This window comes from Euleptes europaea, chromosome 6 (genome assembly GCF_029931775.1).
Source record: "Euleptes europaea isolate rEulEur1 chromosome 6, rEulEur1.hap1, whole genome shotgun sequence".
Taxonomy (NCBI): Eukaryota; Metazoa; Chordata; class Lepidosauria; order Squamata; family Sphaerodactylidae; genus Euleptes; species Euleptes europaea.
The window spans coordinates 72,246,908-72,391,086 of NC_079317.1; the positions used below are offsets into that span (position 1 = coordinate 72,246,908).

At 42.8% G+C, this 144,179-nt stretch overlaps 1 protein-coding gene across 1 annotated transcript; it reads left to right on the forward strand.

Annotated features, from left to right (window-relative positions):
• Window positions 1–23,097: 23,097 nt before the first annotated feature.
• On the forward strand, window positions 23,098–114,155 carry PRMT3 (protein arginine methyltransferase 3). The gene is made up of 16 exons (XM_056851925.1): window positions 23,098–23,257; window positions 23,347–23,473; window positions 24,726–24,808; window positions 27,768–27,817; window positions 28,149–28,251; window positions 31,184–31,337; window positions 34,963–35,104; window positions 38,654–38,719; window positions 48,871–48,992; window positions 55,534–55,633; window positions 64,686–64,764; window positions 79,503–79,690; window positions 83,591–83,677; window positions 101,355–101,405; window positions 101,614–101,701; window positions 114,024–114,155. The coding sequence occupies exons 1-16, from the start codon at window positions 23,098–23,100 to the stop codon at window positions 114,131–114,133; spliced, it is 1,710 nt and encodes a 569-aa protein (XP_056707903.1). The 3' UTR covers window positions 114,134–114,155.
• Window positions 114,156–144,179: the final 30,024 nt, after the last annotated feature.

Below are 144,179 nucleotides of genomic sequence, written 5' to 3' on the forward strand. Positions count from 1 at the left end.
CCCTCTAACCTGCATCCACCTGCATGTTGATTCTCAGGCGTCACAAGAACAAAATAGAAGAGATCCTTCAGCTAGTACTATGCTCATCATTCTGTTAGCTGTTCTCTATTTCTCAGCTTTGGATGTCATGAATCTAACTGGGGAGGAGGGTATTCATATTTAGACAGGACGTAGGCGCATAATTCCCACAGATGTAGTTGAGAAATACAGTTTCCATATATATTAAGCTGGGGCGAGAAGAAGTATAAAAGATCCTGAAGAGACACGTTTCTCTAAGATACAGTTCAAGGAATCATTTGAAAAGGTGGGGGGTGGGTAACAATGTGAAGAAGTACCTTTAGAAAACCCTGAGGTCAATCAGACTAAAAGCGTATTTATTGCATGCCTTCCGTAAGAAGATTTTTAAGAAGAATCCTTGCCACAAGATGGAACAAAAGGTCAAAGGTTAACTACTGACCAACTCTGAGGACAAGACATTATTCAAAATGGAGTACTTAGAACATTTGCTGGAGGGCTTAGCTGAAAGGGTTGTTTGGAGTCGGTGTATTTCCCAACATGGAAAGCCTTTAGAAAGGAGAAAAAGGAATCTGGACATAAAAGAAATTAAGAACATTCTACTGTCTCTTGTCACTGTATGAACTGAAAGGCACCTTTTAGAAGTTGGGTCTGTTTTTTTCTTTTTGAAAACAAGTCATGACAATATCCAGATTTGTTCAGAGGGATTTGTATATAATGGCACCACTCTCTTCAAGCAGAAGTAAGCCTTAAAATATTCAGTCTCCACTTTGGGTGCTTTTTGGTTTTAGAAATGAGGTTGTTAGTGAATGATAATCGTATAATCATCTGGAAGAGTGAAAAAGAAGATACGGGTGCCCAGTGTAGTATGATTCTCAACGCTGAAGGTTACTCTACTGAACCTTTTTAGGCACCAAATATGTGAGGCATGATAGACTGTTCTGCTGCAAATGAAAGAAATTTGATCACTGCAACTCCAACACAACATGCTTCCTAAGGGCATTTGTCACAGTTTCAGTTCCTTTTTTTTTTTAAGGGGATGTGCCACCACATGCTTCCAAAAGTTATCTTATATTGCCAGGAAGAAAAGGAAGAAGAGGAGGAGGAAGAAGATGATGACTTGGTTTTTTTTTAACCCCTCTTTTCTCTATCGTAAGGAGTCTCGAAGTGGCTTACAATTGCCTTCGCCTCCCCATAACAGACACCCTGTGAGGTAGGTGGGGCTGAGAGAGAACTAAGAGAACTGTGACTAGCCCAAGGTCATCCAGCAGGCTGCATGTGGAGGAGTAGGGAATCAAACCTGGTTCTCTAGATAAGAGTCCGCCACTCATGTGGACAAGTGGGGAATCAAACCCTGTTCTCCAGATTAGAGTTCGCTGCTCTTAACCACTACACCACACTGTAGGGCTGCCAACCTTCCGGTGGTGGCTGGAGATCTCCCACTATTACGACTGATCTCTAGATGATAGAAATCAGTTCCCATGGAGAAAATGGCTGCTTTGGCAATTGGATTCTATGGCACTGAAGTCCCTTCCCTCTCCAAACCCCAACCTTCTCAGACTCCACCCCCCAAACCTCCAGATATTTCCCAACCCAGAGCTAGCAACCCTACTATGCTGGCTCTCAGTACTGATTCCCAGTTGGCATTTCTGGTAGTGGGCTTTTCAGGTCAACTTGAATAAACTGCAGGTTGTGGCATGTCCCCTTAATGGAGTTCTCTCTTGTCTTGCCGGTGCTTTCTTTCGTTAGTAGACAAGACGGAGCCCATCCTGCAACATCCTTTGAATACTAATCTAAAAAAATGTTCTGAAACCTGTTGAAGTCTCTTTTCATATCCCAAGTGACTTGCTATTTGATTATCATGTAGGCATTCTGATGCTGTTCTCTGTAAGGATGGTAGCATAACAACCTTGTGACCCTTATAAACAAGTACATTTGAAACAGGAACAAGGGATAATTTTTCCTGAATTGGACCAAATCTCCCCATCCTGAGTTTAAGTGGATGTACAACACTAAGTTCAGGGGTCTTGCAATGCTCCTGGACCATGTTCTCCCAGGACCAGGCTGCATCTACTTTCACTACTCCTGTGTGGCTTAGAGCATCTGCAACCATATTCTGCTTTCAAAGTTGATTATGAATTGTGAATGTTTATTCAGACAGTTTGTGGATCTATCTCCATAGAAGATTGTGCTTTGTAAGTAGCCACTGCAAAGCACTGATGTTTGTGTAAACTGTGGATTCCATACCTGGTAAATAGGGTTGATAATCTTTGAGAGCTTCCACTATAATTAAATATTCCAGTTCTGTTGCTGAATATTTAGTTTATCTCTCATGCAACTTCTGGCCTTCAAAAGCTACTAATCGGTGTTTCCCAGTTCATCTATTTGTTCCAATGAAAATCCCACGGGCATCTTCGAGGTATCACAGGTTACAATAAATGGACGGGATGGACCCACAAATTGAAGGATAGCATAGTTGAGCAGACCTTCCTTCAATGGGCGAAAACGCATGGTCGCTTTAGCCTCCTTTATTCCCTGTTTCAGCCAGGATTCAGCCAGGATCCAATGCATGCGTTTTGCTGAACATGCGTTCGATCCTGGCTGAATCCTGGCTGAAACTGAATAAAGGAGGCTAAAGCGACCATGCGTTTTTGTCTAATGACTCAAATGCTGCCTGATGCTCTTCCTTCAACAGTTCTTTGTTAGCTGGGACAGAGCTGCTGCCTCTCTCAGAAATTGTTTACAAATCTTCTGTAGAAGCTGCAGAATCCAAGGAATTCTTCCACAATTGTTGGCATCTTCCAGTTTTTTTTTTTTTTTTATCATTTCTAGTGTTGGGACTCCAGTTCATTCTCACTGACAGTATGTCCCAGGAACACAATGTTATTTCTTGCAAGTGGGCACTTATTCCCTGCCAGTTTAGATCCAAACTTTCTAAATAGTTTCAGGATCCATTCCAGGCTCAATAAATGTTCCTCCCTGTTTTACGGAAACAGATGAAGTCATCTAGGTAGGTGAGGATGTCTTCAGTTTTCAGTATTCTCATAAGGTCATCAACAACTCTATGAAAAGTACTTGGGGCATTTGCAAGTCTGAAAGGCATTTTGCAGTACTAGATTCTATAGGGTGTAACAAAGGCAGTTTTCCCCTGACTTCCAGACCGACTTGAATTTGATGATATCTAGAATTCCAGATATCAAATCAAAACTACTAAAAAACTTTTATCCAGGTATTTTATTCAATATATCTGCAATGTTTGAAAGTGGATAGCTATCACGAAATATTTAGTCAGCGTAGATCCTCAAGTCTCCATTGGGTTTCTTTACAATCTGAGAAGCCCAGGGTAATGTAAAATGTTCTATTCAGCCTTCTTTCAGCGTGAGAGTTAACTTTTCTTTCATGATGGCCTGATAGGCTAAAGAGATTTGAGATGTAGGTTGCTTCACTGGCACACTCCTTGGCTTTAGCAAAGTCTGATGGTGTACTTTATTATATCCCCCAGGTTCTTTATTATTATTATATGAAAACACACTTGCATACTCTAGGAGTTTCTGTTCCAATTGCTTCTTAGTGCCTTCTGTTGCTGCTTCTTGTCAAATCAATACCCAGTTCACTTCATCACTTTGTTCCTGTACAGCTCTTAAATTCAACATTTTGAAGAGGCTCTGAGACACCAGTTAACTTAGACACTGCCCCCAAGGTCAGGTTCTTTGTGAGCAGTACTTCTTGGTCAAGTGTTCTAACTAGGGTTGCCAGGTCCCTCTTTGCCACCGGCAGGAGGTTTTTGGGGTGAAGCCTGAGGAGGGCAGGGTTTAGGGAGGGGAGCAACTTCAATGTTTCTCATCAATAGTTACCAGTATTAACCCCCAGCTGCATCCCTTTCCTTTCCATTCAGAGCTGGATACTCATTACGTGTGTGTAAAGTGCTGTCAAGTTGCAGCCAGCGGCAATCCCAGCAAGGGGCTTTCAAGGCAAGTGAGAAGCAAAGGTGGTTTGCCATTGCCTTCCTCTGCAGAGTCTTCCTTGGTGGTCCTCCCTTCCAAGTACCAACCCTGCTTAGCTTCTGGGATCTTATGGGATTGAGCTACACCATGCCACCTTCCCTCCTGATGGGTTGAGGCTTATTTCAGAACCTGAATCCAACAACATTGAGATTTCCCAGCCATAATTGCTCCCATTCACATAGTAGCAGGTGTCTGACCACTCCACCATGGCCCTTCTTATAGTTGCTGATGGTGGCCATTCTTTTAGTTTCCCTGGTGCATCTTTCCTCTGCTTGGACAATTGTACTTCCAGTGATGTTTTCTCCACATTGTTGGCAGATGTTGTATGGCCTGGGACTCCCTTGGGGAACTACTGCCTCTTTTTCCCTCCAAGGTTGCTTGTGATTTGCTTGCAAGTGGGTCTTTTCTATCTGTTTGGCCCGCACTGTGGCAAGTTGTTCCTAGAAGGCTGCTGATGTCACGAAAGCATCACTAGGGCCTTTTATGCATATTAACATATTACTGTAAGCATATGAAAGGTTTTGGAACTCTAAGCAGTCAGTGAAGTTCTTGGAAATAGGAAGTTTTTAAAAAGTCAAAAAGGATTCAAGTGCTAACTAGGTAGAAATAAATCTGATTGTGATAAGTGGTCAATTTTTTTGTATCGTTACTGTTTGCTTTCTGGAACAAAACCCTTGGAGCAAAGGGTTATCCTAGGAGTCATTTATTTCTGAAGAATAAAATTAAATACAGCAAATACAGACAATGAAGTCTAAATTTTGTAGCTGGGACAAGGATATTCCATAGAAAAGAGTAAATATTTCCGCCATAGCATACTTTAGAGTAAAATTGTGTACGCATAAATAAAATGCATTTACTATTAGTGTTATGTCAACTGTCAAACTTGATTTCTTGACCCTGTTGCCATAGTTGTCAAATATCGTAAAAGAAGAACCATTCTTCCTCCCAAATACTGCATCATTTTCCCATGAGTATAACAGATTTCTCACATAGGATAACAATAGTCACTTACCCTGATCATACTTGGATATGTTGAGAATAAGAACAAAACATTAAATGTATTATCTCAAACAATATGATTTTAAAAGACTTGAAATTGGTAATATTTAAATTAGCATTTTGTGAGTGTGTTTTAGAACCATCATGAAAGCCTTAACATATATATATATCAACCACGGCAGGAAGCACAGCCAGCCATATTCCAAATAGAGTGGACAACGTCCAAAAATACCATTTAGAAAAGCTGCATAGATGCTCAGTTTATTCCTTACCACATCTGATAGGAGTAAATCCCACTGTGTTATATCAGATTTACAGCTTACTCTTGTGCAATAATAAATCCTGCTGTGTTTAATAGTGTGTTTTCCCAGATGAGTGTGCATAGGATTGCAGCCTTGCTCTAGAAAATGCATTTAAAATTTCAGACTAAAGAGTGTCACTCTTCTAAAGCCATTGAAGTCAATCAGCTTAGAAGGGTGTAACTGTTTGGAATAGCACTGTTACCCTCAGAAATGGTCATGAAAATTCACTGCTTGAAAAGCCATGGAATACTCCATTGCTATCATTTCAACTTTCCAAAACACCATGTATTTGTAATATTTTTGCACAATCCAGTATCTGTCAAGGACAATTAAAAAAGAGCGGGAAGATTTTTAATTTTTTTGTCTCCTATTAAGAGTATCCTCTGAGATTTACAATACTTTGTTTTGGGGATGCCTTGTATAAAATGATAATTCACATTGTACAAAATGAATTGACATTCAAAGTAATCAAACCCTAATCAACATAGATCCATAAACTTTCTTGTTTTTCATAAAATCCTCAAATCAGTAGACCCCATTAGGTTGTAAACAAGAGAAAGATGAATTACAAATATAAAATAAAATATTTCCAAAGGGAAAGCAGTAGGTCTGTTCCTTGCTGTTACTTTAAGTTGTTTAACAGCCACACAACACCCAACAATCAGTGCCATTCCAAGGAGCTGTAGCTTTTCCTTCATTTCTTTCCACCTCCTCCCATAAGCAAGAAGCTTGGAAATGAAATCTCCCTTCTCCCAATTCCCCACTCTCAGTCTAAGCTACTAAAATTGGGCATTTGTGACTGCCTTCTAAGAAGATTATCAAGCCAGACGACCCAAACAGCAGTGGCGCCAATTAGTCACCATTCAATATTAATAAACGGCATGATGATAACAAATAAAAAGATTGATTCTTCAGATCCAGGAATCATTTTAATTAATTTAATCCTTGGTGAAAGATCAGCTGGGTGCAGTCCTGCTTGCCAGTGGGCCCCATTTGTCCCTACCTCTCTCCATCACCTAAAGCCAGTGAATATGATCAGTAGCCAGCACTTAGGGAACAATAAGAAACAGATTGTACTGTCAGGCTTCATTAAAGATTATCATTAGTATTCCAATTTGGAAACAGTCAATCTATCCTAACCATTTACCCATTCTTTTGGGGTGCTTTTGTGAAATTTGGTTCAGCTGCTGAATGTACGAAACACCATCCTAAGGTTTAGAGAGGATGGATCTACTTGATGCCTGTCATTCGGAAGCTTAACGAGGAAGCTCTGGGGGAATAAATATTAGGTGAGTTTTTTTTTTTAATGATACCATGTTCAGATGCTTATATGACTTTTCAATTTTGTGGGGCTTGCAACATTAAGGGCAATAAGCCCTTAATGCTTACGTGTGGAACTGGGATTGATATGATGCCTTTTTATTTTACTACTGTGATTTTTCAGGCCAGGGAGCCTAAGATTAGACCCAGCTAGATTGTTAGCATTCCTTTTTTGGGCTTGGGCATTCTGAGTGTCTTGAAAGGGAGATAACTCAACCACTAGCCAGAGACAGAGATGGGCATTCCCATCCCCAGTGCAAGATGAATGGGACTACATAACCCCAGCCAAAACAATACCTTGCATAAGGATATACACCCGCATCTGATTGCAAAAATGTGCAGTTCCTAGTCTTGCATGGTGATTAGCGTACAAGTTGGCTTCTCTGTTTGAATCTCCATTGTTGGATAGGGACAAATGTCTATAAGACAACTGTGCTGAAAGAGAATAAAGAATAGAGAAACAGCAGGTGGAAGACAAATATCTGAAATGTAGATGAAATGGTCAGATGTTTGCTGCAACACAGTTGTTTGGATGAGGAATAATAGTAGGAAAATGTGGAGTTTTGTTGACACGAACCACTGTGCAAGGTTCAGAGTCCGCCAGAACTCTTCATCACACAGGATGTTACAAAAAGGGGGAGTGGAATAGTTGTTTCAGGTCCCAGTATGGATCCAGTACAGCATTTCCAGGGGTTTAAGGACTTCCACACATGGACACAAGTTTCTAACTTCCATAGCGGCCTGAAATGCTTTCCCTGAAATACTGTTCCTGCTGAGACTACTGTGGGAGGTGAGAGCTGAGAAAGTGCTCCACAGGCAGATGTCTGTCCACCCACAGAAACTCTGTGCTGGATCCAGCCCATGAACCTGAGGCCACCTGTCTGCTCCTGTTTCGAAGACCACACAGGCTTAGGAAGCACTGGGGTGCAGGGTGGTATTGGTGTCAAGTTCCATGGCCTTGTGGAAAGAAGCCAGTGAGGACAGACTCCATTTCAGCCACCTGGAACTTCTGCCTACTTTGAAAGAATACTTGAATTTACCTGATAACGAGAGGGATTTATCAACTGGAGGAAAACGACCTGAGAAAAGACTACATTTTACCTTTTTTGGCATTGAACACATGAAGATGCCTTATACTGAATCAGACCCTTGGTCCATCAAAGTCAGTATTGTCTACTCAGACCGGCAGTGGCTCTCCAGGGTCTCAGGCAGAGGTCTTTCATATCACCAACTTGCCTGGTCTCTTTTAACTGGAGATGCCGGGGATTTAACCTGGGACCTTCTGCATGCCAAGCAGATGCTCTGCCGCTGAACCACAGCCCCCTCCCCCAAAAAAACCCAACGTGTTTTTGTTTCTAACCTACCCTTCCACCCCCAATCCTGCCAGTGGGTGGCTGGATGAACACAGGAACACATGAAGCTGCCTTCTACTGAATCAGACCCTTGGTCCATCCAAGTCAGTATTGTCTACTCAGACCAGCAGCGGCTCTCCAGGGTCTCAGGCAGAGGTCTTTCCCATCACCTATCTGCCTAGTCCCTTTAACTGGAGATGCTGGGGATTGAACCTAGGACCTTCTGCATGCCAAACAGACGCTCTGCCACTGAGCCACGGCTCCTCCCATTAAATGACTCTTTTCCTAGTTCATCAAATTAATCTCCAGTATTGTTAATTATCAGGATGACCTTTTTACCCCTTCGGTTCCCAGCCCTTTATGCTCAGTGTTAGATAAATATTTGGTTCCTAAATTAACAATGTGGGCTGCCATTTTTCTCACCTCCTTCCCACAAGGCCAAGCATACGCGATACCAACTTCTTCTTGCACCCCAGCAATTCCAAAGTCTGCAGGATGCTCCATGAAGAGCAGACACATGGCTTTAAAATCCACCCCCCATTAAAAAAAAAAAAACTTTTCTTTTTGTTTAAATAAAGGCTCATTAAGTTGCATTTAATAAAAGGCCTGAAATGTAACAAGCAGAAGGGGCTAAACAAATTTGCCCAGTTTACATAAGACAGAAGCAAGAAAAGAGAACAATTACAGCAACTGACTCTCTATAGTAATCATTAAAATGTCATTTTTAACCGATAAGTTATATTCAGAAGAAAATATGTATTGGTTTAATTAATGTTTAAAGAACATAAATTGAGCTGAATTTAGGGGATTTTTTAAACCAAAATTATATTCGGGTTGGTGTGATTCTCCATAACGTTCACTTGGGATGATATTTTATCGAGCACCATCATTTCCCAGATCTATTAGGGTCGCTTGTCTGGGTTGGGAAATACCTGAGATTTAGTGGGTGGGCAGCATTGGTATATAATGTCATAAAGCAGCCATTTTCTCCAGGAGAACTGATCTCTGTTGTCTGGAGTCCAGTTGTAATTCTGGGAGATCTCCAGGCCCTACCTAGAGGCTGGCAATCCTACTTGAAGTACAAGGTTGAAATAGTAGGAGGGTTTTTTTCTTTTTCAACTTTTGAGCTCTTTGTAATTAGGTAAATTTATAAATTCTCACCTAATCAGAGGAATCTGTTTATTGTCTATATGTCCCAATTAGGGTTGCCAAGTGCCAGGTGGTGGCGGGCAAACCCCCGCCAATCCACCTGGCTGCCCGCCGACCAACTGAAGGTCAGAGGGCAACGCGTGCATGCGCACCTGCCCCGGGCGCCACATCACTTCTGGTTTACACCCGGAAGCGCTGCATCGCAAAGGGCTATTTACCACTCAAACTCCCAGTTTGAGTGGTAAAGGCCCCATTGCGATGCAGCACTTCGGGGTATAAATGTATCGCAACGTGCCTTTTACAACTCAAACTGGGAGTTTGAGTGGTAAATGGCCCCTTACTATGCGTTTTACACCTGGAAGTGCCGCATCGCAACGGGCCTTTTACCACTCAAACTCCCAGTTTGAGTGGTAAAGGCCCCGTTGCGATGCAGCACTTCCAGGTGTAAACTAGAAGTGCTGCGATTGCGCCAGCGCAGCCACACGCGCGATCTCAGTCACCTCCACCGCAAAAACCTCCCGCCGGAGGAGAGGAGAGACCTGGTAAGCCTAGTCCCAATAGGGCTGTTTTTGCTTGATGGGGAACAGTAACCTGTAATCTTTTGAACGTATTTAGTTAGGTGCAAAAAAATGCTGAACTTTGGTACAGGGCCACCAGGCCTATTATCTATTTCCCCACATTTCCATCAGCACAGAGTATCTTTGCTGAATATGCCACAACCTTTCAGAAGTCTAAAGGTGGTGGAAAGTGCCATCAAGTTGCATCTGACTTTTGGCAACCCCATAGGGTTTTCAAGGCAAGAGACATTCAGAGGTGGTTTCCCATTGCCTGCCTCTGTGCAGCAAACGTGGTATTCCTTGGTGGTCTCCTATCCAGGGACTAACCAAAGCTGGTCCTGCTTAGTTTCAGAGATCTGATGAGATTAGGTTAGCCTGGCCCATCCAAGTCAGGATGTGATCAGAAGAACGCATACAAGATGCTTCATTAGAACAGGGATTGAGGGCCATTGGAATTTTGAAGCTCTAATCTCCCTGATCAATAGCCCCACACACAGTTATGCAGTATTGCAGTGAAAATATTCATTTCCCACTATGAATCTGTGATCTTCTGTCCTTCCAGTGAGGTAATAAATTTAGAATGATCTCTAAAATGCTCCCCACCCCTGCCCAGCCGACTATGTTTGTCTGATTCAGTTACTGGTGTTCCAGTTCTAAAGATGTTTACTCAAAGGTTCAAATAGTTCAGTACAATTTACTTTTAAGCAAACATACTTAGGACTGGCTTGTTCAACAATACTGTCCTTCTAATCGCTGCTGGAAAAAGGATTTTCCCAAATCGGACCTGTAGTGCCCTCTTGTGATTGTAAGCGGAAATTACAATGAAACCATAAAGACCATTATCCGTGTTTACGTGTCAACTTGCACAGCACAAAAAAATTACGCTGTACCTCAACATCAGCATACCTCAACATTAACTTGTATGTATTTCATGCCATAGGACTGAATTTTGAGTTTCCATACAGACTTTCAAATTCATAGCACATTTATTACTTTAAATTTTTTTTTGAAAATTTCTAACAATTACATACACATACATACAGTCTTGTCATTCTTCCAGGGAAATCAGGAAGTGCCTTTGCAAAAGTGCATTAATTACCTTGACAGACATGGTTTTGCAAACTGGTGTCTAGGCCTCTCCAAACTCTGCAATCAATGCAGGTAGAAGCAACAGTGGAACACACAAGCCATGCCAGATTGCCAACAGGGTTCAGTGCCACCAACTTGAAAGCCATACCTCTCAGTCCTAAATGAAATGACAGGCAGTGTTTACACTGTAGTGAAGGAAATCACCCTGCACATAATGAAAGATTCTTTTGTTGCTATTTCATATATGTTCCCAAGGATTCAGCTCTAGTATTAAAACAGATTCTGAGTATGAACCATGGTAGGTGCTAGAATAAATTAAGATTTGGGACTACGAACATATGAAGTTGCCTTGCACTGAATCAGTCCATTAGCTCAAGTAGATCAGTGTTGTCTTCTCTGACTGGTGGTCTCTCTGAGATCTCAAGCAGAGAGCGATCTTCCCCAATACCTGAGATAGTTTAACTAGAGTAAGCATATGATCTGCTACTGAACTCTGGTACCTCCCCCATTATCTCTCCTTGGAACAGAAAGCGCGCCCCTAGAGAAACTTTACTTATTTATTTACTTATCCATCAATCATTTATTTAGAGCACTGATAAGCCTTCACCAGAGATCTGCTTGAGGCAGCTTACAAATTAAAAAACAAAAAACAATACAGCAGAAAACAACATTCAGCATCCCAAAATTCTTCTGGCTGCATGTCTGCTACTTGTGAATCAAAGATCTCTTGTTCCTTTCTGCCCAGACCAGCATAGCATTGCTTTCCTTCTTTTTTTCTTCCCCCCTACAACATGAGTATCTTAGTGTTTTCTTCAGATACTAAGCCTTGGTCAGGCTACTTATTGTCTGTAGCAAACTATCTTACTCTTGCAATTTGTTCGGTCAGTCCCCTTCTGCTGTCATGCCTGCATTTAGGTGGATTTGTGCTTGCAAATCATAATCTCTGCTAGGGATGAACGATTTACTAAACTGACCTAACTCAGACTATTAGGCAATATGGGAAAGGTTCCTAATTGGAACAAAATGATTTCTGGCATTTGAAAACCACCAGAAGCCTTAATATGGTGGTTATTTTGGTGCCTTGCTGTCTGGTTTCATTTCCCCAGGCATCATGTGACAAGAGAGGCCGGGAAAGCAAGGGGAGAGAGGGACTCAACATGTGCAGTTATGAGTGAAAGGGATGCCATCTAGTCAGAGCAGAGTATCCCAGCTGGTGTTTCATGTTCAGTAATTCCACTTTCCACCAATCATTGCGTTGTCTCACTAGCTGGGGACAGCAGTCTGATTCTGCATGAACGTGGTTCCTGACTAACTGAGCTATTCTGTTATTTGAGGTTCTGCACACTGGGTTAGGAAGAAGACACTTTGCTTGTTTCTGCTGAAAGCTAGGTCAGGTGGGGGGAATGGAGCCACAGACACTATAGCGCTCCACAATCCTCAACAGCCACTGCCAGCCAGTATATCTGCCCTTCAGGGGACAGAGAGAATCACTTTGCTTGCACACACAGACAAAAAGGCAGGACAGCTTCAGTGGAGGAAGGAAGTCAAGAATGAAGCAGAGGCACAAGCTTGCCTTGCTAACATTATCAAGTCTCTTATGTGCCCTGCAGGGGTCAGAGGGAAATGTTTTGTTCATATTGGCTAGTAAGCAGGGATGTGAAGATGTATTTATTTACTTCATTTGTAGCCTGCCTTTCTCCCCAGTGGGGACCCAGCTTACATTGTTCTCCTCTCCTCTATTTTATCCTCACAACAGCCCTGTGAGGTAGGTTAGGCTAGGAGTGCATAATCAGCCTAAGGTCACCCAGCAAGCTTCTATGATAGGGAGGGGAGATAGATTTCCTGGTTTTTCCTGTTCCCATGATAGGCAGGTGGCCTATCACACACAGAAATATTTAATTTACTTACATATTGCCCAGATGGAAGACAGACTAAGCCCCACATTAGAGACATATCAAATCAGGTATCATGTGAGATGCCAGTGATAGTGAAAGGATCAGAGGCTTCCTCGTGTGAGAATTACTGACTTAGCATCTCTCAATGTAAATAATTTCTTGGAAACGTACTAAACCACAACTCCCTATTACTAAAGAGCCAGTGTGATGCAGTGGTTAAGAGCGGTGGTTTGGAGTGGTGGACTCTGATCTGGAGAACCGGGTTTGATTCCCCACTTCTCCACATGAGCGGCAGAGGCTAATCAAGTGAACTGGATTTGTTTCCCCACTCCTACACATGAAGCCAGCTGGGTGACCTTGGGCTAGTCACATTTCTTTTAAAGCTCTCTCAGCCCCACCTACCTCACAGGGTATCTGTTGTAGGGAGGGGAAGGGAAGGTGATTGTAAACGGGTTTGAGTCTCCCTTAAGTGGTAGAGAAAGTCGGTATATAAAAACCAACTCTTCTTCTTCTAAAAAGGTATACATCCCCTTCCCTGCTGTTCCTTTCTTTGGTGGGCAGAAAAGACAGGCAACTCCTCCCATTCACTTGTAAAGAAAACATGAAATGGGATATTGTTTTTGCAACAACAGTGGAGCACATGGGGCAGTTGGGGGGGCTATATCTGTCCCACTACATTTTGGTGCTTGAAGCATATTTTCTTCCCAAAGGCCCTCATATGGGGTGGAAGGGTATACTTTACTGGGGCCCAGAGGGCCTAGTGACAGTCCAGGCTGCACTCCCTATTACTGGGGGGGGGGAGGGAGGATAAACTGTAGATCTAGGGCTGTTGATTCGGTAAAAACCGAACTGAAAAAATACCAAATAAATGCCAATTCGGTAAATATCTGGTTTGGGTTTACCGAATCAGCAAAATCTGGGAGGATGGCAAAGCCAACCTTTATCAGGATTTATCAGGAACACCTTTCCACAGCTCCTGCAGGGGCATTTTTGCAGATAGAGGTCCCAAATTTTCAGGGTAGCTAGAAGGAACTCCCCTTGCAAGAACCCCAAGTTTGGTAAAGATTGGGTCAGGGGGTCCGGAGTTATGGGGTCTGGAAGGGGTCACCCCCATCCTCCTCCTTTGAAATGCATTGGCAAAGTGGCTGTGTTCAGAATCTTTAGTGTGATCTTTTCAATGTATCTTTGCAAAGTTCACCCCTTGCCTCCATAGAGGTACAATGTAGATACTGAACACTGGAAAGGGGGCGGGGAAAGCTCAATGCGAGGCAAGTGTTATGCACGCTCTTTGGATCTGGTTTCAGCTAGGAAAGACCGTTCGACTCCGGCAAGAAGAGGAATGGGAAAAGCCGAGTTCGTTTAAGGTTGAAGTGGGGTTGAGCCGAAAAGGAATGAGATAATGTGCATTTTCAAAAACATGATCCTGGCTGAAACAGGGAATGAAGGAGGCTAAAGCGACCATGCATAACTGACCTATCTGACCAAGCTCTAACTTCAGCATGGTGTAGTGGTTAAGAGCTGTGGTTTGGAGCAGTGGACTCTGATCTGGAGAACTGGGTTTGTTTCACCAGTCCTATACATGAAGCCAGCTGGGTGACCTTGGGCTAGTCACGAGCTCTCGCAGCCCCACCTATCTCACAGGGTGTCTGTTGTGGGAAGGGAAGGTGATTGTAAGCCAGTTTGGTTCTGCCTTAAGTGGTAGAGAAAGTTGGCACATAAAAACCAACTCTTCTTCTTCTAACTTCTACACCACAATCGCTTTAATAGGGTGGGTGCTGTTGAATAGTAACAAGCAGCCAGGCCTAGGTGAGTCATACAGTCGGGTGATATCAAGTCACCCAGTGGTTGCTGCCAGGCCTGGCCCCAATGAGTTCTCCCTCAAAGGCCAGAACAGCCCTGGAAATGGCCCTTCCCTCACCCCCTGCCCTTTTCTGATAGAAATCACCTAGAATGCTGTGGTTGCCCAGCAACTGCAACTGAGGGCTTCCATTTAATAAAGCTACAGTTTCTTTTATCATTTGGGGTTGTTTTTTACTCCCCTAATGTAATTTTTTTAGATTTCAGATTTTTCTGCAAACCTGGGGTGTTTTTCGGGTTTGTAGAAAGATCTGTCTCGCCCATTCACAGCTCCAGTCACCGGATTTAAGTACCTTCAGATATAGCTGGTATTAGTATATAGATCCTGTTACCACCACCACCATCATAATTCTCCAGGACTAGGATCTGAGCCAGAAAGCTAGGGACACTAGCATTCTATTGAAAACTGCCCTTCATGCACTTTGATGCAGAATTCATCTAGGTGGACAAGACATGGCAGTTTTGGTTGTGACATGGGGGCACTGCCATTTAAAGTAAAAAAATTGACTTGTTTGTGAGAGCTTTGGGGGGAGAGTTGAGTGGGTGAAGAGAGGGAGTGAGGGGCTGTGAAATAAATCTATCTGAAACCATTATGCTTATGAATTTTCCTGAAACCATTAACACCATTATACTTCTAAATAAACTCTAATTTTGTTTAAGAGAAAACAACTGCATAAGAGCAGAAAATCTACTTTTACACTGACCATTCTGTCATTCAGCCAAATATAACTAAGCCATCGGTCTAAAATGCACAGTCACTTACTTCGATTTCTGCCCAGTTTCCTCCCTGTTTATTCCCTGTTTCACCCAGGATCAAATCCTCGCAAATGAACGGCACCTAATTTGCTGTTGACTGAGCAATGTATCGACCCAAAACGAACCCGGTTTTGCAATCGAGGAGCCAAACCGTTATCCCTGGCTCATCTCAGATAAACATGAGCCGAGTCTTCCCGCTTCACAACGGCCCGCCCACCTCCAAACCCCTTCCCTCGCAAGGCTGTCGTTGGTCAGTGTGAATCGACCAATCACCAGGGGCGTTGCTGAACAACCAGGAAGTGTGTGTCTCCTGCATTTTCTGTTTTCACGGACGGATCAGCACACAGTTTTGCCACGGATTAACAAAGGTAATGCGTACAGATTCTCCCCCAGCCCGTGTTCATTTAATCCTGGCTGGAACGGGGAGGAAACTGGGCAGAAACCTGAGTAAGTGACCATGCGTTTTAGACCATCCTGTTCTTTGGGTTTAACTAAGAATTCTAAGGCAAGAGCCTTGGGTGACAGCAGAAATAAGCAAGAAACACAAAGGAGGGCAAGGAGACCACATAAAACACGTCATCTCAGCGCTTCAGGGAAGCGCCATTACAGGTGTCACATATAAGGGGTCTCAAAACAGAAGCAAAACCTTACAGCGGTGTTTTGTGCAGGTGACGTTATACTGTACCTACGAAGCATAATCCATAATGGCAGGAGGGGACAATAGCCACTGTTATGCTGTGCAGGAAGTAGACGCAAATAGTTGGGAAGCAGCGCCTGTTGGTAGGGACTGTTTTCTCACACCTGTGCTAGTACTTTAACTGTGTAATCCTAAACAAAAGTATTTTTTTTCTAAGCCCGCTGACTTCAGTGGGCTTAGGAGCGTGTTACTCTGCTTAAGGTTGCACTGTTAATACCACAGATCCTGTCCATTCCCATAGGACCAGCCTATTGAACCAGTGACTTCACTAGCTTCATGCAAGCATCGTATCTAGACTTGTTTGTGGATTACAGCCTAACTTCTTTTGATAAAGATTCCTGTTTTAGTGTTTTTCAGATATGCTTTTAATTTAAAACTGTTTACCATTTTACCTTTTCATGTTGAAGGCTACTTGAATAAACTCTCACATTAATGTTGTCCAATTTATTGATCTGTGTACTGGCATTTATGGCATTTTGCTGTCCAGTGTTTACTACTATGTATCATAATTTCCTTTAATTTTCAGTAATAAAGGTCATTTCTGGTGCCCCCAAACCATTAAGGTAGTTACTGGAGGACACTTATTCCAGTTTTGCCTCAAGACAATCCTTTTAAGCTGCTACCTGAAAAGAGGCAAGTTTATATATTACTGAAAACAACTCTTGCTTGATTTATAAATACATTTTAAAAGATAATGCTTTGCCAGGAATCTTCAAAGAAAATTACTTTTGCAGTGGTTCAGTAGTGAAATGTAATATTAAAGGCCATGACTACCTTGAGTATTTGAATCTTTATCCCCTAACTACAATGCTGTGTATACCGCAGGCCAAAGGAAAGAGAATGGAGGAAATAAACCACCAGAAATTTTAGCATCTTAAAAGAACAAATGTTTATAATCAGTTTGAGAGCTCAGTGGATTTGTGAAATTGTTTGGGATTAACAGGCTATTGATAGCTAATAAAACAATATTTAGCTTTGTCTGGGGAACAGCAGTGGGAAAAGGTGTGGGCACCTTGTCAAACAGGGCCCATTGAGGAAGGATGATGGGTTAAGTGCGGGGGTTGGAGTGGCAGCGTGGGTGCCCTTTCTTCAAGGAAGACTTGTCAGTTGTTCGTAAGGCTCATGAAAGGAAGGACGCCAGCATCTGATGGCTGGGGTAGTATTGATGCAAGTTTAGCTGACTAATCAGATTGAAAAAGTCCCATGGTATTTATGTCACTTTAATTTGCCTCAAACAATTGAAGACGACAGCACTCTATTAAGGAAAGCTTGATCCAGAACTAAAGCTAAATAAATTAGGGTCTCAGTTTAATCAAATTATCCTTTTACTGGCCTTGGATTAACTCAGAGAGACAGCGTCGGTCTAGGGACTTTTGATTGGCTGGCTAATTTTTAAGAACCCAATACGAAGAATGAGAGATTTTACACACAACTGCTATGTATAATACTTCAAACAACCTCCTCTTTTCCTTAAAAAAAAATAAATAGAAATAATGCATGAGTAGAGAGAATTAGTATTTTCCCCCTTTAGGATAGAGGCTTCAATTTCTTTTTTTAAGCATAATTTACTTAAATTAATTCAATTTAGTTGAATTAAATAAGCCTAAAAAACAGCTTTCTCCACTTTTGTGAGGGCTGTTGCTTTTCACTGCATTTGGCATGAGGCAATAGCTATTCATTAAAGAAATGTAAAATGAACCCAAACTGCAACAGACCCAGGGCTGGACAATAACTTGGTGAAGAGGTCTCTTCTCTTTGCGGGCAGTCCCTTCATTTTAAAAACATCTTCTAATTAAAAACAAAAAGTACCCTCCAGAAATAAAAAGGTGGCTTTAGATTTCTTTGAATGCACTATTAAGTCCTGCATTAAATAGAGTGGATTAATTCATACAATGCTTCAGATCTAATCTTATGCAATGTTACAGTTGGACTTTGTTATGCTCAGTTTTTCTTTTCATAGTTTTACATGCCTGTGTGCGTCCTGCTACATTATAAAAACAGGGAAGGTTTTAAAATGCTCAAAAACGTTATTATAAGTTATTAGTAGATGTAAATTTCCCAACAATCTTCCTCAAGGTCACTGTAAATTACTAATATCTCTCAAATAGATATTAAAATTAATTCAAAATGCTAACATAAATCAGTAAGTTTTACTTTCAGATAGAATATACACACACTGCGGTACCACAGTTTAGAATGCATTTACAATATTGTTCTTCCCTCCTCCCTTTTATCCTCGCAACAACCCTGTGAGCTAGGATAGGCAGCTGACAGTGACTTGCCCCATATCACCCAGCAAGCTTCCATAGCAGAGTGGGATTCAAACCTGGGTCTCCTACATCCTAGTCCAACATTCTAACCACTACACCATGCTGGCCCTCTGTCTTCCTAAACCCAGGAACATCGTTGTTTGTATTGTTTGTTTTGTAAGACAGCTTCATTTTTATTTATTATTCAGTAGCAGATCAAGCTTCTATACTCTGCCCATGAACATATAATATCACTAATATTGTCTCAGATGTATTACCAAATTATTTATGTTATTTCTAGCCTGCCTTTCTCTTGAATTATACAAAGAGCTATTGCTTTAGCTTGAAGATGGGGATTGGAAACTTTCTTGGTTCTTATACATACCCAAGAGCTTTAATGTGGTTGTTAAGACAAAGACGTATTTTTCAGATGAGATGCAATTTGCTGCATGACCTGCTACTTCCATTCCATTTACAGATCTGGATCTTTTCCTCCTAAAACATATTAGTATTTGAAAAGATGAAAAGGACATTGTTTTGTTCCAAATGGTATTTGTATATACACTAAGATAAAGGTTCGCACACATAAAAATAAATTGTGACATGTTTTGCCTGCATTTTTGTGGAACAACTAAACAAAAGGGAAATATTAAATACAGCTAGAATGATTTAAAGTGACAACGCACCAATATGTTAAAGCAAGCATACATTGATGCAAAGGTACATTGATGCAATGTACCTGGGGAAGACTTTAAATCATTCTAGCTGAGTCGCACCTTTTCACGTGATTTTTGTATACTTAAGTGGGGCGGTAACAAGGCAACTTTGCCAACGCGGAAGCATTGTAATTTACAGCTAGCATGTGAGTATTTGTAACATTGTTCTTTTTCTTTAATTTTTTGTGATTATTCTTTATGCCGATGTACTGCATAATGTTTAATTTATTCATGTAGTGGCCCCTGAGGAAGGCTATGTTTCAAGCCGAAACAGAAAGAGAACCGGGCTTCTGTTGGACTATTCCATCACCTTACCTCTTGGAAGAGAAAGAAAACATTCCTAGCTACGTTCTGGGACTTTTTCTTGCGGCCAATTAAGAAGTTTTGACATTGTTCATTACTTCACCAGATACTGGTTGTTTTCTTATGTGTTTATTGCAGCATAAAGAATTGCTGTTTTGTTTATCACTTGCAGTTGTTGCTGTTCTTTAGTTTGCTAACCTTCAAGTACTAGCTGCAGATTTCCTGCTATTACAACTGATATCCAGCCAACAGAGATCAGTTCCCCTGGAGAAAATGGCCACTTTGGCAATTGAACTCTCTGGCATTGAAGTCCCTCCCCTCCCTGAACCGTGCCCTCCTCAGGCTCTGTCCCAAAATCTTTCACTGGTGGTGAAGAGGGCCCTAGCATCCGTAATACAGGTGTATGCCTTTATGTGCACCCTCACAAACTCATTTCTATTTCCGCCGTCAGGGCCTGTATGGGAGGGGCCTCACTTAGTTCTAGTTCTACGTGGATAGGTTGTATTTCCATGTTTGTATGAAGCAATGAAGAAGCCGGTTGCTGAAGCTGCCGGAGGCCTTTTATGCAGGGACGTTTCCCCGCGGTCACCCCTGCCGACTGCTTCGGGACTTCCTTTTGATTATGCATGCCTTTTCCGACCATCAGAGGTTGCCTTGCTCTCCCCGGGTGTTTTGCCAGCATTTTTCAGATTCTGGCTAAAACAACATCCAGAAAATACAGGCAAAACACACATATCCGCCATGGAGGTATGCCATGGCCCTCCTCTCCAGCCACACCACATCCAGAATGAAATTAGCTACGTTGCCATCTTCCTCATAAGAACAGCCATGCTGGATCAGACCATGGTCCATCAAGTCCGGCAGTCTGTTCACACAGTGGCCAACCAGGTGCTTCTAGGAAGCCCACAAACAAGATGACTGCAGCAGCACCATCCTGCCTGTGTTTCACAGCACCTAATATAGTCAGCATGCTCCTCTGATCATGGAGAGAATAGGTATGCCTCATGACTAATATCCATTTTAACTAGTAGCCATGAATACCCCTCTCCTCCATGAACATGTCCACTCCCCTCTTAAAGCCTTCCAAGTTGGCAGCCATCACCACATCCTGGGGCAGGAGTTCCACAATTTAACGATGCATTGTGTGAAGAAATACTTTCTTTTACCAGTTTTGAATCTCTTACCCTCCAGCTTCAGCAGATGACCCCGTGTTCTAGTATTATGAGAGAGGGAGAAAAGCTTCTCCCTGTCCACTCTCTCCAAACCATGCATAATTTTATAGACCTCTATCATATCTCCCCTTAACCGCCTTCTTTCCAAGCTAAACAGCCCTAAGCGTTATAACAGCTCCTCACAGGGCTGTTGCTCTAGTCCCCTAATCATTTTGGTTGACCTTTTCTGTACCTTCTCAAGCTCCGCAATATCCTTTTTTAGGTGTGGTGACCAGAACTGTACACAGTATTCCAAGTGTGGCCTCACCATAGATTTGTACAAGGGCAGCATGATAGCAGCAGTTTTATCCTCTGTTCCTCGTCTAACTATCCTTCCTTTTATCCCTTAGAAGCTCCTTGATCCATTGATCTTGAGCAGCATATATCTAGTGTTTGAGGGATATAAGGACTGAAACAAATCTTGCCACTGACAATGTAGCCTTGGGATCCCTATCGCTTAGCAGGAAAGGCATTATGTCAGACACAGAGGCATTAGATTTGTATGTTAAAAGGGGGGAGATATAATGTGATCGAAGTTCCTCGTAAAAGCGGCATTCCAAAAGGGCATGAGCTAGTGAACAGATAGAGCCAGAACAGCAAGGACAGGTCCTGTCTGGATATGGTATATTCAAAATTCTGCCCTGCATAACCATAGAGGGGTTAGCATTCAATCTAGCTAAACAGAAGGCTCTAGAAAGACGAGGAGTTGTCAAATAATATGTATAAGCAGGCAAACCACGTGGTGGTGGTATTCCGAAGAACTGGGATGAACAAACGCGGTGAGCACGAAAAGTAGTGCTGTTATAATCGAGCTCTTTAATGCGCTTTTTAATTTTGGTGAAAGCTTCAATTTTCCCAAGGTCTAATAACATATCCTGCGAGAAGCCCGGCAATGACAGTTTCTCATCTAAGATTTTTTGCCATGAGGATTTAAAAGGGTCGTGCTTCAGAGAAGCTAGGAGCCCCTCAGTGCTAAAGCACAGTTTAAGGTGTAGTTTAAAGGCGGCCAACCATGCCCTAGCTTCGAGTGACATTTGGCCAGACTCAGCACGAAGAGTAACGCCAGCAACACATTGAGGGGTCGTCTAATTATGGCCAGCATGGAATTTGCTTTTTTTTTTACAGCAGCCGCACACTGGGTTGAGGTCTTCATTGAGCGATCCACTACCATCTTAGTTGCCCCACACTCAGACTGGTGGGTCAAAGCCCCTCACGGCTGTGCCTGGGCACCTTCTCTACCGCTGCACCAGACTCGGCTCTGCAAAGCATTAGGCCGGGCACCGCCGCGTTTCTCTTCGCCGGCCACACCTGCACGGCGCCTGGATCAGCTCGAGCCGAAGGCGGCATCCGCGAGGAGGGGATCTCAGCGACAGCTGCTCCTCCAGGACATTAGCCATTTCTCCCCCACACACAACACTGTAGACACAGTGCTATATAACTACACAACAACAGGAACATGGACTCTGGCACCAAGGCCTGCAACAAACCAAGGTGCCAACTTTGCCCTCATATAGATTCTAGGAACATCATCTCTGGAAGGTTTTGCATTGGATTTGTCACTCTCTAGATGCACATTTCCCCCATCTGACTTCTCAAAACTCTGCATGGCGGCTTATTGTTGAGTTTTGAGAATAGGGAGACTGGAAAGAGAAACTGCTGAATTACAGTTGATATTCAGACTAAAGTCAATGCATTTACCTGGGCTGAATAAGGACCTTGCATTCATGGCTCATTACCAATGCTGATTTCTCCACACCCACCTCTCCCCTGGACATCACAGACTCTTCTGCATGCCACACCTAATCCCATCACGCCTGCTATTCGCATTGACACACTGTTAACATTTACATACTAACACTTGTCTGAATTCACTCTCCTCTACTTAAAGACAGATGGATTCACAGTCTGGCTGTATCTGAAGAAGTGAGCTGTGGCTCACGAAAGCTCACACCCTGCCAGAAAATATTTTTGTAAGTCTTTAAGGTGCTCCTGGACTCTTGCCCTTTTCTACTACAACAACCAAGGCCATTGATGCAAGGGAGGTTTTGCCTTGGATGTGCCACTCTCTAGATCACTGGTTCCCAACCAGGGGTCCGTGGGCTCCCAGGGGTCCGCGACCACTAAATTAAGGTCCGCCGAACAAAGTTATACACCCACAATAAATTAATATTTTCAATTAAAAGTTCTCTATTATAAAATATATATATTCAAATATTATTCTAAGTTTAATGTTTAACTAACAGTTATGATTAAAGTTTATTTTCAAATTCTCGGAATTTTTATTTTGAACCTTGGGGTCCCTGCACCGAACAAAAAAGTCCTAGTGGTCCCTGGTCAAAAAAAAGGTTGGGAACCACTGCTCTAGATGCACATTTTCCCCATCAGAATTCCCCAAACTCAACAATAAGCCCCCCTGCAGAGCTCTGAGAATTCAGATGGGAAAAATGAGCATCCAGAGAGCGGCAAAACCTCCCAGGCATCCTCCAGCCCGCGTCTTCTCGCTTCTCGAGAGCGATATCCCAGCGACGCCTTAGAAGTTTGGCCCATTCAAGCTCCCGTACCCGTGGCTCCTTTCGTTTCGCGGCCCTCCTTTTTTTTTTTTAACATTCTATGACCTCACCCGTCGATGGGCGGGGTTGTGGACTCTCATTGGTCGATGGGCGGCGTTGTGGACTCTCATTGGTCGACGGCCGGCCTCACCAGCCCGGAAGTGTTGCGGAGGCTACACGTGCGGCAGAGGGTTGTTATTGACGGGGTTAAGGATGAGCTGGCGGGGAGCCGTGTCTGTTGGTAGGCTTCTTTCTTCTCCGTCCCCCGCAGGCAAAGTTTTACGAGGCTCCAACGGCGCTCATTCCCTTTTCTCTTGTTGTTCCAGGCGAGGCGCAGCTTGTGGCGGCTGATTCTGAGACCGAGCCCGGTTGGTCTGACAGCGGGAGCGATGGTCCCTGGGAGAAGGACCCGGAGGGCCCTGCGTTGCAGGCTCGGTGTCTTTTCTGTGACAGGTCTGGCCCTCGGTCCTTCTGTGGGTGCTGCCCAGGCGGAGAGCCTCTTTGGCCAGGACTGCGTGCTAGGCTTCCCCTGACCCTTCCTGTTTAATCGTGTTGAAAGCTTATGCTCCGTTTGGTGAACTAACATCCAAGGAATGTAATTCACAGTGGGTCGCCGTGTTAGTCTGTCTGCAGTAGTAGAAAAGGGCAAGAGTCCAGGAGCACCTGAAAGACTCACAAAAGTATTTTCTGGCAGGGTATGAGATGGTATCTGAAGAAGTGAGCTGTGGGTCACGAAAGCTCACACCCTGCCAGAAAATATTTTTACAGTGGGTAGCCGTGTTAGTCTGTCTGCAGTAGTAGAAAAGGGCAAGAGTCCAGTAGCACCTTAAAGACTCACAAAAATATTTTCTGGTAGGGTATGAGATGGTATCTGAAGAAGTGAGCTGTGGCTCACGAAAGCTCACACCCTGCCAGAAAATATTTTTACAGTGGGTCGCCGTGTTAGTCTGTCTGCAGTAGGAGAAAAGGGCAAGCGTCCAGTAGCACCTTAAAGACTAACAAAAATATATTCTGGCAGGGTATGAGCTGTGGCTCACGAAAGCTCATACCCTACCAGAAAATATTTTTGTTAGTCTTTAAGGTGCTACTGGACGCTTGCCCTTTTCTACTGCCCAAGGAATGGTTTTAAAGCAATACGTCCCATCGCTTTAAAAGAATCAGTTGTAGCATAGAAGCACTAACGAAATGGCAGGGTACATGGGGGGGAGGGGGGAGGGGAAGTCGCAACTCCCAGTCTCTCTCCCCAATCCTCCCAGTTCTTTATGGTCCCCAGCCTTTTTAAAATATCAGCCTAGGACTGCCAGCTCCGGGTTGGGAAATACCTGTAGATTTGGGGATAGGGCCTGGGGAGGGAATAGCTGTGGATTAGCAAGGATGGTGAACACTCTCCAGTATGGGGAAACAGCACAATCTGCAAAGGGCATGTGATCTAGATCAGCTGTATTGATTGATCGATTTATTGTGGTCAATAGACCAAAACCAATTTAAAATAGGTCAGCTGTATTTTGCTCCTTTTGTACTTATCCGCTGTTAGATCCTTCACCTAGTCAGTTCTTTCCCTACACACACACACTACTTGTGTGAACTGACAAAGCTTTGGTAATTGTTGGCCAAACCTATGTTTTTATTGTGTGTGTATCTGTATATATTATCTCCCTCTTCCTTTCTGAACATAAAAATTGGTTCTCTAACTATATTTTCCTAGGTTTTTCAGTTCAGCAGAAGATGTGTTTGGCCACTGTTCATCTGACCACAGTTTTAGTATTGAGATGGTGATTCATAAACATAGTAAGTGTATTTGCTGCATTTTACATAGTTTTCTGCTTTATATTTTTCTGCATTTCACAGCTCTTTACAGTTCTTTTGGGTAAAAAAATGAAAAGATCACATCCCCCCCACGGTGTTCTGTGGTACACCTTTGGCCTATTTTATGAAATTGTATTGCAGAGTTCCCTTGCATTTGTCTAGTCAGGGAAATTGTCCCCTGAAATTGAACTCTTATCATGTTCCCATTCTTTTGTATGCGGATGATGCAGTGGTGCTTTCCTATACTAGAGTAGGTATGAAGCGATCTTTGCTAGTGTTTGCATCTTACTGTGATAAAATTAAATGTTAATCATACCAAAACTAAAATTCTAGTTTTCTCCAGATCATGGAAACAGGCGGTCTGGAGAATTGGTGATAAAGAAATCGAACAAGTTAAAACATTCAGATATTTGGGAATGCTTTTCTCTCATAAACTGAACTGGTCTATATATAGGGAACTTGCCCTTGTCTCAACTAAGAGCAAGCTGTCAGCTATTACCCAATTTTCTATCAAAAAGGAAACCAATTTGTACCAGCGGCTATAAGAATCTTTCAGGCCACGATAATTCCACACCTACTGTACGGCACCCGTGTGCGGATTCAAGCTTTTAACAAGGGGGTGGAATGAACAAATCTGATTTTTTTGCGGCGCATACTTGGTATTCCCAACTCAGTTGGTTACCTTACACTCTGTGCGGAGTTAGGTCTTCATCTTATTGAATCTAGAGCCTGGATTTCTACCATTAAGTTCTGGCTGCGATTACACTTTCATGCTCCCTCAAATATCCTTATAGCTGGTTTGGTTGCAGATCCTTATGTTTCCAAATGGTCCCAATTCATAGAAAGGAAAGTCAACTCTTTTGGCATTGATATAGAGGCATTGGCAAATTCCGGGGAAGCTCATATTCTTTGGATGATCACAGGGAAAATTTGGGACATGGAATTGCAGATAATAAACGCCACAGCAAACAAGATCTGCTCACCTACCTTTTTTGGCCTCTCTTTTCCAAAAAGAACAATGGCTGAATACTTCTCCAACTTGACCCATCCCTCCCAGCGCAGAGCCTTTATGTTAGCCAGATTAAACACATTCCCTTCAGACATAGTTTCTGGCAGATATCGGGATATTCCCCGGAACAAAAGACTTTGCAACTGTCAGTTGAGAGATCCAGAATCAATAGAGCACATTCTTCTGTATTGCCCCCTGTATTATAAACAGTGTCTAGAACTAATTAACCCTCACATTATGCCCTTAAAAAATCCAGCATATGATAGCATCACATTTTTATTAGCGGACACGACACCTGTTGTTTCCGAACATGTGGCAGAGTTTCTGACAATTGTTATTAAAAATAAAAAGCAAGAGGGTAAGGAAATAAATAAATAAAACCAACTGAGTCAATTTATAGATACTGGGTACCAATAAATAAAAGGGCGCTGGTGTTAGCTGTGGTTCTTATCTGTTGTCCGGAAGAATGTATTATTGTAGTGTTTAACCTGAAGCGTTTTAATTTGATAGTCATGTTTTAGTTATATCGTTGTATGTGAGACCCCTCTGAGCGAGATGGAGTACGTGTATGCACGCTTGTTATTATTATTATCATGCCAATAAAGGTGACTGAAACTGTATTGCAGAGTTAATATGGTGGATTACTTGTTGGTATTTGAATATAGCTGCAATCATTCTGTGTATTGAGGATAAAGGATGAAAAAAAGGAAAAGTAGTTCCATTATGGTAAAAGCCTAAGTGCACATATGTTCTAGTATATTTTCTTTCTTTTTTTTTTGTGTGTATAGAGTTGGGCAGGCAGCTTCAGCACGAAGTGTGAGGTAGAGAAACATGCTAAAAGTGAGGTTTTCAGGCAGTTCACATTTTTTAAAACACATTTGTTTTAACTGGAATCATAGAGTTGGAAGGGGCCATACAGGCCATCTAGTCCAACCCCCTGCTCAATGCAAGATCAACTGTGAATATAGGTATACATAGGTGTGTGTGTATGCAAAGGGATATGTATACATATGTGGTTTCCATTGAAAAATGAAAGGGTGCATCCCTTACAGTTGCAGAAAGTGCTTACGTTTACCAGAGCTCTTCCGCCTGTGAGAAATTGCTGGGACAGGACAGTGGGAAAAATGACTGTAAATGGTGCTGCAAGCTACTCAGGTTCTCTTGTTTGTGGCGATTTGTATGGTGCCACAATAGAAAATGGAGGAGCCCTGTGGCGCAGAGTGGTAAGTTGCAGTACTGCAGTCCAAGCTCTGCTCACGACCTGAGTTCGATCTCGACGGAAGTTGGTTTCAGGTAGTCGGCTCAAGGTTGACTCAGCCTTCCATCCTTCCAAGGTCGGTAAAATGAGTACCCAGCTTGCTGGGGGTAAAGGGAAGATGACTGGGGAAGGCACTGGCAAACCACCCCGTAAACAAAGTCTGCCTAGTAAACGTCGGGGTGTGATGTCACCCCATGGGTCAGGAATGACCCAGTGCTTGCACAGGGGACCTTTACCTTTTTACAATAGAAAATGTTGAAAACATTTTTTACACATCTTAAATTTGGGCCAGTTAGAGCTGCAGAGCTATATAATTTAAGCTGATAGTCTTATTTCCAAGAATGGTTCATTTGTGAACACAATGCGGACTGATGTGTTTATCCCAAAAACTGAAGAGAGTTCAGGACATCAGTTCTGGGATCGGATCAAGGCCAGTCTTTCAACAGCCTGTTCCTGTGCACAGTTAAGCCCACCTAAACCCATTGATTTTCATAGGCGTAGCTGCACTTGATGCACCAGAGGTTAGGCTGAAAGTGACACTGAAATTAAGTTAATAGAACTGATACAGAATAAAAGCAGTTCAGTGAAAAAAGAGTCAGGTGATAGATTAAAATTGTGACAAATATGGCTAAGTTACTCTATTTCTCAAGCTGGATTTTTTTTTTGTCTTTCAGGACTTGATTTTTATGGATATATCAAGCTAGTAAACTTCATTAGGATTGAAGTAAGTTACTTAGTATTTCGTGAGTAGAACAAGACTGACATAAGATAACTGAATAATATTATGCTGTATTCTTTAGAGGTACTTTTTTTTTACTTAGGTGGGGGCATTTATATTTTACACTCTGAAAATTCACAAGGTGCTTTACAGAATAAAAACACTCTTTATTTTGAGAGCTGGATCCAAAGTGACTTTCTGGAGAGCACTGATAAGGTTTGAAGAATTTCTCCTTCAGTAGCGTACTGAATGGGATATTACTTGTGGGAAGAAACGGGAACTTTAAGCATGTTGTCTAAACTAAAAATGTCCTATGTCTTTTCCATTTATTTTCCAGAAGCCAACTGTAGAGTGTCTTATGTCAATCAGTGCACCAGTTCCCTGGGAGGAAGAGAAGTACCTGAAGCCTGTTTTGGAAGATGATCTTTTACTCCAGTATGGTAGGGTCTGTTGTAACTTGAATTTGAGTACCATCTTTATGGGAAAAAAACAAGCTTGTTTGCACTTAATGTGATTTAATGGACTGGCTTCTTCCAGGATCAAAAAGCCTATCCTTGCATTGACAAATAAATATAAAAGGCCTTCAACATCTGGCTTGTTAGGTTTTTGCTTCATAAAAGAATTTTAAATATTTGTGTTTTGTGTGGGGTATAATGTCTCACATGTCTGATTATATGCCTGTGATGCCTTGAAATGTTCCCTTGACTGTCAGATGTATATTATATATGTTAAAAAATTTTCATCTGCTTTCTGTATATCCAAGCATCTGATCTACACCACTCTATCTGGGAGAAACTATTAATCTGTATGCTCTCTTTCCATTTCTAGAGACTGTTGATAGGCCAAATCAAGTGAGCTTATTTATATAGCCATAGGCCGTTACAAAGTATCCTAAAATATTTACAAAATTCTAAGAAAACGGATTAAAAATTAGTTACAGGATAAAAAGTAAAACAATAGTTATTACACAATCACAAATCTATAATCATACAATAAAGGGGGGAATCCGTTAAAACTAAAAGTGCTCTCACTTGCTATGCCTAAACAGTTTCCTAATTTTAAAGGAAAGCTGATGGGATGTGGTGGCTTTTAGAAAATGAGTTTTAAAGTGTAAGAATATACAGCTGTCCTTAGTGTAATATGGCCTAGATTTGACTGCGAAAGAAACAACCCACCTAAGCTAGCCAGCTGCCTACCTACCTAAGTACTTGTCTATTCCCCTGCTTCTCTTGACTACTTAGTTGGCAGGGGTACTTCTGGTGGAATGGGAAGAGACTGTTTTTGGGAAATCAGAAATCATTTTTCTAGGTGGGAACCCCTGAAATGCCCCTTGGTGCTGTGTGCGCACTAAGGAAATATCTGTATTTTCCCCTGCTTTATGATTCCATCAGTGTCTGCCTAGTAATCTATAACCTTGCACTAAGGAAAGACACTGACTACTAAACATAATGGAAGTGAAGAATAAACATGGTCAACAGTCAGCTCTTGCTCGCCTACTTGGCTACAGCCCCATTAAGGCCACATGCCCACCATTTTAGTGGCTATTTTCGTGTTAGATTAAGTAAGCAATACTAAGAGCTAGAAGTGCAAGCAGAGTGGCTAAAAACATTAATTACAAACCAAATTATTATTTATTGTGTATGAAATAATACTGAGGGCATGCCTGTTAAAATAAATTAAAACATCACCCCTACACAAACATCAGCACCTTACACATTTTATAACTCAACACACACACACACACACCCTGCATGGGCTTTCTGGGAATTCCCTGCCGACGTGGCTGCATTGGAGGCAGAGGCTGGCGCAGCTTCACGGCTCCCTGGTGCCGGCATTTTTGCCCCCAGGATGGCATAAGTGCCCGTTATCCTGGGATAAATGGGCATTTATGCTGGCATGAGGTCACATCGACTCCTAAGGAGCTTGGCACCCTCTTCAGGATTGCAGCCTCAGTGTCTGTTCAGCTACCCAATAAATGTTGGCAAAAAGTCCTCTTGAATAGCCAGGATAGGATTTTGTGTAACCACAGAAAAAGGCCCGATGGTTCCCCGAATCCAACCACATTTCCTGAGAAGAAATCAGAAGAGATTTTAGGTCATGGTGGTTCAGTGGACAGAGTTTTACACTTGGGATCATGGGGCGGGGCTGCCTGGTCAGCCATGGTGCTTGGTGTCCTTGGGTGTCACTGTTTCTCCACCTAAATGATTTCACAGGGTCATTATGAAAATGAAACAGGGTTACTGCTTTCATACTAGGTACTACGTTATCTCCAAAGCAAACAGAAGCCTTTAATAATTTGTTCTGCTTAGTCAAGGGTCCCCAAGAATTCTGAAAATATCTTTTTGTAGCAGCCTTGAAACGTGAAGGTTTCTGAATTGCCAAATACATAAAGACAAGAATGGATTTGTGTGTATATAAAAACAAGAGTTTGTTATTGCAGAATATTTATTATTGCACAACTAGTTCTGTGAGCAGCTTTGGGCTTGCATTTCTCAAACAGTAATCTAGATAAAATAAAAGGGCCACACCACTCACTAAGAGATAAAAAATAAGGCCAAGGCTGATGGTGGAAGTAAAATGAAAATATGTTTTATTATTCAGCTAAGAATTTCCTATGCATTTTGCCAACCGGCTTTTTCAGGGGAATCTGTTAGTCTTTCAGTGTTTCTCAACAAGAGCACAAGATCAGTACTAATTTCACGTAGGGAATTTTTACATGAGTTTGATGGCAATAAATAAATAATATTTTTGCTTTATTTGCACCATTGGCTTTGGCCTTGTTTTTTTTTATCTCAGACAGTAACCTCACATGTCACATAGTACTCACTACTTGAAACTGAAGAAGAGGAGTTGGGTTTTATACCCTGCTTTTTCTGTACCTTAAAGGAGCCTCAAGGCGGCTTACAATCGCCTTCCCCTCCCTGCAACAGACACCCTGTGAGGTAGGTGAGGCTGAGAGAGTTCTGAGAGAACTGTGACTAGCCCAAGGTCACCCAGCAGGCTGCATGTGGAGGGAGTGGGAAATCAAACCCAGTTCTCCAGATTAGAGTCCGCTGCTCTTACCCACTACACCACGTTGGCTCTGCAATCGGTAGGGTTGTACCACTTTTTGTGATACAGCATAAGATTAGCTGATTCAAGAAAAGTTCTTTTAAAAAAATTATCAGGTATGCCCACACATTTGTTTAGATGCTGACCATTTGTCTTGTTCATCCCTCAAGGGGAATATAAGCTTGCCAAGCATGGCAATGGCATCTTTGTGATGAGGATGCCTGTAAATACCTCAGCATCTCCCTGAACACTCCAGCCTTTGTTTCCTTGTGCGCTGGTGTGCAGTTAATATGTGGTGAGTTCTTTTGTGTTTCCTCCCAGATATAGATGATGATGTTGACTCTGCCAATACCTCTTGCTCCAATGGGCTCACAGAGGCTTCATCTCTCCTGGAACGCTTAAAATGCACAGAACACCGAGCAGAGTTGGCAGAAGCAGCGCTGGCCAGAGCCCAAGAAGATCTTCATAAAATGAAGTACTGTTTTGACCAAACATTTTATGTATTTAGAAACTTAATTGGCACCTCTCTTGGATGCATCAGACTAAAATAGGCTTTATGTACTATCAGTGGTCACTAGAAACCCGACTGTATAAACGGTTCTGGTATATTGAGTGCGGCGGTAAGATTTTTACAAGTGTAAAATTTACCAGCTATTTTGTTCCACCCAGTTCTAACGCGATCTCCTGACAGATCTCTTTTTTTTGTGTCTGACTATTACAGTAGTTGCTGTTCAGCTTTCCCCCCCTAACTGTAACATTTCAGTTGTGAGACAGGGTTCCCCCCCCCCCCAATACTATAAAAGAATGGGTCATTTCCAGTGAATGGAACTCCACCCACACAGTGAAATTTCCCTGGCTTTATTCTTCTGCTGCGGCTTAGTGTTCACTTCTCCTGAGCTTCATTTTTTATTTTTGCCATCAAGTTGCAACCGACTTATGGTGACCCCACAGGACAAGAGACGTTCAGAGGTGGTTTGCCATTGCCTGTCTCTGTGTAGTGACCCTAGACTTCTTTGGTGGTATCCCATCCAAATACTGACCAGGGCTGACCCTGCTTCTGAGATCTGACAAGATCAAGCTGTCCTGGGCTGTCCAGTTCATATGATCTCTCAGCAATGGGAGAGGGGAATTAGCCAGAAGCATCCCTTCCTTCCTCCACCAGTGGAAGTCCAAATATTGGAGGCGACCCAATCTCAGCAAAATAAATAAATATTGTGAACCAAATACATTTATATTTAGACCATGTCAGCCAAATAAAAATTTAAAAAATCCAGTTGATTGGGTTGTGACTATAAGGGCAGACCCCAGAAAGTTTACTAAAAGCAAGAATGAATGTACCTGGCTCAGACTGCAGCCATGGCTTTGATTTGGCTTCTGATTCTCTTTTTGTAGTACATGAATGTGCATCCACTTCTGCCTTCCACCATGCACCTGGAGTAGTTTTTGAGTGTGTTACAAATATAGAAATTCATGTATCATTCCCCACTTAAGGGAAAAGGAATCACACAAGTGGAAATTGCATGTCTGTTTGATTCTCTTCATGTTGTGCCTTACTTGAGGTGTTGGGTGGAGGGAAGAGGTGCATTCTCAGTACCGGAAGGGACACGTTGGCTCCTTGTTTATAAGAACTAGACCATTGCACATGAAGTTGGTTTGGTATTATATTTACTATCCTATGTAGAAAACAATTTTTAAAAATGGGAACTGGGCCACTGCGTTTATTTTATTTTAGCACCTATTTGTGGCCTTTGGTTGTAGAGAACAGTTTTGATCAGATAGCTTAGAACCCTAAATGCATGTTTGGCAGTATGCTCTCTATTTAAGGGTATAGCCCTCTTTCCTGTTGAGAGCCAGTGTGGAGTAGTGGTTAGACTAGGATCTGATAGACCTGGGTTAAACCCTATGTGTCCATGAAGAAGAGGAGTTGGTTTTTATACCCAACTTTTCTCTTCTGTAGGGAGTCGCAAAGCAGCTTCCAATCACCTTCCCTCCCCCAAAAGGTAGGTGGGGCTGAGAGAATTCTGAGAGAGCTGTGACTAGCCCAAGGTCACCTGGCAGGCTTCATGGGGATTGAACCCGGTTCTCCAGATTCCACGGCTCTTAACCACTCCACCATGCATGGGAAGATCATTGGGTGACCGTAGCCAGTCCCACGCTGGCACTGAGCCAGTGTGGTGTGGTGGTTTGCAGCAGTGGAGTCTGATCTGGAGAGCTGGGTTTAGAGGGCAGTATTGGTGTGATTTATGTTGTCCAAGACTCTTGGGTAATTGGATTATTAGAAATAAAGTAAAACTGTTGATGGAACTGTAGACATGTGCATCATGCTCAGCACAGTTCTTGAGGCTTCAGTAAACCCAAGTACAGGATAATGAGCACATAAAGCTGCCTTATACTGCACCAGACCATCAAGGTCAGTATGGTCTACTCAGACTGGCAGTGGCTCTCCAGGGTCTCAGGTAGAGGGCTTTGACATCACCTACTACCTGATCCTTTTAACTAGAGATGCCGGGGATTGAATCTGGGGCCGTCTGCATGCAGAGCAGCTGCTCTACCACAGTGTCGCAATCCTTCCCCGACAGGTTTTAGTGGCAGCGTAGGCTACAGTGGGAGAGCAGAGATGGGAGATTCCTACTTGCTGTTTGTTGGCTATTCCAAACTTCATAATATGGACAAATATGGGGATAAATTGAATATCCATGACACAGAATGGGTGTCGCTCAGTACAGAATAATGATCTCTTAGTGAATTGTACTCTTTTGTTGCCATTACAGGCATGCATGGCTGCTGCAAAACAAGGCATCTTGAAGTGGCTCTTCAGGGCAGAAATGCACTGTTAATATTTTTTATAGTTACTTGTAAAGTAACTTTTCTTTCCTGTAACTGGTTCCTAGTCCTTGAAAACACATTATTTTAAAATTCGTTGTTAATTATTTTAAGTATGGCCTCGTTTCAAAGGACTGCAAGCAAATTTCCCCATCTCCACCTTTCCTGCTACAGGCCACTGTGCTTGCTAAAAAGAATCCCCTGCAGGCCTGAGGGTGTTTTGGAGCAGTATGGTGTGGGCGACTGCCGCATGGCAAGGGGAAATTATCACTTCCCACTGTGCAGAAGTTGTTTTCTGCTCCAGGAAAATAGACTCTGGGTCTGGCCCAGTATGTAAGCAGTCAGTGAAGAGTCTGGGTCTGGCCCAGTATGTAAGCAGTCAGTGAAGAGTCTGGGGAAAGGAGGTAGGCAGTAGTTTGAGTGCCCAAGAAGAAGAAAAAGAGGTGGTTTTTATATGCCGACTTTCTCTCCCTTTTAAGGAGAATCAAATTGGCTTACAATCTTCTTCCCTTCCTGTCCCCACAACAGACACCTTGTGAGGTAGGTGAAGCTGAGAGAGCTCTAAGAGAGCTGTGACTAGCCCCAGGTCACCCAGCTGGCTTCATGTGTAGGAGTGGGGGACCCAACCCGGTTCACCAGATTAGTATCCGCAGCTCATGTGGAGGAGTGGGGAATGAAACCCGGTTCTCCAGGTTAGAGTCCACTGCTCTTAACCACTACACCACCCTGGCTCCCAAGTCTGCTGCATCTTTTGGATGACATGGTATCTGTCTTTCTGGGTTTCCTGCTATTTTAATGTTTTAGAAGAACACCTTTAAAACACTTTTTTCCTAATATGCAATCGTCACTTCAGTATAGCTGCGATTTTTAAGGTTGCAACTTGAGGTACAGAAGGTTTTCTTTCCTGTTAACATCAAAATTGAGTGGATTGGTCTGGGAAGACCTGTATGCCAAAGGTGGCTGATGAAAGAAACAGCCAAGCCAGGATTCCAGCGATCAGAGTTTTGTAGCACATCATTGTTCCAGCGATCAGAGTTTTGTAGCACATTGTTGCTTGAAAAGTGGAAAAATACTAATGCTGATATGCAGAGAATACCAAACTCTTCTGCAGCAGCTTTCCTCGCAGTGGCCAGCAGAGGGAGCTTGAGCTTACAAGGATGTTCTTTGAAACCTGCATGCTTTCTCTCCCCCCACCCCCCCATCTCTCGCCCTGAGGTTTTGCATTTTTTAATGGTCCCGTAAACATGTCTCAAGGGTATGTTTCAAATTGATTACAGACAGTTTGCACAGGATTTTGTGATGAATGCAGAAGTCAGAAGCAGCTCGGCAGCCGGTGCCATTGCGGAACTGCGGGAGAACGAGGAGAATGTTTATTTCAGCTCTTACGGGCACTACGGGATACACGAAGAGATGATAAAGGTTAGAAAAGTGAGGACAGGCGTGTCTTCCCCTCTGTAAAGATGGAGGCAAGACTGACGGGTCCATAAAATGTGCTGCAGCATAGCTGCATTTTTAACCCTCTCCTGACTTGTTAGTGGTTCTCCCGCTGAAAGCGAAGGTGGAGAATGAAATATATGGGGGGGGGGGGGGGAATCATACACAGAACCCACAAAATCTGGGATCCAAAGGGCTTCATGCATTTCGGCTTTCCTTACATTGCAGTCGGTTACGTTGTCCGCAAAGCCACTTCAGAATGTCAAAGAACCCTCTGGAGCTGGATTCAGCACAGTGCCGAGGGGCTGAAGCCAGGAACAAAATCGCCAATTCGCAGTATTTCTAGAATTAAAGACATTTTTGACTCTGCAAGTAGAAACTGATTATACATTGTACATTATGAAAGTGGTGATTATGAAAGCGGGTGACTGAATTTAGCAGATTAAAACTATTGTGGTCCTCTAAACAGGTAAATTACTGTTCTTGGTTTGGTCATACTATTATGCCAGAAACAGAGGTGGTTTCAAGGGAACTGAAAATTGTGTACATGTATGCATAAATAAATAAATATGAATATATGTATATAAACATAACAAATGGGCACATTAATAATATTTTCACCTATTCTTTCATGGCTCCTCTGTTCCATTTTTACCTGTATGTAGAAAAGAGCAAGAGTCCAGTAGCACCTTAAAGACTAACAAAATTATCACTTCCCACTGAGCAAATAGAAGTCGTTTTCTGCTCCAGGAAGGTAGACTCTGGGCTTTGTTAGTCTTTAAGGTGCTACTGGACTCTTGCTCTTTTCTACTGCTTGTGACAGACTAACACGGCTACCCATGGTTAGCCTTTAGGCAGAAACCTGTTTATTAATGTGTATTAATGTGATGTTTGGCTTGTCTGTAAAGGAAAAGGTGGTGGTGGAGGTGGGGAAACCACCTTCAAAGAATTGCATTTCACTGTTTTGGCGACAGTACCTAAACATTCACTTGCTCAGTTCGAGCAGGGCAATTTATATGCCCAAGGCAAGTGGTCCTGGGGTATCTGGGTATCTGTCGGCTTTCCCAAGGCTTCTGTCTTGATTGGTGACAGGAGCAGCATTGTTTGCACTGATGCTGCAATGCAAGTTAATGACCAGTAGAGACAATAACCCATAGTAGAGGCAACGATGAACAATGCTTTGAGCTAAAACTGGGCGACAAGGTCCTGAGGTCTGTTTTAGTGCTCAAACTGTGTAGAATCCACACATGTTTTAAAAATAAAGTAGAAGTCCAGAAACTCCCTCCCCCCAAAAAATTAGAACCTCAGATCTGACAGGTTAATTGTCCATTAGATAACCATAACTCCACAGCTTTATTAAATTTGAGACTATGATTAGCTTAAGCTGTATTGGGTCTAGTACAATGCTAAATTGAAGCGGAAAGCAGGATAAATATATCCATTGTTAAGGAATGGCATGCTGGTTAATTTTAGTTAGCCACCCTGAAACTTGTAAGTGAATTGTTCATACACTGTTAGAGCTTTGACAGCAATCAGCAGGGTTCTTAGGAGGAGCCCAGCAGGCCCGAGACTGATTTTGAAATTTGCTTCTTGAAATAGCGAATTCGCTTGAAAACATCAGCTAATGCTTTAAGCCAGGGGTGTTGAACATAAGGCCTGAGGGCTGGATCTGGCCCCTTGACAGCTCTTATCCGGCCCACAAGCCAGCTGAGGCAGCCACCCCACCCACTCTCAATCTGAGCTGGCGAGGCATAGCCCGGCCCGACCAAGTGACATTTATGTCATATCCGGCCCTCGTAACGATTAAGTTTGACACCCCTGCTTTAAACATTTTCAGGCTCTTTCTCTTTTTACTATGAAGGAGCACCTTGGCTAGTCAGCAATCGGTGTTCTTGCTTTTCTTCAGCATTTCAGGTGTGTGTTTTCAAACCTATGGCTGAGAATCGGTGGCTTTTTTTTAGTGCACAGCTTGCTGTTCTATCCATTTCTGGGTGTTTTGGTTGCTTTAATATTTTAGAACCACCGGAAGAGTGGGAGAAATGGCTGACGGAGGGGAGAAAAAGAACTAGCAGCATTTTATTATTATTTTATTTATACCCCACCCTTTCCCAACGCAGGCTGGGCTCAGAATCCCAAACAAATGACTGCAGCTTTCCTAAGCAGCTGTGCATGTAGTGAGGGCAGCAGTGGGAAATCTGTAGATTAGTTTGAGCTGCAAGAATAGTAAGGGTCGAAGTATTGAAGGCTTTACAGTTGACTGCTTATGTGACCTACAGTCTTGTGAAGTTAGGTGGAGTAAAATGGAGTCCAGTGGTACCTTAAAGACCGAACAGTTTATTGAAGCATAAGCTTTTGTGAATCAGAGCTTTCTTCATCAGGTTACAGCTAAGCACTTGTCAGTGTAGTGTACACAAAAATATTAGCTGCGTGTTGGGTCCTAATAACTAAACTAACGAACATAAACTGTAAAAAATACTGGAACTTACATTGATTTTGTAAAATCAGTTCCAGGTCACTCTTTTCCAATTCAGATTTATACCTTTCATCATGGAAGAGTAGCCTGATTTTACCATTAAGGCCTGTATTTTGCTTTTGTAAGGTCAATTTCTGGACTGTTCTCTTGTGAAAGGAATTGTCCTTTCCGTCCTTTCGCCATTCAGATAGCCTTGCATCGAGTGGTGCAGTGTTCAATTTGTATGCAAGCAGTGATGTTCTCTGTGGTGTTTTTTTTAAAAACTGTTCTGCTTGTACTTTATACTATTTTGGACCACTCTCATAAGGAACTAAAAATAAAATTGTAACCATTCTTTTGCTTTGCTGATTGGTCCACTTGCCGTTTGCAGGGCTAGTGGAACATATGGCTTGCTTGACGGTTTTTCTCCCTCTCTACGCATATTAAAAGGAATGAAGTCAGTTTGTTGCTAAGATGAGCTATGTGGCCAGCTCACATACTGACGTGCTGCATCTATTCAGGGGCACGATCTGGAAAACCACCAGCATTTTTGTAGTTACGCTGAGTAAGCACTTGGAGATTCCTCCCCCCCACCCCGACTTGTCATATTGTTGCATAGCCACTGGACACCTTTCTAGGTTTAAGATGAGGCTACTCCCAGGGGTGGAACAGCTTGTTTTGCTACCTAGACCTGATTCATAGTTCTAATCTTTTTAAAAAATGAGAACAGGGCTTGTGTATTTTTTTTCCTCTTGTAATGTGCTATGTAGTATTTTTCACCCCAGGTACCCAAACCTATATTACTGGTGGGCTTGGATTGTTTTGATAGTGTGTTGCTGTCAAAAAATTAGAATGTATCTACAGTTATTTTGTTAGTACTGCTTTTCAGATTATTATAGAAAGTTATCTGGCTAGTTCCCAAGCAAAACTGAAAAAACCTGTGTGCATGGATGATTCTGAAATTGTTCTTCTGGACTTGGGGGTCGGGAAAGGTTTGAAATGTGGCAAAAAGCACTTAATGTCCCTGTTATCACACTATAATTTGTAGTATGTTCTCTGAACCTCCTTTTTTTTTTTAATAGGATAAAGTGCGTACAGAAAGCTATCGTGACTTCATATATCACAATTCCCACATCTTTAGAGATAAGGTAAGTGGGTTAGCTTTAAAGCTGTAAATGTTCTTGCAGTATGAGATTCTCTTAGGTAATAGACACTCTCTTGGATTGGATTCTTTCTAGACTTGGGGGAATCATTCCTTGACAGGTTTGTGATTCAATATACTTGGGGTTCTCTTACTTGAAGAGCATTATTCAGCTGCCGGAGGGTGCAGAACACTGATAACAGAAATGCTGACCAGCGTTGTCATTGTTCTGTGTGCTGTCTTGAAGTGTTCATTAATTACGATGACATGGTTTTGTTAAGCCTTTTTTGTCTGCTGTTTTTAAGTGGCATCTGAAATATGTATGCCTGCATTTATTTACAGTATTTCAAGTGCATTTCTAATCTGTATCTCACATGATAAAAGCCTAATGGAGATCCCTGTAGAATTAGCTTTTGAGGGATCATATCTGTTGTTGCTTTCTGAATGATACCCATATAAAGTATAGACAGTAGACTGATTGCTACAGATTTCTTTCTTTGCTGTAGACTGTATTATCTTATGCCAGCAAGGATAAGGGTCTAGAAAGCAAGAAAGCTATAAATAAGTGGCTGCATCCAATAGACTGTCCCAGGCATTCACACATGCTGCTTTGCTTACATATGTGTAATTGGACTTGTGAACTTACTGCTAAGTCCTTGCTAATCTTTGAAAAAGGTCACAAAGTGCCAGTGTGCTGAATGTTACTTAGACAGTGCCATAAGATGGAAGCTCCCATAGTTAGATACAGGAGCTTTCTGCTCCCCAGAGACCCAGTTAAAACTTGTTTAATATATGTAGTAAATAAAATATGCTGAAGATGGGAGGGGCAGGTGAAAGAAAGGTTGATTGGTGAGTTGGAAGGAGAGAAGGAAGCAGGGACAGGGGAGAGGATATGAGGGCTGTCTGGAGGAGACATAGTGTGAGGAACTGGGTACAAGGAAGATGAAGTGACACCCACAAGTCCTTGTGGGTTCCCTGCTTGTTATATTGTATTGGAGAAATTTAAGCAATGAAACTACTAAAGAGTGAAGATTAACTCCAAACCTTTGACCAGTTTTCTCAGATTGTGTGTAAACATCTCCTGAAGGAATGTTTGGCATTAGTTATGTTTTTAAAATAGAATTATGGAAACAAATGGACTTATTTCCTATATATTAAAGATTGTCTTAGTTGTAGACATCTGTTCTCAAGCTTTGCCCATTGGCCTCTCACTTGTGTGTATCTTAAAATTGTGGCTACCTTTAGCATGATTTGTGTATTGTTGCTTTAATCTAATCAGAAATAATGTCTAGTTTGATAGAAACCACATATAAAGAGGCAGCATAAGTAGCATGTTTTGTTTTTTGAACATTCTTAAAGACATCAAACTTCTTGTAACTAAGCATTTCATCTTAGACTTTTGGATTGAAAAACAGTTCCCTTTTACTGCTATCTAAAGCTTTTCCATAGGTGCCATGGAGCATGATTCTTTAATATCTGAGATATGCAGAATATAATTTTGATAGCAGGACACTGTGGGTCACTTCTGCTCTAATGCAGGATGGCCTGTGCTTAAAATTTAAGGCACATGTTGTTCAACAATAACATTTAAGAATGGTTCAAGAAACCAGACTTTCTGGTCAAATGGGGTTTAAAACCCCAGGTCATTAAAATTTATATCCATAATTATTGCATACATTGACGTCTAAAAGTGCCATTTGAGAATGGCTTATAATTGAATGTTTATTGACTTCATTTATACCTGCCCTTTGTTCCCAGTGGGAACCCAAAGAGGTTTACATTGTTATCTTCTCTATTTTATCCTCACAGAACAACTCTAGTGGAGTGAGATCTATATAGTCCAACACCCGAACCATTACACTTCTTACATTGTGCTGTATCTTGTACACCTTCCTTGCTCATAAGTTACAAAAGAAAGAAGTGTATTTGCATTTTTAATCTGATTGTTGTAAACCATGAATGCTGTGAGCATTTAGCAATACTTTAGTTAGGTGCCTTGCTTCCAGTTCGTTTACTGACTACTTCCACGGTAGTCTTTCCAGTGAGGACATGCATTTTCTGATCATAGAATCATAGAGTTGGAAGCGACCACCAGGGTCATCTAGTCCAACCCCCTGCACAATGCAGGAATTTCACAACTACCTCCCCCCCCACACCCCCAGTGACCCCTAATCCATGCCCAGAAGATGGCCAAGGTGCCCTCCCTCTCATGAACTGCCTAAGTTCATAGAATCAGCATTGCTGACAGATGGCCATCTAGCCTCTGCTTAAAAACCTCCAGGGAAGGAGCACTTACCACCTCCTGAGGAAGCCTCTTCCACTGAGGAACCGCTCTAACTGTTTAATGATGTAACACTTCACTGTTGCCAGCTTTGGAAAATACTGACAGATATGGACCAGTGCCACCAGCAGTCTATTGTACTGGCTGCCCCCTCCCCAATTTCATTTTACACTGGTGCTCACCTTCAGATGTCATGACAAGTACAGAGCTTGATTCAAGGCATCCAGAACTTGGAAACCTCCATTCATGATTTATATGGAATGTGAAAAAAGGTGGGCAAGGAGCAAAGTAGGCAAGCAAGCTTTGTCAACCTGCCCATCACAGTCCAACCTCTGTTTAACGCTGATACTCAGGGCTGAAAGACCCAGGCCTTAAATAAAGATCCAACCCCTTATACTGGATGAAGATTTCATTAGGCTCAAAAGGGCATAGAGAAAAGCCTCACTGTGGTAACACTTAGATGCATCTAGAGTTCACAGCTTTTGGTGGGGCATTATAGATAACAAGAGGAACATCTGGAAGTTCATAAACACTGCTAAGATCACAACAAGCTTAGGTCGACCTTGTAGAAAGTGACCGGGAGTTACCTAATGACGTTAAGGTGACCAAAATACATATCTTGTTAGAAAGTGGTCCTCCTTCATGGATGGCTTGAGCTAGAGGAGGGGGGCACCAATTTGTGTGATCACATAAATATTTTTTTTCCTTTCACCCCTAGGCAGACTATGTTTACAGGGTGGTTTGCCATAGCTTTAATGTTAATGTGTGCCCAAATGTTAAGAGATTTCATGAGGTTAATAGATGATTGAATGTCATTTCAGGCTTCTCAGCCAGTGCCTCCCTTTATTCTCCCCAAAGTCAAATCTTTGAGAAGCAAAATAATCAACCTTAACTGACAGATGGTCAGGTGGAATGGGCTGCTTTGTCTTTTGCATGTTGATTTTATCAAGATAGGCGTTTCATTCTTATGTTACGATAAATGATGTAGAAGAATTTCCTGGAGACTCTCAAAATACCTCTGATGGGAACATCTATAAAACATCAGAAAGAGCTAAAAACAGATATACATAGCAAGAAAATATATGGACTCCCATTTGTACAGTTATAGTGGAGTGGGTAAAGCAGTATATTCCCTGAAAGATAAACTTGCCAAAACAGAATACTGTAGTTGCTATGCCAAACCAAGATGGTTAGATAATAGCAGTTTGTTTTTGTGGCTTCTGTGCAGTCCCAGGCAAGCCACGGAGAAGATTAGAAAGCTTTTGGAAGAGTAGGCTCCCTTGGAGCGCTGCCCTCTCCCCGTCTGTGACCAAGCCTTAACGGCTTTTCCCGCCCAGGGGTCACATGACCGGGGGGTGGAGAGCACTCTTCCCTCAGTTCTCATTCTGCCGCCGCGGAGAGAACAGCGATTTAGAAGTTTTCCCTGCTGTTGCCTGAGGTAAAAGATTTTAAACTTTTTTCCTCTTACCGCTTTGGGATAGACTTTTTTTCGGAAGAGTGATATTCTTCTTTATGGACATGGCGCTTTTCAAAAAATGCCGTTCTTGCGGCATGAAGATGGCCTCGTCTGATGAACACCACGACAGTCTCCTTTTCTTAGGAGAGGGCCATATTGTAGCCTCCTGTAGACCCTGCTCTTTATTCACTGACAAGTGCCACCGGGATCGCGCCAAAAAACTTAAGGCGGCCTTGTATGAGAAGGCTTTCCGCCCCGATAGTGGGAAGTTTTCTGAGGTCCCTTCAACATCAAAGAGACCTAAGGAGATACCTAGGGAATCTAGGGCTTCGTCTGAACCGCCTGCGAAGAAGCACAAGAAGAGAAAACATCTCTCTTCCCCCAAGACGAAGCGAGCGGGTTCTACAGGGGAGGCCGGGGCACGTTCAGCGCCGACTGCGTCGACCTCGACTGGCCCACTGTCGACTCCGATCTCAACGTCGAAGGAGACGCGGAGGGATGCAGCCTCACAATCACCGCCAACGACGGCGGGTTCGTCGCCTAGACATAGAGCGCCATCCAGGAGAGGCTCCAAATCTCCCAGAAACAGATCGGAGTCTCCCCGAGCTGTGTATCCCAGTGAGCTGGGCCATAGCCCTCACAAACGCCTGCAGTGTGCGTCAGCACCTGCCTTAAGGTGTCCTCGCACCCTTCGCCACTGGGGTTGGAGGTCGATTTGTCGTCTTCGGAAGAAGACGTCGTAGAGGTACCAGAGATCCTGGCTTCGGATCCAGAGGACCTGTCCGACAGAGAGGTCCACCGCATGGAGCGTCACCTCCACTTCCAAGACTGGAGTCTGTGGGGTTTCTGCCCTCCGCCACGGTACCCGCCGTTCCCTTATGGAGGCCATCCCTATGCATATGGTGACTATCGATGTCATGTCAACGTCGACTATTATCGACGTCATGTCGACGGCGACTACCTTCAGTCCGGAGGAGCATCTGGCCAGTCGGGCTTGAGACCGAGAGCTTCTCCACCGCTGCCCGACGTCGATCTTCAGTGCTGCCGAGAGGACCAGACCAAACCTAGGCCTGATTTGGGAAGGGAAGACCCCATCCCGTCGACGTCGAGAGCGGCCGACTCCAGAGAGACTCGAGCTTTGACGTCTACAGCCATGCAAGTCCTTGACGATGAGGATGTCGGCGACGAAGCAGATCGTGCTTCAGAACAGGGTTCAGAGGACACCTCTCCCCTCCCCAGAGGATACGGTGGGGGACCCCACCCCCATATCCCCTACCGAGGACTTAAAGGTCTTTTCGGAGCTCTTGCTCCGTATGGCCAATGCTTTGGGTTTAATGACTATACAGTCTGACCCCAGACCCTCTGACCCCATTATGGGGGTGCTTTATAGCCCTGATGCGGGGCCGGCTAAATTGCCTATGGTTCAAGGGATAAAAGAAGTGGCTATGGCTTCATGGCACAAGACTGCCTCGGTGAGAGCCTCCATTAAAAAGATCGAAAATTTATATAAAATTGATGAGGAAGAATGCCAGTTCCTCTATAAACATCCGCCACCCAACTCGATTATCACTGAGGTTTTGGCTGCCAAATATAAATCTGGTTCCCACTCTGCCCCCCTAGATAAGGAGGGGCGTAAACTCGATGGTCTGTGGCACAAACTTTATTCCTCTGCTGCTTTAGGCATTCGTATTGCCAATTTTAGTGCCCTCATGGGCCGGTACCAAATGTCCCTATGGGACAGGGTATCTGAAGTCCTAGACTCGCTGCCTTGAGGACAAGAGGGCTGTTCTGAAGTCCATCCAATTAGAGGGCCAATAACTAGGCAAAAACCAAATAGCTACCTCTAGACATGTGGCAGACTGCTCAGGTAGGTCCATCGCCTTGAGCGTGGTCCTCAGACGCCATTCCTGGTTGAGGGCATCCTCTCTCACACCAGATGTTAGAGCCCGCATTGAAGATATGCCGTTTGACGCCAAAGCTCTTTTCTGCGAACAAACGGATGAGGTATTACACAACCTAAGAAAACAAAAGGCGACTGCTAAGTCCCTAGGTGTCACCCACCAGTCTGGCCCCACATATAAGCCTCGATCATATAACAAACAGCCTCAGACCTACTACCCGGCCAAGTTCAACAGAACTCAGTCCTGGGGCTATCAGCAGCCCCAATCTCAACCCCGTTACCAACCCAATCCCCAACAGGGAAAAAGGTACACCCCTAGGGGAAAGGGCAGAAAAGGGAGTTATTTCCCCCAGGACCAAACGAATAAAAAAGGTTCGGCATGACTGACCGTTGGTTCTACTGTTGCCATGTTTGGTGAACGCCTCTGTCATTTTTCAGTAAATGGTTACAAATTTCTCATGACTCCTGGATATTGAGTATAGTACAAAATGGTTATTTCATTGAATTTCTCTCTGTCCCTGTGTATAGGCCTCATACCCAGCATTTAGATACGGAGGTTGTCCAACAGGAACTGCTGGACGAAGTACATTCTCTTTTACAAAAGGGGGCAATTCAAACTGTCCCGCCCACTGAGGTTCCCAATGGTTTCTACTCCTGGTACTTCTTGATTGATAAGAAGGGAGGCGGAAAGAGGCCCATCTTGGACCTGAGGGCACTGAACAAATTCATAAGGGTTAGGAAATTCAGAATGCTCTCTTTACCACAGATCTTACCCCTACTTTCAGGACCCCTGTGGTTCGCCTTTTTAGACCTCAAAGATGCATACTTCCACGTCGCCATTCATGAGGAGTGTAGAAAATATTTGCGTTTTTGGTGTGCAGGAATTGCTTATGAATATACTGTGTTACCTTTTGGGTTGTCTTCAGCTCCACGTGTGTTCACCAAGGTTATGGCTGAAGTGGTAGGCTACCTAGCATTGCAGGGATGTTGCATTTTCCCGTACCTTGATGACTGGCTGCTAGTGGCCAGTTCCCACCAGGAATTAACACAGTCTGTAGCCAAAACTGCCTCTACCCTTACAGAACTGGGGTTGGTGATCAATCTCCAAAAGTCACGCCTAGTCTCTGTGAGGACTATAGACTTCATAGGTGCTGTCCTGCAGACTGAGCCACATGCCGCTTTTCTACCTTTGCCCAGGATTAGATCCATCCAGAAAATGGTTAGATTCTTTACACTTCAGAGGTTTCAGAAGGCTGTCACAATACAGAAGCTACTGGGATTAATGTCTTCAACCATGGCCGTGGTTCCCTTTGCAAGGCTCCGCATGAGGCCCCTGCAAAATTGGTTCTTAAGATCCTTTAGGATGAATGTTGACCCTCAGGGTAAGAGACTATCTATCCCCAGAGTGATCGTCAGATCCCTTAAATGGTGCTCAGACGAATGCAACCTGTGTAAAGGGGTGAGTTTCAGGTCAACACACATGATGTGCAACTTTTTACTGACGCCTCCCTTGGGGGATGGGGAGCGCATACAGGGTCCCTGACAGCTAAGGGATGTTGGGTGCCTCGAGAAGCAACCTTGCACACTAACATTCTAGAAATGAGGGCAATTAGATACAGCCTTCTCTCTTTTTCAGAATTCCTCTCACACAAAGCTGTCCTCATCGCTACGGACAACACTGCTGCCAAGTTCTACCTAAACAAACAGGGTGGAACCAATTCACTAGCTTTATGCCAAGAGGCTACCCTCATATGGGAATGGGCAATAGAGCATGGAGTTTCCCTCTCAGCCATTCATGTAGCAGGGTGCTCCAATATCACAGCGGACGCCCTAAGCAGGGATACCTACAAAGACCACGAGTGGTCTATCCCCTTCTCTTCAACCTATTTTCCTAGAGTGGTGCTGGCCAGAGGTAGACCTTTTCGCCTCAGCAGAGAACACGAGGTGTCGACTATTCTGCTCAAGGGCAGCAACAGAAGCCGGTTCCCTGGGGGATGCTTTTCAGATCCCCTGGATAGGAAGGTTACTGTACACTTTCCCACCAATCCCCCTGATCCACAGAGTAATAGAGAAGGCGCTTCAAGACAGGGCACACATGATCTTGATAACTCCTTTTTGGCCAAAGAGACCATGGTTTGCCACCCTCTGGGGCATGTCACAACACAGGTACATGGAGCTTCCAAACTCCCCCTACCTGCTGCAGAGGGGTCCAGTACTGCATCACAACCTCGCATCACTCCACCTTGTAGCTTGGAGGATCATGGGGTGACCGCGTGGTCGGATAGTGTAGCCCACATTCTCCTTTCTTCCCGCAAGCCTTCCACTAATTCTTCGTTAAAGTGTCACCTGGCAGCTATCTCCGCTTACCACGGTGGTGTGGATTCTGCTTCTTCAAATTATGTAAAAAATTCCTTAAGGGACTGGACAATGTATTCCCTCAGGTTCAGGCTCCAATTCACCAGTGGAGTCTTTCCCTGATCCTTTCCCACCTTACTTCAAAGCCCTTTGAGCCTATGGCTTCAGGCGACCTTCCACTAGTGTCCTACAAGACGGCGTTCTTGGTAGCTATCACATTGGCTAGGAGAGTCGGTGATCTCAGGGCCCTGAGAGAGGATTCTCCCTTCACTAAGTTTTTTCCTAATAGGGTAGTCCTTTGGCCAAGTTTGTCTTACCTTCCTAAGGTGGTGTCAAAATTCCACCTTTCTCAGGACATCACATTACCTGTGTTTTTTCCCAACCCAGACTCCAGCTGAGAGACAACTCCATTCACTAGATGTACGCAGAGCACTGCTTTTTTACTTACAAAGAACAAAACCCTTTAGACGGGATAATAACCTGTTTATTTGTTTTAGCGGCCCAAACAAAGGGAAGGTAGTCTCCACTCAGACCCTTTCACGGTGGGTTGCTTCTGCCATCAGATTGGCATACCAATCAGCAGGGGTAGAGTGCCCGCTTCGCCTGCATGCACGCTCCACTAGGGCCCAAGCGGCATCAGTGGCTTTCAGCTCGATAGGTGACATCGCGGAGATCTGCAAAGCTGCGACGTGGTCCACGCCAATGACTTTCATCCAACACTATGCCGTGGACATCGATTCAAGAGCCGACGCAGCTGTGGGGAAAGCAATGTTGAACATGTTGTTTCGTTGACCATCACACACCCACCTCCACAGTAAGTGAGCTTGCAATTCTCCCATGTGGGACGGCACAGAAGCCACGAAAACGAAAAACAGTGTTGCTTACCTGTAACTGTTGTTCGTTGAGTGGTCTTCTGTGCAGGCACACATCCCTCCCTCCTTCCCCGCTGTGGGCTGGCACCGTAAAAGAGTGTGCTCCCCGTGGCGGCGATAGGAGAACTGAGGGAAGAGTGCTCCCCACCCCCCGGTGATGTGACCCCTGGGCAGGAAAAGCAGTTAAGGCTTGGTCACAGACGGGGGGAGGGGAGTGCTCCAAGTGAGCCTACTCTTCCAAAAGCTTTCTAATCTTCTCCGTGGTTGGCCTGCGCCGTCCCATGTGTGCCTGCACAGAAAACCACTCAACGAACAACAGTTACAGGTAAGCAACACTGTTTATTTTTCAGTGTTCCTATAAGTTGACACAAGTATACCGTGGTAAACTATTTCTTACATAACCAAGCCAATGCTATTCTCTGAATTTTTTGGTGAGGTTTTTTAAAATTCTCATCACATTTTTCTGTGACAAGTTGCTGCTTGTAACACAGCAGCGGTGAAATGAAAATTGCTGAAGGATCTATAATTGGAGGGGGGGGAGTGACAGGCCTTTAATTACAGACCCATAAATGGCACCACTAGAATGCAATCAGAGCATTCCATCAGGCTTGGCAGCTTGAGTAATTGTCTTATACTTGAACCCTTGCGTGTTCAATTATCTCACCATCTCCCCCCCCCCATATTTTCCTTTTTTCATACCTGATGGCCATGCTTGTATACAAATAAGAAAATATAGCTGTTGCAAATGAATGCCTTCTCACATTAACACTAATTCAGGAGGTGTCAACAAATTCAGTTTGGAGGGTCACATGTTGAATATCATAGGGTTCAAGGGATACATTGTATAATGGAGAAGCAAGTCGTTCTTGTTAATCAGATGACCCCTGTGTCTTTTTCCATGCTTTAATAATGAAGAGATGAAAAGAAGACTTCAGAAGCACCAAAGCTACGTGCTCAGTCTTGATTTATCTCAAGGGTTTTGAATCCTTGAATTATGTGGTCAGATGAAAACCTCAAGAAGAATCTTCTGCATGCAGCCCATGAAGTGTATGCGTGCTTTTGCCCACCCTTCCGTCAAAGTTAAAATTACTGCATTCAAGTGTTTGTTATTATTTCAAATTACTGCATTCAATTTTTTTATTATTATTTCAGTGGAACCTCAGTGTAATCTTATGTAGATTTAATCCAGTCTGACCATATTTGCATGAGTAGTTTCTTTAGCATATGTTGCTGGTTGTGGTATCAGCAGAGCCAAACTTCCTAGTAATAATGACTTTTTGCTTTTTTTTGCTAGATTGTCTTAGACGTTGGCTGTGGAACTGGAATCCTGTCCATGTTTGCTGCGAAAGCAGGTGCAAAGAAAGTCATAGGAGTGGACCAGTCTGAAATTATTTATCAGGCCATGGACATTATTAGGTAGGAACAATTCTTCTGAATTAGTTATTTTTAGTAATAACCTGTGCTCGTAGCCATATTAAGATCGACGATTGCACATACCACAAGGGGTTAGGAGAAACTGGCATGTGAGAAGGAAAGGTGCACCCAGTGTTTAAAGCTTGGCTCAATCACATGCCTACTTATACACTTCAATTCTAAACCCACGTGAGCTACTGTAACATCTGCTTCTTTTCAGCTCTCAAAATGCAGTGCTGTTCACCACTCTCCTATAAGTAATGACGACTAAGTTTGTCTTTTCTTGGTCCTTTTGCATCTCAGCTACTAGGGTGCATTTTTACACACACATACAGAGAATTGAAATGGTTCTTTATCTAAACAATAATATAATAGTGTAAACCCGGTATATTTCTGTTGAATGTGACCTGATACTGTAATGTCCACATATAACGTGAAAAGTCTTGGGGAACAAGGAACAGTGTTCCTGCAGCTTATCACTCTGCTTTCTGCCGTTGTGCTTTCTTGCTTTGAGAAAAGGGCCCAATATGAGCAGTAATGATACGGTTCTGTTCACCTTTCCTGAAATAAGTCTATGATGGGCTGAAAACGATGTTTTCTTTTAAGGCAGTGCTTTTCCATAGCAGTTGGTGGACCTAACTCCACATTATCGTTAATGACAGACTTGAAGAACATAACCTTGCCATATACCAGATCTGAGAGAGGGTAATAGATTTTGCAAGACTCTCTTACTGTGTTATTGCTACAGTTTCATTTCAGTATGCTTTAGGAATTTAACATACAGCAGAGTTTCTTGTCTAAAATGTTTTTTATTTATAAGACAACTTTGATTTTATTCTTATGGTCATTGGTTGTGCATTTTTACGTTGCCGCTTGATCTTTGGCATGCTGTGTTGACATAAGGCTGGAAGAAAGTCATGGCTCTTGTGGGAGGGCTTTGGGTTGTTCTCTCTGACACTAGAGCCAGAATCTAGCCCTTTTGTTGGTCAGTGCTGTTGAACAAGTGGTTTGTTTGGGCCTTGAACAGCTGTGGGAGGGAATGATACAGGGCTGGGAAATTGCTTTACAAGGCATCTCACTTGGGAAGAGTATTCTTGGTTGGATAGGCTTTGCATGGCAGAGGTGGCGGTTATCTGGATCTGTCTGTTCTGCTTATGCAAACTTATGATGCCATTTCTTTAGAACAAATAATTTCTATTGGTTTGAGCTGTGCCACTTTAACAAACCTTTGCTACCAAAAGGTATGCATTGGAAGACACACAGTTTTCTTTACCTATTGAGATCCCATTCTGATGATTCCATCTGCGGTTCCTTGATTTGTCCCTTTTGGAATACATAAGCAGTGCTAATTGACCTTACCCGTCTCACTGGAGGCAAACACTGTTACATAGTTTAACTTGCGTCATCAGCAAAGTCCTTATTTAAAATCACTGCAGAGTCATGAGGAACAGATCAGTTAATTGAACTTGAGAATCTCGAGTGGACCCTTTCAGCGGGGAATAGCAGGCAAAATTAGCACTCAAGTTCAAAGTCTGTCACAAGGATCTGTTTGGGTCGGTGTGGAGATGCTGCAGCAGTTAAACCTCAGAGCTCCTTTTCATATTTGTAGCCCGTGCAGACTTTAGGGGGCTTTAAAGGCATTTTAAGCAAACAAGCTGGGTATGTTACTAGTTGTAAGGTATGAGGCAGGCAAAATATCCCCTCAACATTTTAAGCTGCACACAGCTGAAAAAAGAAACCCAAACGTCTGTGTCATTGGGGTCCATTTTTCTGTTCAGAATTGGAGATCAGGGCCTTTGATTTCCCCCCCCCCCATATAATATGTGTGCAGTACTTTTATGGTGGAACAGCACCTCATTCAGATGCCTGGGGTACTATGGTACAGCTGTACCATTACAAAACTGTCATTTGGATTTATTTATTTTTAATCCCTTCAATAAAAGTACGAGAAGTCCTTTCCACGCTTGGAAACCGAGAGAGCGATGAAAACACCTGTCTGCGTAACAGTTTTGGATTTGTTTGATTTGCATGCCACACTAGGGGCAAAGGGGGATTAAAGAGAACTAATCTTGTGACAGTGATGAATGATCTCTTGGAATACACAGGGAACAATTGCTGTAAGGTTACATCTGCTGACTGTATAACTATTTCATTTGTCTCTAATTCTCATTCAAACCATTTGTAACAGCCTTGTTATACTTTGCTGCTCCTGACAACAGAATAGATGTCACTTTAACCTATTTGGAGCGTATAGAGTGATCCTGAAGTTTGGTTATTGATCAGTGGCAGATCAGTTGCTGGTGTCAAAATGCTGAGTGCCTCCAGTGTCACATTTTAGTACCAAGGATGTTCTTTTTTTAACATGCATAGGGAAGAATATGATATTCATTGGGTTTATAGGTTAAGAGGCAATGCAGCATGGAGTTTGAATGCACTTAAAAAGCACAATTTCTCTCTCCTATGCATAGTTTTATTGGCCAGTTTCTTAAAAGTCCTCACTGAGACATTTTCATGGTGCTCAACATGTCTGTAGTGGAATTTTTTGACTAGCCTTTTTCATCCTATGGTCATTTTTTTTTACTAGCTCTAGCCAAGTCACTATATTATAAAGGCACTGAGTCATAAAAGAAGGAAAAGAGATAAAGAGCAAAGGTTCATATTTATCCTCCTTCTTTTTTAAAACTTCAGCTGTCCGACCCCAATATAAAATCAGTTCTTCACACATCCATGTACCTCGGTGAGTTAGAGCTGGACCAGTCCCAGATGACATCACACATCAGAGCTGAGTTACTCAGCCCTGCCTAGTAACAGACTTAGTACCACTGACACTGAGATTCTCAGGAAGATAGGTTGGCTAGAAAAAATACTGCTAGTTTCTCAAGTGGAGTTTGGGTGATATAACATGTACAAAATTGTCAAACAGGGTAAGCTTGATACTGCCACAATAAGACAGAACAAGAAAAGCACATTCAAAACTTTTTCTCTTTGGTTATCCATAGCTCATATAACCATTTCCTAAGCTTCCATTTATTGCTCTTTCATGGGTTAGAGATTATTAGGGTGGCACATCCAGTTATTGTGCAAAACCTGCTTTGCCCTATACCAGGAGGTGGCTGCCTTGATATGTTGAGCCATTCATTTCTTCCATACAGTCAAAAACCTTTTATTTCTGAAGTCCTTTCTTCCTTGAACTTGAAAATGATTCCTGTGGTTCTCCAGTAGGAAGCTGCTGATCCATCCATCTCTGGTGATGTTCTGCTGTGTTAATTGGAAATAGTCATAGAATCATAGAGTTGGAAGGTACCACCAGGGTCATCTAGTCCAACCCCCTGCATAGTGCAGGAAATTCACAACTACTTCCTCCCCACCCCCACACACACCCTCAGTGACCCCTACTCCATGCCCAGAAGATGAGGGGGGGGGAACCCTCCAGGATCCCCGGCCAATCTGGCCTGGAGGAAAATTGCTTCCTGATTTAAATTACCCTGGGCATGTAAGAAAGGGCCACAAGAGCCAAACACAGATGCAGCACTTCCTGCCCTCCCTCTCATGATCTGCCTAACTTCGCAGAATCAGCATTGCTGTCAGATGGCCAACTAGCCCCTGCTTAAAAACCTCCAAAAAAGGAGAGCCCACTACCATCACCACCTGTTCAGGGCATTTCATTCAGTGGTGTCTTCAGACAATGACACCATGCCCAGGGAAATGCACTGTGAGTAAATAAATGAGCCTTTACTCACAAATACTTGTTTAATGTGACTACTGTTATGGTGCTAGCAACATTTGATGCAGAATGGGACATTCTGGCAATACTTACGTGATCTCTCATGTTAAATATGAGCAGGCTGGTTCATAAAATTTTTCACCCATACCTTGCCTTCACCTAGCTATCAGTTATCCAAGTTATTAAATATTTAATGAGATTACTGGGTTGGGTTGAAAGTCAGATGTAGAGAGATTGCAGGAGTAACGAAAGTTGAAGAAAGGGTAGAGATACCAATTGCAGTGGAGAAATAAATTGCTGTGGTGTGAATAATTACTCTGTCCTCTCTAGCATTAGCTGTCATGATAATGGCATATGAAAGGAAGATTGATATAGTGTGCCTCAGAGAAAGTAAATGCCATTAAAACTTGATTTCAGATTTACCCTCTAAATAAAAATGCAGTTTATTTAGAAAACGAGATACCTGGATATCTTTGGAACAAAAGTAGTGCTATAGTTTTGTGCCTGAACCAGCAGATGTTATTATCAGTTGAAGCAAAATGAAAGAGATGACTTTATCATACAATGATTGTATTATCTGTAGGGAACATTTGTTGGTAATTTTTCAATTTTATTTATCAAAAATAATTTATCATTTTGGTTATTACCATTTTTGTTGCAGCTGAATATTCTTGCAGCATTTAAATAAACCATGTGCTACTAAATTTTACAGGAGTAGCAGTAAGAAAATTAGGAAGATGCGATTAAACAGCATGAAAATAGAAGGGCTTTTCCCTAGGTTTTGAATACCTTAATTGTTGGGATTAAGTTAATATTTTAAGACTAAAAATTGGAAGGCTCTCAATAAACTTCCTCATTTTTGTTTTCCTCTCCAAGCACTTTATTCCATTTGTCCCTCATCTTACAGCTTCAAGCATTAAGTGAAGGGAAACTATTGTTTAGTTGCCTAACTACCCATAGCATTAAAAATACACTTGTTAGGGCAGAGTGATCTTGATCTGCAACATCTGAGTAAATTTTAAGGCCATCTGTTCAATTTGCAGGCCTGTCTTTGGTGCTGTGCAAAACCATAATCCAGGAAGAAGACTAAATGTAATGAGCAGTTCTTATAGGCACAGATTTGATTATTTTTTGCTTTTGTGGTTGCCACTTACACAATAAGCTTAGGATTTCTAGTACATATTGCCTCTTGAAAACAACTATGCAACTTATGTTAGATACATAAATACACTATACTTTTTTTCTAGAGAAACATTAATGTATTTCATTTACATTCCACCTTTCTACCCAGTGGGGGCCCAAAGCAGCTTATATCATTCTCCTTTCCCTCAGTTTATCATTGCAACAATCCTATCAGGTAGTTCGGGCTGAGTGTGTGTGCCAGGCCCAGTGTCATCGAACAAGCTTCCATGGCAGACTGGGGATTCAAACCAGGGTCTCCCAGATTTTAGTCTGACACTCTAACCACTATACTACACTGGCAGCACAATCCTGTAAATCTATTGAAGCTGCCATAACTTGTACCACAAAAAACCGAAGCAGTATCATAAACCACAGGTACATAATATGGCAGCACTGTGTACTTGTGCCATTAAGATTATTTCTGTGTACATGTTTAGATCAGTGGCTCTGTTCTGGTGCCATAGAAAATGTGTTTAAAATGCTGTAGGCTTGAAATTTTGAGGTTCAAGTTACATGGTATTCAAGCTATTGTATACATTGGCTGCCATTTTGTTTTATTGGCACTCATGCTTTCTTCCTTTGCAAGACCCCCTTCTGCTGACAGAAGACACTCTTGCATTTATATGAGCTGTGGCTTGCCTTAGTGAAAGAGACCTTGTGTCTGATAAATGTTCAGGCACTGACAGTATAAATATTAGGATCCCACCCACCCATAATAACTATTGACCATTTATCTCTTTACCATATGTTCTTTAAGGTAAAGAGAACATTGGAATAATTTCTTTCTTCTTTTAAAAATAAACTCGGGGCTCCCACTCCAGTGCATGAGGAACCAAATTTCTAAGTTAGTGTATCGGGGTTGATTCCCCTAGGACCGGTGAAAATTGTTCACTTCACAGGCTTTTGTGTGTGTGTGTGTGTGTGTGTGTGTGCTTTCAAACGTGTTGCAACTAATTAGCATTTTACAGATAGGAGCATCAGGCTGAGAACGTGCAACTTGCTCAAGGCAGCAAAGACCAGTTTGTACCAGAAGTCTTCCCATGCAAGTCCAACCCTCTAGTGAGCCCATGACGCTGGGTATCCTCTTTGAAGGGGAAAGGGGGCAGGCACAGAGTTACCATTCAGACAATTTGGATTCATATAGGCCAGCTATGGCAGGACTAATAATCCTTTTCTGAGCATCTTACTAACATACACAGCAGAAAAATGCATTTTTTTCTAGAAAGATAGCTGTAGTGGTATTTCAATACAATCTCTATGCTAATATGAAATGTTACACTAAGGTCAGTATAAAGGTAAAGGTAGTCCCCTGTGCAAGCACCGAGTCGCTACTGACACATGGGGTGACATCACATCATAATGTTTACTAGACAGACTATGTTTACGGCGTGGTTTGCTAATGCCTTCCCCAGTCATCTACGCTTTACCCCAGCAAGCTGATTGGAAGGATAGAAGGCTGAGTCAACCTTGAGCTGGCTACCTGAACCCGACTTCCATTGGTATCGAACTCAGGTCGTGAGCAGAGCTTAGACTGCAGTACTGCAGTTTACCACTCTGCGCCACGAGCCTCTTACAGTGTCAATATAGTAAATCCATATTATATAGTATATAACCAGATATCGCCATTTTTCTTTGCAGGCTCAACGGACTTGAAAATACAATTTCTTTAATCAAAGGAAGAATTGAAGAAGTTGATTTGCCTGCTGAAAAAGTCGATGTTATAATTTCTGAGTGGATGGTAAGGTCACCAATATGTTATGTACTAATAAAGATGCACTTAATTTTATGAAAGTATAATACTTAATCTGCAATTTAATGATCTATGTAATAACAGGCTCAAATTATTGACTTGCCTTGTTATAGAATTTCTTTAGTATTGTGCATGGATACGTTGGGAAAGGATTCTGGAATTCAGATTTGGGCTGCAGAAATTAGTTACTAATGCCAAACAAGCATAAGAGATGATCTGTCAGAAACAGAGGCCCATCGAAGTTCATGTTCTGACATTTCCAGTTAGTAGATAAAGAATCCAATTCTCAATGAGTTTTTCATGGATAGCACCAAACAATAATTGTGCTATTAATTCTTAGTTACTAGGAAGTGTTTATCCCAGAGGTGTCTTTTATGCTTCACACATGTTAAAAGTAGGGAAAGTGGGAAAGCCTTCAGATGTCTCAGTGTTGTCCAGTCTAGTTGTATCAGACTGCCTTGTCAGCCAGACTTTATTCCAGCCGCGAAAAGCCATAGTGACAAGACAACAATTTCATCAAAGTGATAACAAGAACATTCCATGCATTTTCATAGAAGGGCCTGTCAGCAAAAGCAATGTTTCAGAAAGCTGCTGGCTCTTCTGAAAAATCATCAGAAGTGACAAACTGTAACCAGAAAGTTAGAGTTTTTTCCATTTGAGATGACAGGTTACTGGGTTGGTTTAAAGTTCTTTATAATTTTCTTGGGGCTTCCTGATTTGGAAATGCAGCAAGTTGTACATTTTGGCAACTCAGAGCAGTATTACCGGTTTTGTTTGAGAAAGGAGAAAATTGAATATAACTATATTCTATAGCTGCCCCAGCACCTTCCACCTTTTTATCACGAGTAATTGGGAAATAGTTTGGCTTCTTTAATGTTATTACCGTATGCACTGTTGAGATCCTTCATAGAGATAAGTGTTCTTGAAAACACAGAAGTGCTGTCAGACCATACATTTAGGTAAAATAATTTTTCCAGTGTGGCAAGCTAGCCAAGTTAGCTTGCAATGCTCTTTTTCATTGGCGAACACAGAATGGAGGTGTAGTGGTTAAGAGCAGTGGACTCTAATCTGGAGAACCAGGTTTGATTTCCCACTCCTCCACATGAGCGGTGGACTCTAATTTGCTGATCTGGGTTTGTTTCCCCACTCCTACACATGAAGTCTGCTGGGTGACCTTGGTCTAGTCACAGCTCTCTTAGAGCTCTCTCAGCCCCACCTAGCTCACAAGGTGTCTGTTGTGGGAAGGGGAAGAGAAGGTGATTGTAAGCTGCTTTGAGACTCCTTAAAGGTACAGAAACGGGGTATAAAAGCCAACTATTCTTTCTTGGAAGGAAGGGCCGTGGCTCAGTGGTAGAGCCTCTGCTTGGCATGCAGAAGGTCCCAGGTTCAAGCCCTGGCATCTCCAGTTAAAGGGACTGGGCAAGTAGGTGATGTGAAAGACCTCTGCCTAAGACCCTGGAGAGCCACTGCCAGTCTGAGTAGACAAAACTTACTTTGATGGACCAAGGGTCTGATTCAGTATAAGGCAGCTTCATGGGTTCATATTATCATAAAATGTACATCATTTTAGAATTATTTTCTTTATGAAATAAAGCTGTCAACCATCTGCTTTCTTCTTCAGATTTAGTAGAATAAATGAGTAGTTTCTCATTAGTGAATTCTTTTCCTATTTCTTCGATGGCTATTAGCCATGTGATGATAAATAGTGCAGACTGGAACCCTTCCTCATACTATGCATGAATGATGGGAGTCTAATAAAAACATACATGGCCTATTTTTAAAAAGCTAAATATATCTGGCCTATTTTATATATCTAATAGAGATTACCTGTTATAGCTTGAGAAGTAAAGCTGATTTTTCACAGAGAAGTATTATTAGACTAGGATTTACATCTGTATACTAACCATTTGATTTCTGTATTCCTGCTTGTTTGTTTTACTTAAGTATATCAGTTGTACAAACTGTACCTGAATATAAATGTTTAACCTTTCTGGCCTCCTGGCAGGTACCATATACCTTAGACATAACTGCAGGATGGAATGTGAGATGTCAAGACATTGTTATTTATCTGGAGATGTAAAAATTCTAGAAATTTTGAAGCCATGGGAATATAGTCCCCCCTCTCCCCCCAAAAACCAGAAATTTTGATAAAATACTTACTATCCTATCAAACCTAAAGAAATTTTACTGCTTTAACTACATGAAATGCATAATTTATAACTTAGCCTATCAAATTGCAGTATTTTATATATTTATAGAATGTAAAAGTTATAAACACCTTAGTTTTCTACAAGCACAACTGCAAATATGCCCAGTGCTTGAGAGAAAACTGCAAACTGATGCACACTATGCTACCTTAGTACGTGTATCTTAGTTCCAGCTAGATGATGTCTTCTTGCTTCTCTAGCTACTGGTTAGACAAAGCTCAGTTCTCAGTGAAACTTTCCGAGTTTTCCTCCTAGGCTTTGGTGCAGTTTCTGCCCCATCTCCTTCTGATCTTTTTCCCCTTCCAGCAAGATAGGGCAATAAGCTCCTTGTTACCTAGACTGTGGGTATATATGTCAGTGGTTTAAGGGAGAGGTGAAACGGTCAATCATAAGGGAAAAGTCAGGACAACAGAAAGCATGCGACAGTTTGGAAGCAATGAAAGCCCTGCATGCTCCCCTCATGAAGATTAGGTTTCCTTGTAGGTGTAGAAATGCATCTTGGATTTAAAAGTTGTATGTCTACAACATGCTCACATTATCTTGAAAAGCATTTCACGCATTCTAAAAGAGAAAATATTTCACAGGAGTCCCCCCCCCCCCAATACTCCTCAAAGTTTCCAGTTTTACCATCAGGATTTTTTTTAAAGGCCTTTGCGGGGGGTGGGTGGGAGGGGACTCCCCCCTCCATTTTTCTAGTTTTTCCCTTGGCCTTCACATTTCTGTTTATATCTTGATGTTGGATCTTTTTTTTTCTAAGAAACTACAACATGCATCAATTCGACAACCAACTAATATATGAAAATATGCAATGTTTCGAGTACATGCTAAATCTAAAAAAGGACGACATAAGAAGGAATATGGCGATTTTCAGGATTTAATATAGTAGAGCTTCTCTTCTTACTGTGAGCGTTACAGTCATGTGACAGGAAGAAGGATATGAAATAAATAGTGCTACCAGTTATGATCTAGTGGTAGTAGTTCCAAAGGTATTAGTTGTGCAATGAAGTATGAACTACTGTCCCATTTAGAAGATGGTAAAAGCACACCTGTAGAGAGTGAGTGTGTGTGCGCGAACATGCACTGGTTAAAAATTGAGAAACGTGCCCCAGATATTACATTGTTGAAAAGATGTACTATAGAGTTAGGTGAGCAGGCTTTGTGAACAAGGCTGTTTTATATGCGAACAGAATTGTGCTTCTGTTCCCTCGAGGTACGGAATTTTAAGAGGTAATGATGTTTTACAGTAATTAGAGTAATTCTACATACAGTAGTTAACTGAAATGAGAGCGGCTGTGCAGTATGCTGGTTTTTCCAGAATACTCATTTTATCTGTAGAAGGAGATAATTTGGTGTATACTTTTGGGAAGAGGCTTTTTAGCATGATTTTACTTTACATTTTTATTCTTTATACTATCCTACAAGGATAAATAAGTGTCGATCTCAGAACAAGTGGAATGCTGCCTTAGAATCCCTGGGTGAAATGTTTTCCTTCCAAATTATGTTCTAATTTCACTGTTCAAATATATAGTCCTAGTTTTTAGAAGTGGAAAATACTGATTTCAGAAACATTTTTTTTCTGTCTTGTATAATCCCTAGCAAACCTGTTTTAAAAGCTGTCATATGAATATAGGGTTGGCTTCGGTAGAAACTCTTGTGGATGGATTTGGAGGAAACAGATCATTCCCCACCTTCTCTTTTTTTCCAGGTAGCCTCTGCTGTTTGTCCTGCAAATCCTCTGTGAGGGTTGGATGAACCTCTCAAACAAAGTGCACCACAAAATGGGGGGCACTGCAGTGAAGAGGTGGAGTTGAGTGTTGCTGCCTTCTCCATTGAAATAAATCGCCAGTGGAAGGAGGTGACTTTTTCTGATTTGGTCCTCACAGCTGCAGAGCCCCATATTGTGGTGCATTGTGAGGCTCTACCAAACTTCACAGCAGGCTGCAAGGGAAGATTAAGAAGATACCCAGGGAGAAGAGATGCTGCCCCTGAAAATCAGGGGACTTAGAAACTATTGAGCACGCCCTCCTGAACTGCAATTTTTACACATTACCCCGTTCTAAGTTTATTGAGCCCCTCTTATTGAGAATGGGACCTGACAGGGCAGGAGAAAACATTGAGTTGCTCCTACAAGGGGATAATCCTTCAATCACTTTACAGGTTGCGAAATTTTGCTCGGCAGCAATGAAAATTCGACGCCATAGAACAGTCTCTTAGCCCAATTGGCAGAAGTGTCTCGGTTGTTATTTCTTTTTTTTAAAGTGTTATAAGACTCGGACTGTAATTCTTTCTTTGTAAGAATATTTTAGTCCATGTTTCTGGTTTTATCTGGCTAAGGGCTGTAAATAAACTATCTATCTAAATTGCCAGTGGAAGGAGGTGACTTTTTCTGATTTGGTCCTCACAGCTGCAGAGCCCCATACTGTGGTGCGTTGTGAGGCTTTACCAAACTTCACAGCAGGCTGCAAGGGAAGATGGGAAAAGATCCAATGTGCCAGCACCTTCTATGAGCTTTTTAGGTGGATCCCTCCCTTAGGCTTTAGGTGCCAATTCATAGCCAGACTTTTCTGACTAGCTGCTACAGAACTTTCAGATTGCTTTTAAAAAAGCACAGAGGAGATTACTAAAAGAAGTTGCTGCCTGTATGCCCATGCTATTTCTTCCCCCACACCCAAGTCTCCCTTTAAGCAGTTCATCTAGAGTTGACTGAAGGGAAGTTGCATAACAGATATGGACTGAGTAACCTGATGGAATGGAAGGTGAAACTTGTAGAAGCAGATAGAAGGCTGTCTGAAGAACCTCACGATGCTTTAGGAAGGGGCTGTATGGGGAACGGAGGCCGTGCTGAGTGAAAGCCCCTTGTTCTTGGTCAGCTATGGCAGGAAGGAAGTAGACAAGAAGGTTTGGGGGCCGGGGCTATACATGCTTGGAAACCAAGGGAAGATAAGGTTGCTGTTCTTTTAAATGTGGTGTGGAAGGGAAATTTGTCACTTTATGGCTTCTGCTATCCTAACATTGTGACAACACAGGCCTTCCAAGGGCATATGGGACTGTATTCACACTGTGATACATAAACTGCTAATTCTTAGGGTGTAGCCATCTGGTATAATTAGTGTGAAACAATGAGTGTAAGTACAGTTGTACTTCAGTTTCTTGTAAATGGGAGTAGCATTTTGTTCATCAGCTAGAGCCGCTCAGTGATGGTTAATTTTATGACTCTTTTCTGATATCTGCCTACTTGCGTGCCACAGACACAGCCAGGATTTTTCTTAACTATCATGGAAGTGCAAAATATGCTGGTATAAAAGGCAAAGCCAGGTACTCCTACAAGACCTTGTTATAATTTCCCTCCTTAGTTCCTCTGGTAGTGAACATGTCGTTTCAATGTCTTGGCTTCTTGGCTAGCCAGAGTCATTAATATTCTGTTCACAATTCTGTGTGGCGTGGATCTCTTTGCTGTAATTAATTCTGAAGGTTCTAATGCAATCTTCTGGGGGGGGGGGAAATCTGAACCTTGTCAGTGTGGAAGCAGGAGCATCCCAGAGCATCACAGGAGAAATGTCAGGTATAATTCTCTTTCCAGATGGCACCCCTACAGGTGAGGCAGTAGCCTGTGAAATTACATTCTGAATTACACTCGAGATAAGCACCACGCATAGAGGAAAGCATTCAGAAATTGGTAATAAATGACTTGATTGAAAATGAGGGACATTTCCAACGTAACTTACAGGGATGTGATATTGCATGAGAGAATGGAGATCTAAGGAAAGCCTGAAGAACCAAAGTGGGAAAGGTCTGAGGGAGGACAGTGATATCTATTATACTGTGGGATAATTTTGTTTGTGGCCTGCCTTTTTGTTTACTGGAGCCTTCTGTGTCTCTCAACATAAAATCATAAAGTAATGTCCTAAGAAATTATTTACACATCTATCAATCACTATAAAATTAATGAAATTATCCTCCCTGCACCTGGGAGGTAAATGGAGAGGATATCAGGTATGTGACAATTTGCAGAATGTAAATCAGCACTGAGTGTTGTGACATAATATCACTTGGATGCATTTGGGTCTTGTCTCAGAAATTATAATCTGCAAACATTCCCCTCTGATGGACTATGATTAAAGTCTGAAAAAAAAAGGATACTATGGGGCCCATTCTCATGATTTCAGTATACTTTCTTTGTTAGGAAAGAGTATAGCAGTCACGATAGGAAAATGCCCCCTTAAAATCCCATGGTGAGCACAACAGAAAGCCCGAGGGCCTCTACTGAACCAAAGCATATACTTTATACTGAACAAGCAGCTGCAGACATTACGTTTGGGACACAGCAGCTATTTCCTCCTGACTGTCTTGGATCCATTCAAGAATGGCTGCAGAAGGATTTCTGGGAAGCATAGGAAGAGGAAATGATCACAGCATGGATATCAGGAAGGAGTTTGCCACAGCCCCCAGTTTTTATTTTAATTGTAGCCGCTGGTGCTTGAAGCTGTGACAACGAAAATGAATGCAGTCTGTCTATCACGCCATCAGAGGAGTGATAGGCAGCCAAAATTAGGATCTTATGGACACCTTAAAGACACATTTGTTGTGGAATAGACTGTCATGAGGCAGAAGCAATTACTTCGAGAAGTGTATGCTATAATAAATTGGTCAGTGTGACAGGCTCTTTCTGCCAACTGAGGGGAGCCACACAGCCTCTTATGATTATGGGAAACCAGGTTTGTTTTGAACTGTAAACTTTCCGCTCAGTTACAAGATGTTAGTGTAGCAAGTGTAAAGGGTTTGGGTCACTGCTGTGAAATAAGTTTTGTATTGAACCTGAAGAGTACATACATCACTGAAGTAGGTTTAGTAAAACATCAAAAAAGATTTGCTATGGGGTGAATTCTCTTTAATACTTGGGGTTACAAACAGGCTTTCACTGACTAGCCACCAGGCTGGATCCTTTCACACATACACATAGGATTCCACCCCGCCAGCCTGCCCTTTCCCAAGTGTCACACGAAATGGTGCGAGGTCTGCTCATCACCAGCAACAGGCCTCCCAACTGGATACTCTGTCCTCTACCAGAGGTAGAGTTAAACCACTCTGCCATGCTTCCAGGCAGAGCTACCCTTCAAACGTCTGCTCTCGTGCTGAGGTAGACCCAAAAACGGACTGTTGGCTGTGCTTCCTTCCAATATTCCAATGCCCTCAGAATGGTGATTGGATCCTGGAGCTGCACTCACATAGGCTTGGGTCTGAAACAGCTGAGTGGTTGTTTTTCCTCTCGGGTAGGATGGCCTCCTGTCCATCGCAGTGAGTCATCAAGATATTGCAAGACTCTTTGTGATTTCATTATTTGTGTGTGTGTGAGCATGAGAGGTAGACAAAGAGTTCCACATCACCTCTTGGGGCAAGAATATAAGAACTTTTGTCCTACTGGGTCACACTACAGGTCCATTCTCTTTCAATAATCTTCCAGTAGTGGCCGGCCATATGGTGAAGAAGGGCATGCGTGTCAAGGGCTTGTTATCAGGTGGTACATATTTTCCATGTTTAGCCATTATGAATGATAGGTAATAAACCTGTCTTCCATAAGAGCTTACCGAGGGTTGATCTCTTTCTGCCGGGCCTGTAGGGTGAAGTTTAGAAAAGCTCATGTTTTGATTTCACTGGTGGATGGTAGGTTTGTTCAGCTATGGCCATGGGAGAAAAGAACATCTTCCATTTATAAGTCTTCTGTAAGCATACTGGTAGTTTTCTGCCAGAAAAAGAGACAGTATCCGTTGGGCAAGATGACGTTCTGTGGACTGAAAACTGAAAGCACCAATCTCAGCAGCTCCTTATTGTTTCTGCATTCCTGCCCATGCAAATTGATGGAAGTGTGTGCAGAGGCAGTAATCAATCTCCAGATGATTTTCCCAGTCTCAAAAATAATATAATTTCAAACTTTACAGCATTTCTCTGAAAAAAACAAAGTATAAATATGTTTGTTGCACTGAACAGAGCGCGTCACAATTTTGCTGCCCACCATGATTAAATGTGAACGCTTATGAATAACGTGTAGAATCAAGGATAAAAGTACAGTAATTTGAAGATACAACTTGCCTGCTTGGGCCCTGAAGCCATCATGTGGTATGTGCTGCCCCCTATAACTATCAGCAGATGCCTTCATATTATCTTCTGCTGCCAGATACTAGCATTAGGGCAGGATGTGTATGCACCTGCCATCTTGAGGGTGCAACAGAGATAATTCCAAACCTCTACTACTTTTCTTGCAAAGACAGAAGGACTCTCGGTAGATTCTCTCCTACCCTACGCAACACAGACACTTGCTAACAGGAAGTGATGTTTTAGAATAGTTCACTAGCTACATCATGCAAATGGTAAAAAAAAAGTTGTAGGTTGTGAAAATGAGGCCCTCAATCACTTGACAGACAAATGCTAGACTAGTAAGGAGAAGTGGTATGTTTTGACATAAAGATACAGGAAAGGATAAAGTACTAAGAGAAAGGATAAAGAGGTCTTGTAGAGACCTATATGATGGTTATATGTTAGCATACCCATATATTATAGCTAACTCTTGCTGAAATACTTTGTTACAGAAGAATTTTATTACCAATGAATTATGTAAGGATAAGATAATTTTGAAGCCAATTGCTATGTTACAGCAGCTAACAGGAGTAACAAAAGGAACTACTAGAGGTGACTTATGTAGGCAAGTAGAGAACCGCGCTCGCTTGTTCGTCCTTGCAAACTTTATGCTGCAAAACATTCTAAAACACAGCTTGTAAAATCTGTATATGGTTATAGAGGAATTTCTTTAATACGCCGTTTTGTCTTCCGTTATATAGGGATATTTCCTCCTTTTCGAGTCAATGCTGGATTCTGTGATTTATGCAAGGAACAAGTACCTGGCAAAAGGTGGTTCAGGTTAGTCTATAATTCTGTTTTAATAAACCATCTTTGGGGAAGCAAAAGATTTAGACTCTGCTATGCATGACTAAGAAAGTTCTTACCCGAGATGAAAAATGTTTCCATTAGTGGGAGCTTCAAGGCATTCATTTTATAGTACGGGTAATACAAAACCATTGATGGGATATTTTGGCCTTAAACAAAATAGAGTTTTTAAAGAATACTTTGACTTTACAAAAACTAAAGTGTAATCCTTGAAAGTTTATAAAGTTTGTCGTTGTTGTTGTTGCAAAATGTGGTAAGGCTTTCATCATGAGACATTGCCTTAGGAACACTTCATAAAAAGACTGATTTAACTTGACAGTAATCTGATTTTATGAGTTTATTAATATACTGCCAGCACAATCCTACACTATTCAAAGTTCTGGAGATGGAACATAGGAATTTAACAAGGATTGAATCAAAGGACTTCACTGTTTTGTCAATCCACATACCAGCCCCATATAAACTTTGTGCAGCCACCTTGGCGTTGGAACAGTTTGATGGCTGCTGGGATATAGTGAGCCCCAGATGAATAAAAGAAATGACAAATAATATTTGTTGCCATTATAACCTGTCTTTTAACATGAGCTGCTTGCACTGGCCAAGTTAATCTCTGGGCAAACCAAGCCCTTAGCGGGGATAACCCTCTGAGCCAAACTGGGACATCACTTGAAACTTGGCCTTGGTTGAAGGCTTTTTCTCTTAAAGTTAAAATTATTCACTCTGATACCCAAGATGGCTACCTCGGGTTGATTAGAGAGGATTCTTATGTTTCCCATTGGGATAAACCTGTAGAGCAATGACTTCAGCTCAATCTTTCCTTGGACTCCATTCAGTCACCAAGACAGGAAGCTATGAGCGTGATTAAGATTATTTAGGTATGATTACAACAGCACACTGTAGAGCATGACATGTTTGTTCTACTCAATTTGTCGGTATTCTTCAATCTGGCCAGCTTGTTGAGTACTGTTCATATTTGACTGTTCCTCGGTATAGGTGTGCCATTGTGTTGGTGTGCATAAATGCCTTGCCATTTTGAGTTTCGCAAAGGAGGTATCTTAAGAGACCTTACTCTGATAGAGTATACGACTGCTGTGCAGATAGTGTAGGCACTCTGTATCACACGACTTTTGAATGTTCCCATTTTTCTGAGATTAGAAGTCTTTTAATTTTTCCTTTGCTCCAAAGCATGGAGACATTATCTCTTTTGTTAGAAGATAATAGCAGACATATCACTCTTTCAGTTGTAAAACTTTATGTGAATGTGATTGATTTTTGCAGTTTAAAAGTGGTCAAATGTTGTGTACTTTAGTAATCTGTTTAAAACTAATAAATTAAGAAGTAGTATGAGGTAGAAAGAGAGATTATAATTTGTTGTAGTGTACTCAGGGAAGGGGGGCACAGGCAGCTGTATGTGTGGGTATATGCACTGTGCCTATTTGGGGTTTTTAACTTCTAGATTGGTGCATTTAGTTTGTGTTCCACCTTGAATATTGAACAGTGGACTATACATTAATCAGTAAATACATATATTTTTTAGAATTTTCATGTTATTACTAAATCACCTCTTGCTATACTAATTGTGCATACTACCTACATGTTACAGTCCAAAAGGCTTTTCACTATTTCCTTGTAGATTTTTTCTTAAGAAAATAGTGTAGATGTTAAGGCCAAGAAATGGTATGGAATGTCAATTGTTGGTCAGAATACACAATTACGATCCTCCCGCTAGATTATACTCACCACTCTCAGAAAATCTTATTTCAGTGGTCTGAAACCTTGTCGATTGCATTCAGTTTCTTAGAATATATCTATAAGGTATATTTCATCTCCATCTCTTATCTTTGGGTGAAATACACTTTCAGAAGCAAATTCATTTATCCTTTTTTTGCATTGGCTACTTTGCAGTGTTTTATTTTAAATACATACAGTGGTGCCAGTAGGCAAGCGTTTGTGTTGTGCTCATATTGTCACTCTTAACTCTGTCTTATATTTTAGATCTAGGATTAAAGCACAGAGCTGAGCTCCCGACTTATGAAGTAATTGTGCAGAATAGACTCTTCAGGCTTTAGCACCATGGACTATAAGAACAGGGCCAAGGATTCTGTCCTTTCAAGTTGCCCATAACTTGCAATGCATCTGGATGGTTTGTTTCCTGATAGGGAGTTTGCTTCCAGTTAGAAAATGAATGTGTCCAACCAAGACTCTTCCCTAGAGAATTTGCACTCTTTCTTCCTGTTTACAGAATTAGATTGTTGAACTTTTGGTTTTTTATTAATGGAAGATGGTGAGTCATCTGTGCTTACTGATCCACTTACTGAGTGTGTGCGTAGCTACACAGCTTAATTTAAAGTGGTGCTTACACAGGGAAAATGCAGGTCGTAGTCAAATCAGGCTGCAGCATTTAAAGCACTCTGGGAGAGCTGATCTTAGCCCAACCTTAATGTTATATGCCTATGGAATATTACCACACCTTGTTTTATTGTAAATATGTTGCATGTCTATAGCATTAGTAATTTAGAGGTATTAATTGCTATATTGTTAAAACGCTCAGGAACATATTTGCTGGGGGCGGGACTTGCCATTCTGTTGTTGAAAGCTTTTAGTTTTAATACAGGTTGGGAGTCATAATTTAAACTGCCAAGAGGAACACAGCTGGCACAACAAGTCGAATGATAACGAAATGGAAACATTTTCTACAGCTTGCTTCCTTTTTCTCTTGGGGCAAGTTTAGAGTCTTGCGAAGCTAGCAGGGAACACTTCTTGCTCTGGTTCTAAATAGTACAGCTGTGCAATCTCAGGTTTTCAATCTTGCTGCCGCACACTAAGCCAGCAGTGCCAAGAACACAGCACATGAATTATTTGTCTAGAACTGGTGAGCAACTGGTTGCCAAATGATCAAATCTGGCCCCCTACAGTGGTGCCATAGGCATTTCCCATGCCCATGTCTCTGCAAGTGACAATGTGGCTGCAAAAGAGAAGAACTGTGGTGAGGGGGAAGATACTGCATACCAAAATCACTTTGCACTGTCACAAATGACTCCGGTGTCTATTCTCACTTGGTGTGAAACACATGGCTGATCACCTGTGCTTGCTTTCTCTTTTCTTCATTTCATTTTCAACTGATCCAATCAAGAAAGGAAAAAAATAGTCTGATTACTTCTCCACAAGCATTTACAGCCATTTAAGGTTGGGTTTACTTAACTTAAGAGCCCCGTGGCCAGAGTGATAAGCTGCAGTACTGCAGTCAAAAGCTCTGCTCAAGACCTGAGTTCGATCCCAACGGAAGTTGATTTCAGGTAGCCGGCTCAAGGTTGACTCAGCCTTCCATCCTTCCGAGGTCGGTAAAATGAGTACCCAGCTTGCTGGGGGTAAAGGGAAGATGACTGGGGAAGGCACTGGCAAACCACCCCGTAAACAAAGTCTGCCTAGAAAACGTCGGGATGTGACGTCACCCCATGGGTCAGGAATGACCCGGTGCTTGCACAGGGGACCTTTACCTTTTACTTAACTTTTATTTTGGTTTATATTTTGTCTTTCCTTAATATAACAACCTATGGTGGCTTGTATCTCAGCAGTATAGGATTATCATATAATTCAACATTAAAAAAAAACCAAATTCCACAAATGACTCAGTCTCAATAAAAGACATATACAACAGGTTTCCCAAATTGGTGTACACGTGTCAAGGCAGTAATATGCAGAGGCATCCCCCACTCCCTGCACAGACCAAACACATGTGCTTTTGGATGCTTAAGCACTTGGGACCGTGTTGCCTATGTATATTGATTGAGGTGGGGATTCATATCAACACTCAGGAGAAATAAGGGGTGAGAGAATCTTCAACAAAAGGGTTTTTTGTTTACTTACAGAAAAATCGAAGCAATATAGTAAGTAAATCGAAAATACCAAAGAAATGCAGTATGGTAAAATCAAAACAACACAAAACCTTTAACTGGAATGGCTGCCTACCTACAGACAATAAACCTTTAAGGGAAAACTAGACACGCAAGCCCGACCAAGGGGAAGGGTGGGGGGGTGTCTGCAGCAGTGAAGAAGCAGTGGTGGGAGTTGAAATTGACTGGGGAAGGCAGAAGGATTGGTGTCAGGCTAGCGGAGCAGAGGTTTGGGATCCAGACAACGGACTAACCATGAGGCTTGGATAACAGGTTGTTTCCAAAGCAGCTACAAAAATTGGGGCTGAGAGGTGACTTATATCCTTTTATATGGGATTTGGAGGGGAAAGGGTGTCTTTGCATTGAAATGTAAGAATAATAAAAATGTAATCTTTCTTTTGGGGGGGGTGCAAGCATGTAAAACCTTTGTCTCTATCGTGGAGAGGAAAGTTTTCTCTTGTATTTGGAGTGTCAAAAATGTTCCTGTGGGGAGATTTGGAAGTCAGATATATTTACATCTGTGGGCTGGGCATTTGTCATGCTTGGGGTAGAGCTGGAATCTTCCTGTCTGGGTATTTAGATAGGAAAGAGATTGCTGGGGTCAGCCTGTTGCTTATTATTTTAGAAATCTAAAACAGTAGAAATTATGATCAGGATAGCTGAGAGGTAGCTCGGGTCCTTGGGAGGAAGTGGACCTTGATTGAATCCCTGTTAGGGCGGACTTACACATATGACTACAGAGGAGTGGCCCTGCATTTCTTTCCTTTTTGGCATGAATCACTACTTCTTGATATGACCTTAATTTTTTCTTGCCTTCCTACAAATCCACCACATGCGATAGAATGTTGCATCTGAATTATGACATTTCCAGCATTTCCCATTAAAGTCTTTATTAGCCTTTGCTATGTCTTTAGGCGTTACCGTATATACTCGAGTATAAGCCGAGTTTTTCAGCCCAAAAAAAGGGCTGAAAAAAGCCAACTCGGCTTATACTCGGGTCAATACGGTAGGGTAGGGGAGGGGGGAGGAGGGAGGAGGGAGGAGGAAAACCTACCATTGCCGCCATCCTTCGCTGCCGGCCCACTCGCGTTCCCGCGGCCTGGGAGCGGCCAGCGGGGCCTGCCTGCTCCCAGGCAGGCCTCGCCGCCGCCCCCGCCGCCTCCCCGCTCGCCTTCCCGCGGCCAGCGGGGCCTGCCTGGAAGCAGGCAGGCCTCGCCGCCGCCCCCGCCCCCCCCGCCCCCCCCCCCGCCCGCCCGCTCTCCTGGGAGCGGCCAGCGGGGCCTGCCTGCTCCCAGGCAGGCCTCGCCGCCGCCCCCGCCGCCGCCTCCCCGCTCGCCTTCCTGCGGCCTCGCCCCCGCCCCCCCGCCCCCCGCCCCCCCCGCCGCCGGCCCGCTCTCCTGGGAGCGGCCAGCGGGGCCTGCCTGCTCCCAGGCAGGCCTCGCCGCCGCCCCCGCCCCCCCCCGCCGCCCCCCCCCCACCGCCGGCCCGCTCTCCTGGGAGCGGCCAGCGGGGCCTGCCTGCTCCCAGGCAGGCCTCGCCGCCGCCCCCGCCCCCCCCCCCCCCGCCGCCGGCCCGCTCTCCTGGGAGCGGCCAGCGGGGCCTGCCTGCCGCCCCCGCCCCCCCCGCCGCCCCCCCCCGCCGCCGGCCCGCTCTCCTGGGAGCGGCCAGCGGGGCCTGCCTGCTCCCAGGCAGGCCTCACCGCCGCCCCCCGCCGCCTCCCCGCTCGCCTTCCCGCGGCCTGGGAGCGGCCAGCGGGGCCTGCCTGGGAGCAGGCAGGCCTCGCCCCCCCCGCCCCCCCCCGCCCCCCCTTGCCGCCGGCCCGCTCGCCTGGGAGCGGCCTGCGGGGCCTGCCTGCTCCCAGGCAGGCCTCGCCGCCTCCCCCGCCGCCTCCCCGCTCACCTTCCTGCGGCCTGGGAGCGGCCAGCGGGGCCTGCCTGGGAGCAGGCAGGCCTCGTCGCCGCCCCCCGCCGCCGCCGGGCCCGCGAGGGTTCCTCCGGCCAGCAGGGGCCTCCTGCAGGTCCAGCAAGGCCGCGCCGCCATCCCCGCCGGGCCCGCGAGGGTTCTTCGGGCCGGCAGCGGCCTCCTGCAGGGCCGGGAAGGCTGCGCCGCTGCTTCCTGCCGCCGCTTCTCATGGTGAGTAGGGGGTTCAGGGGCTCTTCCCCCTCCCCCCCTTGAATGGCACTGGGGTCGGGGTGGGTTGGGGTGGGTTGGGAGGTCCCGGGAGGCCGGTGGGAGGGCGACCTGGGGCAGGGGCAAGATCTTCCCTGCGCTCTAAAATGGCGGCCGCCATTTTAGAGCGCAGCTTTACCAGAAAAGGGAATTTCTTATTGACCCTCGGCTTATATGCGGGTCAATAAGAAATTCCCTTTTCTGGCCTCAAGTTTGGGGGGGTCGGCTTATACTCGGGTCGGCTTATACCCGAGTATATACGGTATGTACCATCTAAAAAACATTTTGTATCAATTCTCTCAACATTTGGCACTCCCGTGAACCTAATTTCTTTAATCTATAATTTCTCCCACTGACTCATATTTATACTTCCTCCAAAGTTTAGCATCCATTTTTTCACATAGTATTTTACTTGCTCGGTTTCAGTTTCATATTGTAATAACAGTCTGTAAATTTTCCCTAAATATCTTGTCTCCAGTAATTAACCATCCATAAGTCGTCTTCTCTTTTAAACATCCCCCTTCTTTTGTTATCTGTTGAAATAACAGATTATTGAAGCCATTTGATGAAATAATAGCCACTGAATATCCTTCATCTTCGATTGTTTGCCAAGTTTTATTGGGTAGCCAGTAGAGTGGCTGCAGAATGGAAGCGCTGTGCATGCTCTTCCTAGCTCCTGACAGTAACCAAGCTGTAGCGTTCTGTCCCGACTGGAGTCTCTGAGCTGACTTCAAGAGCAAGCCCACATGGAATGCACTACAATTGTCTAGTCTCTATGTTACTGTGGCATGGATCCAGGTGGCTATGGACTTCCATTTCTCTCCCTCTTACCTCCCCCTGGAACATCCCTTACCCTTCCTCCATGGCAATTTCTACTCTCTTTTTTTCTCCTGCCTTTTTATCTTTCCACTGCTCTTTGCCATTACAGGGAGCATGGTGCTGTATGGTGTGAAAGGAAGAGGGGCATGAATCGGTTCTCATGGTGTCCTCCAGCATCAGGCTGTTCTTGTCCCTACCATTGTTTGTATTCTTTTTTTTTTCCTTTTAGCTGGTGGGTTACAATCATCACTGGTGTGTTGATGAGTAGTTTTATGAACACAGTAAGCACATCATTAAATTTTGTAGATCTGTAGCATTTTGAATGCTGGAAACTCACCGACATGGCCCTGTGGTCTTTCCTATAAAGCAATTATAGAATGAAGTATTTTAGTCTATTAGGAAGCTGTAGGAGTTTTAATTCCACGTGACCCAGTCATGGTCTCATTTATTTAAATAATTTTGATACTCACTTCCAGGTCTACCTTAACATGTTATGTGCTTTCAAGTACAATGGCTAAATTTAATGTGACCATGTCTGAGACCTTACAGCTGTTAATGTTACAGCTTGAATGTAATTTTTAAACCCATAATTAAGAAAAAAACTGTTCTATAATTTCTTGGTATTAAGGATTGTCAAACACTACAGTGACCTGAAAGCCCTGAGCTAGGTTTAATTCATAACTGTTCTTTCCTGTGTAAGAGATTTTTGTCAAGCGGGTTAAGGTTTTTACCCAACTTATTTTATTGACTGTGTTTGTGGTATTATATGTTCATTTGTAGTTATGCATAATACGGTGGGAGTTTGCATAATTTTTATATCAACATGTCTAGTTCTCAACATGTCCCCATCTGTGGTTACATGAATTCATGGATCAGAGAGGAGGGAAACTGAGAGAAGGAAGACTTTTCTCCAAACTTGAGGGACCCTCGAAGATTGCAGAAAAATAGGAAGTTTTTTAAAGGGAGGGGGTTAAATTATCCCCAGTGTGTGTGTGTGGGAGAAGGAGGGGAGGCACTGCCACCTGAGCCAGGGAGCAAGAGGTGGTGGTGATGCTGCAGGTGGGTGGAGGAGGGGGAGAGCAAGAGCAGCTGTCCCCTCCCACTGCCTGCAGAGTTTGGGGGCACACAGGTGGGCAGAACAGCAGTGTGGGCAATGGGGCGGGTGAGCAGAATGTGGAGAGGATCAGGTGAGTGAGATTCTCCTTTTCCCATAGCTTTGTCTCACCCCTTCCTGCTGCTGGTAAAGAGGAACAAGAGCCTGAGGTGGTGCTGTGACCAAGCAGACAGCCAAGTGAGTGAAGGGGGAGGAGGATAGGATCCCCCATGAGTCTTGCAAGTCCCCACTTGTAGGCAACTATAATGTGGCAGATTTGGTTACAAAATGTCCGTGTTTGGGATGAAAGCCCAGTGAATGAATAGTGAACTGAGGTTTGTAGAAACCTTTCTGATAAAGCCATTTATCCCTCGAAGGTTCAACATGTTTATCTTAGGGATTGACATAAACTGGAGTGGGGGTCTGCAGTAATGGAGGGAAAATCGGTAGTAGTGATAGTCGGTTGGATCCTGCCAGCATTTCTTCTGGAACAAAAGTGGGGGAGGGCCTGCTTTTGATGCTCAAAAGGCTGTGCTGGTGATCATGGGACCCATTTGATCAACCTTCCTGCTTGTGCCAGCAGAAAAGTTAATAGAATCCTACCCAATACCTTTTTTGAGAGGCTTAGCACAACCCCATAATGTAGAACATAATTCTAAATGGGTGGCTACAATGGAGAACTAATTTAGAAATGCAGAACTGATAAATGGCTTTCATAAGGGCCAGAAACTGAAATATGGCCGAAATGCAGCAGTCGCTGTAAGAGAGTAGAGTCAATGGGGAGACAGCAGTGGGGTGAAAAGCAGTGATAGGGTTATAAATATTACCTTCCTTTTCCCAATAGAATACAGTGTTAACAGCACCACTAGCTTGATTGTCCAGTTCATTTAGCAGGGTTTTAAAGAGAACATTTGTGCCTTTGGGCATTTAACTGATGCTCTCCAGCTAGCTAGTTTGGGAGGTTAATGGATACCTCGTGAATGGTTTCCTGTGTTTCTCTATAAATCAGCCAGCAGGTGGGGTTCACACTGCAGAAGCCCTCAATTGCACATGCAGTCTACTTTTGCATTATGTGAAGCAACAGAACGGATGATGCTGTCAAACATCAGTGAGATAAAAATATACTACATTAACACTGGGGTGGAACTTCTTCAAGATTTGGGCTAGAGGTCCAGTAACCCCCTTGCCTGTGGGGAGAATGGAGATTTATAGTGGAAGTGCTTCGATACAGTACAAGGTGTTTAAATCCATGGATTTTTCTACCACAAATATGTGTACATAATGTAATTAAACAGAATGTGCTGGTGTTTTGCTTTTCATCAGTTCCTGTTTATTTTCATATCTAGTATTTTCTGCAAAATAACTACAAAATAGAAGTGGGAGGGAATTAAGTATCCGTGAAATATGCATGCATTTAAGGTATGTGATCTTTTCTTTTTGATTGCAATGCCTGTGGCTTAAATGTACAGCTCATTTAGCAGGATTTTAAATGGGATACTAACCCCTTCAGGACTTTGTACCTGGTGAACTGTTGACAACTAGTTTGGAAGAAAGTATCTTCTTTGATTTCAGCCTGCCTGAGAAGCATTAAGCTTTTCAGTTCGTTTTTGTATTTTGCTCGCTTGTGAGATTCCCAACTAGTAGTGAAATATTAACTTGTAAATTAAAAAGGAGGCCTTGATGAGCATTGAGCATGCTCTTTGTCTTCTAGGTCCTGCAGAATGTTGAGAGGCAGTTGAATGTTAGTTGTGTGTGTGAGAGAGAGAAAAAGAGAACAATGACTCCTAACCACTTTCTGAGGAGACAGATTTTGGAATTGTTGAAGCTCTTTTTCCAGAAAAATCGGTGCTCAGAAGAAATTACTCCCCTCATTCTTGGTTTTCCTTCTTTTTGCTGCAGACGTACTGTTCTGGAAGTTCCCTGAATTTACGGGGTCTCAGGAGACTGCAGTAGGAGATGGAAGGTGGCAAGTTCTCTTTTGCAAAACTGCTCAGTTTGAAAAAGGGTTGAATCCAACCCATTGAGGTAGTTGGAACTTGATGCTTTCTGTGCAGTCATGTGTTCGGCACAGTGTGGACTAGCAGTTGCTGTGATCCCGTAGCGTGCTTCAACTTTTGCAAAATCTGTGACATGTGATAAACTATGGCCTGAGAAAGGAGGCTCCTGTTCCCAAAATAAAATTGCTGTATGAGAGAGTGCTTGCTTGACGTTCATTCACAACCACGTCTGCTACCTCATTAGAACAGACTTACCCTCTTAATGTTCTTACATTTGTGAGGCATTGCTTAAGGGATAAAAGATTTCCCATCCTACTTTGCTCTCTGTATGAGCTGTTATTAGTGACAAATGATTCTGGGGCAGTGAATCGAGAAGGACACAGATGACAAACCCATGAATTTGTAAAGCGGGCTGCTGCGAGATGTGTCTGATCAGCATTTAGTATCACCTATGATGAGGAATAATTTAATCAGATAAAAGCTGAATGACAGGATATGAGAAATGAAAATTAAAAGATTCTCACATAAACTGTCCAATCACCAAAGTATATGTCCAAACCCTTTCCCATGAACTGTGGTCATCACAAAAGTAAAGAAAGTAGTTTCAGTACTTGTTGAGTTGGGTCTGTTCCAACAGAGAGAAAAAAGATTGCACAATGTAATACTTCAACAAGCATACAAACGGCAACCCTATTCAGAAAACCACAAGTTCAGCAGAGAGTTGTATATGCACTGCTGAGGTTGCGTTAGCTATCAAGTGCAAGATAAGGTGGGGAAAGGGGACAACTGTGGTGGTAGAGAATTCATTCTGAAGGCTGTGGTAGAGCCTGTTTGCGATGCTGTGAAAGTTATACTGAATGCTGAGAACAGAGTCTGTTACCTCCTTGTAGCTGACTTCTGGGGATTTGATAAACTTTTTCTGCATACAGAAACCTAAATGCAGGATCAAAGATTGGGTGAGTAGTTCTAAAATTAGCACAGCTGAGTGGAATGTATCATGCTACTACAGGAGCCCCGTGGCGCAGAGTGTTAAGCTGCAGTACTGCAGTCAAAAGCTCTGCTCAAGACCTGAGTTCGATCCCAACGGAAGTTGGTTTCAGTTAGCCGGCTCAAGGTTGACTCAGCCTTCCATCCTTCCGAGGTCGGTGAAATGAGTACCCAGCTTGCTGGGGGTAAAGGGAAGATGACTGGGGAAGGCACTGGCAAACCACCCCACAAACAAAGTCTGCCTAGAAAACGTCGGGATGTGACGTCACCCCATGGGTCAGGAATGACCCGGTGCTTGCACAGGGGACCTTTACCTTTACCTTTTACTTACTACAGCATTTTAAGACTGGTTATTTCCCACAATTTCAATTCTTAATATAAAGTTTAATACACTGCAGTTGGAAATAAGAAAGAAACCCATTCTGCTTGGTAGCTGACTTTAAAAGTAAAGTGTCTATATCACTTATATAAAATAAGGCTAACTACTATCCTGTTCAGCTGAGAGTAAGATGCCATTGAAAGTATGGGAATTTTTGAATAATTGTATAGCAAGTACTTTGAATTTACAGAGGAAGAATTGGAAACAGTATATCAGAAATTGGGAACCCACAAAGAGTTGTGGGAACTACTTCACTTTCACCTGTATCCCTTCCCTACACTGTAGCCTCTTTCTATCCTCCTGGCAGTCTCCATATTCTCTTCCTTATGCTTAAACCTATGCTGTGTAGAATCCCATGGTCAGAAATACTTAAGAAGGGAGTTCAAGAAGGGTGGGAGTTTCCTAAAAATGAAATATTGGAGGAGCAGTTACAAACCATTCCTATGAGAAGGAAAAATGGGAGGAGCCTAAAGAGGCCAGGGTGGCTCCATAAACAGCTTTTTAAAGATTTGAGAAATAAAAAAGGCTTATTAGGGAGTGGAAGGAGGGCCTTATAACCAAAGATGAATATAAACAAAAAACTAGTGCTTGTACGGGGAGTGTTGGGAAATCCAAAGCTCAGTATGAGCACCCTTAAAGGTACAGGCATATTGGCATGTTCTATGAATGAAAAGAGCCTTTTTGCTTCACTTCCCAAAGCAAAGTTGCAAGAAGCAGGTCTGAAATGTGGGTTGGTTTCTGTCTCAAGCATGGGCACCCCATCTCCAGGGCTGCCTTGTTACCGCTAATGTAGAAGGCTGGCTTTCACACTTAGTGGTAGAGCGGGTCTGGGAGGTGTACCCATCCCCTCCCGCACCTGCATCAGCCCTTCCCAGGTAGACTTCAAGGTGCTCCATCTGCAGAAGACCCCAGCCGCAGGGTGGCCGGCATCAGAGGAGGGCGCTTGAAGTGGTGAAACGCCTTCCGTTTCCGTACCTGCCACTTGTGCCAGGGCTTGGAGTGGCATGTGCACGGGGTTTGAAAGGGTACCTCTCTTCCCCATCACCTGTGCCACCGCCAGCCAGGCCTGGGAAGCACCTTGCTTCTCAGACCTGTCTTGCCGCTGTCAGAGTGCAGGGCAGGTGCCAACAGCACCCGTGTGCTTGCTTCCTGCTGCCCATGAAGCATATTGCTTTCCATATTGCTGCTGAGGTGGAAGGCCAGCTCCAGCACGGAATGTGGAATAAGATTGCCAAGAGTGGGATAAAACTTGGGGAGGTGGGGGGAAGGGGTGTTCCGTGGAACCACTGGAAGTTGGGCCTGTTCGTGTTTATGGTTCAGTTTAATTGGCAGCCAATAGAAAATAAGCTGCCATCTCAAGCTTTCCCTCAATGGGGAGCAGCAGCGTTGCCTGGGATAGCAACTGGGAGAGTGAGAAACTTGTGAAACCAACATTCCTTCAGGGCAAGCTAGCACTAAATGTCATTTGTGAATTAAATTCTGGATTCACAATCCACCGTTGTTAAAATAAACTATGGTTTTGTAATATGTCTGTGCCAATGAAATATTGGGGCAGGTGCACACAGAATCGTAGAGTTGGAAGGGGCCATACAGGCCATCTTGTCCAACCCCCTGCTCAATGCAGGATCAGCCTAGAGCATCATCCAGCCACTGCTTAAAGACTGCCAGTGAGGGAGAGCTCATCACCTCCCTAGGCAGCCAATTCCATTGCTGAACAGCTCTTACTGTTAAAATAAAATCCTAATATCCAGCTGGTACTTTTGCGCCTGTAACTTAAACCTATTAGTGTGAGCCCTATCCTCTGCTGCCAACAGAAACAGCTCCCTTACCCACCTCTATGTGGCAGCCCTTCAAGTACTTAAAGAGGGCAATCATGCCCCCCCTCAACCTCTTCTTCTCCAGACTGAACATTCCCAAGTCCCTCAGCCTTTTCTCATAGGGATTGGTCTCCAGGCCCCTGATCATACTTGCTACTCTCCTCTGCACCTGGTCCATTCTGTCCACATCCTTTTTAAAGTGAGGCCTCTAGAACTGCACACAGAACTCCAGGTGTGGCCTGACCAATGCGATGGACAGTGGAACACACACACTGCTACCCAGAAGTGTATCATCCATCCAGTATGCATGTTTCTCATTTTTGTTACCCAGATGTAGAACTCTGCATTTATCCTTGTTGAATTGCATCTTGTTCACATCCACCCTCTTTTCCAGTGTGTTCAGATCTCGTTGAATTCTATCTTTTGGTGTGTTCACTGCTCTTCCTAATCTGGTGTCATCTGCAAATTTAATGAGTAGTCCCTCCATATCCTCATCCAGATAATTTATAAAAATATTGAAAAGTACTGGGCCCAGAACCAAGCCCTGTGGCACCCCACTGGACACCTCGCTCCAATCAGATGAAATGCCATTGACAACCGCTCTTTGGGTGTGGTTCTCCAGCCAGTTCCCTATACACCAACTGTCCTAGAGTCTGCTCTGCAGTCCTCCAGTTTACCCATCAGAACATCATGGGGAACCCTGTCAAAAGCTTTACTGAAATCCAGGTAAACAACATTGACGCCACTCCCTCGATCCAGTAAGCTCATCACATCCAGTTGCTTGTCTTTGGAAACTAACTTTCAGTTTCCTATCTGGTTTTAAAGGCTGACTATCCAGAGAACAATGGAATGGAAGATTAATGAAACCTGTTCTAATTCAGGCTTTCATGCACAAAACAGCACCTCTTCTGTTAACATGATGGCTAAATAAATGAGGCCTATCAAAAATATGGATATGGTAAACAGGTGGTGTGCATCTGTTAGTGTCGGTATCCCCCTGCGTTTGGCATGGTTTAAGCATTTTTCATTATTAGGAGGCTTATAATCTGAGTCAGTCATCACACAATTATTCTCCTCGGCTAACCCTCAGCAGCAGTTTGTTGCTGCTTCACAGATTTTTATCTGAAGTGCTGGTTACTTCATAGCACACTGCTTCTAGAAAGACATGCATGATTTGGAAAGTTTATCTTCCCTCACTCAGGAGCATTGCTGGTGATCCAGGAGCAAGTCTAGAATGGCAGGAAATAAGAGCTCTTCATAATTCAGTCTTGTTTGCCCTCACAAGAATTGGCAAAGATAAAGTTCTCTTATATGTTTTGGAGTAGTTACAAATTACCATAACACCACATGCTAGTATGTGACAACTGACATGTCTGTAGAAGTCAGCTAACTGGCCTCAGCGTCTGTTGGGGATCATCACTTTTCCGATGTGTTATCCTGCTTGTAGTTTTCTTTGTAGAACCAGTTATTGACTCATGAGTTACCTGCGTCAGCATTTGGCTTCTCTTCAACGGTATGTTCCGTCCTACAGACATCATTGTTCTTCTGTTTTTGCAGTATATCCTGACATCTGTTCCATAAGCCTGGTGGCTATAGGTGACCTCAATAAACATGCAGACAGGCTAGCTTTCTGGGATGATGTGTATGGCTTCAACATGTCCTGTATGAAGAAGGCGGTAGTTCCTGAAGCTGTTGTGGATGTGTTGGATTCAAGTACCCTTCTGTCTGAAGGTTGTGTCATCAAGGTAATGTTTTGAAAGAAATTCATCATTGGTTGTTCCATTTACAAGCCTGTGAAAACTTAACTGTTGAAAGGTTAAATACTAAGCACCCTGTGTTTGAATCTATAATGACATTGCTGGGTCTTTAATGTTTTTGAACTTGGACCTATCAACTGTCTGCATGTTACAGCATTTCCATAAATGTTTTTCTCTCCCTCTTCTTCCCCCAACAACAACAACAAAATCACAGAAGCAGCAGAAGAATAGGGAGTCATAATGGCTGCCTTTCCACGCCTGCTCCATATCTGTTGTGTCAATCTAGGGCACATTTCATAACCCAGGAATCTATGGATCTTTCAGTGTCAGTTTGTTTTTCAGTTTCTTACTCTCATCTCTGCCCCAAGTAGAAGGATTTCTACAAACAGAAGGGGAGTGATGATTTTTGCCTGTGCGCCCCCTCCTGCCGCAGACCACTTTGACTTCCTAGCTGTCCCAAGGGTCCCCTTTCCTCCAGGAGGAGCATTTTGGAGGGCATTTTGGACCTCAGTGTAGAGGGGAAGTCCCATTCCACAGATAGAAATCCCTTCCATCCTTGGAAATCTCTGGTGGATCCAAGCCTGTGTGTGCATCTCAGGAAGGCTTATATTAATTTTTTTCTCTTTGTTTTGTCTCTTTTTTTTCCCTTTCTTGGGGGGGGGGGTAGGTCAGGGTGGAAGTAGAGTCAGGACACCTATTTATATAGTAATTTGCAGTGTGAAGATATATGCATTCAGTGAGAGAGGTTATCATTCCATTTCTGAGGTGAAGCTTGAATCCATGTAGTACTCTTTTATGTGGATAAAGATAGGCTGCGTTTCAGTCTTGTAAGAGAAGAGTACTTTTTAACAAATTAAAATGGTAGTTGCAGTATTTTGTTCAACAATTCCTCCAAGTATTGTAAAGCCCAAACCTTGTATCTCTGGAAACATAAAAAGCCAACATCACCCATGGCTTTGAAACAAATGAGAAGCATGTCTGTTAGGGTTATAGCTATTGTGATATACTGTAGTTGCTTTGTAACCCACTGGCACACAGCAATCTTTGAGAGAAGATGCTTGTGTGGTATTGGTAGATAAAGCTTCTGACGAATGTTTAAATATTGAACATATTTCTTTTTCCTATGCATCTTGCGGTAAAATTAATGAGTTGACCAAGAACGTCATTATAAGTAAACATCCAAAATCAATAACTGCTATGTAAAATGGATCATTTTAAAATATCTAGGAAATTCTAAAAATGTACCTAGTTAATCATATTGTGACTTAAGAGTATATGTTTACTTCTGAATCTGATGTTCATTAATGTGAGTAATGTCTGTGTCATGCTGCATGCAACTTTAAGAAAATCTGACAGTTTGTAAATGAGATTGAGCTGTGTATTTTCAAAGAAGTTTCATATCCACAGTTGGAGCGGTTTCTGATAGATAGTAGCAAAGTTATTGGCTGATACTGATCCAACTGTAACCCTCACCAAGGCAAAAATTTTATCTATGGCTTTTAATGATACTTCCTTCTAACTGTATATTCTGGATTTTGTATTTCTGTATGTTTGGTTATCTCTGTATTACCGAGCTTATTGAATTTGTTTTGCTCATTACCTGTGGTCCGTGAGCATAAAGGAGGAAATAAAGGAAATTAGCGGTTTCTGATCATTGGTATACATTCAGTTTACAGTCGCATCGTTGTTTTATTGGCGATAGCAAAGTGGATAATCTAGTCTTTTAGGTAGGGTACTGAAATACCTAAAATATGCCCAACAGATGTCTGTACAACCTTTTCTTGGGAATGTTCCAGGAAGATTCCCAAATGGGCAGCTTTCTCAGGTCTTAAGCTATTCTTACACTTCCAGTCTTTAATGGAGTTCTGCTTTCCTGTATCAGTGAAATAATTGTTTCATATCCTGTTAGGTGGGGTATTCCTTATCATTATAAACTCTCTTATTATAAACTCAACACATTTTGCTTTCCCACCCACCTTTCTTTTGCCTAAGCTAACAAACCTAGTCACCTCATTGTGTGCGTTTGTGTTCTAGACACATCATAGCTCCCTTCCTTCGAACTTATTAACATTTAACAAATGAGTTGCTCTAAACCAGACAGATCCAGAGGACAGCTTGCCCGTGCTGAGCCTGGTGGTGCCATATCCTTGGGCACTGGTAAATACAGCTTTAATTGTTGGGCCTGTATGTCACAGCATCACATTAACTCATGTTCAGTTTATCACTATAATTACTGTGTATGTTGCCAGTGGCTTTTATGTAAATAAAAAATGGGGTTACAGTAGAAACATGCATAGATATGTTGCATACTTTCTAAAGTTAATAGTATGATTGTGGCACTTAGTCGCTTACAATTGTGAGAGTTTAAGAACTGCCATGTGCAGTCTGCTGTGCCCTGACCTGGATAGTCCAGGGTATGCCAATCTCACCACACCTTGGAAGCTAAGCAGGGTCAGCCCTGGTCAGTATTTGGATGGGAGACCAAGGAATACCAGGATTGATACACAGAGGCAGGCAATGGCAAACCACCTCTGAACGTCTCTTGCCTAGAAAACCATAAGTGGGCTGCGACTTAACAGCAAAACAAAACAAAACAAATGCTCAGCAGTAGCCATAGCAAATCACATCTTCCTGATGAGTGTGTTGTCTATTGCTCTCATTTACAAATGTGTGAATGCATCCACATGTTATATATTTAAGCATACACTTAAAAATATAAGGTGCGCACCCAAAATGTAATGTATGAAGCTCCCACTATTGTGGTTGACAGAGCAGGTTTCTGCAGGAAGGGTAAAGAAACAAGGGGCAGAGTGTATTGCCACTCAGTGAGATACAAAGACAAGGTAGAACATTTCATTTGCTCACAACTGAAAGAGAGAATGGAGGGCAGATAGTTGTCTTGAGTAATACCTGGCCAGGACTGACAGTTTTATCACATGTTTATCCTTTCCGCCAAAAGTGTTTGGTGCCGGGTACAATGTTCTTCCTTCTCCATTTCAATCCTGTGAAGTAGGTTGGGCTGAGAGAATATGATCAGCACTACAACTAGGACCAGTGCCACTTTAGACAACTGGGACCATTTCCGCTTTGGCTGCATGGGTCTAGGAGACCTTTGGCTGCATGGGTCTAGGAGATGTAGGCTATGTCCTCACTATGCATCCCACATCGCCAGCAGCCAGGAGCAACTAAGCAATGCCAGCTGTGTGGGTCCATGCTATTGTACCTATCACTTCCCATGTCTCCAGGGCTAGAATGGTTAGAAAACTGAAGTCAGCTTAATCAGAGAACCTGTACCAGAAATATTTACTTGTGCTTAGCAGCTAGTAGGCTGAGCCTCTCTGTCCCTTTCTGAGAGAATGTTTGTCCAAGGGGCAAAGAATCAGATGAAATAGATGTGTGACAGATCCTCTGTCTCTTTTTTATTGCCATTGCAAGGAGGTAGACCTAGAGCCTCATCTGTTAGCTTATCATGTTCCTTTTGGACTTACAACTCACCTGCAAGAGTGACCCACTTGTGGGTTCCGACCTGCAGTTTGCAGAACACTGGCTTAATTGTGTGATATATCTTGAAGCTGCTTCATACAATGATAAATGTTCTCCTGAGATCAGGTGTCTCTTCTATCATGCTCCTTTATTTTTACTATCCCTGCCTCCATACTCCTTTTGCCCATGAGCTGTCATCCTTGAAGATGCCACCTTTATCCTAGGGATTGCTAGTTGCTCATTCTTTGTATCCTGACACTTTCAGGAGCATTGGCTCCTGAAGTAAAATGTTTAAGTAAAGTCTGCAATGTAGCAGTCATTAAATCAGTCTTTCTCTAAATTCTGTTTCATGTTTGTATCCATTTTTGTATTTGAAATTCACTTCAAATGTGCTCTTTCTTGTAGTGGATAGACTGCCATGTTGTATCGGTTGCAGAACTGGAATTTACATCCGAATTCACCTTGACAGTTATGAAGACTTCACTTTGTACGGTAAAGATTTCTGTTTGAATATTTTAGATTGCATTACCTTGCTGCTATGTCAGAAAGATGAGTAAGGATATGTACCATTACCTCTATCTAGATGCAGGAATCATAGAATTGAAGGGACCACCAGGGTCATCAAGTCCAACCCCCTGCACTATGCAGGAAATTCACAACCACCTCCCCCTCACACCTAGTGACCAGAAGATGGCCAAGATGCCCTCCCTCTCATCATCTGCCTAAGGTCACAGAATCAGCATTGCTGACAGATGGCCATCTAACCTCTTCTTAAAAACCTCCAGGGAAGGAGAGCTTACCACCTCCTTCTAACTCCTCCTTTAGAACTAACTAAGCAGTTAGTTCTAAAATCTGTCAGTAGCCCCCAACAGAAGAAGACAGCCATGACTTTCTGGCACCTAATATGATTCTTGAATGTGCATAAAAACAGAAGTACCAATTAGACGGTATATTTCTTTAATGCCATATCTTTAATGCAGCCTAAAAATGTCATTAGCTCAGGAACATAAGGTGAATCCTACTGGATCAGTCCAGTGGTCCATTTAGTTCAGTATCCTGCTTCACACAGTGGCCAACCAGTTACTCTGGGGGGCCGACTATAGGTCAAGACCAAGGACTTCCCCTGATGTTGCCTCCTGCCACTGGTATTCAGAGGTTTACTGCCTCTGAATGTGAATGTTTCCTTTAGTAGTCACTGATAGACATATCCTCCATATATCTGTCTAATCCTTTTTTTAAAGTCTATGCCTGGGGCCATAATTACAACTTCTGGCAGCTAATCTCACATTTTAATCACTTGTTAAGTGAAGAAGTATTTTTTATCTACTGCCCATCAACTTCATTGGATGTTCTTGAGTTCTAGTATTCTAAGAGAGGAGGAGGAAGAGTTGGTTTTTATACCTGCTTTTCTCTACCATTAAGGAGTCTCAAAACAGTTTACAATCACCTTCCCTTCCCCTAACAGACACCTTGTGAGGTAGGTGGGGCTGAGAGAGTTCTCAGAGAACTGTGACTAGCCCAAGGTGACCCAGCAGGTTTCAAGTGTAGGAGTGGGGAAACAAGCCTGGTTCACCAGATTAGAGTCTGCTGCTCATGTGGAAGAGTGGGGAATCAATCCTGGTTTTCCAGATTAGAGCCTGCCGCTTTTAACTACTGTGCCAGATTTAATCTATTCACTCTCTCTACCCCATGCATGATTTTATAAACCTCTGTCATGTCCCTGTAGACAATCTCTTTTCTAAACTGAAAAGTCCCAGACTCTTCAACCTGTCCTCATAGGAAAGGTGTTTCAATACCTTAATCATCATGGTCACTGCTGTCTATATTTTTTCCAACTCAACAATGTCCTTTGTAAGATGCAGTGACCAGAACTGCACGCAGTACTCCAGATGACGACACACCATAGATCTATACAAGGGCATTATAATATTGGTCATTTTGTTTTCAAAACTTTTTCTAATAATTCCCAGCCCAGAGCTTGCCTTTTTCACTGCTGTGGCACAGTGGGATGACATTTGCATTGAACTATCCACTACAACCCCAAGCTTTCTTTCCTTCTCAGCCATGGCAAGTTCAGACTCCATTAGCATATACTTGAATTTGGGATTTTTTTGTTCTGGTCTGCATCACATTACACTTTCCTACATCGAACTTCATTTGCCTCATTGCTACCTAGTCATTATTACCTAGTGGAGAACATCCTGGATTTCTCTCGGTTTTTACCATCCTGAATAATTTTGCAGATGTGCCCTCTGCTTACCCTCAGTTCCAGATAATTTATGAACAAGTTAAATAACAATCCTTGTGGGACCCAGTGCTCACTTTTCTCCATTGTGGGAACAGTCCATTTATTCTTGTTCTCTCCTTCCAGTTTAATCAGTTTTTAATTCATAAGAGGATAATCCTGCCCCTTTACTTTTGTCAAGTTGCACATAGTTTCTGTTTTGGGAGAAGACAGGAGTTCAGAAGTTTCACCTTCTCCCTATCATCCATTATTGTTCCACTATATATCAGGCCTATTGTTTCTTTCCTTTTCCTCTGTATTTAAAGTGGGAGGGAAAGTTTTTGTTCTTAGCATCCCTTGCCAGCCTCTGTTCGTGTTGAATTTAACTTTCCTGACACCATCCCTGCATCTGTGGGCTATTTGTCTGTAGACATCTCTAGTGACCTGCCTCTCCTTGCATGTCTTACACATGTCCTTTCTGAGTTACAGCTTGACATGTGGCTTCTTTTGCACCTTCACTGTGTCTTTTTAAAAATATATCTCCCTTTTTTGGCACTGGTATTCTTTGAGATTGTTAGTTTAACTCCTTTTTTCCAGACAGTCCCACCCATCTTGAACTTTTTTTTTTTACTTGATAGATTATCTGTCCATGAAATACCTGCCTAACATGTCCCTGTTTATTAAAAAATCAAGGTTTTTGTTTGTTACCTTTTAACTTTGCATAAGATTAAGAATTCCAGCATTATTGAGAAAAATTATATGGTAGCGCTTCAAAGATCTGCTTGAGGCAGCTCACAGAATAAACCAATACAATAAAATCATTTAAAAGTATAAAATTATAACTAACAAGCAAGCTAGAGCATAAAAAGCATAGATGTGCATAAAACAGTCTTCATTGGTCACTTCCCCCAAAGTTCCTGCTGCTATCGCCTCGTTGCCCTACTGGTTAGGATCAAGTTGGTGATAGCTGATTCTCTTTCAGAAGGTGGGAGGAGGAATACAAGAAACTGTCAGCAAGGCAATAACTTTTTGAACATTCTGTGATCATCAGAGTTTGTCCCTCAAAAAGTATCAGGACAACTGAAGTTATTACTGATCTTTGCTTTCTTGAAAAATCTGTAATCTACTCTCTGTAGTTGTCTCTGCCCCTGCAACCTGAATGTACTCTGGCCTTTGTCAGTTGCTTTTTCAGTGTTGCCTCTTGCAGCAGTACCAGAAGCCTGCCTGAAAATATAATGATCACATACCTCACTCTGAGAATCTGTGGTCTGGGTAAACAAAGTTCAGTTTTCAAGTAGAGGCCACTCGGCAAGCTTTAAGATTAAGTCTTGCTGGTACTATAGTTGCTGGTACTCATGGTGATCATCCCATTAAATTTCTCCTTTTAAAAAAATCTATTTCATGTTTCTATCCTTTTGTTAAAGGCTTTGGTATTCTAACTACGGGGGTTACTGCACTTTGTATTCCCAGCGATGTATTAAGAGTTTGAAAATGTTATAAAAAACATCGCTTTAAAAGGGTTTTTGGATACCACAGCTTATAAATGGTTGGAAGACGTCTTCACAGCTAAAGGGGCCAAACAAAGTGCGAACAGTGTTTTTTATAACGTTTTCAAACTCTTAATACATTGCTGGGAATACAAGTGCGGTAACCTCCCATATCTCACACCTTAGCTCCTTTGGTCCCTCACAGGTGTGGGGGATACGCATTCTCCTTTTGCTTTTTCTGGTGGTTGCCATCTGAGTCCCCTTTGCTATCCATGAATCCTACTTCTTTAAACCTGGTCCGTCAGCAAAACAGTTTACATACATTTAGTGTTTTGCGTAGTACATTGTATAGTTTGTATAAACTTGGTGTATGGGTTTCACTTTCATTCTGTAGCCGAAAGGGTATGTTGTTGCTTTGTATATATCTTTGTATTCTGCAGTCACAGATTAAGCTATGTAGGTGAAATGTTGGTTTGGAAGCTATCAGTTTTAGTTTGGGTTTTGTTTTTGTTTCTTTGTTGCTCCCAAAGACAACAGCAAAACTTTGTTAAGTATTACCTATTTCATCATGTAGGATTATTGACATTTTACGACCAGGATTTCCACTTCTTTTATGATGGAGTGTGGTGGTTTAGGTAGAGGCTGACAGTCCATCCATCACTTCAGGCTGCCTAACCTTGCAGCAAATGAACAATAAAGTCCATTATTTGTATTTAGGATTTTGGAGATGGTTTAAAGGTCTGCGGCTGGACACAATGCCCTCCTCCCCTCATATTCTATATCTAGATTTTGGCTTGGCTTCAGCTGCTGCAAGAAATGCTTATTTAATGCTCAAAAATCTTCTCAGTTTTTGCTTTTGAAACCTAGAGTGGCTTTTCCCCACCTTGGCCGAAAACGTATGGTCTGTATAGCCTCCTTTATTCCCTGTTTCAGCCAGGATTTAGCCAGGATCAAACACATGCGTTTTTGCCGAATGTGCGTTCAATCCTGTCTGAATCCTGGCTGAAACAGGGAATAAAGGAGGCTAAAGCGACCGTGCGTTTTCGCCCCTTGGTTAGAAGCTCAGCTCTTTTACTTGTTTAAGCAGGTTTAGTTTTTTTTCTTTAAATACATTTTGTATTTTAATCATTCTATGTGGTAAATCAGCTGCTTTCCATCGTTGATGCTAACTATTGATGCTGGGGCTGAAAAGGAAGCTGTGCCTTGCTTGGCTGGCTGAGATGCAGGGAACCATGTTTAATTTTTGCTTACTCTTTAACTGTGCAAAATGTAAGCATCCCATGGTAAACTGCACACTGCCAATCCTAATGTTATAAGCAGCGTGTAACTTGGTCATGCTCTTAGAAGGGTCAGCCAGAATGACACTTTCACAGGAGGAACTCGGGCTTCTGTGAAATATGTTACACATGAACTCATTTAACTCAAAATGTATTGTAGGATACATAGTCTGATCCTGGAATAGTCTACCACACTGAATTCCTTTTTTCAGTACAGAACTGAGGCATTCTAGCTCACTAGTATAATTGTTTCCACCCTTTCTCTTTAGAGGAGTTAATCCATTTGAATCTTGATTTAAAAAAAAAAAAAAACAGGTCCAGACGAAATAAGCATACCTTTCTATATAGTCCTACAGTTGCTCTAGCTGTGTTCATGCTAGCAGAATTTGCAGCTGCATTATGAGTAAAAAAAAATCATAGTAGAGAAATAATATAGATACAATAGATAATAAGATAATATAGGAGAAGGTCAGAATGAGGTTATATTGATTTTTTAAATGGTAATACAGAGTAGTTTTAAAAATAACCATAGCTTTTGATCAGCTTTCTATAAAAGGAAATGTTCTGTTTTCACTTCTGTTAAGAATAAAAAACTTTTTCATTTCTTTCTTTTAAAAAGGGAGGCAATTACAGTAGGTTAGATATCATGCAAACGGCTTCTCTTCTAGGATTACTTAAACACTTGAAGTCCAGAGCTGGGAAGAATCCAGAAAAGTGTTTTTTTTCACATGATCTGGACACTATACTTATATTGATGTAGCCCAAGATCGCACTTGCCTTTTTAGCTACCGCATCACACTGCTGACTCATGTTCAGTGTTTGGTCTGCTAAGACCCCAAGATCCTTTTCGCACACGCTACTGCTAAGACAAGTCTCCCTCATCCTATAATTATGCATTTGATTTTTCCTACCTAAATTCAGAACTTTACATTTATCTTTGTTGAAGTGCATTTTATTAGTTTTAGCCCAATTCTCCAACCTGTCAAGATCATCCTGTAACCTGGCTCTGTCGTCTACCGTATTTGCTACCCTCCCAATTTAGTATCATCTGCAAATTTAATAAGCATCCCCTCTATTCCTTCATCCAAATCATTTATAAAGATGTTGAACAACACATGGCCCAGGACAGATCCCTGAGGCACTCCACTAGTCACTTCTCTCCAAGTGGATGAGGAACCATTAACAAGCACTCTTTGGATACAATCTATCAACCAGTTACAGATCCACCTAATAGTAATAGGATCTAAACCACATTTTCTCAATTTTCAACAAGAATATTATGTGGAACTTTATCAAAAGCCTTACTGAAATCAAGATAAACTATGTCTACAGCATTTCCCTGATCCAGCAAGGTAATAACTTTCTCATAAAAGGAGATAAGATTAGTCTGACGTACCTTGTTCTTGAGAAACCCATGCTGGCTCTTAGTAATCAGATCCATCCATTCTAAATGCTCAGGGACTGACTGTTTGATGATTTGTTCAAAAACTATTCCTGGTATAGAAGTCAAGCTGATAGGTCGGTAGTTACCCGGATCCTCCTTTTCCCCCTTCTTGAAGATGGGGACAACATTTGCCCGCCTCCAGTCTTCTGGCACCTCACGTTTTTTCCAAAAATTCTCAAAAATAATGGACAGAGGCTCAGAAATGACAACTGCAAGTTCTTTGAGTACCCTTGGATGCAATTCATCTGCCCCTGAGGACTTTGTTTCATTTAAAGAAACTGGGTATTTGTGCACTACCACAATGCCAATCCTAGATGTACTCAACTGCCAAGCTGTCAGCTAAGCTATTGGACTGTCTGGGCATGTGTAGGGCAGAGGAGGAGGAGGAGAAGAACTGGTGTATTAAATTTGCAGTAGAATCAAAACAGATCCCTTGATGGAAACCATCTCTAGGTGTTGGCAGAATGTCAAGGGGGCAGGGCTTATGGGGAAGCTGTAGTGCATAATTAGTGCTGTAAGAGGGGGGGGGGAGATCTGGCACTGGATGTTGAACAAGCCAGTTGAGTAGAAGCAAGGTTGGATCATTCCCGTCATTTCTTCTGGACCTCCATCCACCCTTTAGAATGCTCCATGTCAATTCAACTTCCCATCATCCCTGAAACTGATTTTATTTAATGTCGGATAACAGCCACCATCCAAGATTTAATGCTGGATGGGCAACCTGGAGTGCATCACAGAGTTCTGATTGGAAGAGACAGCTGAGCTAGTTAATTGTGGGCTGAGTGCTGTCTAAGCACAGGGACATAGGACATAAAACTGGTGTGGCCAGGGCTCTTGAATGAGCAGTCTTGCAGCTCGAGAGGGCTCTTGAACTCTGCTTGATCCTGAAACTGCAATGTATGCAGCTGCTCTATACTGAGTCAGGCCATCGATCTATCGGGTTCAGTATTGTGTCTGACCTGCAGTGACTCTCCAGGGTCACATCACCTGCTACTTGATCCTTGTAATGGGAGATGGCAGGGGTTGAACCTGGCACCTTCTGCATGCCAGATGATCTGCTACTCAGCCACAGTCCCTCCCCAAGATATCCTGTTGTTGGCAGTGGCACAGAGCATATTTTTTCAGCTGAGGTCCTGCTTCAAATTCTACTCCATGTGTAGGAGAAGGTTGACTTCTATAAGTTCTTTTTAAAATGTTGTAGTATTAGCTAGGAGCTCTGTATGAATACGAGGTCATATATAAATACTTTAAATATGCAGTGTGTTGCATTTAGCCAAATATAAAGCAGTTTTGAAACTGCTGTATCTGTGTTCCAGAGTCATGTAAAGACTTGATGGTAGTGGCTTGTTAGACGTGGTTAGCTTTTGGGGTGACATTCAGATGTCACAATAAGGTATGGTTTGTTTAAACCACACTTTTTCATATGAACCAGTTGTATTTGTATTTATTTATTTATGTTATTTATAGTCTGCCTTTCTCACTTGGACACAAGGTGGATTGCACAGAACGAGTCAATACAATCAACAGGATGGTAAATTCAGTGAACAATACAATAGGAATTGGGGTTCTAGAACCAACCAGAAGCCTAAAAACAGAACTGAAGCAAAGCATAAGTTTTAATATGACACGTTAAATGATACAAAAATTACATGGTAGGATCCTAGTTTCAGCAAATTACACACAGTAGTGTAGACCACAGTCCCTACTAGTTTATCCAAGTAGCTTTGTGAAATATTTTGTACAGTATTGCCTGTGTGGGAAAGCCCTCTTAAATAATTCAATTTTGCATCGTTTGCAGAAAGCCTCGTCAGTTAGGGCATTTCTTCATGTGGGGGGCACAATGGAGAAGGCACTTGTACGGCAGTTGTTAGTTTTGCCCATTTGCGTTTTGGCACCTGCAGAAGACCTTGCTCTGATGAGCGAAGCTATCATGACGGGGCATGGGGGGAGAGGCAGTCTCACAGATATGAGGGTCCAAGGCCACGAAGGGCTTTGTATGTGATAACTTACACCTTAAATTGAGCCCGATAACTGATGGGCAGCCAGTGAAGTGCCTGCAAACCTATATAATATATCAGACTTTTTTTTTCCCTTCTAGTTTGCTGTTACTCCTGTTCCACTTCCGAGCAGAATCTGTGGATGCGATCCTAAACTCCTTGTATTGCCAGGCTGTTGATGAAGTCCTCTGCCTATGTAGCCCAGTTGCTATTGGGTTAACTGCAGTAAGTGTGAGGGAACTGGCAGTAGGAAAGCCCAGGTCAAGCTAATCCTCCTTCTGGGAGTTGGACTAGACGACCCTGGTGGCCCCTTCCAATTCTATGATTCACCTCTGGTCTTGGCTAAGAATCATCATGTTTTCTCCCTCTTCAATTCCAGCTCCTTCCCTGAATTCCTACACTTTTTAAACCGAAGCAAAATTATTTTTGCTTCACCTTTCCTTCTCCCTAATCATCAGGTGATTTTGGCCTTTGTGTCCAGCTACTTCAGTGCATCCCCTAAACTATACTCTGAAATAACATTGATCTTGTTCTTCCCTCCTGCAAGTGTGTGACTGGCCCAAGATCACCCAGCAAGCCTCCATGGAAGAGAGGATTTGAACATGGGTTTCCCAGGTCTGACACTATAACCACTACACCATGCCAGCTTTTCTATTTAGGTATTATTAATTGATATAACACACATGAAGCTGCCTTATACTGAATCAGACCCTTGGTTCAGCAAAGTCAGTATTGTCTACTCAGACCGGCAGTGTCTCTCCAGGGTCTCAGGTAGAGGTCTTTCACATCACCTACTTGCCTAGTCCCTTTACTGGAGATGCCGGGGATTGAACCTGGGACCTGTGCATGCCAAGCAGATGCTCTACAAACTGAGCCACAGTTTTATTATATGACAGGCAGTTGCAGCTACTCTGCCCTGAGCCCTGGCTTGGTGGGGGAGGGCAGTATAGAAATTCAGTAAATAAATAAAATAAGCTCCTCTTGCCATTTCTCTGCCTTTTAAATTTCCCCTCTGGAGAGGCTGGAGAAGGTTGTAATAGGGAATTGCAATCATGCAGACTGGAGAGGGAGAACTATTTATTTCAAGCACAGTAGCACTGACTAAGCCGGTTTCAGTAATACATCGCATAGAATGTTCTGGTTTTGAGATGGTGGGTAGCTTTGTACATTAAGTGTAGGCAAGAAAATTTTCTTTAGAAAAGAGGACCGTTCATGAAGCTCAAGATTCTGAATTGTTTCCATTTAAGAAATATCAGTTTAAAATTGAAGCCGTATTTCTGTTACAAGAGCATAGCAGTTCTCTTTCTCTTCCTTTCTGCCACATGGCTTACAAGCATTTCATCTCCATGGTTGGATAAACTCCATCAAAAGCACATTATCCTCCTACTTCCGTGGCCAGCTGCCTAATTGTATCTGCCTTTGCTGCATGCTGTTGTAACATGATACTGACTCAGAACAAAAAATGATAAATTGCTCCCCGCAGCTGATAGTGATGATGGTAACTTTTAATTTCCTTTCTCCTAAGTGAATTGGTCAGATTGCCTTTAGCTGTTTACACAGGGGGTTGTATCAATCAGTGAGGGTTTGCAAATATGGACAGAGGTGTTTTCTTTTATAAAGAAGCGGCTCAGGTATATAAGAGCTATGCACCTCCACACCTACGCTTCAGTCTTTCAACAAAATAAATCTGAAACATGTTTGTTAAAAGTGAGGATGCTTATGTTACCAGTGAAAATTTTATGGGTTTTTTTTTGTAATTTTAACTAAAAATGTTTCCCTGTGTGTAAGTAGAACAAACAAGTATTTCATAAAGATAAGGCTAACTCATTTGACTTGAGCAAGAATATCCTTGCTTTTCCTCCCTGATCTTGTGCTCACAGCAACATTCAGGTCCTATGTACTTGTTTCCTGTAAGAGAATCAAAAGGATTTTTTGACTGAGGCAACTAGGCCAGCTTCTGTTTCAACATTGGCTTGGTCTGTGAATTGATTTCACACTTCTGTTATATAGGCTTAATGACCGTATTTGCGGCTCCAGTGCTTCTCGTCCCCCCCCCCCCCATAGCTGGCAGTGTGCTCTGAATATTTACTTCTCTTTATCCTGTTCGCTCCACCTTTTGCCTGCCACCTTCGCAATTCACGGCCCTACCTGGTCACTCAGCAAACACACACTTCTATCTGCTTGTGAGATGTGAAGAGCAGCAAGCAGAATTATGACTCTACTGCAGTAATTTCCTAATATGAAGCGTCCTCTCAAAGCGCATGTCAGGCCAGAGCTGCAGGTTATATATAGCTAATCCAGTTGTGTTCCCTTTCAATTTCCTAGAGGAGGCTGTTCAGAGAGTAGTGCTTCAATGACTAGCTGAGATGCGGGAGTCAATCATGATTACTTCTCTGGGGACGAGAGATCTGCTGTCAAAGATAAAGTGATAAGGTAGAGAGAAATAGAGGTGAAGTAAGCAAAATCACTTCTGTGTTAAACAAAAATGAAAAACCCTTACAGTTACTATTAGTGGCAAATCTATTAAACAATCCATTGTAGAATAAAACCCCAGTATGTTTTGCATCCATTTAGTTTCTGCTGAATCTGTTAAATTGACCCTGACCATGTTTTTAGTGAGACTAGATAGCATGTCCTCTTAATTTATAGCATATTTTATTTATTTGGAAGCTCATCTCCCCTGGAATGCAGAGCTTAAAGCAGATTATAAAGTTAAAACAGAAAGGAGAAAATAAAATATTGATATAAAGACCTTATAAAATGGATGCTCTGTGTTAGCCTTGCCCTCCAGTAGAGAAACCAAAACAGTTGTGTCATCTCACTTTGCCATGTCGGAATGATAAAAGTTGTAATATTGTGGGAGCAGGAACCAGAAGTTGTTCTCAATTTTGGCATATGGATATGGTCAGTCAGTCATTTATTGGTATGGCACATAGCCAGATATATACAAAAAAAATTACTCAGCATTTGTTACTCCCATCAACATTAAAACCTGAAATTCCAAGTATAAAATACACTGGGGACTACATAAAATCCTAAGAGGACACTACCATGTACATAGATAATAAGACAGGTAATCCCAACAATTTTCACCTAATTTTGGACATGGCAGCACGAAATTTAGCAGTGACAACTGAAACTCTTGGGTTTTCATCTGAGAGCAGCTTCCTTGCCCTTTCGGATTTATCTGAGAGCCTATATTAATCCAATTTGTCACGAATCTCTTCATAGTAAGGGCAGTGGATGAGAATATGTAATATGGTTTCTACATCCCCTAAATCCACACTGGCATAATCTCTCTGAAATGGGGATATAGATATGAGCATAAATGCAGAATATAACGTATAGTAAAGAATCAGCTACTTTCCCCATAAACAGGCTTGAAGCCAGATTGGGGAAAAGTCAAGGGCAGATGTGTGTGATTCACATAAATGGAGTTCTTTGATACCACATGCTCAGTTTTTTATGTAGTAAGCAAGTTAGAAATAAGCCTTTCTCAGCAAGACCCTTACACGATCTTATTATATCTTAGAGGTCAGAACAGGGAAAAGCCCAAGCTACATGTGGTAGCTTCACAACAACCAGAATTCTGTCCACATTGTACCATAATGAAACTGTCCAAAGAAAAGGAACTACAGTGCTATAGACCCCTCTATTATATAATCTCCAAAGCAACCCAGAGTATCTCATAGTGTTAGCAAAGAACTAAGCAAAAAATTCATAGCTAATAGCCAAATTGCTAGCATTCTGGGACTCAGACCTTGGGGTCATCAGCTACCATACCCGAAATAATTGTGCTTGGTGTAATTAAGCTGATAACGGCCAATATTGCTGCCTGCTAGAAATGTGAAGAACGGGGCGGGGGTGGGGCGGGGAATCAGGATTATTTTTCCTGAGGACTTTTCCCGTATTTTGAATAAAAGAATTGGAAATTCTGTGGGGCACTGAAAACTCGTATGAAATATATCCGGATTAAGTGATGTTTTTAAAGTCAAGATTCTATGCAAAATGGGTAGCAAGAAGATTTCTACATAAGGCCACATACATAATTAGAGAATGATTGTATGTACTTCAGACATGTACACTGTAGGGGTGTGTGGCACCGAAAAAACCCTGAAAAATACCAGTATTTTCCGAGGGGGGTATACCAAAGTGCAACAATTAAAGGGAGCCGAAAAATGCCGCTTTAGCTCTGACACCATTAAAAAAAAGGGGGAGGAACCCCCTCTCCCCCTTACTTACCTGCTGGCTGGGTCTGCGCAGACCCAGCCAGCAGGTAAGGGAGGAGGAGAGGGGAGGCTGGCATTTTTCGGGTTCAGTTTTAATAAATCCAAAACATTTTGAATATCCAGGAAAAGCCAATATTGTGGTTGGGCTTTTTTCGATTTTTCCCCCCGAAAATTTCCAGGTCTATTAAACTCAAATCCGAAAAATACCGGGGGGAAATGGTGCACAGCCCTAGTACACTGCTTTCAAGGGTATGATTCGGTGTGACTAAGGTTGTCCACATTTAGTAGGTTATAGTATCTTTAATACGTTTTGTTCGATTCAAAATACTAAATCCACCCATTCCCTTTTTCATGGGGAGGGGCCATGACTCAGTGGTAGAGCATCTGCTTGGCATGCAGAAGGTCCCAGGTTCAGTCCCCGGCAACTCCAGTTAAAGGGACTGGGCAAGTAGGTGATGTGAAAGACCTCTGCCTGAGACCCTGGAGGGTCTGAGTAGACAATACTGTCTGCCTGAGACCCTGCCGGTCTGAGTAGACAATACGGACTCTGATGGACCAAGGGTCTGATTCAGTATAAGGCAGCTTTATGTGTGTAAAACAACCTGGGACAAACACATGGTTGTCCTAGGAGCCACAAAATTGTGTTTATAGCCTGTTGAGTAGGACTCGGTATTAATATTGAAATTCTGGGGGTTTCTACCAATACACCACATCTGCCAACTAACAGGGTACTTTCCAGTAAGTTAAGTGGATAAAAGTTTGTTTTGTTTTTAGCAAATCAATCTGTGTTTACAGCTAATAATTTGGGATATAAAAAATGTGTTTACTGTCATTAACTAGGATGGCTAGAACACTCAGAGCTAAAACTGCATAGCTTTCTAATTTTTTTCTCATACAAAATTACCTGGATCTGTCATCCTTTAGACTGCTGGTATATTTTTAGAAATAGCTTCTACACTTCCTATTTTGTTCATTTGTTCAGGTGAGATTAGCCAGTGAAGAAGCTAAAGTAGTGTATGTATTGTGGAGTCTCATATGGTTATTTAGACTTGAATTGTGACAATATGTATTGAAGCTCCAGTTACAAGAGAAGAAATACAAGAAGCAATACTGAGACAAAAAACGGATAAAACACCTGGACCAGATGGAATTACTGCACTATTTTATAGAATGTTCAGTGACAATCTAGTTGGCTTTTTTGGTTTACTCTATAATGCAATTTTGGACGAGGGAATATCCCCGGAGACTTGGTCACATGCATTTATATCATTGATACCTAAAGAAGGAAGGGATCCAGAAAAAACATCTAATTACAGACCTATATCGCTGTTAAATGTGGATTACAAAATTTTTGCTTCGGTTTTGGCATGTAGGATAAAACAATTTATTAAGGATCTTATACACGAAGACCAAGCAGGCTTTATACCAGGTAGGCAAATAAAAGACAATGTAAGAATTTTACTAGACTCATTGGAATACTATGATCAGAACATCCAACAAACTGCGCCCTTGTATTTTTAGATGCAGAAAAAGCCTTTGATATGGTCTCTTGGAATTTTTTAAAACAGATTTTGGATAAATTGAATTTTGGAGATCGTTTTCAGAAAGGTATATCGGCTATCTATACCTCCCAACAGGCGAAAATTTTGGTTAATGAATCAATGTCAGATAATTGCCAAATTACGAAAGGAACTAGACAGGGATGTCCCCTGTCTCCACTTTTATTTTTGTTGGTGTTGGAACCGCTATGTGTGAAACTAAGAAGTATGGAGGACATCCGCGGATTAAGAATTAAAAAACATGAATTCAAGTTGAGAGCATTCGCGGATGACCTCCTGTTAATTTTGGAGAATCCAACACAGTCAATGAACATACTTCGGGAGACTTTGGACGATTTTGGGAAAATATCAGGCTTTAAAGTGAATCAAGAAAAAACAAAGATAATATTTAAAAATTTACCGGAAATACAGCAACAGGAATTTATATCATATACTGGTTGGGAGAAAGCCAACAAAGTTAAATACCTGGGAATCTGGATTACTGCAAAGAATAAAGATCTGATAATTAACAATTACCTCAAGTTATGGGGTAAGATTAAAACTGATATGATTATATGGTCAAATAAAAAATTGTCATTAATGGGACGTATTTCAACGATTCAAATGAATGTTCTACCAAGGATGCTCTTTTTATTCCAAAATTTGCCAATAATATCACATACTAAATACTTTGATACCTGGAGGAAAGACATTTCAAATTTCATCTGGCAAGGGAAAAAACCAAGGACTGCTTATAAATATTTAGTGGATCTAAAAACTAGAGGAGGTTTAGCACTACCTAACCTTCAACTTTACGCTGAAGCGGTAGCTTTAGTATGGATAAAAGACTGGATGGACTTGTCAAATACACGTTTGCTAGACTTGGAAGGTTATAATAACTTAAGCGGATGGCATGGCTACTTGTGGTATGATAAAATTAAATTACAAGCAACATTCCGTAATCATATAATCAGGTCCTCTTTATTTCGTATTTGGATGAGATATAAACATATTTTGGAACCAGAAACACCAATGTGGATATCGCCTCAAGAAATGTTAACATTGCGCCCACTTAGACCAGACAAATTTATCACCTATCAAGATTTAATTAAATGGGATGGAAAGAAATGCTCACTAAAAGACTTTCAACTTCTTAAGGACGATTTACAATGGCTTCAATACTATCAAATTAAATCAGTTTTTGTACAAGATGTCAAAAAAGGATTTTCTAAAGAAAAATCTTCCTTTCAAAGGATTCTATTAGATAATAATACAAAACTGATTTCTAAAATGTATAATCTCCTTTTAACATTATATTGTGAGCAGGACACGATCAAACCAACTATGATCGATTGGGCTCAAAATGTGGGACATGATATTGTCTTAAATAAATGGGAACGACTATGGTCTAAAGATCTAAAAGGAATAAAAGCACAGTCAGTGCGAGAAAACATTTATAAAATGATGTATAGATGGTATTTAACACCTAAGAAGATTGCAAAGATTTACAAAACAATGTCCCCTATCTGTTGGAAATGTAACAAAGAAATTGGTTCCTTTTATCATATGTGGTGGACCTGTGATAAAGCTAAAGACTTTTGGGACATGATCTACAATGAATTGAGACTAATATTACAAAAAAATATACCCAAAACACCAGAAATGATGTTACTGAGTATGATTCCAGACGACTTATTAACACAAAGAACCTTCTTGATTTATGCCACAACAGCTGCGATACTGCTTTATGCAGCATAATGGAAAGGGATCGAAACTCCCGAGAAAAAAGACTGGATTGTTAAAATGTTTGAAGTGGCAGAAATGGCAAAACTCACAGCTATTTTAAATGAAGAAAGTGAGGCTCGGTTTTTGGGGGAATGGGAGGCGTGGATGCATTATTGTGAATATGAGTTAAAATTGGGAAAAATGGTAGAATATTTTCTAATCTGATCCAGAGGATTTCTTTGTCTTTTTTATAATGAATAAGTATAATTATATTTACTAACAGATTATGGTTTTCTTTTTGTTAAATGATATTGATAGAGCATCAAGATTAGATTAACTACGACGGGATGAATTTTTTATTAAGAGGCAGATGGAGGTGAGGGGAAGTCACAGATTTTCCATTTTCTTTTTTTATTACTATATGTTATGGAATTATAACAACTTTAAGTTGGAATTGAAATTTTATATTGTTATAGATGTTGTTTATTGCAATGGAAAATTTATAGTATAAAACCTAATAAAATTTATACAAGAATTGTGACAATATGTGTGTGAGGGCAAAATGGGGGGGACCCAAAAGGAAGTCAGTATACTCCAAGTTCAGGGGAGGTCTCTAGATGTTTTTCATGGGCCATCCTCCTTCCCCATTTCTTTATTATCTTGCGGAGGTGGTGAGTTCCCCCACCCCTTTCTAGTATCTGCTGTTACTATTATTATTCTTACAACTACATGGTTTAGCCATTTGGTTCTGATAATTGTTAGGGCAACTGGAAAGCAGTTTAGGGAGTTGTAGCAGAAAAAAGATTGTGGATGGGGAAGAGTTAATTACTCTCCTGCTGTTTCTCTTTTCCAAATTGTCCACACCTAAATTTGCTGTTCTGTTGGGAGAATTGCATTTGGAGTTGGTTACATACACACATGCAATGAACCCTGTGAATATAGAAGTGATTCTATAGAATGCAATTTCTTCCTAAAGGTTTAGTTGTCTACTAGGTAAAGTAAATTACTTGTCAATGAGTTGTGGAGTTGTTGCATTCTTGCAATAGGTTTCTTGGGTCCTTAAACAGATACACCTCCTCTGTGTACTGGTTTGTTTAGTGATAGAATTGTGTGACATTAGAATGGCAAGTGGTTGTGTTCATTTAATTGAGTGTCCTGTTTGAAGAAACTGTCACTGTGATGCTAATGTTTGGATTATGATCAGAAATGTTTTTGTTGCTTAAAACATATGAAGGTGTCCTGTTGGAAAAAAATTCACACATATCATCTTCCACATACATTGTCTTTCACAAATAATCCCTCACACATAGACCTCTACAGAGAACTCAATACAAAGAATGTGGTCCATTTCATAAAGCTGATTTATGTGACATGAACAAACTGCCGAAAGAAGAGAATGTCACTTACATCTGACAGACCTGTCTGGGGATAGCTTTTGGGAGCAGTGACTTGGTGTCACTTTGCCCACTGCATTGATTTGAGACAATATTTTGGTGCCTTGACACACACTGATTGGGGGGTGGGGGCAACGGCTTCCTTCCTCTCCCACACACAGAGGATAACCAGTATAAAATCACTTAGTACTAGTTAGGTGTGTCTTTTATATAGATACACATCTTGGGATTCCTGAATTAAGTTTGATTGTATTAACTCTTATTTAGTTATATCAGATTCAACTTTTTACAAGATTTGCAACATGAGATATAAGCATTTTTATTTAAATTTCTGTGCATTGAGGGTAGAATATGTATACACATGGTCTTCTAAAGTGACCAACCAAACGAACGCACATAGCATATTGTGAGAAAACCGTTTCTTCTTTATTTCTGTAGAATTTTCATTTTCTTGAATTCTCAGTAATATAAAGGCCGCAGTCTTAAGACCACTTTCCTGGGAGTAAGCCCCATTGGATAAAATGGGGCTTACTTCCCAGCAGACCTGCTTAGGTTTGCTCTGTCAAAGATCTTACCTTTCCCACTTCAGAAGCTATCAGAGATAATTTCCATAATATTAAACGAAATGGCAGATCCAAACCTTAATTGAATAAAGATGCCTGTCTTAAATCTGAATGGAAGTTCACCCTTTCTAGGTTTACAGCAGCCTGAACATACAATATTCTTTCCCTTAAATACTAAATCTTTTATATAGATACATATTTCTTCATTTGGCTTTGGGGATGTCTTTGACCAGTAGTTCTGAAGATCAGTTTTCACATGGCCTTTTATTTTACTTTATTTTATTGTTTCAGGCAATTGCTGGATATTTTGATATATATTTTGAGAAGAATTGCAACCAGAAAGTAAGTACGTAAAAGACTGCATATTTAAAATTCATTGTAAATTATTTTGGTTTTGTGTGTGTGTCAGCTTTTTGCCTTAAGGTAGTTGAGAGAGAGCCTTTTTACTGCTGCAAGCATTTAATGTGTGTAACAGATTTTTGTGTAACAGATTAAATAGCGTGATATGAAGTCTTGTATTTCATCAGATTTCTGAACTCTGTCAATGCAGGTCTTGTTCTCCACTAGTCCTTGCAGTGCCGGAACACATTGGAAACAAACACTATTTTACCTGGAGAATCCGATTCATGTGGAAAAAGGTATAATATTTTTCTAACCTTATCATAAAAAGAATCTCCACAACTCCAGATACTCCTTGATAAAGCTAAGTACATGGAATATTCTGGTTACAACAAAACATAATATATTAATTCTCCTACCTCTCTGTCAAAAAACGTAGCATCTGTGAATGTTCCTGCTTTAGTGTTGGTCTGCATATTCAGTAAATACAGTTCGATAGACTCCTGCAAGGATTATGCTACTTCAGGTTTCAGATGCAGTTATATTTGAATGCTCCTCCCTATTTTTTAAAAAAACAACCCTTACTACACAGAGACAAGTAAGACATCAGGGAACTGGCTAGGCTAGAACATTTCTTCCTGATGTGTTGGTTTTCTGCATATAGGGAACTTTGCATGGGAAGCATTCAAAACTCAACCCATTATCTAGCCTGCAGTCAGAGAAGGTACATCCTGGAAAGGACTCTTGTGCTTTTTATTCCCTCAATATATAGTCTTTCCTACTCTGTTATCATGAGCCCCATGGCGCAGAATGGTAATCTGCAGTACTGCAGTCCAAGCTGTGCTCACAACCTGAGTTCGACCCTGACGGAAGTTGGTTTCAGGTAGCTGGCTCAAGATTGACTCAGCCTTCCATCCTTCCAAGGTTGGTAAAATGAGTACCCAGCTTGCTGGGGGTAAAGGGAAGATGACTGGGGAAGGCACTGGCAAACCACCCCGTAAACAAAAGTCTGCCTTGTAAACTTTGGGATGTGACGTCACCCCATGGGTCAGGAATGACCCGGTGCTTACACAGGGGACCTTTACCTTTTTCTTTTACTCTCTTATCAAGCCCACTATCTTGTCTATAATTGTGGATACAGTCTCTCAGGTTCTGTACATTTATTACTATTTATTAATTGTTTAAAACAGCTATACGCAGCCTCAGCTTCTTCAAAAATCTGCTTCAGGTGGCTCACAACATAAAAATTAAAGTCATAACACAAAAAATTATGAACAATAACAGCAGTTAACACATTTGGGCAGGCATTCAGGACTCTTTTTACCAAAAATTAAAACTTCCAAGAGAGGTATGGATTTGAAACTACTTGAATTAGTGACATTAAGGCTGCTAACCTGTTTCAGATGTGACATTGGTAGCTTGCTCTAAATTAATAAATGTACAGTGAAATCTTTAAATGTTCAGTGACACTTGTCAGAGAAAACACTTAACATTATAAAAATTAATTGTGTACTGAGCAAGATTTAACCTGCGAGCACTCCTGTAAGAGCTCTGTTTGCTATTCTGCAGTGCCTTTAAGAGCAGTCTCAAACTTCTGGATATGTAACCCACGAGTTCATGATCTTTCTAGATTAGCGGTCACAGCGATTCTGGTTCTCACTGTATTTGTTTCCATTGCTTACAAAAAACCTACATGATGTCATTTCCATCAGTCTTTTTCTTAGCATCCCCTTGAGGCTAATGGGTTGGATCCCAACAAACATGTCTGTGCATGTAAGGGGAGGCAGTTTTTGCCAATTACTCTCCCTTCCTGTGGCAGCCTTTCAACTCCCCCTACTGTTGTTTGTGGCAATCCTCATCCACCTGTATTGTGGAATCCAGGCCTAATTTTGATGTGGTAGTACGATGAAAGTTCAGTAACCTTGAGCTGGGCGAAGATAACCCCAACAGAGGAAGCCTTCCTGAAAAAAATGGATATGATGCTGGTTTATAAAGGTATGCATAGTGTAGCTAGATAGAGACAAGTCCTCGCAAAATTCTAAAATTCAGGGCACTTAATAAAATTAATGGGGCAGTAGAGTCATGATAGTCAAAACAAAACTTTTCCACACAATATATACTTAACTTGCTGTCATGGAATGTTCTGATGGCCAGAAGCTTTAAAGGGCTTTAAGAGGGGATGAGCCTTCATAGAGGATAGGTCCATGGATGACTGTGAGCCCAGATGGTTGAATGGAATCTCTGTGTTTGGAGACAGGTATACCTCTGAATGCAAGATGTTATGAGGCAGCAGCAGCAAAGAGAATCCTTTGAACCCTGCAATGGTTCTTCCAGGGTATCTGGTCAACCGTTGTATGAAACAGGGTGCTGAGCCACCAGGATTCATGTTCTCACGTTTGCTTGAATAGTTTAGTCCCTTGCTTTTCCAGATGCCTTCAGTCATTCCATACTAAATCTAGTTCCTGTTCTGTCTTCCACTTGTGCCACAGTGAGTCTTTTTAAGCCCAGAGTATTAGATAACCATACTGGGGTCTCTAATAAGAAGGGATTTTTAAATGGAAGACTAACAGTGCATTCCTGAGAGGAATGCCTATGCCACTGTTTGAAGGCAATGCTGCTGTGCTGCCTCCAAACAAAGTTTCGGCCGAAACCTCCTCGCGGTGCCAAAAATCTGTGCAACCTATGAGGGTTGCACAGGAGATATGCCACCTAAAAGGGAGATATGCCACCTGAAAGGTGGCTTATCTTGGCCAAAAATAAAGGGGACATTCCCGGCCCAAAAGAGCTGTGGAGGCTGCCTAATGGCGGCTCCTCCCCCATCCTGGCACCAGAACGCCCAGGGAATGCCTCCCGGGACACCGCCATGGCCTTTTACGGCATTGGGAAACCACTGGAAGCCCCGTCGGCATCCTGGGATGGTGCTGCCATGGCAGCTCCCAGGGACCGGCATCCGGGGCTTAGCGCCGGCGTTGGGGCCACTAACGGCAGTGTAAGTAGCCCGGACACCGGCGCTGGGGCCCCAGATGCTGGCGCAGCTCATTCCTGTGCATTTCTGGCCTCCTAAGGAATGTGCTGTTAAGTACCTGTTAATTTAATCAAACACGCAATAACAGCACATATTTTTGCACTATAGAATTTCAGACTATGCAGGGGATCACATGTTCAAATTTTTGTTATATAAGAAATACTAGCTTCAGTGAGCCAAAAATATTAGAGGAGGAATTTCTCTGATTTGCTAGCTTCTAGGTATCAGGGTTTTTTTTACTATGGAGAGGCATTCAAGCATGCAATTTATTGCCTGTAGTTTGAGAGAAGGTATTAATCCCAGGAAGAGAATATTGAGTTGGCTGTGAAAATGCAACAAAATCCAATTTGGGATGTTTTCCCATCACAGCTATCATTTAATCTAGTGTGTGTTTTTTAAAAAAAATATCCCACCACTCCTTGACAGAATGTTTGTAGCTTTTCTGTTTCATTGCATCTTCAGGTCCTTGGGCCATTAGAAAATAATAGCATTAATGGGGGAATTATCAGGTGTCTAAGTTGCCATTGGAATACAGGAGAGGTACAATTTGGTTTGCATGAAGAAGGGTACCTTTGGATCAACCAGTGATATCAGAACAATACTGGCTTATTTTTAGTTTTATCAGAACAATGTTAAACAACCAGATTTCCCAAATATAGCATTTCCTGCATAAAGCCTTTGTTCTTAAAATGTAGTCCTGAAAACATTTTTATTAAAACTGTATTAACTCTCTGATCTGGTAAAGCTTTAACTTCCATTTTTTTTCTACATATGATACCAATTGTCATTCAACTATGAGAATTCAAAAATTGCCCTAAAAGGGCAATTGCAGGGTTATTTGGTACTGCAGTGAGAGTTCTATAATTACAGTCACAGATAACTTATGAGTAAATCCTGTTGAACTCAGTTATGATATGAAACATATTTTGCAAAGATTCATCTAAGTATACACAGACACACAGTCACTCTTCTGTATGAGTGATATTACAGAAATTGACAACAGTGCAGACTAAGATAAAACAGAATGCTGTCACTATGCTCCATTTGTTCATAATACGCTGTTGCATTACTAAATGATGGAGGAAGGAGCCATCTAATATTTTATAGACAAGAAAAACTGTATTCATTTTGAAGGGCATTTTTTGGAGGTAAATTCTTGACTGGCATAGATATGCCCTTATACAGTCAGCTCTTGAATAAGGAATGGTTTTCTTTTCATGCAAGAATGGTCTTGAGCTCTAAACTTGTAGGGCAAATTTGAAGTATCTTATCTCCCCCCAGCTCTTAAATGTTTTACCAGAATAGAAAAGGATGGGCTAGAGAATCTTTAGCATACCAAGTAGATTCAAATGTCACCCATTTAGTAAATAAATCTTAACTCCTCTAGAAATCTTTAGAAAGAACTTTTTAAAAAAGCATGAAATTGATGCACAAAATCCGTACGCAAACAAAGTTCATTAGCAATAAAACAGCACATGGTCTCATTTTATGTTCCCTCTAATGCCTTGCAGTAAAATAAAATGTTTATTTTCCACAGTGTCTTAAAAGGCTATACACAGCAAGGAAACAAAAAAAGGGAACAGTACCCACCAAAACTTAAAACCAATGCTGGTCTTGCTATTTCATAGTTGACAGTTTACTCTCCATATAGGGTAAAATAGGTGTACTCAATTATGTACAATTTATCAAATATATATATTTGAGAAGTTATTTTGTCATAAATATAACAATGGAGTATGTATTCCCGTATTAGTCAAAAGTAATGAACACATGAAGCTGCCTTATACTGAATCGGACCATTGGTCCATCAAAGTCAGTATTGTCTACTCAGACCAGCGGCAGCTCTCCAGGGTCTCAGGCTGAGATCTTTCACATCTACTCGCCTGCTCCCTTTAACTGGAGATGCCAGGGATTGAACCTGGGACCTTCTGCACGCCAAGCAGATGCTGTATCACTGAGCCATAGCTTTGACATTCTTCACAGCTTATGTTATGAAGTAGTTGGTTTTTAACTTGAAGTCTGGAAGCAGAAAGTAGAAGCATTAAAAGATATTATGATGCAGATGGCCATGTCTGGAAATAGTATACGTATAATAATGGGGATGGGGCCGTGCTTATTATATGGCTTGCGCATCAAGGACCTCCTAACCAATAACCTTGCAACTGAATGTCTGAGCAGTATACAAAGGTGTGTTGCAGTAATCTAATCTGGATGTTTTCAGGCACTGATAACTAAAATGAGCTGCCTGAACATATGAATTTCACATATACCAAACCAGGTCTATCTAACTCAGTACGATCTATTCTGACTAGAGGCTCTCCAGGCAACGAAAGACCTGCCGCTTGAGGTCATTTAACAGGCAATACCAGGGACTGAATCTGGCATCTGTTGAATTCAAAGCATGTGCTGTACCACTGGCCATGGCCTCCCTCCACTTCTGCCCAGGAGACTGCACGTACTGCACCAACCTGAGTTGGTAGGATGCATTTCATGCAACTGATGCCACCTGGATCCAAAGGAAAGGATGGATCCAGCCCCCTAACAAATTCCTGAATGCCACAGAACAGATTTCGTGGAGCCAAGCAACAATATCTCAGCACCACCTTCCAGAATCTTTCAACCAGAGAGGAATGGAAATACCAGAGCATGGTGTCTCCCACCTGCAATAGATGGTCAATAGTATCAAAAACGGATGAGAAATCCAGAAGAAGAAGAGTTGGTTTTTATATGCTAACTTTCTCTACCTTTTAAGGAGAATCAAACCAGCTTACATTCTCCTTACCTTCCTCTCCTCCCCACAACAGACAGCTTGTGAGGTAGGTGGGGCTGAGAGAGTTCTGAGAACTGTGACTGGCCCAAAGTCACCCAGCTGGCTTCATGTGGAGGAATGGGGGAACCAACCTGGCTCATCAGATTAGAGTTTGCTGCTCATGTGGAGGAGTGGGGAGAAACCCGGTTCTCCAGATCAGAGTCCACTGCTCTTAACCACTACACCACGCTGGCTCTCAAGAATTCATCCTCTCTCCCCGCCCCCCCCATCAGATCGGATATGTCACAGCATAGGTCATCACGGAAGGCAACCAAAGCTGTTTTGGTGCTGAATTCAAACGAAGCCAGATTGAAATGGGTCCACATAGTATGCGGTTTCTGATATATGAGGTGATAGTCATATTACCTGTTGATGACTGAAGGCACAGGACTTCACTCAATCAGCCTGAGCCTGAACTTATATGTATAACTTATTTTATCTTACGAAATAGGAGAATCTATTAAGCCAGCATAGTGTAATGGTTAGAGTGTCACACTCAGGTTGAAATCCACACTTCCATGGAAGCTTGCTGGGTGATCCCGGGACGGTCACATATTCTCCCCCTAACCAACCTCACAGGGTTGTTGTGAGGATAAAACAGAGGAGAGGAGAAGGGTGTAAGTTGCTTTGGATCCCTGTCTGGGAGAAAGGCATGGCATATATGAAATAAAGGTAAGTAATGTTAGTATTAACAGCCTTAGCTGGAATAGCTGTCAATACAATGCCGACTCTGCCCTCCTGGCTTCTCTGGGAAACAGTGGAACTCAAAAGAGACTTTCTGCTTTGATTTCCTCAAATAACCTTTTTTACCTTGAGGCTAAGCACCATTGTTATCTTTTTGATTCTGCTCTGGTCTGAGTCAGAATGTCAAGTCACAGTCCACAAAAGATCAGACAACTACCATTTTGTAATTTTTTCAGTGATTGAGTTTGAACATGGTTTTTTCTTTTGCTAGTTAACTCAGAATTATTTCTGCACCAGCTCATACACACTTTCACTAAGAACCTCTCAATGCTGCCATCCCTGGTCTTGCTGCTCCATGTTGTAGCTTTACCCCACCCTCCCTTGGCTTCCACAGTGTTTGAAAAGCACTGTATCCAATGATGCCTACTCAATACAGAAGCAGAATTCCTCTAAATCTACAGAAGCAGAATTCCTCAACTGTCTTTCCCCTCCTTTTTGATTCGGGTTCCACTGAGGTTGCAACCTGGGCCAGTCAGAGGGGCGGCCCATTTGGCCTGGGCCTCAAATCTGGACACTTGTCCTGGGCCATGTGAACCTCTGAGAGGGCCTGTGTGTGATCATGCTCACATATTTTCACTTCTCCGTTCTATTGTGATTATAATTTTGGATAATTGCTGTTGGTGCTGTTTTTATTCTGTTCTGTTCTAGGTATGGTTACCCTGGTACCATATAAGCCGTGTTCCTTATTGTTCCTCTAGCAACTTAAATTCATTTTTTTCCAGCCTTCTCCCCTTAGAAGGAGCCCGGTGGGGCAGAGTGGTACGCTGCAGTACTGCAGTCCAAGCTCTGCTCACGACCGGAGTTCGATCCCGACGGAAGTCGGTTTCAGGTAGCCGGCTCAAGGTCTACTCAGCCTTCCGAGCCTCCGAGGTCGGTAAAATGAGAACCCAGCTTTCTGGGGGTAAAGGGAAGATGACTGGGGAAGGCACTGGCAAAACCACCCCGTAAACAAAGTCTGCCTAGAAAACGTCAGGATGTGACATCACCCCATGGGTCAGGAATGACCTGGTGCTTGCACAGGGGACCTTTACATTTACCTTTTACCTCCCCTTAGATGTCCCCATAGACATCTATGAGATATAAGAGGCTCAGCAGTAAACAAGCTTAGTGTGCTCAGCCATAGAGAACTGCCATTTAGAAGAACTGCTAATGTATAACCACACCCTTCTGTCCTCCATGAAACCAGCCTACTCATTGTATGCCTCTGCTGTAGTTTTTCATACTTGTCAAAACAAATTCAGCATACTCTAAAGGATAGCAGTACCGCGGCAGAATGAAAATGCATTTTGTCTTGATCAAGCTCTGGCCTGACTTGGACCTTGCTTGCATCTTATTGAGCTCAGGTGAGGCAGCACAGTTTAACAAAGGTCCTCTGCAGTGTACAGAGCAGGAGAGTGTTGATAGCGCATCAGTCATTTCATATCTACGTGGCATTGATTAATTGGCTGGAGCCTCCCCTCTGTTATGATTACACGGCCATTGCTTGCGTTGGCTGCAGAAACGATTCTTCACAAAAGAAGATTTAATGTGGCCTGCTGGGGCAAAGGAAGAGCAAAGATCTTCCTCATCACAGTGAATTAAACTGATTGTCTGCATTGCTTAATGCAATTAACTTGGGTATAAATAACTGAAGGCTGTCCTTAATGGGAACTGTAGTAGATTGTTACAGAAATGTTGTTTTTCTTAGAGCTTGCCTCAAGGTATGCTTCACTAGGGTTGTTTAAATAGCAACTTTAATTCATTTTCATGCAATTAAACCAAGACAATGTTTCCTGATAAAATAACAATAAAATCACCTAGGGGGAGAATTATAGCTCCTACAGTTAAATCAACTTGCCCATATGTTTAGGATTATGAAAACAATTTCTTTGAGCTATGCCAAACCATTTGAATTTGGTCTTCTATGCTATCAAATATGAATAAATTTCTGTGGTGCCCAGATGTATATTTGACATATTTTAAATAAATGTGCATGCTCCTATAAGGTTTTCTATTTTTAAAAAAGACTAGCATGTTGGAAGACATACATAGAAAATGTGCATTTGTGAATATACCTACCTGTTCTCAGTTGATGCTGCGTTTGGGGGAAGGGGGTTGGATTTTTGAATAAAATTTTAAAACATTGAGGTCTCAGTCCTACACTAATGCACCATAACTACCAAGTTTCATCCCATCAGTTCAGTGGTCCCCAGGCGAGCACATGCACCTCTCTGCTGCCTGTGCATATGGGTTTTCCTTATGTTTATGGGTATATCGTTTAGCCAATTGACCAGGTAGACTGATCTTTTTAAAATGAGTTTAAAAGGAGCCATCGATTATGGAGCAGATTTTTTAAAAAGAAGAACATACTTTAATACAAGTGGTTAGAAGATTCCATCATAGATGCCTCTTGTAACTTTTATTTGTTTCAATGTTTTTATGTGTGTGTATCATCTAAAATAGAATGCTTTCCTTCAGAACTGTGTTGCACATTTAATTTTTAAAAATCATATGATTTCTATAAGCTGTGATAGCCCTGATTATGCTTCTTACCCTTTTCCAATATCATTGCATAGCACACTAGCCTGCAGAGAGATAGCATTCAGTATTTATACCATTGTTGAATTTGCGGCTTTTGATTTTCAACAAAGGAACTAATGGTGTTCCATACAGCCAATAAGGTCACACAATATGTCCCTGAATATATAAAGATCCCAACAGCCATTAGAGCATCTGGCAAACATGATAGTACTGAAATGAAGTGTTTTCACTATTTATGTATTTAATTACTTACTTCATTTATAGGCCTTCTTGCTGGCTGTGAGATGCCATAGAAAATTGGCTGTGAAAATGCAATAGAAAAGTGGTTGAATCGTAAGGGTTTTTTCATTCTTGCTGCCTCTTTCTCAAGCAGGTCTCCAAAATTAAGAAACGGTTGCAGAACTTTGCTGCTGCCATGGTGTTCTAGCGCATGAGAGAGTCATGTGTCTCAACAAGTACAGCAGGCTCTTCTAAAGCTATTGTATATGTACATTTTTAGGATAGGTCAGACAACAGAAAGGCAATTATTAAATTCAAACCACAGTTTATTTAGGCTCCAGCATATTGTTCCAATTTGAAGAAGAGTTGGTTTTTATATGCAACTTTCTCTACCACTTAAGGGAGACTCAAACCGGCTTACAATCACCTTCCCTTCCCCTCCCCACAACAGATACCCTGTGAGGTAGGTGGGGCCGAGAGTGCTCTTAATAGAGCTGTAACTTCCCCAAGGTCACCCAGCTGGCTTTGTGTGTAGGAGTGGGGAAACAATTCCAGTTCACCAGATTAGCCCCCACCACTTGTGGAGGACCGGTAAATCAAACCCGGTTCTCCAGATCAGAGTCCACCGCTCCAAACCACCACACCACACTGGCTCTGTGTATTGTTCTGTGTATTTGCCTGATTGTTTTTGAAAAATGTGATATTTAGGACAGTGGTGTTTTTTTAACTTATCTAATACCACTTTCTGGATTCTTTAACCACAGTAAATCAAACCCGGTTCTCCAGATCAGAGTCCACCGCTCCAAACCACCGTTCTTAACCACTACACCACGCTGGCTCTGTGTATTTGTCCTATTACACTGGTTATTATATGTCTCATTCTACAGATTGCATTGATTTATGATGTGTAATCTGCCTTGAGTCTTGGTGAGAAAGGTGGACTATATAAATAAACATGTCTTCCTCATCTAGGCATAGGCTTTCTGTAAATCTTCTGCACTCTGCTACAAATAAGTGTAGTTCTGCCTTCAAAATTAGTAGTAGAATTTTTTTCTAATTTTTGATAGCACCTTTCTTCCCATCCTATAAACAGATGAAGCCATTTAGGACCTTTAATGATATGTGGAAGGGAAATGGTGATAATTTTGCCCACTACTGAAACAAACTTCTCTCTGGGGTGGAATAGAAACAGATACTTAATAGCACATTAAATGCACCTCAAAGGTTTTGGACAAACAGAGGAATGTATTGGAAAAACCAAGATGGTTTTGAGTAAGCAGAATGTTAAGTCACTAAAACATAGCCAAGAAACTAGCAAAGGGCTGGGAAACCTGATCAAGAACATTTAAAAACTTGCCTTATAAATTTAGGTGCATTTCTCCTTGTTTCATGCAGTTCTTCATAAACTTCCTTTCAGAAGCTATACTTGCTCATCCTAGGATATTAGCCAAACAAGTGGATTTACCTGTGTTATTGGTGGAGGTCATGTATGTATTTTCGTTTTCTCAACAGCTTTCCTGTAGTTCACAGCACTAACACATTTAGGATACACTTTGATTAGCTAATTCGAGTAATATTAAGCATGTGTACAACTGATGATAAAAAAAAGTTAGAGGAGGGTGATCAGAAGCCAATCCAGTTTGTACTTTAAAAAAAAAAGTCATAGTCAGCAAGAGATGGTGCATTTACTTTGCCTACGACATGGCTTTTCTGCCAGTCAGTTCAACCCTCACTTTTCCCCATAGCTAATGGTAAGCTCCATTGGTTGCCAAATAAAATATAAAAAGCACTGAAGTTGCATTCAGTGGATGCCATAAAACTGTGTGCACTCAGCACTATGGCTGAGTCAGGGGCAGACTGGGAGGAAAAAAGGCCCTGACCCCCTCCAAGTGAGGGAGAAGAAATCTGCCAACCTGCTACCCCCACTCTGCATGGCATGCCCAGGCATCTCAGTGCGTCATTCAGTGTGCCTGGAAAGGTGAGTCTGGACCTGTCCTGTCCTTTGCCAGGTGAGCAAACACAAGCCAGGCACAACTCCCACCAGACCGATTGAGATCAGGCCCCATCCTTTGCCGCTCTCGGTGAGCAAGCGAAGCATTATGCATCTCTGACTGGGCAACATTGGGCCAGGCTCATCCAGCTGTTCTAGGTGGGGGTTGGCTGGGCTCGGCCTGTTCTTCACTGGGAGAGACTGGGCCAGACATGTCCCTTACCAGGCAGGGTGAACACGCCCAGGCCAGATGTATCCCTTGCTGGGCAGGATGAGGCCAAGTGTGTCTTTTACTGGACATGGTAAGGCTAGCCAAGCCAGTCCTTCACTAAACCTGGCGAGACAAAGCTGGACCAGGCTTCAGGCCAGGCATGGCAACAAGGTGCCTGATCACAGCAGCAGCGATGATTGCAGCTATCTCTTGCTTGGACTGGGAAGGCCCTGGTGGGGGAGCTACTCCAGGGGGCCCCAGCAGAAGGGTGGCTGTCAGCTTACCACGTCTTTTCCCAATAGAGAGAGCCAGCATGGTGCAGTGGTTAAGAGCAGTGAACTCTAATCTGGAGGATCAGGTTTGATTCCCCACTCCTTCACATGAAGCCTGGTGGGTGTCCTTGGACTAGTCATAGTTCTCTCAACTCTCTCAGCCCCATCTACCTCACAAGGTGTCTGTTGTGGGGAAGGGACAAATACATGAAGCTGCCTTATACTGAATCAGACCCTTGGTCCATCAAAGTCAGTATTGTCTACTCAGAATGGCAGCGGCTCTCCAGAGTCTCAGGCAGGGGTCTATCACATTACCAACCTGCCTGGTCCCTTTATCTGGAAGTGCCGGGGATTGAACCTGGGACATTCTGCATGCCAAGCAGATGCTCTACCACTGAGCTACGGCCCCTCCCCAAGGGAAGGTGATTGTAAGCCGCTTTGAGACTCCTTAAAGGTAGAGAGAAGCAGGGTATAAAAACCCTTCTTGTTCTTAATAGCCAGTCAGCTCTTGTTCTGTGTGCATGTATGCAAAACAAATCATGGGTGAGTTCTGTTTTCCTTGGGAAGTGATGGAACTGGTTTTTAATTTTGTGATTAGAAAGAAGGATTGCTCAGCAAGTCAATATCTGGGATGACTCCCCCTCCCCCATTTATTGCTTAAGAGACAGAAAAACCTGACCAGCAGAAATTCCTCCCCTCATGGTCATGTATGTTGTGTACTTTTTGAACATTGTAGCAGTTGTTCAATAAATGCAAGTCTAACTCCATTGTATTTTTGTATGTCATTATTTGTAATTTGATAGTTTCTGCATTTGTTCTTGGTTTTTATAGGCGAAGAACTGAAAGGAAAGATAACTCTCTGCAAAAACAGAAAAGATCCGCGTTCACTCATAATAACTCTTTCAGTTAAAGACATGAAACAGACATATAGTCTTCAGTGAAGATAATTCAACAACCAGACTTTCAGAGAGAGAGAGAGACCTTTAAAACCTGCCTCATGTTTTCAGATACTTGCATCTGAATAAAGATTGTGATTATTTGTTACAAATTCAAGTGGTTTTTTCTGGAAATGATAGCATTAGTTGTGTTTTTGGAGAAAACTAATAATTTTGTTTTGAACATTTCATACAACAAGAGAAGAAATACCAGTAGGTAGATAAATCTCTGATGAAACTTCAGCGTTAACTAACGAGTCCCATTTTGTGCTTAAAGACCCCTGCCTCTTGTGTATAAGAAACATTCAACTAATATTGCTAGATACCAAGACCATGGTCACACAGCCCGGATAACCTACAAGAACCGATGAATATTGCTAGAGCTTTCAACGTTTTCCTCATCTTCCTGTGCCAGGGGGTTTGAGTCTCCGCATTGAACCACACACGTAGCATTTCGCTGAAGAGCCTCACTGGAGTTAGATAAGACTGCAAAATGGCTTGAAGTAGGTACGTTATACGCGAGGTTATTAGCAGGAGCAAAGTAGTCTCCAGTCCTGCTTTGTTTAGACACTGGAGGGGAGATTGGATCACCCAGCTTACGCATACGTTTGCAGACTCCCATCTTTTTGCACACCTATTTTACACCTTTTTTAAAAAACCTACACAGAGATTCTGGCTTCAGTGCTCTGTTTGATGCAGCCAAACTCTTGTCAGTTGCCGATGCCTTTACGAAGCCTAGTTTGGGGAATTTGATGAATTCACACTGGTAAATGCCTCCAATATAATAAAGGACTAAATCAAAACAGCTCAGAATACAGTGGCAGATATAAATTTTGCTAGGCACTGGCACAGACGACTGGATGCAGCTGTCAACAAGTTCTCTTCCCCTAATTACAGGAGACCTTGGCAAGAGGCTTAGCGATAACAGCAGCAGCTATGGATCCCACACAATTGTAAACAGGCTGAGTACATAAAACAGCAACTTACAATGAATTAGACTGCCTTCTTTCTCCTTGTAGACAGGAAACTTCCCACGGAGTCACCGCAGTGAGTGTTAGATGTTTTTCGGGATAGAGCTCCATGTATTAGGTCCGCCTTCCTCATCACCATCTTGCCTCCCCCACCACTTAATTACATCTGCAGCCTTTTATAGTTTTAAGTATTTAGGGACACTGTCAGTCTAGAGAAAAAGCAAATGAGAGCATAAAGGCTATGAATCATTAAAGGGATTCACTAATTCTAGTGAGACTTGGCCTGGCTTTAGTTGTGTAAAACTTCATTACTTCCTCCAGTATATTACTATAAGAAGTATTTCCATACAGAAGAATTCATGGGATGATCTGCCCTTCCACAAAAGTTACTCCAGGAGCAGAGGGGTGCAGGATGGAGGGCTGCTGTGGAATTCTCATTGGCATAAGTTTTGCTCCATTCATGGACAGCTCATGGAAGAAGATGAGTTGGTTTTTATATGCTGACTTTCTCTCCCTTTTAAGGAGAATCAAACTGGTTTACAATCTCTTCCCACAACAGACACCTTGTGAGGTAGGTGGGGCTGAGAGAGTTCGGAGAGTACTGTGACTGGCCCAAGAGTGGGGAAACCAACCTGGTTCACCGGATTAGTCCGCCGCTCACGTGGAGGAGTGGGGAATGAAACCCGGTTCTCCAGATTAGAGTCCACCGCTCTTAACCACTACACCACACTGGCTCTCCTCTGGAAGAGGGGAGGAGGAGGAGAACTGCAAATTTTCTCTTGAGCTTCAGCCCCCAGGCTGTCTCTCATTCAAGGCTATTCAAGGATCCATCCAATCAACTTTTTCCGTTAACAGTTAATTAGACTAAACCCATTGTCTTTTTAATTATCGTATCATTGGGTCATAGTGAAGTCCGAAGATGAATCTTGTCTGTTGTTTCATCTTCTCTGCGATTGCTTTGCATTTGTTATATCCAGCACCAAATCTTAATACCCATTCAGGTTTTGACATCACCTTATGAAGTCTTCAAAGTAAAATACTTGTACTGCTTCAACTGCTTCATGCATCTCTGTGAAATGTGCCGAAGGTGCCTTTAACAATGTGAGCAAGAATGATCCCCAGTCTTATTATGAAGGAAATGCTCTGAGCGACTTGTTTCTTCAAGCATTCAGTGTATCCAGTAGTACACCCAAATGTTTTAAATTCTCATGTATAAATCGAGGAAGAGGAGGTCCCTGTGTAGAATAGTCTTCTGGAGGAAAATAATCATATCTAAAGCAGGCTCTACACAGCATTCTCTATTGTGAAGCATTAACAGCAGATGTGTCACAATGGAGGAAGGGAGATTTAAATAGCCTATAAAATTGATGCTAGCTGGGACTTCTGTCCTCCATTTTTTTCCCATGTATGGTGGGGGAGAGAGAGAGAGGATGGATTTTTTATTCATTCGAGTGGGAAAACAGTATAAATTTTCTGAAATAAAACAATTCCTGGTAGTATCATGCGTTTACTACTAAAGTGCTGATATGGTATGGTTAGGCAGGGGTCCCTAACCTTTTGGAGCCTGTGAGCAGGTTTGGGATTTTGACACCGGGTGGTGGGCACAACTACAAAGTGGCTGCCTCAGTAAGCAAAGCCAACCACAGCCTGTCAGAGAGTGAAGTCATGCGTAACTCTTAACAGTAGCTCTTCAACGTTTTAGGCAGCAGCTCTGTTGAACAGAACGCCTTTTAAAATATTGTTTAAAATATTGTCTTGCAAATACACAGCTTACCTTCAAGAATGCAGTAAAGATCTTTGTTGTTTGGCAGTGGCTGCCAAAACAACTGGGAAAAAAGTCTGCAGAGTCAATACGAAGCCTTGCTGCACAAAAGACTGTACCCACTTTGCACTCCTAAGGGCAGGAATAGCACTGTGGAGGAAATGGGGGAGGTAATGAATACAATAATACAGTGAAATTGGTTGACAAAGGCCACAACTTTATTGATTTCAGCAGATGGAACATTGGCGAAGCATAGGGCATGGATCCAGGCATTGGGCAAGCACCTTGTTGGCAGATGGATCCCCAACTTGGTGATGGGCGTGAACCAGAGTGGCAAACCAGTGGTTCCACTTGGGCGTAGAACTCTAAGTGGTACCTTCGCCACCTGGGAGTGGAGCCACATGATAGCCCCTGAGCTGGGCCTCCACAGTAGGACTCAACCCCAACACCCTTTATGGGGGTCCCTAAAAGGAGACGGCAGGCACATAGGCACAGCCTCCCCCTAAGTTTATCTGGCCCAGTGCCAAAAACAACCTAATGCTGTGACAAGAACAGCAAACAAAACCTTAAACGTAGGTTGGGGGGTCTGCTGTGCTTGCATGTGAGGCAAGGGCGCATGACTAGGGAAAGGGGCCCTAAGTAGGGAAGGGGTGGTAGCGACGCAGGTGGGCTTGCGTCATGCTTCCACCCCTGCCCACAAGATGCAGCCCACCCTCCAGTGGCAGCAATTGGCTGTCTGTAAGAGGCAGGCAGATCATCCCCAGCCAGTGTGCGAACAGGGCAGAAGCAGCCGGGGATACACATGCAGCTGCTTTGGCTCCATTTTGCACGGCGCTGTGCCTATGGCTGCAAATGTGGCTATTGGTGAGTCCGCAGCAACGTTTTTCTAAAAACACTTGGTGGGAGCTGTGGTGCCAACGTCTGCCCCTCAGTTAGAATGCAGGAATGGGCCTGGGGAGACTCAAGTTAAAATCGTTGCTTGCTGTGAAAGTCGCTGTATGACCTTTGCCCATTCCAGTGGGGTAGTGTGTTAGTCTAATGTGGCAAAACAGAACCGAAGTTCAGTGGCACTGTAAAAACTAACGTTTATTCCAGTTCGAGCTTTAGTGAGACAGAAAATTAGAGATGGGGAGGGGGGGAAAGGGAGGATTTGAGCTGCTATGTGGGGACTTGAACCATTTGGGTAGTTTTAACAGTTGATGGGCTGGACCAGAAGCTTCTGGCCCCTTTCACATGCAGTGAACATAAAACTGCAATAAAATAGAGTAAATAAACTAAGGAACCATCTATAGAAGTTATTAGAAAAGGTCTTCTTAGGTTATTAGAAATTATAATGAGTGAGGAATCCAAGTCTCTGTGTAAGTCAGCACAACAGATGTTTGGTTTCTTGATGAGTTCTGATTCAGCACTTTTGTGTTGTATGTTCCATTTGAGGTTTTTCTGTAGATTTTCAGATCTGCAACAGTATGTCGAAGAAGTTTAAAATGTTCACAGACTGGTTTCTTACTATTGCTGTTTCTTACGTTCACTAATGTCTCTCACATAGGGACAGGAAGAATGGATAGCAACTGTAAGGTGTATTTTCCATACTGATATCTGCTCCCCTTATTTTTCAGCTCTTCTGTGAATAAAGACAATTGTTCTTTGTAATAGATCTAATATGTGCTAATATTTAAAGGGAAAATTCAAAATTATTAATCACATTATTAAATCGTTTATTAATGGTGCAAAGCCACGTAGGCTATTAGTGCTAAGAGGTTTGTCATTAGCTGGTGTAACTACAGTTTTTGCAGATTGTTTATATAACTATTGCTTTTAACTAATTATGCCTTTTAAAGGCAATTTTAAATAGGGGTTAATTTGACAAATCCATCCATTGGTTAATGACTTGAATAGTCAATGAAGATGTAATATTTGGTCTGTATTTAAATCTGTCATCTAGTAAACATCAAGCACTTTCTTGGGCTCACTCATATTTATTAATGTTTAAAAGTGTTGTCTTGGAATGTGCAAATATTCCACTATTTTCTCAATGATAGAATTCCCAAGTCTTATTACAACTGCCTCTAAATCATTGTCATCAATATATCTAATTCTCAATGAGCCTAATCTGTGGATATTTAAATCCAGAGACTGAAGCCATGAACAGAGAAGACATCTTTCTACAATCTGAGAAAAGCCCCAGGTTTGCAGAAAAATTGGAATTAATAAAAATACATTGTGGAGTTAAAACCCCAAAATAATAGAAGCCGCACCTGTAGCTTTAAGAAACAAATGCCCTCTGTGGCTGTTATTAGGCAACACTACAATATTGCAGTGGGAAGGGGCTTTGTTTTTTCTAGGACAGTTTTGGCCTTTGAGGGAGGACTCTTCAGGGGCTGGTCCAGCAGAAACCACTATGCAGCTTAATACCAAGGGAGTTCCATGACTCATCCAGGTGCAGCTGCTCACACCAGCCATCACATGAAAGCCAATGTTGTCTACTGTTTAGGGTGGGTTCTAGGATACCCAGGTTCAAATCTCCACTCTGCCATGAAGCTTTCTGGGAGACCTTAGGCCAATCAAACACTCTCAGCCTAACATACCTCACAGGGTTGTTGTGAAGATAAAATAATGTTGTAAGCTGCTTTGTGTGTGGATTGTGGAGAAATGTGGGGTATAAATGTCGTAAATAAGTAACAGCTGAAGATGGGGCAGATAAAAGGTACATTGGTTGGTGAGTGGGAACAAAGCAGGGAAAGATAAGGATATGGGGGCTGCCAGGAGCAGGGAGAGAGGAAATAGTGTGGGGAAAGGGATACGGGGAAACTGATGTGTCCATCACAAGTCTTTGTGGGTTCCCCACCATACAACTGGCCCTGTGATTGGCACTGCACACCTTACTTTTCCCAGGGAGAGGCTGCCAGGGGTAGTGAAGGAGGCAAAACAGAAGGGGGGGGGAACAGATAAAGGCAGGTTGGCTGGTGGGTGAGAAGGAAGCATGAGAGGGGGAGAGGTTATGGGGCTTTCAAGGAAGGGAAAGAGGAAATAATGGGGAGGGGGAAATTGGATGCTCCTCGCAAGTCCTTTTGAGTCCTCTGCTTGTTATAAACATGGCCCTACAATGCAGGCTGAAAAATCCAGAAAATGGGGCCATGTACAAAGAGGTGTTGTATGATTTCAGACTGCATCAGCTATAAAATGGAGCCTAGCTTAGGCAAACCTAGGAGGGAACCAGAGCCATTAATATGATGACCACTCTGGGCCTTTTATCGAGGAATGAGCAGCCTGCTGAGGCCTTAATAGATTCTGGTCTTCATGCACAGACTTTTTTTTTCTGTTACCTTTCTATTTATACTATGGCATGCTGCTCTGGTTTTAATGTGATGCAGAGTCTGTGATCCAAGAAAAAACCTTTAGTTTTAAAATAGACAACACAGTAAAGAGTGAAAGAATGCAGAAGGACATCACAAGCTGTTCTATTCAGAAGCTGTATTTTCCTGATGTAGTTTTTCCTAAAGAGTCATACAGGCACATCAATGTGTAGGACAATGTCACAACTGTATAGAACGCATTTATGAATTTCCTTTTCAGGAAAAATTTAAAAGTTGACTTTTTAGCAATAAATACCAAAGAATACAAAATGGAAGTTGTGTTCATATATAAAAAGCTTTAAATCTGTTCAGCTGGTTTGCTCTTCAGATTCTAACTCAGAATGGGATCAGTTTAGGATCATACTTCCTACTTGTTTCCTACTCCCCTAACTCTGGATAGAAGCTAGTGGGTGATAGAGGGAGGAGTAGGAAAAGTTTATGAGTAACAGTGCAATCCTGAAGGGGGCAGTTGCTCCGTGGTTGGGGACAGCTCAGCCATGGTGCAGCTGAGCCGCCACCTGTGCCGTGGCCAGCAAGCTGAAAATGAATGCTCCCCCAACACTCATGGAACTGCTATATGCAGTTCCACAGGCTGCACCACCATTTTTGCTAGTGTAAGTTAGCGCTGGCAAAAGTGGGCATTCCCAGGGCAAAGGGCCCAGGGCAAAGGGGGAACACCCCCTTTTGGGCCAGCGCGAGCTCCTGTGCTAGAGGTGTGCTGCCACCCTGACTGTGCCAGCACCAATGGGTGGTGCTTCTGCGCATCTCCCTGGCGTAAACAGCCTTTTGCCAGCGTAAATGCCCCTTTAGCCAGTGCAAGTGGCATTTACACTGTTGCAGGGGTCACACCACCTCCTCAACATTTCGGCCCTCCTCTTAGGATTGCACTTCAGAAAGGGTTCAATCCCAGTGGGGGAAAATTAGTATCTCAATCAATCCTTTGATCACATGTGGATTTAGTAAGGCAAAAATGTACTTAAAGAAGTAATAAGCTGCTTATTTTGGTGACCCCCTTCAAGGAACTCCTGTGCTCAGAAAGCAATTCTGATGATGCTGTACTACAATGAACATGTTTGAGAGCTGTTTGGTAAGGTGATGCTGTGAAAGTTTCTTTGGGTTCTGCTAATACTTTCAAGCACCTTTTTCTACAGAAAGAAGCTAGTACCTCTAGCAGGTCATGAAACCAGCCATGGACCTAAATGCTAGTACTATTGTAATAAGTACTATGGAATGAGCACACCGTAGCTTTGGATTTTCACTGCTGCTGGTGCAGTGGGTAAGCAAAGCCAAACACTAGCCTCTTAATGGACCCAATCGCAAATTAAAGAGGAATAAAAGTTACTCAACAAGTTAATTTGATTTTCCACTTGGGTACAACTCAAACTCCCATGGAAATGTGTATAATGTAGTTGAAGGAGCTCCAGAGAAATGGGGTTGGCACACCCAGATATTTGTAAAACAAGCAAAAATGTCTGTGGTATCGTGGAGTCAACACTGTTCAAATGTTAGTGCCTACGTACACACTTTTAAGGTTTTATGCTACATTGTAAGCCCGTTTACACAGTTTTCTGTTTTTGAAAGTTTTATTTTAATCCACATTGTTCTTGAAACCAGCCTAGCAAAAAGCCCACCAAATTGTGGGAATGTTCATTGTCTGTAGTAAGGCCTGGCTTTCCAGGAAGAACCTTGAGTTTTCAGAAAGGGCAGAGGGGAGAGGATTAGGTTTGTTGCTGCTGTCAAAATAGCCCCAACCTCTGACTAGAGAGGGCCTTTGTCTTAACGCTGTTCCAAGAAAAACTGGGCATTTGGGAGACTCTGTCCCAGGGTAAGGTCTCAGGCTTTGTAAACCTATCTGAGATGACTCTTCTGTCTATGTTGGAGATTTGATTTCAGAGTAAAAGGGAGGCAGGCTTTTAAACTTACAGATATCTGGGACATTATTATATAAGATTCTGTGTGGCAGTTTAATTATCACTAGGAACAAGGATTTGGACATAACCCACTTGACAATGCAATGTTCTATCCCGGTTGTTGAAAAACCCAGTCAACAAATTTAATTGCATATACAGTGAAGTTTCTATTAAACCTGCTAATGAATTGTGCAAAGAACTCATAATGAGTGAGGTAAGTGGGAATCCAAGGGGGAATCTCTTAATAGAATTGACCTGTGTCACATCACTGGATATTCTTGACCTACTGCCCGCTCAGCTGGAAAATTGGATTGGGGGAAGGCATGGTAGAACTCTGTTATTCAGAAGCTGTGGCGAAACTACCTTTCCATCAGTGCATGAATCAACTTCTACATTAGGAAGAGATGTAGATGCTGCATTAGGGTTGCCAACATCCAGGTACTAGCTGAAGATCTCCCGCTATTACAACTGATCTCCAGCCGATAGAGATCAGCTCACCTGGAGAAAATGGCCGCTTTGGCAATTGGACTCTATGGCATTGAAATCCCTCCCCTCCCCAAGCCCTCCCTCCTCAGGCTGTGCCCCAAAAATCTCCCATCAGTTGCAAAGAGAGACCTGGCAACCCTATGCTGCATGTTCTCTCTCCTGTTAGAAGCTACCACTATGAGATAGATAGATAGATAGATAGATAGATAGATAGATAGATAGATAGATAGATAGATAGATTATTGATGATCGATAGATAGATAAATCAAATAAATAAAAACTAGGACAATCAGAGCTCCTGATTTTCCAGTGTGGCCATGAGCCCTTGGCTTCATTATATTCTGAGGTAAACTGCCTTGAAATGAACATGGCATGCTACAATTCAATGGATGTGGATAATGTGCCACTGACTTTGAATGCTATCAAACTATTTCTTGTAAGAGGCCTACGAAAATGTGCTTGTACTGTAGTTCTAACCCAGAAAGGATAACAGCATTTCTGCAATTTGGTCATATGTTCTGCAGATGGGAATGGAGGCCCAACATGGTTCCAGGAAAGTTAATCCTGCTCCCCAGCATGTCGTGGGATTGAGCTGAGATGTCAAAGTTTAGTTAATAACGCTTGCTGTTGTGGAGATCAGGCAAAGAGAGTTGACTAGAATACGACAAACGACCAATGCCCAGTCTTCCGCTTTATTTCTTTCATTGAGGATGACTACATAAAGTCTGTGCCACTGAGAACAGAGCTTGGATCTTAAGCCTTTCTATCCCAGTGGAGAAGCACACAGAGAGAGTCGGAGGGCGAAAACGCATGGTCGCTTTAGCCTCCTTTATTCCCTGTTTCAGCCAGAATCGAACGCATGCGTTTTGCCGAACGTGTGTTCGATCCTGGCTGAATCCCGGCTGAAACAGGGAATAAAGGAGGCTAAAGCGACCATGCGTTTTCGCCTTCAGTCTAATCTACCTCCCAGGGTTGTTGTGAGAACAAATAAAGGGCAAGCACCAGATGCTAGGGCTGTTGAATTAAAAAAAATTCGGTATAGTTCGGATTCGGCCGAATTCAGCCCGTTTAGATTTGGGATATGCTGAAGTCCGAACTCCCCCACTTCGGATCCGTTCAATTCGGCTGGAATTCAAAGTTCGGAAAAAAATTCGGCCGAATAAAGCCATTAAAAACACAATTGCGCCTTTCCGCGGCTCTGGGGGGGCATTTTTGGGGTTAGAGGTCCCAAACTTTCGGCAGAGCTTCAAAGGACGTTTATTGAAAGACTCCCCAAGTTTTGTAAAGATTGGGTCAGGGGGGGGCTGAGATATGGGCCCTGAAAGGGGTCCCCCCACCCTTAATGTGCATCTCTCAGCAGAGCTTGCTGCCCACGCACAAAGCTCCCAGCCCCGACAACAGCTGAGAAATTTGCAAAGCAACTGCAAAACAACACAACCTTGTTAAATAACACCTTTGCAACACACAACTGAAATCTCCCCCCTCAAACCAGGGAGCGAGAGACTCGAGGGGGAACACACACCCCAGGCAGAACTGACGAAAGCCCCCTTTGGCTTCCCCCCCACCCACAGAAACTGCTCCCTCCCCACACACACACAGACTCTGCTTTCCCCCACACACACACACATACACAGGAGAAAAATTATAGATTAAATCCCCCAAAGGGGTCTTACTGTGGCTGTCTTCTGTTCCATCAAGAGGGGCTGAAGAGGACTTGTAATCCAAGATGATTTCAATTAGGCACGGGAGGTTTTGCTCTGGAGAAGATGCACAGGATCGGCTGATCCATTCATCCCAATAGGGAAAAGGGGAAAGGGGAAAGCCCATATCTCAGGACCCCCTGACCCAATGTTCACAAAACTTGGGGGTATCTTAAGAACACTGGTCTGAAACTCCACTCAAAGTTTGGGATCTGCACCCCCAAAAATGTGCCCCCTGCAGCCATGGAAAGAGAAAAGGGGGGGAGGCGATATTTCTGCCCCCACTGAACCCATCTTTACAAAACTTGGGTAGTATCTTAAGAATAATTGTCTGAAGCTATGCTAAAAGTTTGGGGGCTATATCCCCAAAAAAGCGCCCCCTGCAGCCACATAAATGGAAAAGGGGGGAGGGAAAAGGGGGAGAGCCCATATCTCGAGACCCCCTGACCCAATGTTTACAAAACTTGGGGGGTATCTTAAGAACACTGGTCTGAAACTCCGCTCAAAGTTTGGGGTCTGTACCCCCAAAAATGCGCCCCCTGCAGCCATGGAAAGAAAAAGGGGGAGCCCATATCTCGGGACCCCCTGACCCAATGTTTACAAAACTTAGGGGTACCTTAAGAAGCTTCATCTGAAGCTCCAGTGAAAGTTTTGTGTCTGTACCCCAAAAAATACGCCCCCTGCAGCCACAGAAAGGAGCGAATGTGCACAAGCACCCCCCCCACACACACACACACGAGGATTTCGCTCTCTCTCTCTCTCTCCCTGGCCGGGCCGCACATCAGCTGATTCCTCCAGTACTCAATCCTGACTGATTGGCCAGAAGAAGACCCAGCTTGGCCACCGATTGGCCGGGGGAGGAGAATGCTGCTTACTGACGGTTATGCTGCTTACTGACAGCCCCGAATTTGCTGAATTTATTCGCGAACTCCCGAACTCGCTGAATTCGGGGCCCCCGGTTGCCCGCCAGTTTTGAGTTCGGTTCCTCCCGAACTAAAAACCACCGAATCAGGGGAAATTCGGCTGATTTTCAGTTTGGGCCGAACCGAATCAACAGCCCTACCAGATGCATTACCTGAGCTCCCTGGAGAAATGGATAGATAGAACAACATGTGCCTATTGCCTCTCCAGGTTTTCAGAGAAACTTTTGTAACATTTACCACAAACAATATTTTAATGCGCTTAGTTTAATAGCTATTTTTAATCACCATTTTTAGACACTAGTAGGCCTGTTCACTTTTCTAAACGGGTTAAAACGGGGTTCTTGATACATGAACAATAGGGACTTTTCTGTGGATATCAATGATCTCTTAATGTATTTCTCCATCATTACCATCTTGTGAACCATCCATCCTTTGGGAATCTGCCAGTATATTAAGCATGATGTCAGACGGACTTATCTGAATGGCCCAGGAGTAGAAGAATGGGAGATAAAGAAGATAAACCATGATTGGCTATGCATTGCAGATATTATGGAGGAGAAATGTTCTTTCTTGCCAGTTCTATAAAATTTGCATTTTTGGAAGGGTGAATAATTTAATGCAGTTTTCCAGAGTGTTTTGCAATGGGTTGCTAGCAGCTTCTATGTTTTAAGAAGACACCTTGTGCTCTATGCTGTAACTGTTTATGCTCAGATGTATGGAAATTAGCATAACTAAAGAGAGGTTCAAATGTATGACAGCATCACTTGATTTTTCTTCATCGGGGAATTTCTGAAACAAACAAAAAGCAACATAAAATATGGTATAAAAGACATAAAGAGCAATGTAATAACATTTTCTTTTCTGCTTTTAACTGTCACAATCCCTTATACACTCCTCAGCCAGAAACCGCAGGGGCACTTCGAGTGTCCAGCTATTTACTGAGAAACAGAAAAAAGAGTGTGCTACCCTCCGGAGATGTGCCCAACTGTGTTCATTGTATAAACTCAAGAACAGTGCTATCACTGTGTGCTCATTTCTTCTAAAATCATACCATTATAATGAGAGAAAACAAACAAAAGAGACCTTTACAGAATACAAGAAGCGCCACAAATCATTCGCCCTCCCCTCAGTTGAATCCCCTTCTGCATGGAACCATTTTATTCTTGTCTGCTCCTTTTGTGTACTGCACATTCAGGAATAAAGGTTGTCATTGTAAAATACAGCGGCTCTCACTTTATTGTGTGATGAAACATACTTTGAAGCAATTCGGCTGAAAAATGCTCCTCAAGAAGACTGAACACATATTACTTTGCAATGGGGTTGTTCTCAGGACGTTTCCGTGGCAGATACCGGCTGTCGCTTGTGGAGGTATAGCTTGTATCATTGTGGCTTGCCTGGCATGATAGGGAGACTGGGGGGGGGGGGACACTTCCAGGCTTGCATACTATTGCTCTATGAATTAGAGAGGTTCATTTATTTCCAAACTGAAGGGGAAAAAACCCCCAAAAGAGTCCATTTGCTATGTTCATTAGAATAGTTTAAACTAGAAGGAATAACAAAAAATGAAGACATTCCCTTAGGTTCATTCATTTTGTTCCTTTCCTTGATGCCTCAGTTAGAGAGTTTGAGCAGAATTCAGAGGAAGAGGAGAAGAGTCAGAAGATAATGGAACTGACACTAACACTTCTTGTACTGTCACAAAAAGAACCTGAGGTTAGCAGAAAATGCAAAGGGAATTATAGTAGCAGGCCTTTCCTTCCACAGTGTCTTCTGCATCTCAAACATGTAGTGTTAAAAGTGGTTTGTAAGAGTCTTCTTAACGCTTTATAGGTGGTGGCTCTTTCTCACCAGCAGCCCGGATGCTGTACCTACATTCAACGTGGCAGATGTGCAGAGAATCAGGGCCAGATTTAGGTGTGATGAGTCCCTAAGCTATTGAAGGTAATGGGGCCCTTTATATGTCCAGCTGTTCTTTGTCAACAACAAATTGTCACTGTCTTTTGTGTTGAATATATGCTATATGTTAATTTATGGACCTAATAGGTATCTAAAGCCATTTGCACATAACAAAATATGTATTTTATCAAAGTAATTGTTGTAGAAATGAGCAAACCAGTGATATTTTAGGGAGCAGGCTAGCAGACGGGGCCCAATACTTACATCATAGGAGCCTACACAACACAAAACACTGTTGCTGTATGTAGGTTTTATTTTATTTGTTTTTATCTTATATTTTGAAAATGTACATCCAGTTTTTTTTTCCTTTAAATTTTTTTGGGGCCCCCAAGAGAGTGGGGCCCTAAGCTATAGCTTGTTTAGCTTATACGTAAATCCGGCACTGCAGAAAATGAATAAGAGACCCCATATTGTACCCTTGGTTCCCTGGGGGTTCCACATGCTAGCCTGGCCCATTCTGTCCTGCTGCTTTTCCCCCCATAATGGTGCCAATGCAAGCAATAGCCCAACGTATACCTCTGCATGTCTTATTACCTGATTCCTCGTTACCATATCGTTAAAAATATAGAAGCTATGTGAAGAGTGTATTATTTTACGTAGCCAAGGTAAGTTCTTGGAGGCAGTGGTAGTTAGTAACTGGTGGGATCATGATAGCCTTGTCACTAATGTCCAAACATCATCAGGATGCTTCTGTTTTTCTCCCACCAGATTGTTTTTGAACTTGCAGCCTCCATTATGACTATTATTAAGGACTTCCCTGAAAGATTCCATGTCCTTCTGGACCTTGTCGTTTAACTACATGGACAGATTCCTGAATGTGTCAGATTTCAGCACATACTTTTAGGGTTCAAGCAACTTCTGCTTAAATAGATTTAAGCAAATGGAGACAGGAACACAAAAGAGGTACACAAGTTTGCTTTAACAACCTTGCCTGATGAATTAAAACAAGCTGTCTTGGAGAAGCCATCACCACAAGCAATTACTGCCCTAAAGATTTACCAGACTGTTCATTATCAGGAAATAATTTGAACCGGGAAGAGAGAGGTAATTTTATCAAAGGTAACAATTTCACTGTCAACAGGACTGGACTTTTTATTAATTAGACTGACACGTGATACATTTTTTCAGGGTTGTAGGATGAATCTCACCAAGCAGACCTGCCAGAAGCCACCACTGGTTTCCAGACAAAGATTCCTGGTTGATTACTCATCACACCACTCAGCTCGAACCTCAAAAATCTTCCAGGATCACCTAGGTCATTGAAGTTATCCTCCTTAGCTATGGTTGCCAACCTCCAGGTGGCAGCTGGAGATCTGCTATTACAACTGAGCTCCAGCCGATAGAGATCGGTTCCCCTAGAGAAAATGGCCATGTTGGCAACTGGACTCTATGGCATTGAAGCCCCTCCCCTCTCCAAACCCTTCCATCCTCAGGCTCCACCCCCAAAATCTCCAGGTATTTCCCATCCCAGAGCTGGCAATCCTATCCTTAGTCCCCCCCCCCTCCAAATCCTTCACAACATCTGACAAGTCCTTAGGAAGTTAATAGGGTTATTTTGCAAAAAGAGGCAACCAAATTTGGACCGTCTGTCTCCTTGCTTAAAAGCAGTTTATGTAAAATAATGTTCCCTCAAATGTCATACTACTATGTGGGGGAGGAGGGAGAAGAAGAAATTCATGCCCCATCTTACTGACGCCAGCAGCCTGAACACTTCATTGCTTTGGAAGACTTTTGCTCTTGATCTCAGTGGCCCTGTGATTGGTGGTTGCTGCAGCTTTCCCTAGCCCTGAGGAACAGTTCTTTGATCCCTTTGCTACCAGGACAACTGGTCAGAGGAGAGCATTAAAGGTACTTCAGAGCCATAATTTGGTAGATTGACCTGCTGAATATGTCAAATAATAAGCAGGCTCTGCTGACGTGATATTTTTTCTACATAGAACTTCCTGGATCTTCTATAGACTTTGTTGAATGCTAGTGATCTACTTCTATCCTGTCCCTCCTCCAAGGGATTCAGGGCAGCAAATATAGTTCTCCCCACTTATATTTTGTTTTTACTGCAACCCTGTGGGAATAAAATGGAGATGGGGGAGAACAATATATGCTGCCCTGAATTCCTGAGAGGAAGGTTTGACTGGGTTAGAGTAGCCCATGGCAGAGGGTAGATATGAAACCTGGGTTTCCCAGTTGCTAGTTCAACACTTGGACCCCTACATCTGTATCACCTACCATTTTTATCTGTATTTCTTTTAAAACTTACCTTGCTTTTAAAATCACTGGAGGTGATGTCAAAACAATTAAACAAACAGTGTGTATATAAGATAAAATCAAAGCACCAAACAGAAGAAATGTGAATAACTCACCCAAGCTTGGCAGCCTAGGTAAAATTTTGCTAATCTTCTAAAATTATACATAGAGATTGCATAGTGGACCTCTATTGTGGATGGCATTCCATATCCAACTCCACTACTCCTGTCCCACTTACCAAAACACTTGTACTTTTTGGCCTATTCTATACCCTTTAGCCTCACCATTTACCTACAAACCCTCTACCTAAATTTAGTCCTCATCTTGCCTTGGGCCCTGATCATTCCTTGTCCCGTCACTGTCAACCATCTCTGTGGTATACAATCTCCAATTCTCTATTCATTGTTGGGTTCTTTCTCTGGGTTATTTTATTTACTTGATTTATACCCCACTGTTCTCCCCAGTGGGGTCCTGAATTGGCTTATGACATTCTCCTCTACTCCATTTTGTCCTTATGACACTACGAAGGAGGTGAGGCTGAGAGGGTATATGACTGGCCCAAGGTCACCCAGCAAGCTTCCATGGCAGAATGGGAATGTGAATTTTGGTCTCCCAGATCCTAGTCTGACACTCTAGCTACCACACCATGCCGGCTGGTTAAAGATCCAGTTCTTTGTTCATGTAGTTTCAAACTTGCAACCACCCAATCCCAATATCATAAAAGTTGGGTGGGGAAGACCCATCCACTGGGCCGTGGTGGCAACATATTTGCAGTATTTGACCTTGAGTTGCAGCTTTGTACGATAGTACCACATGGAAGTGGTTCCTGTGTGGCTGATGATTGTGTGAACACATGAACACATGAAGCTGCCTTATACTGAATCAGACCCTTGGACTATCAAAGTCAGTATTGTCTACTCAGACCAGGAGCAGCTCTCCAGGGTCTCAGGTAGGAGTATTTCACATTACCTACTTGCCTAGTCCCTTTAACTGGAGATGCCGGGGATTGGACCTGGGACCTTCTGCATGCCAAGCAGATGCTCTACCACTGAGCCACAGCCCCTCACCTGAAGGCAATTTCTGTAGGGTTGTCAATGAGAACACAAAGAACGCATAATGTATGCAATCTTCTGATATGTTTCTGTTTCTCTAGCTCTGGCTCAGTCTCTGAAATTGTGAACAAATCCATCTATCCAGGCACAAATATTTATATCTATATCTGCTTATATTGTTTATGCAGGTAAAGGCTAATCACAAATGTATGCAAAGTTGCTTTTTAACCATTTTATCCTAATTTTCAGTCCCAAATAAAATCCCATGGTATCAGACAGCAAAAGAAACATAAAAATGCATTAAAGCAATACATTTTAAACCTGCCAGCAATATGAAACCACTAATAAAACAGCAGCAGTGGGAACTCAAAATTAATTTAATCCCTGTCTACTCCCCACCCACCCTGGCCGCCCCAGCTTTTAAGTGCCTGGGTGATAACCCAATTATGAGTGTTATCATACGGCATGCAATAAAATGCAAAACTTCAGAGGCCACTTGACATTGTTCCTCAACATAAGAATTAAAATTGGGCTGATGCTTCATTTACAAGCATGTGGAAATGAGAAAAATACAGAGGCTGTTACTGCACTTGTATTCCCAGCGATGTATTAAGAGTTTGAAAACATTATAAAAAATACTGTTCACACTTTGTTTGGCCCCTTTAGCTGTGAAGACGTCTTCCAACCATTTATAAGCCATGCTATCCAAAAACCCTTTTAAAGCGATGGGGGTTACTGCACTTTGAATTCCAAGCGACGTATTAAGAGTTTGAAAATGTTGTAAAAAACATTGCTTTAAAAGGGGTTTTGGATACCACGGCTTATAAATGGTTGGAAGACATCTTCACAGCTAAAGGGGCCAAACAAAGTGCGAACAGTATTTTCTATAACGTTTTCAAACTCTTAATACATCGCTGGGAATACATAGAAAGTGCGAGCAGTATTTTTTATAACGTTTTCAAACTCTTAATACATTGCTGGGAATACAGAGTGCGGTAATCCCCAAAGTCTCGAAAAGAGCAGAAGAATGACAAAGGGATGCATCACCTTCAGCAAAGACTGCTTTATCTGCACATGCTGGATGGTTTTGTTCTGCAGTAAAAAGGAGCTGCTGAAATCCAAGAAACAGTCTTGCATGACTGATTGCGTCCATTTGACTTGCTCTGGACTAGTCTCATTATTTCCCTTTGCATAATCGGGATTGTAAAACAAGTCAGTCATTTTAAAGATACAAGCGAAGAGGGAAGACTGCGCCGGTGCCTCTGCTCATCTTACAATAATTCAAGTGGGTTTTTGTTTAAAGCTGCTTTGGCTGAGATGAGTCCCAAAAATATTCCACTCAACTGAGAGAAACAGAAACATGGTATTCTCTTTTTTAAAAAAAATATTTTTATTGGTTTTCCTTATTAAATAAGGGTAGAGGGAAAAAAGAAAAAGGGAAAGAGGAACCCGTTGGCTAAACAATAGTTAACATTAAAAGACAAAAACAAAACAAATACATAGTTCTACCCCCTTGTAGGTTCAATATTACAGTCATTTATTAATAAAGTAGATCTGATCGTCAACTTAACTTTCTTATGACTTATGAGATTTTATTATTATTTTTTAGTTTTAATATATTCATAAAAGGAATTCCATTTGTCTTTATTTGCTTTATGAGTGTCTTTTTGTAGTGTTTCTGTAAGGTGCGCCATTGTTATATATTCGTAAGCTTTATCAATCAAAGTTTCGATTTTTGGTATTTTATCTGTTTTCCAAAGTGATGCTAATACTGTTCTTGCTGCTGTGATTAAGTATTTTAATATGATCTGTTGGTCTTTGCTGCTTTCGTCTGGCGTTTTACTCAGGAGAAAAGAAACGTGGTATTCTCATCCATCTAACACATCCCCTTGTGGCTGGGGTAGGCAACATTAGAATCATCTAATGGCCCTTCTGATAACATGGCAGGTGTCTGTCCTGGACATTGCCCAGAGCACTAGAGGGATACGGTAGCCCCTGACACTGGAATTGCTACACTCGGGTTGCCAACCTCCAGGTACTGGCTGGAGATCTCCTGCTATTACAACTGATCTCCAGCCAATAGAGATCAGTTCACCCAGAGAAAATGGTCACTTTGGCAATTGGACTCTGTGGCATTGAAGTCCCTCCCCTCCCAAGTCCCGCCCTCCTCAGGCTCCAGCCCAAAAACCTCCCACCAATGGCGAAGAAGGACCTGGCAACCCTACATACCACACTGGCTTGTGTGATTGGCCATAGGCATGACCAAATCCTAGCCACAACTATGGATGTAGCATTTGTCAAGATTACAATATTGTCAAGATTGTAAAGTTGTGGCCCATTTAAAATTTCCAACGCAACTAAAGCTGCATGGTCATGTTGGCAGGCTGGGCAGAGAATTTCTACTAATTCAGCACCCTGAAACACTCTGAAACTACCCTTGCTCCCCCCAAAATGAAGTTTCAGGAAGCCCTAATTTGCAGGAATCGCAGAGGAAACTGGCCCCACTAGAACCAGCAGCAGGCGGTTTTAGGTATTTGTTAAAATATTTATACCCCACCTTTGTCCACCTAAGGGGACCATTGTGGCTTACAGAAACAGAATTCCCAACTTGCATCCTGAGCACCATGGACAGAGAACAGACCTTTCCCACCTCTCACTGCAGTCTATTGTGCTTCTCAAAATGCAGCTCCTGGAGGTCAGTGAGTCCCTGGGAACAGCAGCACGGGGTGCAAGGTCAGGATCTGCAGTGGGATCTGAAGTCAGAGTGGTGAGTCAGTGCAAATCAGAGTGGGGAGTCAGGCACATGCTACAGCCAGCGTGGTGTAGTGGTTAAGAGCGGTGGTTTGGAGCGGTGGCGTCTGATCTGGAGAACCAGGTTTGATTCCCCACTCCTCCACATGAGGGTGGAGGCTAATCTGGTGAACTAGATTTGTTTCCCCACTCCTACACACAAAGCCAGCTGGGTGACCTTGGGCTAGTCACAGCTCTCTCCGCCCCACCTACCTCACTGGGTGTCTTTTGTGGGGAGGGGAAGACGATTGTAAGCCAGTTTGATTCTGCCTTAAGTGGTAGAGAAAGTCGGCATATAAAAACCAACTCTTTTCTTCTTCTTCTTCACACACACAAAGCTGCCTTGTACTGGTCCATATATCAACTTATTGTTAAAACCATACAGTGTCTACCTATTAGGCTCCAAATTTTTGTATTAATCTTTAAAGCCCTAAATGGTCTGAGACCACTGTATCTTCGGGACCATCTCTCCCAATATACCCCTCCAAGAGTGTTACGCTCCACTGGAACAAACCTTCTGGAGATCCCTGGCTCTAAACCATCTGGCTATCCTCAACCAGAGCCAAGGTGTTTTTCGGCCCTGGCTTCAACCTGGTCTAATGGGACCTGGGCTCTGTGGGATCTAAATCAGTTCCACAGGGCCTGTAAAACAGAGCTGTTCTGCCAGGATTATGGTTGAGGGCAGCGATGGGAACATAATCTGGGACTTCTCAGTTTAGAAAAATAAAGGCAACTAAGGGGGGGGGACCATGATAGAGATGTATAAGATTATGCATGGGGTGGAGAAAGTGAATTTGGGTTCCCGCAATGAAGCTGATGGGGGAAAGGTTCAAAACAGACAAAAGGAAATACTTCTTTACCCAACTGGTAATTAAACTCTGTTTTAAATTAAAGCATATTTGTAATGCACATACTTGAGATCATCTTTTTTATATAAAGATGTGTTGTTACTGTGTGTGTGTGTAAAGTGCCGTCAAGTCGCAGCCAACTTATGGCCCCTTTTTGGGGTTTTCATGGCAAGAGACTAACAGAGGTGGTTTGCCAGTGCCTTCCTCTGCACAGCAACCCTGGTATTCCTTGGTGGTCTCCCATCCAAATACTAACCAGGGCTGACCCTGCTTAGCTTCTGAGATCTGACGAGATCAGGCTAGCCTGGGCCATCCAGGTCAGGGCTGTGTTGTTACTAGTACACATTTATTATACATTCCATTATTTCAATAAAAGAGAACATAGGGAAACTCAAGGGGGCTTAAATGTGTATTAACAATGGCCTACTGGGTTTCATGGCATGAATTAATCTATTCTGTCAATGAATACTAAATCTGGGACCAAGACACTATTTAGCCCTTTTGTTATTTCCTCTCCTCAAAAAAGGGCTATTTATATACAAATACATTAGAAATCAGCCCTACAATCCAGAATAGAGTGCCACAATTAGAAAGCAGATGTACTGCTTTACTGTGCCAGCACTGAATATATCTTGCAAGCAAGTCAGCTAAACCATAGACTAGGGGGAAGGACATGTGTATTTTCCTGCACCAAATATCTCGCAGCAGCTGGTCAGTTCTTTCCCAGACATCCCTCATTTCCCAACCCTTCCATCTTCTGGTTCAGTTTTACATTTTGAAACTTCCTTTCCAGTTCTCCATGTTCAAGGGGTCTGGGGCTCCCCCTCACCCTCCGCCACCTCTTTTATTTATTTGCTTATCTGTGAGGATGTGGCATAGAATGGGATACTGAGGGGGGGGAGGGGAGAAACGAGCTGATCCAGGACAAGATCAATTACTATTTTTCATCTTTGACAAAGTAATTAAGGCTGTAGTGACTTGTTAATTCAGTCTGAATGGCTGCTGCGGTGATAGATGCAGATTTACAATCAGTTCTGCTTCAGTGCAGGGAAACGATTATCACTGCAAACAGGAGACCAGAGAGTGGGGAAATCGCTCCAGGAGGACGTGTTTCCTTTTTTAAAGAAACTGCAGACACGGCTACAGACTAGGAAGAAAAAGGTGCATATCAAGAGTTCAGGAAAGGCAAATAATAAATACCCATATTATCTCTCTCATTGATTCACTTACAGACAGGGTGTTGATGGGGATGTATGTGTGCAAATGATTGCTGTGCACATGGTTCCCATAACTGAATCCCTGCTGCTATTATACTGGCTTTTCCAGGGCTGAATCGGGGCCGTGGATGCTTTACCAAACAGATCATCTACCCTATCCATTGGGGCAGAATATCCCCTATAACAGAGTTTATCCTCTATATCATCTAACTACCAAGTATCGGATTGGTATACTGTGGGCTAACTTTGCTAGTATCTCCAGAAGGCTATGCTGGCAATCACAAGACTTATATGGACAAAAAGCCGTACAGGATAGGGAAAATCAAATATATTATATCTCAGAATTTTTGACATTAAATTGGGATAAAAGGCATATTTCCACCTAGTGTATATACACTTCATGTATAATTGAACAGTAGATACAATATTATTGAAGCATTATTGTAATCCCTTATTTCCCCCTTACCCTTTTTCTTTTATGTTTTTTTCCCTTTATTCTTTTGAAAATAATTTTTTTTTTAAAAAAGCCATGCGGGATTGGGACTTCCATAAGGAGAGGAATCAGATGATTGCCCAACTTCTTTCTTATGCCGTTGGAAAAGGAGGTAGTAAGATAGATACGCTAATGTATGGGATGTGTCTTAGTTAATCTGCTCAGAGGAAGAATGAATTGGTGATTTAATTTGGGGAGAATGCAGGCTGAGCAATGAAAGGGTATTTGCTTGAGCTTCAAAACACATGTAGGCCGTATCTGTATCACAGACTTAAATAGCTTTAATTTTCATGTTTTACCCCAAAGAAAACCAGGTTTCATATTTTGGTAAAAATGAGGTCATAATTTGGTGAGGATGCCAAAAATGTACAGTGGAGCACCCAGGCTTGTGTTCATTGAGCTACACCTAAGCATTTCTATATGTAAAATCTACTCAACTCATTGTTTTCTTCCTACTGTAGGAAGTCTGGATAACTGCTGCTATTCTGATCATATGGAGAAGACCAGAGTAGTCTACAGAAGGTCAGAGGAGGAGTGTGGGTTGAGATGAGATTCCAAATTTCATGTCCCTGGTCAAAATCTGGGAATTGTTTTTAAAATAGTCATTATATTTATGCCTTTCTCTTTTATACCCCCCACTCCACGATTATTTTCTATCCAAGCTCCTGAGCAAGCCAACAACACTGCTTCAGCAGTGTTGTAGCATCCAATGCTCACAGACTTTTTGCCATCAAGTCACATCTGATTTATGGCGATGAGCATGGTGTAGTGGATAAGAGCAGCGGACTCTAATCTGAAGAACTTGGTTTCATTCCCCACTCCTCCACTGTAATCTGGAGAACTGGGTTCGATTCCCCACTCCTCCACATCAAGCCTGCTGGGGGACCTTGGGCCCGTCACAGTTCTCTCAGAACTCTCTCAGCCCCACCTAACCTCACAAAATTCCTGCTGTGGGGGGTGGGGAGGGAAGGCGATTATAAGCCACCTTGAGACTCCTTACAGTACAGAAAAGTGGGGTATAAAAACCAACTCTTCTTCACTGGGTTTTCAAGGCAAGAGACATACAGAGATGGTTTGCTGTTGTCTGCTTCCACATCTTGACCCTGGTGTTCCTTGGTGATCTGCCATCCAAATACTGACCAGTGTCGACCTTGCTTAGGTTCCGAAATCTGAAAAAATTGGGATAGCCTGGGCTATCCAGGTCAGGATCATAGACTATTCATGGAACTTAAATTTTGATCCTGCAACCAAGGCCTAGCAGTGCCCAGCACCGGCTTCGAGAGTCATTCAGCTTCCAACGCCTGTTACATTCTCTGCAGAATGGGACTCTCTCCACACCATGATGCAGTCTGTCCTGCAGACAGGAAAGTCACAAAAGCAGCTTAACAACTGCAAATCAGGGCCCTGGCAGGCACATGTTTCTCTCCTAGCAGGGAGCTGCTGCTCCTGAACATCAGCTTCTGGTGCTCTGGCTTCTAGAGAAGGGGGAAGCGCCTGCAGCTATTGCTGCAGAACTGCTGGGGTAAATTGTGAGGGGTAAGCGGGGGGGGGGGGAGGATTTTGTTACCAGCAAAAAAAAGGGGGGGTTCCACAGGGCACAAAAGGCCTCGGTTCTCATGCTGCGGCTTTCTTTGGATTTTGGCTCTCTTAGGCAAGCAGTTCTTAGCGGCAGGAGGAGGGCATGCGGTCCCTCCATTGCAAGTTGGCACAGGGATGCCGTCCAGGGAACACAGCCCAAATCTCAAGGGTTAGAACAGGCGACGATTAATACTTCAGGCTGGGGATTTTGTGTGCCAATGGACAGGGGCAGCTTTTTCTTCCATTGTCCTTGCTGCTGTGGTAAGAGAGGGAAGATCCCACATCAGTGTGGTGTAGTGGTTAAGAGCGGTGGCTTGGAGCAGCGGACTCTGATCTAGAGAGCAGGGTTTGATTCCCCTCTCCTCCACATGAGCAGCGGAGGCTAATCTGGTGAACTGGGGCCATTTATGCATGGGCGGTTTTGCCCTGGATTTGCTGCTCTCTAGATGCACATTTCCCCCATCCAAATCCTTAAAACTCAAAAATAACCCCCCATGTAGAGTTATGAGAATTCGGATGGGGAAAATGTGCATCTAGAGAGAGGCAAATCGAAGGCAAAACTGCCCATGCATAAATGGATTCGTTTCCCAGCTCCTACACACAAAGCCAGCTGGGTGACCTTGGGCTAGTCACAGCTCTGTTAGAGCTCTCTGAGCCCCACCTACCTCACAGGGTGTCTGATATAAGGAAGGTGATTGTAAGCCGGTTTGAGTCTCCCTTAAGTGGAAAAGAAAGTCGGAATATAAAAACTCTTCTTCTTCTTCTTCTTCTTCTTCGCCAGGGCTTCTAGGAAAGGGCGAGTCCCGGCGTGAGTCTTGCCCTGTTTCCAAGCCATTTCCAGGGCACTTTTCTCTCCTTTCCCTTCACGCCCCCTCGGCTGGGGTCGTGCCGGCGGCGACGCCTCGATCCGTCCGAGGGGGAAACTAAAAAAAGCTCCGGGTTGGCTTTTACGCGCCGGGATGGACGCTCCGCGCTGGCCCCGCGCCCGGCGCCTTCCGCACCGCACCGATGCGGCGCCCCCCCCCCCCGCCGCCCGGAGCCGACGCTCCCGCCGCTGCAAGCCCCTCGCCCGCCAGCCGGAGCACCTCGGGAGCCGGCGGCTCGGCGCACGCCTGGCCCAGCGCCTGGCTCTTTCTTGCGGCGCCTTTGGCTTTGGAGCTGGGGGCTCGGATGACGCCGGTCGGAGCCCCCCCCCTCTGCCCCGCGCTCGCCCGCCCTTCTTGCCCTCAAAAGGAAAAAGGGTTTGAATAAAAAGGGGAGGGGTAGAGCCGACGAAAGAGGGCGAAGGCGGCGGAAGAGGTCCCTTCCCTTCCCTTCAGGTGCTGTGGAGCACAGGCAGGACGATGCTGCTGCAGTCGTCTTGTTTGGGGGCTTCCCGGTTTTGCCTTGGATTTGCCACGCTCTAAAAATGCACATCGTCCCCATCCGAATTCTCAGAACTCTGCATGGGGGGCTTATTGCTGAGTTTTGAGAATTTGGGCTGGGGAAAATGTGCATCTAGAGAGCGGCAAATCCAAGGCAAAACCCAAGCTAGGGCCATTTATTCATGGAAGGTTTTTGCATTGGATTCGCCACTCTCTAGAAGCCCATTTCCCCCATCCGAATTCTCAAAACTCTGCATGGGGGCTTATTGTTGAGTTTTGAGAATTTGGATGGCGTATAGAGAGTGGCAAATCCAAGGCAAAATCTCCCATGCATAAATGGCCACATGCACAGAGTGTGAACAGGCTACTCGACTTGATGGGCCTTGGTCTAATCCAGCATGGCTTTTCTTAAATTCTTATTTCCCTTCCTAAAGCCCTTGCGAAACTTGGCTATGTAGGATACCGTTTCAGCTTAAAAAGATGACTGAGCTGGAGTCCCAGAGCCGCTTTCATCAATCTGGTGCAAGTAGGCAGGCACCCTTGGGGGTTGGCTCACCCCCCAGGCTCATCTGTCCCTGGTTCGGGAAAGGAGCTGCCCGTTCCCATTTGGCCGGACGCAGGTCCCGCCTGAACATGCCACGTTTGTTTTTTTTGTTTTTTGCAATGGCTACGTCTTTCCATCAACATTTATGATGCTTCACCACCCTGCCTTGCGACGGCTTTCGAAGGGACCCCGGACAAGCAGGCGGAGAAGCTCTTTGCGGAAGAGAGGAGGAGGAGGCGAAGCGGCGGGGCCGAGAGCGCAACTCTTGCTCCGGCGAGTGACGCAGAGAGGTCTAAAATAAGAACACGCTCCGCGGCGATGAAAATGACCCTTTCCGCTCGCAGCGGGAGATCACGAGTTCCCATTTCTCCTTGCTTAAGAACATACACTTTATTGGGTCCTTGGGTTCACTTTCAAGGAAAGGGGCGACCTGATTCTGCAGAAAGAAACCAACTGGACTCTTGAAAAGCTCTCTAGTAGGCGTGCGCGTGTTTGAAGCGCCCTCAAGTCATGCGCCATTGATGCACGGGAGGTTTTGCCTTGGATTGGCCGCTCTCCAGATGCACATTTCCCCCATCTGAATCCTCAAAACTTGGCCTGGGGGTTTATTTTTGAGTTTTGAGAATTAGGATGGGGGAAAATGTGCATCTACAGAGCGGCAAATCCAAGGCAAAACCTCCCATGCATAATAATGGTGTACGGAAAACGTAGAACGCCTTAGTCGGTTGCGCTACCAAAATGCTTACTGGTATATTTTTCACGGGAATCAAATGGGCAGAATGCTGAAAACGCTTCTTTGGACAGTTGTGGAAGGATTTCTACGCTATATGCCTCCCTGAAGCGAGTTACGTCCTGACCTGGATAGCCCAGGCTAGCCTGATCTCGTCAGAAGCTAAGCAGGGTCGACCCGGGCAAGTAGAAGAAGACTTTCTCTACCACTTAAGGGAGACTCAAACCGGCTTACAATCACTTTCCCTTCCCCTCCCCACAACAGACACCCTGTGAGATAGGTGTGGCTGAGAGAGTGTGACTAACCCAAGGTCACCCAGCTGGCTTCATGTAGAGGAGTGGAAAAACAAATCCAGTTCACCAGATTAGACTCCACCACTCATGTGGAGGAGTGGGGAATCAAACTCGGTTCTCCAGATCAGACTCCACCACTCCAAACTACCGCTCTTAACTACTACACCACGCTGGCTCCACCACCACTACACCACGCTGGGACACCATCAAGAAATACGCCATGTTGGGACACCATCAAGAAATACCAGGGTCGCTATGGCGAGGAAAGCAATGGCAAATCACCTCTGTTAGTCTCGCCTTGAAAACCCTACTTGGTTGCCATACATTGACGACACTTTACGTGCACAAAAGCGAGTTACATCCTTCTGAATCATCTGAAGTCAGTGGGCGTAGAAAGGTGTCACTTTGCTTAGGATAAGCACTGCAAGTCAACAAACCCAAGCCTGTTTTTCCCCTTTACAAGCCAATCAAGCTCAGCCTACACAGAAGAATCATTTCAGATTGATGGCATGGGTTTTTTTCATGGGGGCCCTCTACTTCAAGGCATTATTGTGAGATCTTGAGAGCGGAAACCGAGGTGAGCGGACACCCCCCACTCTACAGTGGGACAAATATCAGTGCATCATATGGCTACACTTACAGTGCATCCCTAAACAGGTAGTCAGTGGGACTTAGTCCCTAGTAAGTGTGTCAAAGATGGCAGTCTTTCCCACTTCTAAATCCCCCTGATTTAAAAAGTAGAAGAGGGAGGGGCTGTGGCTAAGTGGTAGAGCATCTGCTTGGCATGCAGAAGGTCCCAGGTTCAATCATGCCTGAGACCCTGGAGAGTCGCTGCCGGTCTGAGTAGACAATACTGACTTTGATGGACCAAGGGTCTGATTCAGTATAAAACAACTTTATGTTTTTTTAATATATTTATTAGCTGTAGCTGCGTTGTCCCATTTGATTAAAAAAAAACAACCAAGGAAAGGACAGTAACATTTAAAAGCAGGGCATTCTCTGTTGTGGCCCCCACCTTGTGGAATGGCCTGCCTGAGGAGGTCGGGAAGTCTCCCACGCTTCTGTCATTCCACAAACTGTGTAAAACAATAGGACATTTCTATAAAGGGAATATAACAATGGAATGGTATGGGAAGACACCTTTATAAAGGCAAGAAGTGGACTGTACCACTGTGTTTAGGGCCTATTATCTGTTTTGCTGCATTACCTTGTTCTTAGTGCATTGTTTTCTACTGACGAAATATCATTTTTCTGCAGTGTTAGACATATGTCTAATACTTTATGCTTTGTTTAAAACTTCTGTAATCCTAATCCTATTACATTGCTGATCAGATGTCTCATCCTACTGATCACATTGATTTACGCTATGTAATCTGCCAGAAGTCACACGGGGAAAGATGGACAATGAACAAACAAGCAAACAAAATTATTTGGATTTATCACCAGACCCAGGTGGGTTTTTATATTTTTCCATATGTGATACAATAAACTAGGACGTATATGTAAGATATATTTTAATTCATATTTCTTTTAAAATATACCTTTCTGAACCCATTGACTTCAATGGGCATAGAAGCCTGTAACCACTCTTCCATGGAAGCTGGCTGGCTGACCTTGGGCTTAAAACCCAGCTTAAAACCTAGCTCACAGGGTTGTTGTGAGGATAAAATGGAGGAGAGAAATGTTGGAAATCTCTTTGGGTCCCTATTGGCGATAAAAGTAAGGTGTAAATGAACAGGCGGGAGATGCTAGAAGCCCACTTTTAAATAAAGTTTGCAAATTGATTGCATTTCTTACTTCGGGATTTAAAACCAACCTATGCCAAAAGACAGTATGCCTCATAGTTTGATATCCCAAAATTGTCTCGAGAGTGGGTGCAATTCCAACCAGAGATACCGGAGCTGTGATAATGTAGGTAGAAATTGCGGAGCTCCCACCTTGAACTCTGGTGAGAAACGCCTACCGCAGAGAACAAATTTTCCAACAGGCTGGAGGTTGCTGGAAATGTGCGAATGTCTTCAGCTGAAATCCATGCTATACACCTGAAGGGCATCGAATGAGACCGGAAACCGTTTCTATATCTAATGGACAGGTGAGCATGTTGCAAATGTGTACACGTAGTATTCAAAAGTGGAATAATACATAAAAAGGCACGGTTTCGCCAGAATCAATTACTTGCAGGGAGGAAGCTAAACCTTAATGGAAGCTTGGCTGTTTCCCCATTGAAACCCCATAAAATGATTAACTTTGCTACGACCGTACCCAATCGGCATGTAAAAAACACACAAAAAAAACCCCTCTTCTTTGTCTTCCACGTGCATTAAGCAGTTATATATCAAATCTTACATCGTTTGCTTGAAAGGATGTTGCGTTATTTTGAATGAGACATTTCCTTATCGGGGTATTTAGAAAGAATGCCAGTTTGTGCCCTGTCCTGTCCGGGAAGTCCTCAAAAGATATAGTTTCCCTCTGGTTTCTTCTATTCCCTATCTAAGTCTTTACGTATCTCAAATACAGAGGAGACAATGAAAGAGCGCTTGTTATTTACTGAAAAGTTGAGGTTTGCCTTCTCTTAAACAGCTACGAAAGATTTCCATTTTGAGCAAAGTTGGTATTCATTCGTGCCTGATACCAAATTTTAAAACCCATCACGTGTATTGCACAGGCAAGCCTGCCTGTTAAAGGGACAAGGTAGGGGTGGCCGGGAAGATCCTTCTACTGGCCCTCTTCATTTGATAATCAGACAGGCTTAAATCTGATGTGCAGGGGGGGGGGAAGTATTTCTCCCTCCACCCAACAGCACTGAAGATGACCTCGGTAGAGAAGACCAACAGTTTCAGGCCGACAATGGTTCGTTTCCTCTGCGTTCCGTTTAGGCTACAGAAGCGGGAAAGGGGAGGGAGGGGGGTCCTTCCCCTCCCCTTTCTTGAAAACCGTAATCCAAAAATGCCGTCGACTGCAGGTGAAAAGCAGGAAGGCGGTGGAGGGGGTGACGGTGCGCATCCCTTTAAAAAAAAAAACTCGCAAGACGTGGGGGAATATTCAGCTGCGCGCTTTGGGCAGGTGCTCGCTGCAAACGAGCGTCAAGCGTCGCTGCGGTAAGGGAGGGGGCAGGAGGGGGGCGGGGAAGCCTCCTCTCCCTCCTGCTCGTATTATTCGGCGCAATAGGACGTGTTCCTCCCATGTTCTTTTCCAAATAGCCAACAAGAAAGTTCTGCTCTCGCTGGGCTTGGTTTAGTAAGCAGGCACTCCTTCTCTCCCCCCACCCCCCATGAGTCACACCGAACACGCAACCCCAACCGCTCGCCTGAGTGACAGCTAGCCGGCGCTCTGGCTTCTTCTTGTCCCTTTAAAGTCCGACTCCAAGGGTAATGATTTATCAGGCTCTTATTATCAAGAAAATGTCACGCGAAGGGCACCTTGCTATGCATTGACGCAAACCCGCTCTTTCCCACGGAGGTATAGAAAGCTTGGCTCTCGCCTGAGCAAAACCCAGTCTACCCGTTTTTGCCTGTACTGCTGTTTTTACCTCTAGCGGGTCCATCTGATGCTATTTGACATGGTAAGTGGCTTTGCTTTTCTGTTTCTTTAGAGGAGGGTCGTGTGTGTGTGTGTTTTGGGGTGGGGGATCGTCCCTTACTGGTTATTAAATGGGCTTGTCTCCTAGTCCCTGCTGAAATTGAAGGAATCCGCAATGAAACGGAGGAACATGTTTTAGGCATAAAGCAACGAGGGAGGGGAGGGAAGGCGAAGTGAACTGTCCAGGGTCCTGAAAGCCTACATTCCGCTGCAGGCGTTGCTTCCCCTTAATATTACTGCCAGTGGAACCGAGCAGGAA

Bases quoted from the DNA above. Each gene is read 5' to 3' on its own strand.
- PRMT3 (XM_056851925.1), top strand. From the start codon at position 23,098: ATGGGCGGGGTTGTGGACTCTCATTGGTCGATGGGCGGCGTTGTGGAC. The intron at 23,258-23,346 runs GTTGGTAGGCTT...TTGTTGTTCCAG, and splicing joins GCTGGCGGGGAGCCGTGTCT to GCGAGGCGCAGCTTGTGGCG. The intron at 35,105-38,653 runs GTTAGAAAAGTG...TTTTTTTAATAG, and splicing joins TACACGAAGAGATGATAAAG to GATAAAGTGCGTACAGAAAG.